This window comes from Arvicola amphibius, chromosome 3, assembly GCF_903992535.2.
Source record: "Arvicola amphibius chromosome 3, mArvAmp1.2, whole genome shotgun sequence".
Classification (NCBI taxonomy): domain Eukaryota; kingdom Metazoa; phylum Chordata; class Mammalia; order Rodentia; family Cricetidae; genus Arvicola; species Arvicola amphibius.
The window spans coordinates 188,723,502-188,848,141 of NC_052049.1; the positions used below are offsets into that span (position 1 = coordinate 188,723,502).

General features: G+C 45.0%; 1 protein-coding gene across 1 annotated transcript; it reads left to right on the forward strand.

Moving 5' to 3' along the window:
• Window positions 1–31,773: 31,773 nt before the first annotated feature.
• Lars2 (leucyl-tRNA synthetase 2, mitochondrial) lies at window positions 31,774–121,398 on the forward strand. Its single transcript, XM_038323847.1, has 21 exons — window positions 31,774–31,907; window positions 36,915–37,163; window positions 44,751–44,879; window positions 59,816–59,907; window positions 61,659–61,719; window positions 72,899–72,988; window positions 75,161–75,304; window positions 78,316–78,423; window positions 78,787–78,946; window positions 86,903–87,007; window positions 88,496–88,611; window positions 90,748–91,031; window positions 92,580–92,678; window positions 94,893–95,030; window positions 108,301–108,401; window positions 108,769–108,951; window positions 110,246–110,415; window positions 112,650–112,727; window positions 113,806–113,917; window positions 117,680–117,807; window positions 119,622–121,398. The coding sequence occupies exons 2-21, from the start codon at window positions 36,933–36,935 to the stop codon at window positions 119,799–119,801; spliced, it is 2,709 nt and encodes a 902-aa protein (XP_038179775.1). The 5' UTR covers window positions 31,774–31,907; window positions 36,915–36,932; the 3' UTR covers window positions 119,802–121,398.
• The last annotated feature ends 3,242 nt before the right edge of the window (window positions 121,399–124,640 follow it).

The following is a 124,640-nucleotide window of genomic DNA, read 5'->3' on the forward strand; positions in this document are numbered from 1 at the left end:
TTCTCTCTCTCTCTCTCTCTCTCTCTCTCTCTCTCTCTCTCTCTCTCTCTCTCTCTTATATCTACAATAAAAACCCTTCCCTTAATCATACTATGTAGTGGTCAGCAGTTCCTTTATTCCTCCCCCTTGCATTCATCTGGTGCTGAAACCTTCAACTACACTTAGTTGACAAAACCTAGAGTCACCTGGGAAGAGGGACTCTCAAGTGAGGGATTACTTCTATCAGCTTGGCCTGTGGGCATGTGCACTGGCTAGTTTTGTGTTTGACATGAGCTAGAATCGTTTGGGAAGAGAGAAATCAATTGAGAAAATGTCCCCATTGGGCATTTTAGTCACAGATTGGTCTGTGAAATATTTTCTTAATTAGTGATTGACGTGGGAGGCCCAGCCCATTGTGGGGGCTACCACCCCTAGGTAGGTGGTCCTGAGGGGTATTAGAAAGTACACTGCATGAAAAAAAAAACATGGGGACCAAGCAAGTAAGAAGCAATCCTTTATGGCCTCTGCTCCTGTTTCTCACTTCCAGGTTCATGGCTTGAGTTTCTGTCCTGACTTTCCTTAACGATGGACTTATAAACTATAAGATAAAATAAATCCTTTCTTCTCCAAGTTAATTGTGGTGATTATGTTTTAGTATAGCAACAAAAAACTTTACTTATATAGCATGGATGTGGGGCATTGATATGGAAGGTCCCAGACCACTGTGGGTGCTGCCATCCATGGGCATATAGTTGTGTGGTATATAAGAAAACAAATTGAACAAGCCCTGGGGAGTAAGATGGTAAGCAGTGGTCTCTGCTTCAGTTTCTGCTCCAGACTTTATGCTAACCCTGAAAATTCCAGAAGAAGTGGAGGATATTCTTTGAGCTCTGTGGGAGCTGGGACTGTGAGGAAGCACCCCCAAAGCAGCTATGGTCATGGGGCTACTGTAGTGGCCAGAGCAGAGGCCAAATGCTGAAAGGCCATTCTGGCCTCTCTTCTCCACCATGGGCATCTCTCCCACTGACTCGCACTGGTAGGCCTAACGAGAACAGAAGGCACCAAGCCCTTTGACTGTGCCATCCTCAGGATAGGTCTTCTAGCACTCAGGGTAAAGCAGAGAATGAGTGAGGAGGGAGAGCACCCAGGGATGCCTTCCCTCAGGGGAGCTGTGTGCTTAAACCACATCGATTATTCATTGCTGTCTTCCACAGACCTGCACTTAAGTGCCAGCTGGAGAAAATCAAGTTCTCCAGAAGCAACACCCTGAGAAGAATAATGATTAGATACTAAAAGCCAGACTCCATGAAATCCCAACTCTGGAATTAAATGTTCACTGGTTCTTGGTACCGGAGAGCTTCCGGAAGGCAGAGGGACAGGCTTTGAAATCCTCTCGGGCGTCTCCAGCTTCAATGTTAGCATAGGCTGGCCATGTTTTCTAAAGTGGTCATGGCAATCTTGATGTAATGCAAAGTGTTATAATTTTCCAGTATAATTTATACTGTCAGGCAGTTCAAATGTTAGCAAAGAGGGTCATCTCTGGCCCCGGGAAGTCATGTGATATCCTGAAATGCTTGGAAGGTCATTAATTGATAATTATCTAAGCCTGATTCCAAGAGCTTATGAGATTACTGCATAGCAGGAAGGGCTTTCTGATGAGGAACAAAAGCATACATTTTCCCCTCTCACAACAGTCAACCCAAGTACATATGTCAATCACCCAGATTGAAAAATATCCATTGGTAAATTGTCTGTTCTAGAGCCTTTCAAATAGTATAAAACCTACCTAAAATGTAGGTTAGGACAGTGGTCTCTCTGGCCATTGCTTACTCTTACCCCATTAAAGTACTTGGCTCTTCAGAGGTCTCTTTGGTCACTGCCCACTGTCATCCCTTGAAGGTGTCCCATTTTACTGTGTAATAAGCTTGTCTGTCTTCCAGAGGTCACTCAATCTATGTGTCACATCTGAATTCTTTTGGATGGCGTGAGGAGCTAAAAGGAGATCAGAGATCTAGCGGTAATGCCAGAGATAAACTGAGAACAGCTGTGTAATCTCTGCCCAAGGAGACGTCTAGGTAAATAATAGGTTAGATGGATATTAAAGCTTCTATCAATTCTAAATAATCAAGGTGTGTAGCAAGTCTCTTTCTGTCCTGCTAGCCAGCTCCCAAATAATGACATGGAGAATTCTTGTTAATTATGAAAACTAGGCCTAAACTCAGACTTGTTCCTAACTAGCTCTTATACTTTAAATTAACTTGTTTATATTAGTCTGCGTTCTAGTATGAGGCATTATCTCTCTTTCATCTTGCACCCTCTTTCCTCTCTGTCTCCTGGCATCTCCTGTGGGTCTAGATTCATCTCTTTCTTTCAGACCTCAGAGGTTCTGCCTCTACTTCCTATCTAGCTATTGGCTGTTCAGCTTTTTATTAGACCGATCACAGCAATACATTTTCACACAGTGTACAACTATCCCACAACAACGGTGTTTTAAAGCCAGAACTTTTAGTAAACTGTGAATGTTAATTAAAATTTGGAGATGGCTTAGTAGGTAAAGGCACTTGCCACTACGCATGACCCTCTGAGTGTCCTCTCTGGGACCCACATGATGGACAAAGAGAAGTGACTCCTGTAAATTGTCTTCTGATATCCCTGTATGTACATGCTTACATAAACACACATACGCATGCATGCATTCATGCACACACACGTGTGCACACATACACGATTTTTTAATTAAAAGTTTTTTAAGCCATACTTTTAAAAATTCCCCCTTTCCTTCCAGCTAAAATCTTTGCTTCCACAGGAGACCAGCTGGCCTTGTGATCTGAGTAGAACAGTACAATGTATTCTAAAGTCAAAGACCAATGTTAACGACGATCAAGTAAGCCCAGAGATCTTGTCTTTCTAAGCTGAGCTGCAAAGGGAGCTTTTCTGATAAGCTGTACCCAAATAGGGCACTGACAATTCTACCAAATCCTGCTTGGTGAACCAGTGAGTTTCCTGGAGTTACTTACAGGGGTATGGGGGTGAGGGTCTGCTTACAGAGTCATAGGGTGAGGTGTTACTTATAAGAGGAGGGGGGTGAAGAATTACTCAGAGGTAAACAGGTGACTCACATATACCGTAAGGAGGAGCGGTCTAAGACATTGGCATATCACCTTGGTTCCTGTCTTCTCTGCCTGATTCCTTTTACTACTGCACAGTGTTTCTATCTTTCCAGACGTTATTTTTTCTTGTTCTCTGACAGGAAATGTATAAAGACAATATGCTAAACCACAAAATTTGAAATACCATTCCTTCTAAGAAGGTAACACTAGGGTTTGTGAGACCAGATGCATTTGCTATGTAAAACCCAGAAAACCCGTACACAGGAAAGGCTAAAATTAGATTTGGATGAATGAATGACTAGATAACATAAAACTAAGAAAGTCAGAGTCGCTGAGTTGATCTGTAGGGTGAAGTAAAGAGCCAGCAAAAGAGGAAAGGAAGTTGGCAAGGGAGGTGAAGGGATGGGAGGAGGGAGGGAAGGAGAGGAAAGAAAGCAAGATGGGACAGATCCCACGTGGTCTTTGGGAGTCTGAGAGAGAGTAGTATACAGGGAGGAGAGTTGTTTCCAACAGTTGACCTAACCTTCATCTGGCTGCAACCTGCCCCGTGGCAGGGTTCCATGGAACCCTGGTTTCCCTTCCTTTCTGTGAAAGAAGTGGAGTAGCTCTTGTTCTTTCCAAACTTTCCATGCTGTGCCCCCTGCTGCCTTGGACTCTGGGTCCAGGCAAGCACTCCATCACTGAGACACAGTGCAGCCTTGTCCCAATCCTTTACAACGCTCTTCTTTCTCTGGCTCAGAGACTGGGCTCTGTAGTCACCCATCTCTTCCTCTCCCTCACACCCACAAGCATGCCCATATTCGACCCTGGAGAAGGATCTTGCTCTGAGAGGTTCCTGTCAGGGCTTTTATTTGTCATGTAGCTCTTCTTTGTCTTCCCTTAGGTTTTGAGGGTACAGTTCCTCCTAGTGAGGAAGGCATGGCACAGGAGCATGGGGCAGCTGGTTGCATTGCACCACAGCCAGGAAGCCGAGTAAAATGCTGATGTTCTGCACCCTTTCTCTGTTTATACAGCATGCGGTCCCAGGCACGGTATAGCACTGCTCATGTTTAGGGTAGGTCACCCTACCTCAATTATCTCAACCTAGAAAACTCCCCACAGACACACAGAGGTTTGTTTCCTAGGCGACTCTAGATTCTGTCACACTAACAACCATTAATAACCAGCACTCTCCTAACCCCTTCTTGCCCTCAGGACTTGAGAATGTTGAGACTAAGACACAAAACCTATTTCCCCTTCTCTCCCCACCTTCCAGGTCCCATGATGTACCTTCTTCTAGCTGCTTTTTAAAAAAAAATCTCTGCCCCTAGTGCCCTCCCTCTACCAGGCCAGCCCTAACACAGCTCCAACATGGGTTGTGTTGTAGGAGGCCACTTGTTTGTTCCTGACCACTCAGCCCCGAAATAACCACACAGAAACTGTATTAATTAAAACCACTGTTTTGCCTATTAGCTCTAGCTTCTTATTGGTTAGCTCTTACTGATATAGGTGGGCCTTCTGTCTATGTGTTACTTTCATTGGTTAAAGAAACCGCCTTGACCTTTTGATAGGACAGCAGCTTAGATAGGCGGAGTAGACCGAACAGAATGCTGGGAGAAAGAAAGCAGAGTCAGGCAGACGCCATGCTTCTCCTACCCAAGACGGACGGTGGTTAGACTCATGCCGGTAAGCCACAGTCAAGTCGCGATACACATTAATAGAAATGGGTTAATCAAGATGTGAGAGTTAGCTAGTAAGAGGCTAGAGATAATGGGCCAGGCAATGCTTAAATGAATACAATTTGTGTGTTGTTATTTCGGGTGTAAAGCTAGCCATGCAGGAGCTGGGCGGGATGAAAGGCAGGTCTGCTTGCCTCATCACTACATCTTACATTTTAATTTAACTCATTTTTATTAATTGTGTTTCACCATGTGGCTGTGGCTTACCTGACTCCACCTTCTTTCTCCCAGCATTCAGTTTAGTTTTCCCCACCTAGCTCTGTTCCGCCCTGTTTTAGGCTAAGAGAAGTTTTTTTTTTATTCATTAACCAATAAAGCAACACATATACAGAAGGGCTTCCAACATCATCTCCCCTTTTCTGTCTAAATAAAAAGGAAGGTTTCAACTTTACCATAGTAAAATTACATATAACAAAACAGGTATTAAGCAAGAATTACAGCTACAATATTTATATTTACTTTCTCTTTTATTATAAAACTATAATTTTAACTATTTATTTTTAAATTCCATTAAAGACTCTAGAAGAATATCTAACTTAACAGGAAGTGTGTTGTAAGCAACTTAAAACTCTAGAATTGACAGAGACATCTCGCTGCCTGGACAGTCATACAAAGTTTTTTTTGTATTGTTGGAGCATCCATCTTTAGCCTACAGGCCCACAGTATCCAGCAGACATTTTTATGAAGTAGGAAAATTGACAATTTGTTCTACCTTATAATGGCAAAGTCCATTAGTTACTTTTTTCTGTGTTCTGCAGTGTCTAGTAAATTCTTTTATGAAACAGGAACCCCGAAGGATCGTCTCACCTTCTTTAGGCAACTTTAGTAGTTATTTTTCTATGGGTCCTGCATGTCCAGTTCCTACAGTATAACATCAAGAAGTCCAGGTAAGAGTAGTTTTTTTTTTTTTGTCCAAATGTCTAGCAAACTCCCTAAGGAGCCTCTTCAATGCCCATCTTCCTCTTGAAGTAATTGGTGCTGTCAGGAGCAGATGTGTCTCATTGTCATGAAAAGTCCTAAGTTCTTAAAACATTTTAAATGCTATATTCTGTAGTCTTTGAAAAGTTTGAAGACTAACTATCCATCTGAAATACACCTCTGTACATCTAGAAAATCTAACTAACATGACTACAAGCTTGACTACTATAGATGATTATCTATTAACCTATATTTTTAATTATATATTACATTTTTAAATGAGCTGCACAAACATAATACCTTAATCAAGAGTAGAAATATACATATAATAAAATTGACCTAAAATTTGTATCAATAAACCAAGGTCAATACTAACGTAAATCTCTATAGCATATCCCCCTTTAAATGTAAACAAACATTTATAAACAATATTTGAGAATTTGGGTGTGTTTTTTTTTTACTGCTTTTTGCTTTTTGGTGGGCAAAGTGATTTTGGGGCTTGTTTACCGCTTGTTTGTCTCCCTACTGCTCAGCCCTGAAATACTCACACAGAAACCATATTTTTTGCAATACTGTTTGGTCAATAGCCTAAGCGTATTCTTGGCTAACTCATATCCTAAACTAACCCATCTCTATTAATCTGCGTATCGCCACATGGCTGTGGCTTACTGGCTAAAGTTCTGGAGTCTGTCTCTGGCAGGGCTCCATGGCTTCTCTCCAACTCTGTCCCTCTTTTTCTCAGCATTCCGTTTAGATTTCCCTGCCTAGCTCTGTTCCCCTCTAGCTCTGCTATAGGCCCAAAGCAGTTCCTTTATTAACCAATGATATTCACAGCACACAGAGGGGAATCCCACTTTAGGCAGAAATGAGAAGCCTCTTGTCCTAGAATTTAGGCTGTAGAAGCAGAGACAGAGGCATGAAAGAAGTGTCCAGTGAAGCGTCACAGAAGCCTTTGAGTAGCTGCTAGAATCTCAGTAGGCTTGAAAGTGTGGGTGTACCCTTCCCTTCACTGCCATTCAGTTCACTGGGCACTCTGGGACTCTCCAGAGGACAATAAAAATAACCAAAGGCTACCATCTCAACACACTCCTGTTACCAAAATGCTCAGCCAAAGCCCCTTTCTCAGTCTCCTCTGTTTCCCCCGCCACACTCAAGTACTGTGTTATACCAGGTCCGTGGATGAGTGAATGAGATTCACTGCTTCTGGAAAAACCAGGCATCTATTGGAAATGTCTACTCTCTCAGCAGCAGTTAGCTTTAGTGGAACATGTGGCTAGCATGCATAAGACCCTGCGTTCAATTCCTACCATGAAAGGAGCACCCGGTGCTAATGGATGAAGGAAACTGCTTTGCTCTAGAGAGGAGGAAGGCAAAAGCCTGTGAGTGCCAAGAGCAGTTCCCCTTAAAGCAACAGAATATAAAACTGAATAGAATTCAACTGAATCTGGGAATCTGACTCTGTCAATACAGTGCCTCCCTGGCATGCAGGAGGCCTGGGTGCTATTCTGAGAATCTTGTTTACAGGTGCACACCTGTAATCCCTGCACCTGGGACATTGTAGAGATGGAGGCTTGAGAATCAGAAGTTCAAAGCCATCCTCAGGAGCTAGTCTGGGTTACATGGAACTCTCAAAAATAAAATTTTAAAGTGGCAAAATTTACAAAAACATGATCTCATAGGCACTTTGCTAGAGTGTATCAGACATGAGTGGGCCCCAAGTTTAAGCTTTATTAGCTCCCCTGTAACTCCCAGTCTAGGTTGATGTGACCCTAGAAAAGCCAGTCACTCATCTGCACCCCAGAAATCCTTAGAAATCGTAGAGGGGCTTTGGACTGTCGCAAGGTGTGAGGTGAGGGAGATGAAGTCAAGCCAACTTGCTTTAAATAAGTGTTGGCCAGATGTGACTGACAGTCATGTTAGAAAAGTCTTCCTAATCGCAAAGACCAGGGATTATATGGGAAGAGAGGTGGGGTGGAGGTTTTGCTCAAGGCAGCATGGTCAGATGCTGTGATGGTGACCTGGGGAGCCTGTGTTGATGGAGCAGTGGGGCAGGGAATGACTATGGACCTGCAGGGTAACAACAGCCTGCTTTTTAGCTCTTACGGTCTTATTAGAAAATTGCACTGGAGAGATCCTCTGCCCTCTCCTCCCTCTAGAGCAACATGGTCAGCTCTTTCCTCCCTCATTTCGCGGCTCAGAAGTGAACTAATCAGGAGGCTGGCATTGCACAAGCTACTTCAAGTGCAATTTAGAATCCAGTGTGATGGGGAGAGTTGTCAGGCATGCGATTGTAAGGCAGCTTTCAAAAGCAAATGGAAGCTCTGAATCCAGGGGTAAGAGTAAGGAAGCAGGGACGTGGGGAGAAGGGGGGGAGCTGGGACACCACTCACCATCATTGTCTTTCTTCTGCTTTCCTGCCACATGGAGAGCTAGCTTCCTTGCTTTTCTAATATGCCCAGTGGGCACTGTTGCTGCTGGAACAACCCCAGATTTAGGGGCCTGAAACATTACAAGTTAATTGTGTTTGTTTGAGACAGGGTCTCATACGACCCGAGCTGACTCGTAACTCACTACTATGTGGCTGAGAATGACCCTGATGACCCTCCTGCATCCACCCTCTTTAGTGCAGGGAGTATAGGCATGCACCATCACCCTCAGCTACAGGTTTGTTTCCTGAAATCCCTTGATATCAGAAGTAAGGCTGAGTCTATGGTCTCAAAGCAAGGTGTCAACAGAGCTGTGCCCCATCTGTTTTCTCGTCTTTCCCAGTGGCTGTCATACTCCTTTGGGATGTCATCTTCAATGTGGCTGATGACCAGTCTCTCTCACAGGTTCTCCTCTATTGTCATCATCTTTCCTGTTAAGAATCCTTGTGAGTACGTAGGGTCCACGCCTGAATAATCTCATCTCCTATTTTAAAGTTAGCTGGTTAGCAACGTTAGCGTCTTTTGCCAATTATATTAACACACATTCTAGGGGTTAGGGCGTTAGGATGTAGATATGTTGAGGGTCATGGCTTGCCTACTGTGAGTTTGTTGTTTTCCTAGACAGAAGCATATACTGAATAAATGATTTTTGCACGTCGTGTGCTTTTGTTTTTGTAAACCAGAGACAAATTAGTCCACTGAGATGACCCGGGAGGTCACTGAGGGAAGGACCATTCCTCAATCAAGTGAAAAACAGAAGATGCTACTCCTTTCCCTGAACACTGCTACCTTCATCTCAGCGTCAGAGCCCAATGATGACTGAAGACTTCAAGATTCTAAATAAACATCTATCCCTCTTCAGTCTTCCCGGTGGCAATATTTTGTAGGATGGTTATAGAGTCTGGCTGGCCACTGGGAGAGCCTCGATTGAATCAGGGAGAAAAAGTATCAGGCTTAGTCAATACAAGAATTAAGGGAGCAAATTCAAGCAGATGTACACGGGTCAGGCCGACTTTGCAGATGGAAGGAGAGAGAGTGGAGAGAAGCTGGGAGATGCTATTAGAGGGGGAGGATAGGGAAAATAAACTAGAAATGTCAAATGCTCACATTCTTGCTACCAGGATACAGAGGCAGCCGAGAACCCAGTGGGTGTTCAGCCAAACAGGGTTAAGGTTCGGTCAAGGATGGACTTCCCGCCTCCACTCTGTTCCAGACTCCACTCTGTGTTACCCTGACAACCTCCTCCTTCTGGTATTGACATTAGAGCAAGAAAGAAGGAAAAGCAGGCAAATGAAGAAAACTGTAATTAGGGGTGGAAGCAGCTGTGTTCTGGCTTGTTTTATCTTGGAGGAAGCTCCAGAGAGGAGCCTGAGGGTTGGGGGACAGGGAACTTTGGGGTGGTGCTGCAGACACTGGTGATATTGAGTCTGTTTGCCAGCAATGTCAGAAGCGTCTCCGAGGCTGGCATTATAAATTAAGTCTCAGAGGCTGTGTGTTCTGATGTCTCTCCTGCTGTCTCTAAGTTAGTCAAGGAGCCTCTGAGAACTACAGGCTCAGGAAATGCTAGGTACTGGGCCATCCATGGTTTCAGAGTCAACACCTCAGGCCACAGTTTTTCTGTCTCCTTTTCCTCACCAGAGTAGGGTAGAAGGGGGAATAGGAAAGCTACAGAGATGGTTACTCCTCTCTTCTCTTTCCAAATCAGGAAGCTGAGACCAAGAAGGATATTAAGTTACTTACTTATGGTCACAAAACTAAGGTGGTCAGGATTTGAAACCAAATCTGATCAATTTTAAGCATCCTTCGGTAATTATTTCACAGTGACACACAGCAAGGTTCTCAAAATTTAGCCTGTTTTAGAATCAATCCCCTGGGAGGCTGATCCCACACCTACAATTTTTGACTCGGTGTCTCTAGGGTTTGGCCAGAAAACTTTCATTTTTTTTAGGTTAATTTTTACTTTTATTTCACGTGTTTCAAGCAGGGTGCTTTGCCTGCACGCATGCCTATGCACTCTGCGTATGCTGTGCCAGAAGAGGCCAGAAGAGGGCACGCGAACCCCTGAGAATGGAGTTACAGTTGGTTGTGCTGTCATGTGCAAGCTGAGAACCAAACCAGAACCCTTGGGAAGAACAGCCAGTGCTCTTAAAGGTGGAACCATCTCTCTAGCCTCAAGATATTGTATTTTTAACAAGTCTATGGATAGTATTGATTTGCTGGGTCCTGGGATCATACTTTGAAAACCATTTATGTAAAGTAAACCATTAACCCTTGGACTTTTAAATATGTTGTTTGTAAAATAAGCATTTATACTGACTGGCTGAACCAAGTTGGAGAACTCCTTTGTTTTTTTGGGGGGGAGGGGTTGTTTTTTTGTTTTATTTTGTTTTGTTTTTTTCAGAGTTACTTTAGCCAGTGTGAGGAGGTTCAGATTCTATCCTTCTGACTTCAGGCAAAGAAACTTCCCTTTGATTTCTTCACATAAGAAGGCTGCACACAGCATTATATTGGAAAAGAAGTTGGCATCTGTATTCATTACTTTTCTCTTTGGTGTGATCAATTATCACAAAAGCAACTTAAGAAAGGAAGGATTTATTTCAAGGAAATACAGTCCATCTCAGGGGGGGAGGCACGGCAGCAGGAACATGATGAGCCAGTTGGTCGGTCTGCAGTCCGGAAGCGAGAGAGGTGAATGAGGTTGCCCAGCTCACTTTCTCCTTGTATTCAGTGTGGAACCCCCATCTGAGGGATGGTGCTAACCACATTCAGGGTGGGGTCTTCTATCTGGAAGCACCCTTACAGCTACAGTCTGAGGTCTGTTTCTGTGATGATTCTAAATCCAGTCAAATCATCAATTATGATTGCCCATCACAGTATTATAAAATGTAAAAACCTTATAAATAGAACCATATAGATGGGTCAGTGGCTGAGAGTGCTCACCCCATGCCAGGAGGTGGTGGCACAGGCCTTTAATCCCAGCTCTTCGGAGATAGAGGCAGGTAGATTTCTGTGAGTTGGAGGCCACTCTGGTCTACAGAGCGAGTTTCAGGACAGGCTCCAAAGCTACACAGAGAAACTCTGTCTCAAACCACTCACTCCGAAAGAATGCTCACCCCACAAATCTTAAGACCTGCCTGAGTCCAATATCCAGATCCCATAGTAGAAGTAAAGAACCAGTTTCTAAAGTTGTCCCCTGACCTCCATGCATTGTAGCACACACATGCCCATATTCACAATGTATATCATACATGTACATACTGATAATGATAAATAATTTGTACAAGATTATAAAAAAATTGAAGTAAAAACTGTTAGATTGCTGTTTGTTCTTCTGTTTTGCTGTATCTTACAATAACCATTCATTCATTCATAGTCAGGGCCTTATGTATCCAATGTAATTGAGGATTCCCTTGAGCTTCAGATCCTCCTGCCTCCACCACCCGAGTTCTGGGATTAGAGGTGTGCACCCATACACACACCTCTACGAAGGGCTAGGTACCTAAACTCAACCCTTACGCTTGCACAGCAAATACTTTACACACCGAGCCATCTCACTGACTTCTGCCTTGTAAGTAAATCTCTAGTCACATGATTCAATTCCCGTTTGTGGTTTCTCTCGGAGCTACGGCTGACACTGGTAGTTAGAGCATTACCCCTAGAGAAAATGCTATGGAATACAAGTTATGGATTCTAGTAAATCTTCAACTATTAAAAAAAATGGTTCCACAGTCAATTATGTTTGGGAAACCCTTCGTTAAAGGATGCATTCAGAGATCTCTGTGCTGCGGAGCTTCTTGTAATCTGACTGTGGGTCTTGCTATAAAGGACATCTGGTGCCTGGCTGAAGGCAGCTTAGGGCTTATTGAAAGCTTTCTAACCATGACTCTATTCTGTTTTGAAAGTTTTTAAAGATCCATTTGGCCTCTCTTTTTAGAGGGCTGTTTTTACTGGAGATAGAGGTCTCCTTGGGCAGGGGGTTCTTGGCATTGGCCTCTTTCTCAGAGCAGTCATGTCTCTCAAGAAAGACTTCTCATACGGTGAGCTGGAGCCCAGAGCAACCTTCTTTAGCTCTGTCTGCAGGGAACTTGGACTCCTTGGCTCCTCTGGAACAGAACCAACAAATTATTTACACTTGGCTGATAGAAGGTGCTGACAAGATGATTATGCTTATGTGAGCACAGGTTGGTGCAATTTCTGGGGTTCTTTCCTCAGAACCACTGCCTCTGTTTGCTTTGGGTGGAGCTCAGGTGTCAAGGAGCCAGAGAGACCTCAGCCATCTCTCCAGGACGAGAGGAGTTTACTTTGCTGGCTACTCATCTGCCTAGACCCCATTTAAGGGACTTGAAGAATAATCAGCCCAATTATAAAAATATTGAAATCACCTCTTCCAGGATGCCTTTTCATATCTTTCCTGCTTCTCCCACTCCAAAGGGAGATGTATCCTTCCTCTGAGATCTTCAGTTGCTATGCTTGCCACTGTCATGGATGATGGGAATTCAGTCATCCATCTCAACCATTAAACCTTTAGCCCCTGAGAAAATGCATCCAGAATCTTCCTTCTCTATCCCCAGAACCAGAGAGGTTTAACATGAGCTACTCAGATGTTGTTGGATGGAATGATGAATCTATCTGTTCATGCATGACCAGTTCAATTCACAGAGATTCAGTTGTTCTGATTGGCTGAGAAAAATTAACATATAAACCAGAGACAGGCAGAGAGGTGTTAAGTACTATTTAAAAAAAATTCTCTTCCAAGCACTTTGACAATCTTCATTTGAAGAGCCACTGGTTAATTCCAAATGATTTAAATGTATTTATTCAAGTAGACTCAATAGGAACAATCCCTAGCTGGCAAAATTTTATTAACACTTTGTTTACTATTTGGTTTTATAAGTAATTAACTTCTGTTTTGCTTTCTCAGCCCCCTTCCCTTTGCATTAAGGTGGGGTCTTGGTAGTAGTCCTGGCTTCTCTGGAACTCAAGATTCTTTTGCTTTGGCCCTCTTAGTCCTGAGATTACATGCTTATTATATTTTAAGTTTCACTTTCTAGTCAGATAGACCTTTGCCTCCATAATTTGCAATATGTGTGAGCCATCTGTGGTCAGACTCTACTTCTACGTCTCTCTAGTGTTACCTCCAAGTCTCATAGCAGCTATTTTTATTCACGGTGTAGGCCATGCATGCATGATTGTTCTCAGCATCCCACGGAAGTCATCTAGAAATGCAAAATCTTGACCGCATCTGAGACCATCTGGTCCCTGGGTTATGCATGTGAATATTCACATTAGCTATAGATGACATGGGAATTAAGTTACTAAGTACATGCTCTGGGCAGTCTGCCATCACTCATAAGTCAAGACCTTTGCACATCTCTACCCTGCACACCTTGGCAGCCCCAACCACAGCCCCATCTGTAGCATCAGGGTCTGTGAGCATTGAAAGTTTACCTGGTGACAGGCACTGCTTCAACTCTATCTGCCTCTGTGCTCACTCAATCCTTAAAACAAAGCTTTGCCTATTCTCTTTTGCGGATAAGAAGTAGAGGATGACAGAGATGAAATAGCTCCTTGTTCTCAGTAGTCCCTGACCTGTGATAAAGTTTCTGCAACGGAGAGCTGTCTTGGAGGGATAGATTATTCTATTTTTAAACAGTTACGCAACAGTCTGGTTGATGATAGACTGCACTGTGGTGACCACCTGATGTTTCTGACTCATTGTGAGCTCTAGCACGGTATTTCTCTGTCTGGGCAGAGAGTTGGGAAGATAATACCTCATTGCCTGTCCCGTCCCGTGGATGTTTCCTCCTTCTGACCCATCTCCTCCTCCTCTCCCCCCTCCTTTCTCTTCCCCTTCTTCCTCCTCCTCTCGTCCTCTCCCTCACATCCTCCTTTCTGATTTCCTTTTCCTTCTCCTCCTACCATGAAAGCTCAGCTTAGTCACTGTCTTTCATCCTTTCCCTTGGGCTCCAATAGAAATTTTAGATGCTGCTGATGGCAGTGATTTTATGGTTATTGTGTGATCAGCCAGGAATTCCCATGGCTTACATTTATTTATTGTTCTTTTGAGATAGAATCTTACTCTGCAGGTCAGGATGGCTCAAACTTGTGATCCTCCTACCTCAGTTCCTGAGTACTAGGATTGAAGCTTAGGAATAGAATAAGTACTTGGTCAAATGTGCAAGATTCTAGGGTTTAATCACCATCTCTGGAAAAAATAGGCATCAGGGTGCTTCTTAGGTATCTATTCTGAAGAATTAATTTAAAAATAACAAAATATAGCTATGTTTGTCACTGTTATCTACTTAGAGGTATTGGCTATCAGTCCCTGGAAAGTCACAAACAAGCAAAGCACATACCATCAAATCCCTCAGCTACTGAGAGATGACACAGTTATGTTATTGTCATTAATATTAGCTGACCAGTTCCAACATTCCCTCCAAGTGTCCAGCACTCATTAAACTAAATTCTTTCCAGGCATGTACTAATTGCGTTTTCATCTCCTTGACAAAATACCCGAGAGAAACAATTTAAAGGAGGAAACCTTTATTCTGGCTCATGGTTTCAGAAGTTTCTGTCCACATTGGGCTGCCTCCATTGTTTGTGGCCTGTGATGAGGTAGAGACGTCATGCCAGAAGCCATGGCAGAGAGAGCTGCTCACTGTGGCAGTTTGAATGGGAAAGGTCTATCGACTCGGGTTATGAACACTTTATTCTCAGTTGGTGGCTCTGTTTGAGGACTTCAGGTGGCCAACCTTGCTGGAAGAAACATGTTATTAAGGACAGACTCTGAGAGTTAAGCAGTCTCTCGGCATTTCCAGTTCACACTCTGCTTCACGCCTGTGTTTGAAGCTCTGAGCTCTTCCTACTTCTGCAGTGCCTGCTGCTTCTTGCTCTGCCTCCCCTGTAACATGAAGGAGCCAGGCCTGCTTGTTTGGGTTTCTGTCCCGCCCGGTACCCCACAACTGTTTAGCCCCAAAGAAAATCACACATAGGTCTCTAAAGTTACAAAGCTGATTGGTCCATTAGCTCTAGCCTCTCACTGGCTAACTCTCACATCTTGATTAACCCATTTTTCTGATCTATGTTAGCCATGTGGCTCTGTACCTTTTTTCAGTGGTGCAGATCACATCCTGCTGCTTAGGTGATCTGGACAGGAGTGGGAGGAATCAACTTCCTCCTTCCCAGAATTCTCCTGTTCTCATTACATCATTTCTACTTCCTGTCTGGTTTTCCCACCTATACTTTCTGCCTGGCCAATCAGTGTTTTATTTAAAACATGACTGACAGATTACAGACAATTCTCCTGCACCACTCCCCTACACGATGGACTCTTATTCCTCTGGAATCATAAGACAAAGTAAACTCCTTCTATTGTAGGTAGCCGTGGTCATGGTGTTTTCTCTCAGCAACAGGACAGTAATTTATATACATACCTTATGTAGGCTGGAAAACTGAGAAGGGCAGAGGACAGGGCGTAGAGCAAGACAGCCCCCAAGAACACATCTCCAATTAGACCTCATCTCCGTCATCTCGATGACGGCCCAACTCATGAGTTAGAACAGAGTCCTCGTGTGACCAAGCCTTCAGCAAACAAGGCTTAACAACACACAACCTTTATACTCCACAAACTCGACAGGGTTGGAAACTGAGGCCTCTGTTCTTCTTCTTGTCTGTTGTGTGATTTGAGCTGGAAAATGAGACATTAATCTTGGGATCTAGCTGAGCATACAACTGTGTGTGAAACTGCATTTGCTTGACAAGGGTCAGGGGAACATGATCATTTGATTTCATTCACTTACAGAAGACAAGATAAATAAACACAGATTTAAGGAACAGTTAGCTTGATGGGTATCGGAAACAGGAGGCTTGTGGATAAATTGCAGATAATCACCAAAATACAGGCAAGATACATTTAAAACACTTGGAAATAAGTGTGTGTTGTCCATAGCCTCTTAATGATAACACATAATAAGTTCTAATAATAACAAAATCTAAATATCTTTAGGCCAAATGTAACTAATACTGTTTTATAAATTCAGTCTTCAAATACAATGATCTCTTTCTAGAAGCAATCATGGGCCTAAGGAGATTTGCAGCACTTGGAAGGATTTTCCCTTCCCTTTTAATGAACGGATTAAAACCTAAGCCCAAGGTCTGTCTCTGTGTCAAAGTATAATTAAGGTCTGAGTCATTCCAAGTGGGATATTTTCATGTGCACTTGAGAATCATAAGGCTTTAGGAGGAAAAAATGCGATGTTTTGGAAGTTAATTAAGGAGGTGATGTTTGGTAATGAATCCTTTACACTATTGGGCTCCCAAGAAAAGAAGAATTTCACCCTAGGATGCTTAAAACCCAGGGGCATGGTAGCAACTTCCAGAAAAACACCCACTCCCATCTCTTTGTCGATACCTCTCAGACAAGGTGATCCTGAGGTTTTGGCCCATAAATGACAGACTTAGCCCACAAGTCATCAAATACCAAAGTGGAAAAAATGACCTGTGGTGGTTTGAACGAGAACAGCCCCCATAGGACCAGGTGTTTGAATACATGGTCTCCAGCTGGTGGCCCTGATTGGGTAGGTTTAGGATGTGTGGTCTTGCTGGAGGAAGTATGCCACTGGGGTTGGGGTTTGAGATCTTAAAGACTTGCACCATTTTGAGTTCTCTCTGTTTCCTGCTTGAGGCTAGAGATGTGAGCGCCCAGGTATTCCTGCCACCATGCTTGCTGTCTAGCTTTCCTGAAATGATTGTGACAGACTCTCCCACCTCTGGAGCGGCTTCCTTCTACCAGTGCCCTGGCTATTGTTTTATCAGAGCAATAGAAAAGCAACTGATGCATGGACCATCCAGTTCCCATGCCTTTCTTCAAGGAGCAAAGGTAACAGTGAATAGGGAACTGATTTTTGCTGAAGAAAGAATAGCCGATACTTCACTGCTGCCGGGACTCAGCAGACAGGAGCATCTCGGGCTCAGTCCTGAGGACCTGAGTTGAGACCCCAGCCCTCGTGTCAGGCTGAGCACAGACACCTGTAACAAACTGTAAGGCAGCTTTCTCAACCTGTGGGTTGTGACCTTTTTGCGGGGGGGGGAGTTGAATGAGCCTTCCACAGGGGTCATATCTCAGATATTCTGCATATCAGATTTTACATTATGATTCCTGACAGTAACAAAATTACAGTTATGAAGTAGCAGTGAAAATAATTTTATGGTTGGGGGGGGGTCACCACACCATGAGGAACTAAATGTATGATAGGGTCGCAGTGTTAGGAAGGTTGAGAAACACTGCGAGGGATCTGGTACCCTCTTCTGGCTTCTGAGGTATACATATACACTCATATAGGTACACACATACACACGCACACACATAGACTCATATAGACACATGTGCATGCACACACATGTACGCACACACATGCACACACACGTGTGCGCGTGCACACACACACACAAATAAATAAATACCCAAATAAAATTTAAAACTTTTTTGGTGCTCACAGGGTGAAACACAAACACACACACACACACACACACACACACACACACACACCAAGGCCTGTTTGGAGCGCCTGAGGCTTGCTATGCTATGCCTTCAGAGTAGGCAGCAACACCCTTCTCACCTTCCCTTTTGCTTGTGGAGAGGAAAGCTGGTTGTATGGGACGATGGCCAGGTGACATGTTTGTTGCTTTTTCAGACATTTTACTCACTTCCTTCAAGCAAATCTGTGCAGCAAGCACAACGAGAGGCAGTCTGGCTTTGGTGGGTCAGATCTTAGACTCTGGAGCCAGACAACACTGAAATATTTCACAGTTGTGTGGCTATGCTGGCTAGTTTTATGTCAACTTTACACAAGCTAGAGTCATTTGGAAAGAGGGGACTGCAATTGAGAAAATGCCTCCCACGCCAGGCAGTGGTGGCACATGCCTTTAATCCCTGCACTCGGAAGCAGGGCAGGTGGATCTCTGTGAGTTCAAGACCAGTCTGGTCTACAAGAGCTAGTTCCGGAACAGGCTCCCAAGCTACAGAGAAACCCTGTCTCAAAAAACCAAAACAAACAACACAAACAAAAATACAAACAAGGAAGAAAGAAAGAAAGAAAGAAAGAAAGAAAGAAAGAAAGAAGGAAAAGAAGGAAGGAAGAAAGAAAGGAAGGAAAGAAGAAAATGCTTCCTATAAGGCTGGTCTGTTGGCAAGATTATGGTGCATTTTCTTAATAGTGATAGGTGTGGAAGGGCCAGCCCATGGTGGGTGGTGTCACCCCTCAGCAGGTTGTTCTGGGGTGTGTAAGAAAGCAGGCTGAGCAAGCCTTGGGAAATAAGGCAGTAAGCAACACTCCTCTATGGCTTTTGCTTCTCTTCCTGCCTTCAGGTTCCTGCCTTGTTTGAGTTCCTGCCCAGACTTTCTTCAGGGATGGACTGTGGTATATAAGTATAAACCAGATAAACCTTTCCACCCCAATTTGCTTTTGCTCATGGTGTCTTATCATAGTGATAGCCTCTCAGTCCCCCCTCTTTTCTGCAAACTGATGGTGGTGGCGCTGTTCCCAGAAAGTTGGATGATGGTTCTTTTTTGTTCTACCCAGAAGAAACCATGGCAGGCCTCAGGTATAACAGGAACTGTTCCTACAAGTGTTACAGCTCTCTGTTGGTCTTGCAAGTGTTACAGTCCTTTGTTCAGCCCTTGGGTATTAAGACCCTAAGCCTTTGGCAGTAACCAGTATTAGCTCTCTCCTATCATTTACTTCCACATCCTTTCTTCCTGGCTTGGTGGCCCTAGAATGGCTCAGTCACTCCATCAGATGGTGACGGCCTGATCGCTTCGATAATTCAGTGGCTTGCTGTTGAGAGGACTCAGGATACCCATCTCTGAAACTGATAGCTGCTCAGGTACTGGGTACCAGGCATAGTTGGGGGTCACTCAGGTGTTAACATCCATTTTTGAGCAGTCACTAGGTGGATCTGATACTGGGCTAGTGGGTGATACCAAATGGTCTTAAGTCTAAGGCATGCCTGCAGGATCTTTATCGATTGGGCTGGCAGCATTTCAGGTAAAAATGTGCACTAAAGTGTATTTGAGCTTTTGCTTTTCTTTCCTTTCCTTTCTTTCCTTCCCTTCCCTTTTCTCCTTTCCCTTCCTTTTCTTTTCCTTCCCTTCCCTTTTCTTCTTTTCTCTTCTTATCTCTTTTCTTTCTGAGACAGGGTTTCTTTGAGAGTAGCCTTGACTATCCTGGAACTAGCTCTATAGATCAGGCTGGTCTCGAACTCACAGACATCTGCCTGCCTTGGCCTCCTGAGTGCTGGATTTTCTTTTCTTTTTATGATCTTTTGCACATGTCTATAAGTGACCTCAAAAGAAATAGGAATACTATCAATTTTGGAGTCACACATCAACTTTAGCAAATAGTCACAAATACAGAATCTGTGATTAGCGGGAATCTACTGTAACTATGCAACAAGATCACACTCAGCTGGTATGATGCCACATGCTTATAATCACAGTACTCAAGAGGCTGAGGCTGGAGAATCTAAAATGCTCTGGGCAACATGGCGAGACTCTGTCTCAAAAATATAAAACAAGGGCCAGCAAGATGGCTCAGTGGTGCCCAGTCTGACAACCTGAGTTTGATTGCTAGGACTCACACGGTGGAAAGAAAAAAACGGACTCCCAAAAGTTGTCCTCTGACCATCACATGCCATGGCAGGAATCCCGATACAAATAGTAAATAAATGTAAAAGTGATAAAGCCTAGAAGCTGTTGGAAGAGTGGGGGGGAGGAAGGAACACATAGATTGTGGAAGAGTGGGGGGAAGGAAGGAACACCTAGACTGGAGGATTATAACAGGTGCAGGATGCTGTGGAGGGACATGGAAGATGCTTGAGAGAACAGGCAACATGACTTCTGTGTGGGAAGAGGGGCAAGGGCAAAGTCCTTATCAGTTGAGTAAGTGGGGATAGCAGATAATTTCACTACAGTGAACAGAAAACGCGAGATGTGACTTAAAGAAAAGTCCTTATTAGCACTTGTCCTGGAAGCTCTAAGAACAATGTGGGTTTCAAGTAGAAATTGATTTGGCGATCCTTTTCATGGCAATTTTAGCAGGTTTCCCATTCTGTTCTAGATGGGGGTGGGGAGGAAGGAAAGAGACAGAATGGGAGAAGCCTAGGCTTCATAATATGGAATACAAGAGAGACAAGAGACAGGGAGAGAGGCAGGAACACCTAGGTAAGAGAAGAACTGAGAAGGCAGGTTGGAGGCTGTCGGGAGTCTGTTCTGCTATCATCGTGCACCTAAGCCCTGCTCCAAAGCCTGGTTGCTAGGATATTCATGGAACGGGCAGGATGTGAAGGATCACAGGGCGGTGAGAAGTGAGGATATATGGGTGGGAGATATACAGTGGTCAAATATCTTAGAAAAGAAACATTGGAAGAAAGGATTTTTCCCATTCGTATTCTGTGGCAGTCTATTTCAGTAAGGAGAAGGAGGCAATGCCATGAAGTTTGAAAAAGGACTAACCCTTGCGTCAAAAGAGCCCTGGTTCTGATTTAAGCCTCTTAACAGGGTGAATCATGAATTTTAACAGTGTTGATCAAATCACCTTGAAGAACTCCACTTCTTTATCTGGGAAAATCTGATAAGCATGATGATGAGTCATGGTTACAGTCAAAACACATCTTGACACCAGGCGAGGTACTGTATGCCTTTAATCCCAGCAATTGGCAAAAGCCGGTGGATCTCTGCGAGTTTGAGGCCAGACTGGTTTACAGAGAGAGTGCCAGCCAGGGTTACACAAAGAAAACCTGTCTCAAAAAACCAAACCAAACCAAAACCAAAACCAAAACAACAACAACAACAACCCCAAAACTATGTTTTTTGGACTTCCTTGTAATCTGCGTGTAGTGAGAATTCCTTTGACTTTTTCCTCACTGATCCAGTTTCTCAGCTATCAGTATTTCTCTCCTAAACCACATTATAATCTAATGTTCTAACAAAAACGTCTTTGGGTGGAAAATAACTATACCAGAGACTGGCAAGATGGCCTGAGTTGGAGCTCCAGAAGCCTTGTAAAGTCAGAAGGAGAGAACCAAGCCCACAAAGTTGTCTTCTGATCTCCATAGGAGTGCTGTGGTACATGACTCCTTCTCCCCACATCTCTCTATTATCTTTGATAATAGAGACAACCTGAGGCCCAGGCAGCCCCCCCTTCTGGTCAGAAAAAGACCTGTTAACTGCCTATGTTGAAGTTTCCAGACAAAAGCCACACCTACTTGAAAGATTGTAAAAGCTTGATTGAATGATTGTGGGGAACTAGAATATAGAGAATTATCTTGGGCTGTCTCAGCCCCTGAACTAGCCTATCTTTATGTGTGACCTAATGTTCTGTGACTGTCAGGTGGAGTCCTTTGGGAATGTACAAACAGGCCCCTTACTTCCCATGTCCAGATGCCATCAGATAATATCCCAGGCCTATAGCAGACTTCCCCACTTTACTGTAACACACTCCTAGTGTTTCTTCTGGTATATTTGAAAATTGTCTTGGTCTTGGTTACTATGTTGAAATGTGATTTTGGGGATAATCTGGAGCTGTGTTCCCTGACACAGTCATTCATATTTGGCTCTAGAATAAATCCCTTTTTATTTCCTTTGAGGTGAGACCTTTCTATTTTACTTATATTTATTTATTTATTGCATTGTCAACTATCTCATAGCTCGGTCTATGTATCTTCTGACCTTTGTCTCATGGTTTTCTATATATTCTCTTTGGGCATGGTGGGGAGAAATTGCAACCTGCTTTTCCTTCCCAGTTTGCACTTCCTAATTGCTCATGGAATACAGGGAAAGGAGTGCTGGATTACGAGTCAAGATTCTGATAACAAGCAGAAGAGGAGAGGGGCTGCTTCTCAGACCAAGGCAAAAGGGGAGAAACAAATGGGCAAAAGGCAAGTTGGTCATTTCCGGGTTTCTTTCCTTGCAAGGCAGGAGTGGGCATCAGAGCAGAGGAAAATCATGGATTAGTTAACCCTGGATTATCTCAGGTTGCTTCTTTTGTGTGAAGATTAAAGCAGAGAGAAGGAACTTTATCATCAGCCCAGTTTCTCCGGGACTGTTGGGAAACCTGCCCATTCTTTCTCAAGTCCTAGTTTCTCAGGTCAGCTAAAGAGCTTTGGTTTCAGCTTAGTGATCTGGAACTTTGGTGTGATGACTCCACCTGGCCTGGGACTGTTGAGACCAACAGCGAGGCTTAGAGCAGACTGACAGCTTCCAGTGGTTTTTATTTAACGATGGGGAATCATTCCCTGTGGAGTCTGCAGAGAAGAGTGCTTTCGTTTTCCAAATTTTCATAAAATACATATGCATACAATTTACCACTTTAACCATGGGAAGGAAGCAAAGAATTCCATTCCAAGCCCCTTTTTACCTTTCATTTTGAGACAGGGTTCATTAAGTTGCCAGGCAGCCTTTTGCCTTAGCTTCCCAAGTGTCTGGAATTATGTACCACCACTCCTGGATTATTATAATTATTTTTATATTTTGCATTGCATTTTTCAGAAAAGGTCTTGCTATATAGCCTTAGCTGGTAATCCTCCTGCCTTAACCTCAGAACTATTTGAAATACAAGTATGTACTACCATGCCCAACTTCCTTTTCTTAAAAAAGGAAAAAAAGATGTAACACACTCTGCACAGCTAGCAGCTTGTCTCTTTTATTTAATAATGTATCTTTGCAACATGATCTTTAAGAGTGAAGGGATTTACTTTCATGCCACTGTCTTTGATGTAAAAATAGCTACTTTTCAGAAAAGCAAGTGACTTTTAGGAAAATTCCACTTGAAATAATCTTCGAAAAATGTCAATGTTAACTTTACTTCATAAGAGGACTGAGAGGTTTTGAAGGAGAATAAAGATGGAGGTTATATGTCCTTTTATGAGAAAAAAAAGGTATTCTGGGTATGTATGAATGCAGGCATTAGGAGGGACAGGTACTAGGTAGGCTGCCCACAGACCTTCTCTTCCCCTCTACTCCCCTAGACCCAATCCCCCCATCTCCTCCCTAGCACAGCAACAGAACACCAGCTGCAGCCTTCCTTCCCCTTGCCCACATCTCCTGTGGGTCCCACAGACCATCCTTTCCTAACCTCCCACCCCGACTCATCACTCTTTCTCGGCCTCAGTACCCAGCAGGCACCCCCTGATAAACCACAGGCCATCCGTGCCAGAAAACCAGGTAGGCTGCCCACAGATCTTCCCCTCTCTCTGTTCTTCCAGACCCAATCCCCCCAGTCTTGTCCCTAGCACTGAAACTGTAGCCCTCTCTCACCCCTGCCCACATCTCCTGTGGATCCCACAAACCACCCCCTCTAACCACCCTATGGCTTTGCCCCAAATCCCAACTCCAGTAGGTAACCCCTGCTAACCCAAGGGCTGCTTCTCCCAGGGCAAGTAGACTGAAGGCAGGCCCATTCCTCTCTTACTGCTCTTGAGATCTGACCCTTCCCCCCCTCCCCAGTTTCATTCCCAACTCTGTAGCAAGAAACCTGCTGTGGAATCCATCCCCAAAGAATGACAAAGACTTTCTCCAAAATTCCTTCCCCTAACTCATTCCTGTTAACCAGCCTCCTACACCAGCAGGCGTTCCCTGTGAACACATCAGGTGAACAGGCCAGGAAAACAGGCAACACACAGCCATCACACTCCAAAATTCAGAGAGGAAACAGAAACCAAGGAATACCCACCCAACAAACAAATCCAGAAATCAGCACCTAGACCTATAATCATCCTAAACTCAGATTCCTAGACACCAAAGTAAAAACACAATCACTAAGAGCCAGGGCAATCTGCCTCCGCTAGAGCCCAGCCACCCTACTACAGCAGGCACTAAATATTGCAGCACAGCTGAAGAACAAGCAAAAGACCTTAAAACGGCCTTTATGAACATGTTAGAGGTCCTTAAAGAGGAAATGAATAAATCCCTTAAAGAACCCAGGAAAACACAAATGAACAGGAAATAAATAAAACTGTCCAGGACCTGAAATGGGAAATAGAATCAGAGTAGAAAACCCAAGCTGAGGGAATTCTGGAACTGAAAAATTTAGCAATTTGGGCAGGAAGTACAGAGAAAAGCCCTACCAACAGAGTATGGGAGACAGAAGCGGAAATCTCAGGTGTTGAAGATGTGATGGAAGAAATGGATATATCAGTCAAAGAAAATGTTAAATCTGAAAAGGTCCTGACATAAAACATACAGGAAATCTGGACACTATGAAAAGATCAAACCTAAGAATAATAGGCATAGAGGAAGAAGAAGAATCCCAGCTCAAAGGCCAATAAAATGTTTTTGACAAAAATCATGGAAGAAAACTTTTCTAACATAAAGAAGGAAATGTCTATAAAAGTACAAGAAGCTTACAGAACACCAAATGTATTGGACCAGAGAAGAAAGTCCCCTCTCTGCATAATAATCAACACACCAAAAATACAGGACAAAGGAAGAATATTAAAAGCTGCAAGGGAAAAAGAAAAGTACCATATAAAGACAGGTTTATTAGACTTACACCTGACTTCTCATTGGAGACTCTAAAAGCTAGAAGGGCCTGCACAGATGTGTTACATATTTTATAATAGCCCTTAATAATATAAAATATCTTGGAGCATCTTTAGTCAAGCAAGTGAAAGACCTGTATGAGGCTGGAGAGATGGCTCAGAAATTAAGAGCACTGGCTGCTCTTTCAGAGGTACTGAGTTAAATTCCCAGCAACCACATGGTGACTCCCAACCATCTATAATGAGATCTGGTACCCTCTTCTGGTGTGCAGGCATGCATGCAGGCAGAACACTGTATACATAATAAATAAAGTTTCGTGGGTTTTTTTTCTGAAAAAGACATGTATGATAAAAACCTCAAGTCTTTGAGAAAAAAAATTGGAGATGATATCAGAAAATGGAAAGATCTCCCATGCTTATGGATAGGTAGGGTTAACATAGTAAAAATGACCATTCTACCAAAAGCCATCTCCAGATTCAATGAACTCCCCATCAAAATTCCAACACAAATCTTACAGACTTTGAAAGGACAATATTCAACTTCATATTAAAAAAAACCAGAAAAAATAAAACAATCCTGTACAATAAAAGAACTTCTGGGAGTATCACCATCCCTGATTTCAAACTGTATTACAGAGCTGTAGTAATAAAAACTGCATAGTGTTGGCATAAAAACAAACACTTTGATCAATGGAATCAAATCGAAGACCCAGATGTAAATCCACACACATATGGATACCTGCTTTTTGATAAAGAAGCCAGAAATACACACTGGGAAAAAAACAACATCTTCAATAAATGGTTATGGTCAAACTGGATATCTGCATGTAGAAGAATGCAAATAGATCCATTTGACTGCATAAAAGTCAAGTCCAAGTGGATCAAAGGCCTCAGCATCAAACCAGATACACTGAACCTGATAGAAGAGAAAGTGGGGAGTGGCCTTGAACGCCTTGGCACTTGAGACGCTCAGAACACTGATAGTGCAGGCTCTAAGGTCAACATTTAATAAATGGGATCCAAATGAAACTGAAAAGCTTCTGTAAAGCAAAGGACACGGTCAGTCAGACAAAATGCCAGCCTACAGAATGGGAAAAGATTTTTTTTAAAAAACCAAATTCACATATGATAGAGGACTAATATCCAAAATATATAAAGAACGCAAGAAACTAGATATCAAAAAAAAAAAACCCAAATAATTCAATTTAAAAATTGGGGTACAGATATCTAAACAGAATTCTCAATAGACAAATCTCAAATGACTGAGAAACACTTAAAGAAATGTCCAATACCCTTAGCCTTTATGGAAATGCAAATCAGAATGACTTTGAGTTTCCATCTTAAACCTGTCAGAATGGCTAAGATCAACAAAACAAGTGATAACTCATGCTGGTGAGAGCACGGAGCACGGGGGACCCTCCTTCATTGTGGGTGTTGTGCAGCCACTGTAGAAATCAATACAGCGGTTCCTCAGAAAGTTGAGAATTGATCTACTTCAAGACCCAGCTACACCACTGTGGTGGTTTGACTAAAAATGGACCTCATAGGCCCTAGGGAGTGGCACTGTTAAGAGGTGTGGCCTTGTTGGAGTGGGTATGACCTTGTTAGAGGAAGTGTAACATTGTGGGTGGGCTTTGAGGTTTCAGATGCTCAAGCCAGGCCTAGTTGATGGCTGCCTTTTCCTGCTGCCTTCAGATCCAGACATAGAACTCTCAACTATCTCTCTTGCACCATGCTGCCATGATGATAATGGTCTAAACCCCTGAGCTGTAGTCCACTCTCAATTAAATGTTTTCCTTTATAAGAGTTGCAGTGGAGCCAGGCAATGGTGGCACACGCAGGGAGGCCGAGGCAGGCAGATCTCTGTGAGTTCAGGGCTAACCTGATTTACAGAGTGAATTTCAGGACAGTCAGAGATACACAGAGAAACCCTGTCTTGGGAAAAAAAAGTTGGCATGGTCATGGTGTCTCTTGGCAGCAATAGAAACCCTAACCACTCTTGGGGAGTACCACTCAGCAGTTAAAAATATGACATCATGAAATTTGCAGGCAAATAGATGGGACCAAAAAACAAAATCACCCTTAGTTACATAACACAGACCCAGAAAGATAAATATGGTTTCTGTTCACTTATAAGGGGATATTTGGCTTTAAGTAAAATGATAACCAAGCTACACTCCATAGACTCCAAAAGGAGGATATGTAAAGAGGAAGGGTCTAAGGTTGCGGGGACACAGGGATCTCCCTGGGAGGGGGAAATAGAATAGATTTTATGGGAGGAATGAGGACAGTTATGGATGGGAGGTGGGCGTGCGGTGGAGGGAGAGATTGCGGGAAGAGATAGGCAGGATTTGGGGGACATTTAGAAATCGTGTGGAACTCTAAGGCAGTGGAAACCTAGTGAAAAGTATGCCAGGGCAATGTTGGCACAGAACTTGTGGAAGTAGCCAACCAATGTCTCATTTGACCTAAGGTCCACTCCCTGAGAAGGAACCTTTACTCAACACTGCTTGGGTAACAAACCAGAGACTAGATAGCTCAGAGATTTGGTAAAATCAAATACGATTGGTCAAAAAAAATCACTCAATGATTCCTAATGATATTCTGCTATAATCAGAGGTTAGTGCCTTATCCAGTTATCCTCAGAGAGACTTCTTCTGGCAGCAGATGGGAAGAGATGCAGAGACCAGCAGCCAGACATTAGTGGAGAGAGTCTAAATTGGAGGGTCTCCATTAAATCCCTCCTCTCAGAGCTCAGGGAATTCAAGGAAGAGGAGGAAGAAAGATTGTGCGATCTGGAGGGGATGGTGGACACTAAGAGCAAGGCCCATAACAGCTCAGAGAGACTAAAACAGCAAGCACAGGCACTACACGGGTCTACACCAGGGTCTCTGTGCATATATCATAGTTATTAGTTTAGTATTTTTCTTAGGGTTTCTATTGCTGTGAAGAGACACCATGACCACAGCAATTCTTATAAAAGAAAGTATTTGATTGAGGTGGCTCGCTTACAGGTCAGAGGTCCAGTCCATTATCATCATGGTTGGACATGGGGATATGCAGGCACATGTGGTGTTGGAGAAGTAGCCAAGAGTCCCATATTTTACAGACAACAGGAAGTGGTCTGTCCCTGGGTGTAGATTGAGCAAACGAGACCTCAAGGCCCACCCCACAGTGACACACTTCCTCCAACAAAGCCTCACTCACTCCAACAAAGCCACACCTCCTAATAGTGTCACTCCCTATGAGCTTATGGGGATCAATTACATCCAAACTACTATAATTTTATAGGGCTGTGAGAACAAATGGGTCTCTGACTTGCTTGCTTGCTCCTGGAATTCTTTTCCTCCTGTTGGGGTGCAGTGTCCAACTTCAATATAGTTTTTGTATCATCTTATATTTTATTTTGTCATGTTTGGTTGGTATCTCTTAGAAGCCTGTTCTTTTCTAATGAGAGACAGAAAGGGAACGGATCCAGAAGGGTGGGAGGTAGAAAGGAGCAGGGTAGAGGAGAGGGAGAGAGAAACTATAATCAGGGTATATCATATGAGAGACGAATCCATTTTCTTGTTTTTATAATTTTATCTATTTTTATTTTATATGCATTGATGTATTACAGGATATTTGATGACATTGTGAACCCGAGATTGTGTTATTTACTGCAAAAACCGGCTTCTAGCTGTGGTGCTGCTTAGCCCTAGCACACACCTTTAATCCAAGAGTTTTTCTGCTTGAATATTGTCAACAGGATTAAATAAAATCAACCATAGGTCAAGGAGCAATGCAAGCAATCTGTTGATAGGAAAAATACATAGAGGGTGGTAGAAGTCAGGAAGAGAGAGATACACACACACACACACACAGAGAGAGAGAGAGAGAGAGAGAGAGAGAGAGAGAGAGAGAGAGAGAGAGAGAGAGAGAGAGAGAGAGAGAGAGAGAGAGAGAGAGAGAGAGAAAGAGAGAGAGAGAGGAAGTAGAGAGAAGGGACATCTCATTGCAGGAGTTTTTTGTTTTCGTTTTTTCTTTCTTTTTTAATTTTTAATTTTTATTATTTTTTTGTATTTTTGAGAAGGCAGGAGAAAGCTCTCTATCTGGGACAATAGAGGAGAAGGAAGCAACTGAGTGCTTTTTCTGTCTCTCTGAGCTAGCAGGTTTTCACCCCAGTATCTGGCTCTTGAGTCTTTATTGATAAAATAGAATTATAGAGACTTAGTTAAAAACAACATTGGTGTTTTGCCTGCTTGTACGTCAGTGTAAGGGTGTCGTTTCCACATAGTTGTTACCGATAGTTGTTTGCTGCCATGTGGGCACTGGGAATTGAACTTGGGTCCTCTGGAAGAGCAGTCAGCTCTTTAGCCTGCTCTCCAGTCCAAGAATCAATTTTTAGTAAAAGGGGGAAAAAAGTGGTAAGTTCATCTTCTGGGCAGTGCTTCCACAGTAACACCTTACATTAAGCACCCCATCTTGGTGGTAGAGGGGTCAAGCGATCTGGGTTGAAATCCTGGCTCTCCCACGTGCTAGGTGTATGACCTCAGGAAATCCGTGTCCCATCATCTTCAAAGTGAGGGGATTAGGTTGCAAGTTATATTTCTTATATTCTTACATTTTCCAATTTGGGAACAGATACCAATATGACAGGCTGAAGGCTAGTGTTTGTTTGTTTTTGTTTTTGTTTTTATTTTTTGTAGGTGGTCCTCTTCTGTTCCATCAGCCAGTTCCCAAATCACAACCCAGAGACTTATTATTAGCTACAAAAGTGTGACTGATAGTTTAGGCTTGTTTTTAACTAGCTCTTATAACTTAAATTAACCCATTTCTGTTAATATACATACTGTGATGTGGCTCATGGCTTTACCTGTCCTCCAGCATGTCTTGCTTACTCCGTGTCTCCTGGTGACCCCACCGTTCTATTTCCCAGCATCCTCTGTGTCTGGCTGTCCTGCCTGTATCTTCTGCCTAGCTAATGGCCAATAACTTTTTGTTGAACCAATAAAAAGGAAAAGACACATTGACACATCTTCACAGGGTACAAAAAATTATTCCACATTAATTTTTTTTTTTTTTTTTTTTTTTTTTTTTTTTTTTTTTTTTTTGGTTTTTTTCGAGACAGGGTCTCTCTGTGGCTTTTGGTACCTGTCCTGGAACTAGCTCTTGTAGACCAGGCTGGTCTCGAACTCACAGAGATCCGCCTGCCTCTGCCTCCCGAGTGCTGGGATTAAAGGCGTGCGCCACCACCACCCGGCTCCACATTAATTTTTAGACAAGATCTTACTATGTTGCCCAAGCTGGACTGACAGTCATTGTGTAACTCAGGTTGGCTTTTAACTCAAGGCAATCCTCCTGCCTCAGTCTCTTTACTGCTGGGATTTCAAGAATGCATATCCAATCTTTATTGGTTTTTTGTTTGTTTGTTTGTTTAATTTTTGAGACAAGGCCTTGCTTTGTAGCTCAGGCTGGACTTGATTTCCAGGCTCTCTTGTCTCAACTTCCTAAGGGCTGACATTACAGGTTTTTTGCCACACACACTGATCCCAGATTTGAATCCCAAACCTTTCATTAACTTGAGTCATGGCCTTGGGCAAGACAACCAGCTCCCTTTGGCTTCAGTTGTCCTGATCATTGCTGTTTTGAGAAAGGTTCTCATGTAGCCTAGGCTGGTCTGGAACTGTATAGGGAATGATTACCTTGTATTTCTGATCCTCCTGTCTCCACATCCCGAGTGCTGAGATTACAGGCTTATACCACCACATGTGGTTCATGCAGTGCTAGGTATAGAACCCAGGGCTTTGTGCTTCTTGGCAAAGCACGTCACCCACTGAGCGTCATCCCCAGCCCTGAGCCTCTGGTTATGTATTTGTAAACTGAGAAAGCTGCATTAGTGCTCAAAATTGCTCACAGTCTAGTACAGTGAATCTCAGGCTTGATCTCAGACTTTAATGTTGTGGCTCCTTTTAAAATGCAGGCTCTGAAACAGGTTCACAGAGTGGAACCTGAGATTCTTATCTGTGGCTGGTTTCCAGGTGAGGTTTGATACTGTTCTAGAATAAAATGGTGTTCCAAACTTTCAGGTATCAGGAAACTGGCTTTCTTTCCCTCCCTCCCTCCCTCCCTCCCTCCCTCCCTCCCTCCCTCCCCTCCCTCCCTCCCTCCCTCCCTCCCTCCCTCCCCTCCCTCCCTCCCTCCTTCCTTCCTTCCTTCCTTCCTTCCTTCCTTCTTCCTTCTTTTTTTGTTTTGTTTTGTTTTGTTTTCAGTCTTGGGAATGGATAAAAGGTTTTGGTGTGTCCCTGGGTGACACACAGAATGTAAAGTTTTATTCTGCAGGAGTGCGAACACTTGCTGCGCACTCATCTATGTAAGAAAGCTGAGATGGAGACTACACAGTGATGATATGGATTGTTTATGGAGGTACAGTTTACGTCAGCCCTGAAGGAAAAGATGGCTCTCGGACATTGCTTTTGGCTCTACTGGACATCAGTCATTTTGCGATATCATCAAATTTCAGTATTCTGGATTTCTCAATGTGTTCTTAGAATTCTCCCTTAAAAAGACAGAATTTCACCATTGCTCCTTTGAAATTCCTTAATTATAAACAGGCCAGAAGTGCGACGTGTGCAGGGTGATGGGGCACATTAAACTCCTAAGCAAAGTGTTCGATGAGGCAGCTCGCTTTCCTATCTTCCAGTATACTTCACTCCTACTGTCTTCTGGGCTAGGCAATTCTCCTCCTGGACTTACATCATCTGATATGATGGATGGAAGAGCTTCAACCGTCACCAGGCCCACAATGGATCAAAAAGTCGGACAAACCAGCTCAGTTGTCAGCTTCTGCGGCGCTAAGATTCAAACCCTGACCGTGAACCACTCCAGAGCTCTTTTTAACGCCTTTATCCTTTAGCATCTCCCCCGTTTCTGTTACAATTGTAATAACACGACTACCAGGTAAGAAGAATTTGTTCAAAACGGGAAAGGCTGCACAGTGGGCGAGCCCGGGGCGGGGCGGGGCGGGGCGGGGCGGGCCAGGGGGCGGGCCCAATCTAGGGGAGGAGCCAGCGCCCTTCCTCCCTGGCTCCGCCTCTCCTGTCTGTGTCCGCGGCCTCCGCTTCTGATAAAGTTGTTGTTCTGCCAACATGGCGGCGCCCATATTGCGTCGCGGGGCTTCGTTCGTGTAATGCTTTGGGGAATGAGGCAGAAGGGAGCTGCAGGCCAGAGCCTGTGAGCAGGTAACCCCCAGCCGGAGGACGTGAGGCAGGCCCTGCTTAGCCCCAGTCGCTAGGAGCAGGAGGTGAAGTCGCGGACTGGCCCCGGCAGTCCCTGAACCTTGCACTTTTCCAAACCCGGAAAAGCTTCGAAATTCTAGTATTCAGGTTCTTTCAGCCTTGGACCCTGTTGACCGCTCCGGACTCCTGCTCGGAGAAACGCACATCTTCACACGACTTTATATTTACATTCTCCTCTACTCCTCGCCTAACCCGGGTCCCTAGATCTTCGCTCCGGAGTTGAGGGTTTGAACCCAGTCAAAGATGAAGCAGTGGTATAGTGCATTTGGGGGCATCCACAGTATATTAGAACCTGCAGGTCCTCAGAAGTCATCTGAATCTACCACATGGCTCACAGCTTTGGAGAACGCGGAGTGACAGATCGGAAATAACTTGCCTGAGGTCCTGCAGGAAATTAGAATTAGCATCTGCTTTTTAACATTGTGTTTTGCAAGACATGTTTGTCGGGGTGAGGTGTATGTTTGCTTATTTATTTTGTTTCTTTGATTCTGGGTCTTGCTGTGTATTCCAAGTTGTTCTAAGCTTGATAGGTAGCCCAGGGTGGTCTTGGACTTAGAATCAGACCTCCTGCTCAGCCTTCTGAGTGTTGGGACCATGGGCATGCACCCACCTTCTGACCTGACTTGATTTCCTCCCGTTTTTGGAAACTGTTTTATGAAGCTGGCCTCGAACCCTGTAATCCTCCTGCCTCTGCCTCTAATTAGGTTTCTTGCATATTCTTTGGGGATCACATGGGTGTTTTATGTGCTTCTCCTTTGTGTTCTAGCTCTTCACCTGTTTTCTACTATTGCTTTACGTTTCCCTATTTATGATCATTTTGGACCCATTTCTCAGGTCCCTCATTCTCAGTTACTTTAACCTTAAGCCCCACTCAAAACGAGATCAGGTCAGGGCTGAGTTGAAAGAGGAGTCCCGGGGGAGGGGGCAATGCTTTGGAAAGACAGAAGAGACAACATTTCAGCAAGTAAAGAAATAAGATGAGCCAGCTCTAAGGAAGAAAGGGTCCAACCTAGTTGTAAATGTGAGATGTGAGTCACATTTTTTTCCACTCATTGTATCCACAACCATCCTCTGCTAAAACGGTGGCTCTTGATGCCAGGAAAAGGCAATGCATATTAGGACTTAAATGGAGAGGAACTGAAGTGACCCAGAACTATGCATAGGCAGTAAAAGAAGAGAATAGGGTTGAAACTTAGAAGTCTCATAGGTACAAGTACAGACATTTGTTTCTAGTATGTTCTAATGGATAAGAATCTGAGGGTGATCTTGGGTAGGAGTGCGGGCTTTATAGTTTACACAGCTGGAGATGGAACCAGTGGCCTCAAATGTTACCAGAGAATTACTTTTATCACTACGCTGTATCCCCGTATTTACCGTATTTATTTGTTTTATTTTGTTTTTGGTGTTGGGGATTGAACCCAAGGATATGCTGAACATCTGTTTTATATGTCTAACCCTTGGATTTTCTTAACAAATTTGTTTTGCTTAAGGTTTATTTTTAATTATGTGTCTGTGCGTGTATATATGTGCACGTGTGTGTGGGTTCTTATGGAGGCCAGAGGCTTCAGATCTCCCTGAAGCTGGAGTCTAGGCAGTTATGATCCACCCACTGTGAGTGATGGAACCAAACTAGGATCCTAGCAAGAACAGTACATTCTCTTACCTGCTGGGCAATCTATCCTGCTCCTTGTCTGTTTAAAGGTAAGGTCTCATTATATAGCCCAAGCTAGGAGTTCAAGGTCATCCTTGTCTTCCATGATAGTTCAAGATCAGCCTGGGCAACACAAAACCCTGTCTCAAATTCCCGCTTCCCCCTTAGACACTGGAATTTACGCCAGTTTGTGGTTTGAGGTGGAGCTCAAATTTAAATTTTTCTCAAATACATTGAATCATCAGTCATTTTCAGAGCCAGCTGTGGTGGCACACATGTAATCCCAGCACTGAGGAGGCTGAGGCAGAAGAATAGAGATTTGGAGGACAGGCTGGGCTATATAGAGTGAGATCCTGTTATTTTTTTTTTTTTTGCATATACATATGTACATGCACACGTGCACACATATAAGGTCCAGAGATGCACAAGTGCACATATATAGAGTCCAGAGGTCAGTGTTAGGGTTTTTAAATTTTAATTTAATTTATTTTATATATATTAATTTATTAATGTGTATATGTGTGTGCATGAGTTTATATATATGATTTGTATGTAAGAACCCTTGGAAGTCAGAAGAGAAATTGGATCCCTTGAACTGGAGTTGTAGATGGTTGTGAGCTACCTGTCAGTGCTCTGCAGGATCTGTAGGAGCTCCATACAACAAGCCATCTCTCCAGCCCCCCCCCCCCCCCCGTTAGGCATCTTTTATCTCTCTCTCCACGTTAGTGTTTCAGTAGGGTCTCTCACTCAAACTGGAGCTCAGTGATCGACTAACCTGGCTGATCAGCAGGCTCTGGAGGTCCCCCTATTTCCATAACCACGCCTCCTCAGTGCTGGGATACAAACGTATGTGCTGTCATACCTGTAGGAATTTTTACATGGGTGCTGGGTTTCTGAATTTAGTTCCTCATGGTGATGCAGCAGCACTGTACCGACCGAGCCACCCATGCTGCAGAGACAGTTCCCTATTACTTTCTAATCTGCATGCAATGTTTTCTTTATGAACTTTAATTGCATTTATTTATTTGTTCGTGGGCACATGTGCCATGGATTCTCTTCTTCACCATATGAGTCCCAGGGATCAGATTTGGTGGCAGGAGCCTTTACTGGCTAAGCCATTTTACCAGCCCTCATTATGAGCTTCAAATTCTTGTATATATTTGGATCTGGTTTAATGTTTTCTAGTTCACTGCTTTAAGCAGAGAAGTTATTAGAGAGCCCGATGTGATGCAAGCCTTATTCAGCCAGCAGAGTGTTACTGTACCTTCCTATTGCTCTTGTTGGTGAATACTCTTTGGCATTTTATCCACATGATGGGTAATCATCAAATCCCAAACTACAGCAAACCGGTTCAGGTCAATTTGTATTTTTATTATCCTGTTCCTGTTTATGAAAGAGAATAGCCCAAATATTCCCTTTATATAACATCTAGGAAAGAAATGTCAGATACCTGTCTAGGTGCCTTTGGCTTATAGTGGGTTCAGAATACTTACTTAGTGAGAAAACCATAAAATAGGGCTGGAGAGATGGCCCAGCTGTAAAAGGCTAGACTCATAACCAAATATAGAAGAAAACCATAGAGTCTCTGACTCACACACATAGTTCTAATAGTATAGAAGTCTCAGTCCTAAAAGGAATTGTAAGTGCCCTCCCTATATAAAGTTGGCCACACAGAATTGCTAATAGTTAGCCAGCTTTATGTAGTTCACTCTAGTTCCTCAATAGTCATATTCACCTATTTTAAAATACTCAGACCCAACTGGTAGGGGAATCTTCCCTGCTCCAGTCTGTCACGCTTTTAGGGGTTAAAAATAGTAGAAAGTGGTGTGTCAAGAACTTGGGCAAACAATGTCAGTGCTCCAGTACTATGTCACGCTGAGCGTGAATTCCCTTTTTAAAGCCTGTAGTAACCCTCCTGGCAACGTTTGATCCAGTGCCTTCATGTAGCAGGCTAAACCCTAGTAGATATGGGAAGGATTTTGAGAGAACCAGGTGATTAACACAAGTTTAGAATGCCAGCTTTCCTAATGTCTCTCTTGTTTTCGAAAGGTCGTTTTCCTTCCCTGTTGCTATTATGCAAGATGCAGAAAGTTTTAGATGTTTAATACTACATCCTAAATGTTTGGTGAAATCTCACCATAGCCCCTTAGAAGTTCTTCATCAAGGCCATTTTCTGCCATTCACCTGAGGAGGAACCCAACAAAATATCAGAATTAAAATTTGAACCCCAGGTGGTTATACTGCTGGACCCCCACACGGTGTTGGAGTCCAAAGAGTTCTATGACAACGCTACTGCGTGTTATGTCACATTTGTGTCTTACCTGCTTCTCCTCTGTGTAGTTAGTTATGTCAGGTGTTTATCTGTGTCTTACCTGCTTCTCCTCTGTGTAGTTAGTTGTTATGATGTTATGTGTTTATCTCTGCCTTACCTGCTTCTCCTCTGTATAGTTAGTTGTTATGATGTTATGTGTTTATCTGTGTCTTACCTGCTCCTCTGTGTAGTTGTTATGATGTTATGTGTTTATCTGTGTCTTACGTGCTTCTCCTCTGTATAGTTAGTTGCTGTGAAAGAAGGCACTTTGTTTTATGTTTTTGCTTGCTAGGGATGGATCCCAGGGCTTCAAACATGCTAAGCATGTACGCTGTCTTTTCAGCCTGGGACTCCTTGTTGCCGCATCTGTAGTGGTTGGAACAGTGTGTGAACCTAATATAATGGAAAATGTTAACTTAGTTCAGAATTTTTGGGAGACCCGTGTTCAGATCTCTTCTCTTATTTGAGCTCAAGGCTAAGACAAGGTGTGCTTAGAGTTCTTGGGTTCAGACAACAGCAGTTGATAGACTCTGGAGGGAGGAGCTCCCTCTCCTCCCATGCTAACAGCAAGTTCTGTAGCAGCTGGTCTTTGTGATGAACTCCCTCTGTTTCTGTGAGTGTTTTGTATCTTTGGCATTTGGGGCATGGATTGCCTTTATGGTTTCCAGTAAGAACTTTGTATCTAATTCAAGAGAACTTCTAAAATGTTCTGCTAGGAAGTTGTATACGGAGACTGCTTTTTCATTTCCCCACCGCCGGACCTGAAATAATCACACAGAAACTATATTAATTAAAGCATTGCTTGTCCTAATAACTTGTCCTCAGGCTTCTTATTAACTAACTCTTACATCTTTAACCCATTATTATTATTTTGTATTTTACCACAAAGCTCGTGATTTATCAGTAATGTTCCAGGGCGTTTGTCTCCTTCTACAACTACATGGGCATCTCTCTGACTCTGCCTTCTTTTCCCTGCCCTCTTTTCTAGGGTCTTCCTTCCTGAAGAATGGCATCAGCTTGTCAGAGGCTGAGTTTTTATGTCTCTCTTCTGAAAAGGCAGCTCATTTGTAGGCCACCTGTCATCCAGGGGGAAAGAATAATTCCAGGATGTGCCAGAAGTATTTACAGTGCCACAGGGAAGTGGACGAAGGAGTACACCCTGCAGACAAGGAAGGATGTTGAGAAGTGGTGGCATCAACAGATAAAGGAGCAGGCATCCAGGATCTCAGAAGAAGACGTGAGTGTGCCGGGAGGGCAGAGACACAGCTGCTTCCCTTGTTGGTGTTGCCAGTTGAGGGAGGAAGAGTTTGTTGTGGTTTACAGTTTGAGGGAGTAAAGTCCATGCACGACAGGGCAGGCATGGCAGTCTGGCAGGACTGTGAGGTGGCCGGTCACATTGCATCCATGTGTCAGGAGGCAGAGAATAGACCGGAAGGGGCACTGGGCTGTAGAACCTCAAGGCTCACCTCTACTGACCCACTTCCTCCAGAAAGGCTCTCCCTCCTAATGCTTCCACAACTTTCCCACATGGCACCACCAGCTGGGGGGCAAGTGTGCAGACGCATGGTCCTGTGGAGGACATTGCACATTTAAGCCATATCAGTAGAGGAACTAAGGACTTGACTCTGGGCTCACACTATTTGGTTTAGGATAGGTTACTAAGGGTGTGACGTTAAACCACATTATTGAGTCTTTCTGTGCTTTCGTTTTCTTATCTAAAGTGGAGGGTGATAATAGCACCCCTTTGGCTCCCAGGAGGATTTTTGAGAGGAGCGAAGGAGGAGATCAAGGTTAAGGCACAAAATCCTTTCCAGTGTGGTGGTTGTGTCCATGTTAGTATGGTACATGGTTGTGTGACAGGCAGCCCCATAGTGGATATTCTGGGGTGCTTCGATTGGGGGACACTGAACAAAACAGAAGTATTAGCAGGTGCTGGGTCCTTTTTGGTTTTTGTGTTAGGATGGCACCCATGGATCCAACAGGTCATATGTGAAATTACAGGAGAGGCCTGTGACTGTCAGGAGGCTGCGTGAGGTGAGAAGCATCAGCCTCTTGCTCCAGACTTGGCCTACGGCCTGCTCTGTCACTTGAGCGTCATGGCTATGGGAGGGAGGCCAGCCTGTTCTTTGCTGTGATCTGAAGTTGGGTCCAGCCTTGCAGCATCTCAGTGGATCCATGGACCGTGGCTTCTGGTCCCAGTCCTCTGCCCAAATCAGTTGTATCATGTATTAGCTGTCATTAATGTATTAGTTGGAATGTCCTGTCTCCTGTTGTAATTAGACCAGAGAAAATATTAGAGACTGTTTTATTGATGTTCTATGTCTCTGGTTATAATTAGACCAGAGAAAATACTAGAAGACTGTTTTATTTATATCTTGACTATCCCTTTGTAATAGTAGCAACCCAACAGTAGAGGTGTTCATGGAATTATTTAGGTGGGGCAAGGACAAAAAGCTGGGTTGTCCTTGCAGCTGATGCTGTATTGGGCTTGCCTTTTCTGTCTTGTGGCTCTCATTGGCGTCACACTCATTCCTTCTGTGAGGGTGGGAGCTGTTCATATCCAACTGGAGAGTGGTTTTGACATTGCTTGGACAGATCTGGAGTTAAGAGAGATATAGTATATAACAAATGACATACATACTAGAAAGGAAAATTGAGTAATTTACAGTGAAAACTTGGCCATTCCCTTAAGCCCCACGATTTTTGGTTCCTCGTGTTGTTTATCTTACTAGTTTGTTTTGAAAACAAAATAAGAAAATGTGGCTGGACATTTCCTAAACTGAAGACTTCTAAACTGAAGTGCTATATAAATAAATAAATGAAGCGTGGTGGTCGGCCGACAATGGGAAATAACCAAACTAGCCTTGTCCGAAATAATCAGCTTTAATAAAGGAAGGAAATGGGGCAAACTTACAGAGCCAGGGTTCCAGCAAAGAGCAGAGAACCAAGAGGGCGGAGCTTACCCAAACACGGATCTTTTAAAGGTATTTTGTGCCCCAGAGGGGTCACGCCCCTCAGACAAGGGATTGGTCAGCCTCCCCAACATCTCCCCCTTTTGTCTAAATAAGACAGATTCAAAACCAAATACAACTATATACAATGGGAACAGATAATATAAAATTACAAGAAGCAAACAATATTAAGCAAGGAACATATAACAGAAGTTTTACTAAGCATTCTACTTCAAGGAGTCTAAATAATGTAGAGGGTAGCTACAATTATCTAATCTTCAACCCCATCAAAGATCTGAGAAGGGAAGTAATATTACTTAAGCAACCAGGAAGTACAAACGAGAAACTTCCAAAATGTGCAACAGAAGACAGAGACAACTGACTACCTGGGCAATCACACAAAGTCTCGTTAGCAATGTTGAGGCAACCAACTTTGGCTAAGGCCTAACACAACCGACATACCATTTTTTCAAAGGCAAGGAACCTTTAGTAGAACTATCCTACCCTGTCTTGGCAAGATAAGACAATCCTGTTTTATCCACTTATGGATATTCTGTATCTTTGTCAGTAGTCGAGGTATGGCTTTTCTTTGCCCAAAGGCCAGTTCTGCCAAGAAGACAAACTCCCAGTGGAGTGCCTTTGGTGCTCAACGTTCTCTCGGGAGTAGAGCGGTGTTGCCAGGAGTGATTGTGTCTCATGAGTACAAAACTCTAGGTTAGATTAAAGGCCATGTTCTACAGCTCTTTGAAGAGGTCGAAGATTATACTACTATACTAAATATAGTCTCTATGTATCTAAAAAACCCGATTATCCTAAATATAACATAACAGAGAAAATCATGTGCTATTTTACCAGCAACTGAGAAGCTGATTGAACACCGCAGTAGATGAAGCTTTAGCGTTCACCTCATGTTGGTATTATGTACATTTGAAATCCACCCAAGTGAGCGTTTAGAGGCCAGGTGTCTTGCCATCATCATCAAACCACCATTAAAAAGCAAAACAAAGCTGGGTGTTGGTGGCACATGCCTTTAATTTCAGTTCTTGGGAGGCAGAGGCCAGCGGATCTCTGTGAGTTCAAGGCTAGCCTCATCTACAGAACGAGAGTAGACTTGAGCCTATTTGTGGCTCCAAAGCTACACAGAGAAAAACCCTGAAAAAAAAGAAAACAAAAACAAACCAAAAGGACCAACTTCCATTTAGTGAGCATTTTACCATGTACCACTTCCATTGGTTGAGTTTCTTAATATCAGAACAGCCTTGAGAGTGGGCATTGTCCTTACCTGTGAGGTTAAAACACTGAAGCCCAGGTAATGTGCCAAGCTGGGATCCACCCAACCCCCTGAGAGCCTTGCTGTCCAAAAACTCTGAGTCAGTCATCAGTGGAGAATAGACTGAGCCTAGGAAGGCCTGGGGATTTTGTCTGAGGCCTCACATCTCATGGCAAAGTGAGGGTGGGAACTGGAGGCCTTGCATGCCAGTGGGGACTCTGCTACAGCTCTAGAGAGGCAGAAGTCACGTTCTAATCGCAGTCTGATGGAAATATGGGACCAGCTTTTAGAAGCCATCCTCTTCCACTGCCGACATTCGTACTTTCTCTTAAAGGCTTGAATTCCTGCACTTTTATGTAATTATGAAAATTTCCCTTTCAGTCAGATTCCTACTCAATTATAACACAAATTCCTGTCATTTCTCCTCTCTTTTCCACCTCCAGATGATAGAACTCATTTCATTGTCACAGAGGAAAATGACTTAATTCACAGAGAAAAGCACAAGGCAGGGACAGGCAGTAGGCTGAATATATTTTCTGCAAAAACAAAATGTTCATGAGGATCAAGACTCGGTAGCATTGCTTTTCTGCTTATCTCTTAAGAACTCGGGTTTGGAGCTCATCTTAGCTAGTCTATGATGAAGTATTTGATGTTGCCATTAATTTAATCTTCATTGAACAAGCATACGATGAAAGAGAGGCTAGAGAAGAAGCTGTGTAGAAAATGTTTGAGCAAGGTTGATAATTAATATGATGTAATAAATAGTATAAGAAGATAGGGTGATTATAATAAAATTGCTTTACATAATAACTTGAAAGTCAAAAATTGGAAATAGGCCAGGTGTGGCACAGGCCTGTACTGCAGTCCTAGTCTCAAGCCTGAGGCTAGCCTGGGCTACAAAACAAGACCCTGTCTCAGAAAGCAAAAAACCCTACAAATAATTTATGTCAAAGGTTTAGTTACTTTTCTAACTCCTGTGGAGCGTGATTACAGTCTTTTCCTGTAATACTCAAGATTCCAAAGAAAAGCCATGGGGGATCTAACCCATTGCCAGTAGGAGAAAGGGTTCAGGAAAGGAGACAGTTTTATTTTTGCACTTAGTAGAATTTGGGGTTTTCACCTTTCATAAGAACTCGTTCATAAGGGGAAAGGATTTTCTCTCGTTCATTACCTTGTGCAGGCTGGACAAGCTCTGTGTCATGGAGTTAAACCACTGGGCTGACCTAGTCTAGACCAGCACTGTATCAAGGAACTAAACCACTGGGCTGACCTAGTCTAGACCAGCACTGTATCAAGGAACTAAACCACTGGGCTGACCTAGTCTAGACCAGCACTGTGTCATGGAACTAAACCACTGGGCTGACCTAGTCTAGACCAGCACTGTATCAAGGAACTAAACCACTAGGCTGACCTAGTCTAGATAATCTCTGTATCAAGGAACTAAACCACTGGGCTGACCTAGTCTAGACCAGCACTGTGTCAAGGAACTAAACCACTGGGCTGACCTAGTCTAGACAAGCACCGTGTCATGGAGCTAAACCACGGGCTGACCTAGTCTAGACAATCTCTGTGTCATGGAACTAAACCACTGGGCTGACCTAGTCTAGACAAGCTCTGTATCAAGGAACTAAACCACTGCGCTGACCTAGTCTTAAAAACAGCGAGGTCCCTGAATATACACCAGCCCGACTCAGGGGCTCCTCACTCCAACTGAGATCTTCTATTCCCTGCCTCCACTCTGCTTATTTAAATCATTATTCTTCCAGCAGTACAGAGGATGCTTTAGTTTTGTATTCTCCAGATTCTGATAAAAACTTTAAAAAGTGTTTCTTTCTCTGGGTGGTGTTGCTTACTTACTGCATTTTTCATTTCTAGAGGACAGACAGGACAGAAAAAAGTTGTGTTTTAGTGATTTTTTTTTTTTGGAGGGGGGAGCGGTTAGCTGTTGTTTGTGGTTTTGCTAAGGATTTAAAACCTTTGCTGAAGTTTAAAAACCTGGCAAGAAACTGTGCATGGCATGGTGATGTTCACCTGTAATCCCAGTACTCTGGAGGCAGAGGCAGGAGGATTGTTGCTACTTTGAGGCCAAACTGTGCTACATAGTAAAATTCTGCCCCCCAAACCAACCAACCAACCAACCAACCAACCAACCAATCAAACAAACAAAATACCAACTTTGCTGCTTCCCTGATTCAAGTTGTGTATTAGTTATTTTTATTGCTGTGGTCAAATATCAGGCAGAAACACCGTAAGGAAGGGTTCATTTTGGCTCACAGTTTTGAAGCATACAGTCTAGGGGGACGGCAGTTGGTCACATAGTATCTATTGTAAGCAAGCAGAGAAGGATGAATGTTGCTGCTCATCTTCCTGTCTCTTTTTCAGTTCAAGACCTGAGCCCATGGAATGGTACTAATCACAGTTAGGCTGGGTCCTCAGTTAACCTCTGTTGACTAACATTCCCTGGCTTTGCTAGAACCTGTCAGATTAATAGTTGTTTGTTTGTTTTGTTTTTGGAGACAGGTGTTCTCATTGTAGCCCCGGCTGTCCTTGAACTCACTCTGTCGACCAGACTGGCCTCGAACTTACAGAGATCCACTTGTCTTTGCCCCCAAGTGCTGGGATTAAAGGCCACCCCTGCCCAGCAACAATTGGTATCAACCATTACAGGTTGGTGCTGTCCATCATCAGCCGTGCAAATACTAACCAACAATGTTTAAAACATCACCTCCCACACATGCACAGGAAGGGCTGTGAATTTCTGTCTGTGTTTATATTCATTGCTTTGAGAGAAGTAAAGTCTTGATGCTTCCTAAAGCTCAAGGAAGAAGCAGACACCAAAAAGAGAGAGCCAGAAGGCCGAAATTAACAATAGTGTGATGGTAGATGGCCCATCCTCATTGACCACCAGCTGCAGTTACCCATCTCTTTTCCAGATGCCCCGTGGCAGCATTTGAGGCTTGGTTACCTGGACAGGATTTGTAAAGTCGGCTGGGGGGACAGCTATGTCTTTGTTAGAAGGTGCTTTCCCAAAGGCCAGCAAGCATTCATTTAAGAATTAGTTATTGCTGTCCTTATGGGTGGCGGGGTGGTGAGTATAGAGATGACACATAATCCTTGCGGTTGTGCATGAACTGCAGTGATGCAGCTCTCACCTACTAAGTATGAGGTCCCAGTTCTATGCCCAACGCTGCAGAATTTTCCACAAGCACCAAAAGTACCAGGTCTCCCAAAAGTAACCAGCTCCGTTGTAGAAGGAGCTGCGGGCAGGCCTGCTTTTCATCCCGCCCAGCTCCCACATAGCTAGCTTAGCCCCGGAAATAACAACACACAAACTGTATTCATTTAAACACTGTCTGTCCCATTAGTTTCAGCCTCTTATTAGCTAATTCTCACATCTTGCTTTAACCCATATTTAGTAATGTGTGTAGCACCACAAGGTGGTGGTTTACTGGGAAAGATTCAGCATGTCTGACCTGGTGGCTGGCTTCATGGCAACTGTCTCAGAGAGGAGAGGCATGGCGGCTGTCTAACTTCCATTCTTCCCAGCATTCTGTTCTGTCTACTCCACCTATCTAAATCCTGTCCTATCAAAAAGCCAAGGCAGTTTCTTTATTAACCAGTGAGAGTCCTCCATCACTCCGTGACTAGACCTGTTCTGTTGGGACCTTGTTCTCTGACGTATACAAACTCTTGACAGCATTTGCCATCCTACCAGTGGAAGGTTGACGTGCCCAGAGGTAGTGACTTCATTACCCTGTCTGTCTTCATTCTCGTCAGATGTGTAGATTTCCTGTGTTTTCCATGCTGCTGCTGCTGCTGGAAGCTGGAGAATCATATGACCCTGATCTGTGTTTGCCTATTTATCACCTGGGAGGCAACCAGTGGTCTTCCTTTCATGGCTGATTTCATCATGGTTTTCCGCGTTAGCCTGTTCTGTTGAAAGAGAAACTCACAGCGCACAGGAGAGACTCCAGGACCCATCTAATGCCTGGTGGTCTTGTTGTCAACAGTCAAGGGGAGCTGGGGAAGAAACTCTGGCTATGGAGATCTCTTTGTACTTCAGCCTCTTCTACTTAAATAATGTGGTTCTCTGTGTTAGAGGCTATTCGGAAAAATAGTACTTTAAAACTTAGCTAGAAACCGCTTTAGGAGAGTTGCTTTTGGAAGAGGGAGAAAAATTGAAGATATCAAGGCTAATTAGCACTTACATTTGAATTATTGTGGACGTTCTTTAGCTTAAACCAGGACCTTTGGATTTTAGAGGCTTTAACATTTTTGGCAATTTACATAATAAGAACAGGTTTTTTTTCTTTTCTTTTTTCCTTCAATTTTTTGTTTCTCTGTGTGTAGCCCAGGCTGTCCTGGAACTTGCTCTGTAGACCAGGCTGGCCTCGAACTCACAGAGATCTGCCTGCCTCTGATTCACAAGTGCTGAGATTAAAGGTGTGGACCACCACTGCCTGACAGGTTTTTTTTTTCTCTAAGGACGTTTTTAAAATGTTAAATTATTACCTTGAGTAAAGTGCCAAAATATCAGTGTATGCAGAGCTCCCAGAAAATATGTAATAAACACTCTGTGTCATCCTTTGTCATCCTTTCCTAGAAAGCAAAGCCCAAATTCTACGTGCTCTCCATGTTCCCATACCCTTCTGGCAAGCTGCACATGGGCCATGTACGAGTCTACACCCTCAGTGACACCATTGCACGGTTCCAGAAAATGAGAGGCATGCAGGTAAGGACAAGTGCCTGCCTGGCTTCAGACAGGAGTGTGGTTTACGAGTTTAGGATAATGCAGAGAGCCAACTCATAAGTGTGAACATGAACGGCTCAGTTTCCTTATGTGCAGAGGAGCCTTGTAATAAAGCATCTGGGTAAACTGGGAGCAGGTGGGCGTTATGCTGGGGTGAACACGGGGTAGGCTTGGGGGAGGCTAGAACAGGTGTGGGTCGCTCCCCTATAAACAGTCAGTGTACAGGGTGGTGAAGCCAGTGGTACAGAGATGGTAAGTGCTGCCTTCTGGTCAACTTTGCACCTCTATTAGCAAATACCCAAGATGGTTATCAAGAGAAAAAGGAGGCTTGTTATGGCTCCTAATCTTACAAATACAGTGTGTGATTAGAGGGACCCAGTGCATTGAGGCCTCTGCTCATGGTACTGCGTAGCCACCGTGAGGGGCTCATCAGAGCACAGCAGCTAACTGTGGAAGCAGTAGAGAAAGGTTGGGCTCTCAGGATTTTCTTTAAGGGCATAATCCCCAGTGATCCAGAGACCTCGCATTGGGCCCTGCCTCTTTTGGTGAGTGCTACAGGGAACAAACCCAGAGCTTCACACACACCAGGCAAATGTCCTACCACTGAGCCATATCCTCAACTCCCCTTCCTAATTTTATTTTCAGACAGGGTTTGACTAAGTTGCTCAGCCTGGCCTCGAACTTAGGATCCTTCTGCCTGAGCTTCTTAAGTAGCTGGGAGGCTGTGCCACCAGGCCCAGCTAGTCCCTGCCTCTTGAAGATCCCACCATTGTTCAGTAGCACCACCCTGAGGACAAGGCCTTTAACACATTGGCCTTGGGTAAAACTGTGTGATGATAAACCTTTGTCATCCCTGCACTTGGAAGGTTGAGGAGTTCAAGGCCAACCTTGGCTACATTGTGGTTTTGGACATCACAAGAGTTTTTGTTTGCTTGTTTGTCTGTTAGTTTTTCTTCCTTTGTTATTGGATGTTTTCTATATTCTCTGATGAAAACATATTTATTTTATAGTGGAAAAAATAAAATTTTATAAGAAAAAAGTACTGGGGGACTAATAACTATGGGGAATGGTGAAGAGTCCCTGAACATCTTATTTTATTACATTTATGTATTTGGTGGGGGGGCACACGCCTGCCCCAGGCCATTTTCTTCTACTGTGTGGGTACTGGGGATCAAGTTCAGGGTTGGTGGCGAGAATCTTTATTTTGCTGAGCCAAGTCACTGGCCCAAAGAGGAACCACCTGACAATGGTCTTGAAAGACAAATGGAACTTAAAAGAAAAAAGAGGATATGCCTTTTCCTTGGCTGATGTTGGTCAGTTCCAGTACAGTTAGCTTTTCTTCTTCTATTTAAAGATGTATTTTTTTTAATTATGTGTATGTTGGTTTATGCATAAGAGTGTTGGCAGAGGTTTCTGTCCCATATGGTCCTGCAGTTGTTCAGTCTCAAAGAAACACGCAGAGGTCTACATTAATTATAAACTGGCTGGCCTATAGCTCAGGCTTCTTATTAACTCCTATTAATATTATAATAACTCATATTAATATTAGCCCATAATTCTTGTCTGTGTTAGCAGTGTGGCTTGGTACCTCTTATCAGTATGGCATTCTCATCTTGCTTCCTCTGCTTCTGGATGAAGCCTGCAGATTCAGCTTTTCCACTTCCCAGAATTCTCTTGTTCTCTTTGCTCACCTCTGCTTCCTACACAGAGGCTAACATTAATTATACACTGGTTGGCCTATTAGCTCAGGCTTCTAATTAACTAATTCTTACATCTTAAATTAGCCCATTATTCTTGTCTGTGTACCTTTTATCAGCGAGGCATTCTCATCTTGCTTCCTCTGCATCTGAGTTACACCTGCAGACTCAGCCTTTTCTCCTCCCAGAATTCTCCTGTTCTTTTCGCCCACCTCTTCTTCCTGCCTGGTCACCCTGCCTCTACTTCCTGCATGGCTACTGGCCAATCAGCGTTTTATTAAAACAAGACCATTGTCCTGCAGCATGTGAGTGTGAGTACAGGTGATTAAAGCAGTCAGAGGCATCAGATCTGGATCTGGAGTTATAGATGTGGATGCTGAGAACTGAACTCAGACGCTCTGCAAGACTAGCAAGCGCTCCCAGTTACTAACTGCTGGTGATTAGCTTTAGTTAACTTGACACAACCCGGAATCACTGGGGAGGGAATCTCAATGAGGGATTGACTAGATCAGGTTGGCCTGTGGACGTGTCTGTTGGGGACTGTCTTAGTTATATGAATTGAGGTGGAGGACTTGCCCACTGCTGTTGGCAGGGGATCCTGAACTGTACAAGAGTAGGAAAAGAGAGATGAGCACAAAATATGTTTTGTTTGATACAGGGTCTCACATAGCCCAGCTGACTTCTTCCGTTTAGGTAACCAAGGATGGTCTTGACTTCCCGATCTTCTGTCTCTGCTTCCTGAATCCTAGGGTCACAGGGATGTGCCACTGTTCCTGGCACCAAACTGGGACTTTTTTGCGTGAGAACCAATTGTTACATTTACTGGTACACCACTGGCCATTGCTTTTATTAACCTGTCCGGCCCTATGCAGGTGGCATCTTGCACTTTCTAGGCCTTGAGGAAGGTTAAGTATATCTCTTGAGACAATTGGTTGGAATTTTTTTTGACAGAAGTTCATAAGAATGAGGTCATGTTTTCATTTGTCATCACTTGAGAATTAATAGGTTTATATTGCTGAACTCAGGGGTTCCATTGGAATTTAAAGTTACCAGAGTCATTTGTCATCCTGTGTGGCACGAGTTCTAATTGGTCTTAATAATAAAAACCCAGAGTCAGATTTCGGGGTAAATGCTGAAAGACCAGAGCAGAGCAGTCAGCCACTAGTTTTTACCTCTACCGAATCCTTAGACTGAACGGGTGATCCTATCTCTAGGAATCCTCAGACAGAATGTCCCCAGCTCCTGTCTCCTCCCGCCTTATATTCCTCTCTCTGCCCAGCCATATCACTCCTGTCTCCACCTCCTTAGTGCTGGAATAAAATGTGTGTTATCAAGGGTGTGAATCTTGTGAAGCCCAGGGTGGCCTTGAACTGTCAGAGATGTGTGTGTCACCACTGTCTAGTCTCAATGACTGACTACTGTGGCTAGCTCCACAAATAAAACAAGCTTTACTTGATACAGTACAAACAAAATATCACCACAGTCCTGGTTTAGGGAAGTTATCTTTCTTAGACACTGTTTTACAGTATTTCTTAAAAACAGGCAGGACAGAGGTTAGAAAGACGGCCAGTACTCCAGAGCACTGACTATTCTTGTCGAGGATCTGAGTTCAGTTCTCAGAACTCTTGCCACTCACTGTAGCTCCAGTTCTAGGATATCTGATCCTTCTGGCCTCCGCTGGTTCCTGCACCAGATGGTGTACATATATACTCATACATATACGTGCATATAAATAAAAATAAAAATTTGAATCTTAAAAAAAAAAGAAAAAAGCCAATAGAATTAATTGGTTTTGGCCTAAAGTACAATGTTTTTTAATCCCCATTTCATCCCTAATGATATAACCCAGAACCTTGCACATGCTAGGGATGCATGTTATCACTGTGCTGCGGCTCTGGACTCCCTTAAAGTGTAATTCCGTAACTAACTTTGACTACGTTTGTCCTTTTAAAAATTAATCCAGTGCATTCAGGCTGCAGGCACGTTCCTAAGCTGGAACATTTAAGCAAAAGCATATTATTGGTGGCAGAATGTCGAGAAGCCTGCCAGCAGATAGGTAAGTGAAGGGATGTATGGGGGAAGCTAGTTGTCTTGGGTAGGATGTGACATTAACAAAGATGCACGTGAGGAATGAGGAATCAGGACCCTTTAGGCAGAGAGAGAAACAGGGAAGGAGGGAGGGAGGGGAGAGAAAAAGAGGGAGGGAAGGGAGAGACACTGAGACTGACTGATTTCTCCTCCGGTTTCTATGAGGTCAGGTTAGGTGGTGCAGTATGCCACGTGTCTGGTGCACAATACATCACTGAAGAAGTGATAGCTGTAATTATGATTTATACTGATTGATTTGCTCTGAGCCGTTCAGAAAAGTGATTCAGCTCCATTTAATCAAGGAGTCCCTGCAGTCTTCTGCCGGGAGCAGGCTGCAGGGGCTGCTCCAGTGAAGCTGCTGTTGCCAGTGATTCCTTCTGTTTGCCCACTGCTGAGTCTGGGCTTGGGTTTGAAGTTGTTACAGTAAATGCCAGTGTATTAGTCAGGGTTTTTCAGAGGAACAGCACAGAACTGATTGAATAAATTTATGCGTGTGTATATATGTACTCATACACACACACTCATTGCACCATGAGCTGGTCACCTTCCCCATGCCTGGGTGAAAGGCACTGTGATGTGGCTCAGGGTTGTTACAGCCCAGGGTGTGAGGACTCAGGTGCATCATCCTTAGAAAACCGTGATTCCCTTGATTGGGAAGCTATTACTTAGGCCCATATTTCAAGTCTTGACATTTTTCCTGTACCAGATAGCAGGACAGTCTTCTTGTATCTATGCCAGTGATCAGCTAGCCTGTATGACTCTCTGATTGTAATCCTAATCTGGGACCCTTAAACTGTAACCTGCATACTACCTATAAATAAGTTTAAGTTGAAAGTTATTCTGCATTTCAGCTTTCTTTTTATAATAATTTAAACATGTTTTCCTTTGTTTTATTTTATATGTATGGGTATTTTGCCTGTGTGTATGTCTGTGCACCAAGTGTTTGCCTGGTGCCCAGGGATGCCAGAAGAGGGTGACAGATCCTCTGGGACGGGATTTATGGATGGTTATTTGCCCCCAGGTGGGTGCAAATAGCCAAACCTAGGTTCTCTGGAAGAGTGGCTGTGCACTTAACCACTGAGTCATCTCTCCAGCCCCTTTATAATGATATTCTTTTCTGACCTGCTAGCCTAAGCCTCCTGCATCCACAGTCCTTAATGATATACATAGTTTTTGTTTTTATAGTGAATATTTTTGTTCTCATCTTTGTGTTTTTCACCCAGGTGTCTCCTTAGAGTACTTCTCATCATCCCCTGTTCTAAGTTCTTATTATTCTTCAAGGTCCACTTCATTTCCCTTGCACTGTAGACTGTCCGTCAATTCTGTAGCTCACGTTTACCAACACTTACAGATAGAACCATAGACCACCCTGACTAAGCTCACAGTTTCTTTGTGTTGCTGTCATCTGCCCAATACTATTTTAACTTCTTGGGGACAAAGAGGGACCCTGTAACTCCCTTTGTTAGTAGCATTTCAACTGCAGGACTCAGGCATGCGTGCTCTGTAAACTCTTTGTAATGGCAGTCTTCTCTTGAGTTTGCTAGGGGTGGAGGTAGGACTGGGAGTGTCAACATTTCAAGAAAGCAGTCTAGATATCTGGACCAAGTTTCGCTCATGATGGATGGTGGCATCTCTGCTGAGCCAAATGGATATGGCTGTCTAGGTTTGAGACCGCGTCACACTGACGTGAGAAGAGGACTTGAGCAGCCGACCTTTGCCACAGACATGTGTAGACTGAATGAGTGCTGTGCCAGTGAGTGAGCACTAGGTGGTGTGGGGGAGGGAAATCAGAGCAGTGATGAGCAAGAAAACCCTTCACACATGTAACGAAGAGCAAGAAAACCCTTCACACATGTAATGATGAGCAAGAAAACCCTTCATACATGTAGTGCACCAGTGTGTGCTGCACACTCCAGAAATTCCAGAACTTAGAGGGGGAGGCAGGAGAGTCAGGAAAGCAAAGCCAGCCCAGACTGTGTGAGGCTGTCTCAGAAGACCAACAAACAAAAAAGTGTAATGCAATTTTGAGTGTAACCCAATTTTAGTGGCCACAATAAAGCATTCCCAAGACTTGCATGTTTACTCCAGGGCCATTTAAAGCCAGAATTAAATTCTTCTTTTTCTGCAGCCAGAAAATACTGTGCTGCCAGTTGGCTGGTTGCTCCTTAAACTCCAAGGATGCCTGATGACATACTTAAAGCCTAGCTCCATATGGTGCTTTTGTTGTGTTTTCATATACTATATGTGCAGATGGTTGGAAAATAAATGTTCTGCCTCCCACCTCAGCTGGTGTCCCCAGCACCTTCTGGTCCAGGAGCAGGGTGATGGAAGCATCAGAGTACTCATTCCCCTTACCACGCTAGGCAGAAAACCCACAGCCTTGTCCAAGTGTAGGAAGAAGGTGGGGCTCAGTGTCTAACAGCTGTGTAATTGCTCTGCACTCACCCACAAAGGCCAGGTGCCAGGGACGTTATCAGCAAGCAAGTGGCTGTGGATATTTCTCCAGTTTTCAGGTAGTTGATGAATGTCTGTGATGTGGCCAGAGTGCATGGTGTGACATTTAGTTCCATACTTTCAAATCTCTGTGGCATCAGGAGTTAGGCAGTGGATTTCCAGACTTACACTCTCAGGTGTGGTTTGAAGAAGAGAAGGCATGCGGGCCTAGCACCTTGATTGGAAAGTGCCCGACTTGCCTGCCAGTCAGGTTCTTCTGCATCCCCACAAGAGGCATCCCCTTTGGGTATAGATGCTACCAGTGTTTTTCTTATTCTGAAGTAGTCACTTGAATTTTAAATCCAATCTGTAATAACGGTTGCTTATTACACTGGCTAAATGAAATTAAACACTGCATTTTTCATTTCTTGGAAATAGAGTCCTGACTCCACTTCAGAGAAACCAAGACACTGAAAATAGCATTTCTATGTGAAGCAGTAACCATGGTGCCTGCATCCGAAGCTGAATTGGTTTCAAATATAAAGCCTTGTTTATGAGGGAGGGAGAGAAACTGGCCATTGCTACCGACTGGCTGGCCCTGTTCTGGAGGCATGCGCCTGTCTCTGATGGAAAGGCAGGGGAGCAGATGCCTCAGTCTCCTTCCTACCCACCTTTAACCTCCTCTTTGATTAGCTCACTCTTGATTCCTGCGTGAGAAGGACAAATGACCTCTTATTCCCCATCCTCTTAAAACATTTTAAAATTGCACATAAAATTCCACTTTGCCTCTTTTGTAAAAGAAATACAACATAGGTAAGGGTGACTTCCTCAGCCTCGTGTCCCTTTTGCCGAGTCAGCTTGCCTCCAGCGCACCTGCCAACCCTGCAGCATCCAGGCTCTCAGATCTGGAGGACTGTACACGAGATGCCAGCCCAGACCCAGCTCCCAGTCCTCACTCTTTCCAGCTCTGGTCTGACATGCATACAACTGTATCCTGGGCTGGCAACTTCTGGTCTGCCATGATGCTAGCCAGCTTGACTCCTACTCGGGACCTCACGCGGAGTTCTGACCCTCCCTTGAGAACTCACATGGGGGTGGCCCATCTTCCGTGACAGTAGCTAGCTTTGACTCCTCTTTGAGACTTCCAGAGATGTGTTCCTACACAGTTCATTCATGCTTGATTGTCTAAGGATGTGTTTATCAAGCTGTGGGATCACCTACTTGACTGGTCTTTTGTTGTGATTTTTTTAGCTTTGTGATCCAATGATTTTAATTAGGGTTACTTACCAGTAGCTTTTACCACTGAAGAAGAGCAGTATCTATCTCTGTCTCTGCCATCCACCCCTAGCAAACACTGACCGCTGTGGGAGGGATGGGGCATTATGAGTCTCCCCTCTTACTGTGGCTGCATTTGAGGCATAGGACATTGAGGTGGAGAAGCCAGGGAATCTCCTCCCTGGCTCTTGCCTCTGTCACTGCCCAGCCCTTGTGGTAAGGTGAGCACATAACCACACCTCCTCTCATGTCAGCCTTAGGCCCTCCCACTGCTACCTCTGTCTCAGGGTTTAGGTGGCCATGGTGTTTCTGTCAGGTCTGAGCTAGTGATGCTGCCCTGCCTTTCTGAATTTTGGCCGCACTGTCTTTGCAGCTTCTTATCCAGCTTACATAGTGAGAGTATTTGTTTTAAGAACTAGATAGTGTAGTTTTTCAAATTTTAAAATGTACTGAATTCTTCTCCTCCTCTTCCTCTCCCTCCCAACTCCTTTCTTCTTTCCTCTTCTTCTTTTTTTCCTTCCAAGACAGGTTTCTCTGTATAGCCCTTGCTGTCCTGGAACTCACTCTGTTGACTACTGGGTGGCCTCAAACTCAGAGATCCGCCTGCCTCTGCCTCCTGAGTGCTGGGATTAAAGGCGTGCGCCACCACCGCCTGACTGAAGTGTACTGATTTCTAATTTAAGTAACTGGGAATTCTTGATTCAGCTTCCGAATATTTTTACTTTCATTATCTTAAAATTACCACTTTTATCTTCTGCCACCTTCCTTGATGTCACATTCCCACTCTCTTGAAATTTACATGATGGATATTTAAAAGTATATCTTAAGTAGGTTTAATAAAAATAGATCAAATATCTGGAAAAACGAATCTATAGGAAGCATTCACACCTAAGAAGAGGTTAACTTAGGAAATCAAGAATGTTCACGGTCTGCCAGAGATTGCTTTATTTATTTATCAATAAGAGGCCTTGTTATGTTGCCCAAGTTGTCCTCGAGCTCTCAGTACTTTTTAAGCTTTCCGAATAGCTGGGGTTAGAGCTGTGAACCACCATGCCTAGCTAACCTTGCTCGTGATCCTCCTGCCTGAGCTTCCTGAATACTGGAATACAAGTGCATGCCATCTACTAGGACATAGGCCGCTGCCAGAGGGACAGACACTTCGGTGTATTGTAATGAGTGAGACATCCTACAGCAAGGGGATGGGCTTTGCGTATGACCCCCAGGCCTTATGAACAGGGACTCTTCCTGCTTTAAAGAATTCAGCTTGCAGGGACCTTTAGTCCCATGATCTGGTGGATGGAGGAGAAGTGTTCCTAACTCTGAGTTATGGGGAAGACTTCCCAGAGTGGGTTAGACATTTGAGTTTGTTAATTTTTGTGAAGAATTTGAAATATTAAGGAAGTTTAAGATTTTCTAACTATATTCATAGACAGCTTGGATAACATGTGATCTAAGAATATCTTCTCATGTTAATTCTATCTGAAAATGAAAATAGAAAGGGATAAGTTTGTTATATAAATGTAGGGTCTATATGTGTCATGTGTGTGAGAGAGATGTGTGACAGTCTCTTTCTGTATTGACTTTATCTAAAAATCCAGATAGCACCTAACAGAATGTTAATGGGCAGAAACATTGGACGAGTGCCACTGGTGGTTCTGACAAAGACTCCAAGTGACGATTACGTTCCCTCTTCTGCAGAACAGTCGCACAACAGCTACCCTGTTACACAACAGTCACACAACAGCTACCCTGTTACACAACAGTCACACAACAGCTACCCTGTTCTTCCCAGGAAGAACAGTCACACAACAGCTACCCTGTTACACAACAGTCACACAACAGCTACCCTGTTCTTCCCAGGAGAACAGTCACACAACAGCTACCCTGTTCTTCCCAGGAGAACAGTCACACAACAGCTACCCTGTTACACAACAGCTACCCTGTTACACAACAGCCACACAACAGCTACCCTGTTACACAACAGTCACACAACAGCTACCCTGTTACACAACAGTCACACAACAGCTACCCTGTTACACAACAGTCACACAACAGCTACCCTGTTCTTCCCAGGAAGAACAGTCACACAACAGCTACCCTGTTACACAACAGTTACACAACAGCTACCCTGTTACACAACAGCTACCCTGTTCTTCCCAGGAAGAACAGTCACACAACAGCTACCCTGTTACACAACAGTCACACAACAGCTACCCTGTTCTTCCCAGGAAGCGACCTAGGAGAATTCAGCGTGGCACAAACAGAACTCAAGTGCAGGCCTGGAAGTATGGAAGAACTCCTGAATAACCCAGAACCAGGTTTTTAGTTCCTGAAAAAGAAAAGAAAAGGTGTGTGGGGGGGAGCAAACACAGGAAGACTGTGTTCTGTGGATAAAGCAGTATTCCAGAGCAGCCTGGGTGCGAAGGATGCTTGTTTATTGAGGCCTCCTGGCTCCTGGTGACTGAAACCTGACTTAGACCAACTTCAGCAAAAAGGGAGGTTTTGTTTTAACATTTCTGGAAATCTTGCAGGAGTCTAGGCACTCTGGGTACTGGGACCAGGTCCTTGAGACCTATCTGGGTGCTGGACCCGCTTCAGCTCTCGTTCTGCTTTCTCAGATGTCATTCTGAGGTTGTTCCACCAGTGGGGCTCCTTGTGAGAAGAATCCCTCCCTCTGCGTAGCCAGTCTAGTTTCAGAAAAACCCAGGGGAGGGTTTTCCAAATCATGTGTCCTTCTCTATTAGGGAAGGGTTTTGAAATTGGCCCTCTACACCAGGACTGTGTGAACCTTAAGAAGAAACAATTTCTGAGATGGAGTACCCCATATTTCATGGAAGGAAATAGACTTCATGTCACAACTGGGTTGGGATATGTCTAGTGGGTTCCCAAAGCTGAGCAGAATAGATTTACTCAGCAAGTGTAGGATTTTGTTTTTAGAGATTTGTACAATTCATGCCAAGGCAGGAGTTAGCTCATAGTAGGCACTAAGGGAAAAGGGCCCATGGTGAAAACTATTCATCTCCCATATATACTACTGTGGGGGTGGGTATTAAGGCAAAAATGGAATATAAGGTTTAAAAAATGAAGCCAGGAGCACCAAAGATACTTGGATCTGCATATGCGATATCCAGGTGGACCGTAGAAGTAACAAATAGGCTCCAAGAAACAAGGCCAGTGGTAACAGGTTAACTGGGTAGCTTCCAAAAGACCTTTCACCTCTGGGAGATACATGTTAGGTACAGTTGCTTATTACATGTTCTTGCTTTTAATGTAGCTATTATAATAGTCTGAGATGTAGTAAGGATAGCTTATAACATGCCAGCCCAATTTCAGGAAGGAGATCCCAGACTGTATTGTAGACAAGGCAGTAACTAAGAACACTGCAGCTGCTTCTTGGTGGCTGTGAGAATGAAGAGTGCCCCATGTGATTAACAGCACTTGGGACACCCTAAAGGGCAGAGATAGCAGCCACAGCAGTGACTAATGGCCAGTAGATAATCAAGATGAAAACCAACAAAGCCACGGCACTCAGTTAACAGCATGACACCTGCAAATGGGAAGGAAGTGGCCCTAGCCGAATAACAGACAGCTTGCATATTGTCATGACTATGGTGGTATATTATTTATGTTTTAATAAATAAATCTTGCCTGAAGGTCAGTGCAAAGCAGCCACACTAGTCAGCCATACCATACAGGCCAGATGGTGGTGGCACACACCTTTAATCCCAGCAACCACACTAGTTAGCCAAAGAGGCGGGGCAGTGGTGGTGCATGCTTTTAATCCCAGGCGGATCTCTGTGAGTTCGAGGCCAGCCTGGTCTAGAAGAGCTAGTTCTAGGACAGGCTTCAAAGCTACAGAGAAACCCTGTCTTGAAAAACAAAAAACAAAACAAACAAAGCCCAAAACTTGGACAAAGGAATTGGTTCTCCTGTCTTGGAAACTCCATCCTCTCTCAAGAGTTTCTTCTCACTTTTTTCTTAAGTTCTTCACTTTTCTATGATAATTCTTAATGAAGCCTGCTTCCATCTGTACACTCCCATGAGACTCTGTGTTATTGATCTTCACTGGTGTGAGACAACAAACTCAGCACCACCGTCACAAGTTGACTTTCTCATAAACTTGAATCATCCAGCATCTTTAAAAAAAAAAGAAAGAAAAGGTTACACTTTAATGATTGCCTTGTGTCTTGGAGAGACTTTGAACTTTTTTCTGTTCTTTTTTTTTAGTGTTTTTTTTTTTTTTTTTGGTTTTTCGAGACAGGGTTTCCCTGTAGTTTCTAGAGCCTGTCCTGGAACTAGCTCTTGTAGACCAGGCTGGTCTCGAACTCAGAGATCCGCCTGCCTCTGCCTCCTGAGTGCTGGGATTAAAGGCGTGCGCCACCACCGCCCGGCTAGTGTTTTTTTTTTTGAGCTATACATTTTCCCCACTTCCCTTCCTTCCTCCCCTCTCCCCTTCTAACCTCCATGTTCCCAGTTTACTCAGAAGATCTTGAGATCTTGTCCTTTTCTTCTTCTTAAGTGGATCCATGTGTGTCTCTCTTAGGGTCCTCTTTGCTGTCTAGGTTGTCTGGGGTTGTGGATTGTAGGCTGGTTATCCTTTGCCTTATGTCTAATATCCATTTATTAGTGAGTAATTCTATATTTGTCTTTCTGTGATAGGGTTACCTCATTTGGTATGTTTTTTTCTAGTTCCATCCATTTGCCTGCAAATATCAAGATGTCATTATTTTTTTACCGCTGAGTAGTATTCTATTGTGTAAATGTACCACATTTTCCTTATCTATTCTTCGGTTGAGGGGCATCTAGGTTGTTTCTGAGTTCTGGCTATTAAGGTTAATGCTGCTTGAACATAGCTGAGCACATGTCCTTGTGATATGATTGAGCATCCTTTGGGTATATGCTCAAAAGTGGTATTGCTGGGTCTTAAGGGAGATTGAATCCTAATTTTCTGAGAAACGGCCACACTCATTTCCAAAGTGGCCGTGTAAGTGTGTACTCCCACTAACAGTGGAGAAGTGTTCCCCTTACTCCATATCTTCGCCTGCTGTCATCAGTGTTTTTGATTTTGGCCATTCTAACGTGGGGGATGGTATCTCTAGTATCTTAAGTTCTAGGCTGTGAGTTTCCCATCACACTCAGAAACGCTGCATCAGTACTTTTGAATTTTGTACAGATGACTATGATATAATGCTAAATGAAAAGGTCAGGTCATGAAATATTATCTATAACAGGTTCTCTTCCCATAGAAACTACATGTTCCTATATGTGCCTGTGTCTTTGTACCATGTGCATGCAGTACCCACAGAGGCCAGAAGAGGGCATCAGATGTGCTGACGTTATAGCAGTTGTGAACTGCTTTCTTTGTCTATGTTGGGAATCAAATCTGGGTCCTTGGGGAGAGCAACCAGCTCCAACTGTATTATGTTCTTAATTTGAAAAACATTAGAAAAAGAATCTGTTTCCAGTTGACTCCAGAAGAGCTATGGATATGGAACTGTGTGCACAAGGGTACACAAATAAGCACTAGAGAAGCCAGGAAAGTTAAAGTCACAGGCATCCTTCCAAGGAAGGAAATCCTTTGCCAGCCTCTGCCCAGAGTTTATGCTTTACTTATCCCAGACCCTTTTACCTAAATCTTGCTTCTAGGCTATGAAACCCACCCTTATGAGAGATGTCACTTCTACTTTACAACAGCCTGAGTGACTTCTATGTTATCTTAGAGTCAGGCTGATCTGACCCCCACGGGCACTATATTTACCTTGGTCATTCTTCTTAGATCCTAAATCTTGGATTCTGTGTCTGAGTCAACAGCACCTATCTCCTTTGTGAAAGAAGCTTAAACATGTTCTAATCTCTGTTATATTCAGGGGACTGAGTTAACAGTTATCAAAAAACTTTTTTTCTTCAATATTGTACTGTGCTTAAATACGGCTAAATAAGCAACTGGTTATTTACTTGAGAGTACTGGTCATACTCTCAAGGTTTAGCCGAGCACCAGTTACCTGGATTATTTCTCTGCTGGCTGCAAAGCCTGCAGGGACCCTGTTGTGGAATATTTGTTTAACCAGGCAAAGATGTGTTGTGCTGCTGCCTTTCATGTTTGTGTGTTCATTACATTTTTTTAACTATGTAAAGTTGTGTCGCATTTGAGTTAATTAAATAAAATTAACCTGGGCTCAGAGAGGCGGGGTCGGCAACTGGTTGACAGGAAGTAACAGGGAGGAGCTTAACGTGGGTTTTTTAGTTGGGGTGGCAGGGAAGGGAGGGCCTCTGGGATACCAGTAAAGAAAGTTAGCCAGTTGCTACTCTAACTCTCTTAAGCCCCCAGGTTTTCACCCTAGCCTTTGAATCTCGAGTTTTATTAAAACTATGGAGATTTAGTTAGAACTACTTTTAGCGGCAGCAACAAAGCCATTGTCTAGGGGAACAGAATTCTCCAAGGCTAAAGCACAGCCACTGTAAAGAAGGTAAAACAAGAGGATCCCCCCCCCTCCTTCCAAGGAAGTGGCCTAATACTCAGTTCTTTCTTAGTCTTAATTAAACTTAAATGTGACTGATAGCTTCCACATTGGAGATCAGGGTTCCATAACTGGAAAATTATGGCATGAGATGGACATTTTGAAAGCCTACACGTTTTATTTTTCCAAACTGAGGTCTCTCTGGATTTTGGTGGTATTGTTAGATGTGGTCTCACCATGTAGACCAGGCTGGTCTGTAACTCATGGAGATCTGCTTCCAGAGTGCTGGGGTTAAAGGTGTGTGAGCAACAAGGCAGGACCTAGGTTTCTAGCCAGCTTGTTCCTAGGGCTCCCTGTCTCCACCTTCAGGAGCTGCAGTTAGGGGTGGGCCGCCATGTCCTCTGGCCTTTGTGTGGGTTCTGGGGATCCAAACTCCCCTCCCTTGCTGCTGTGGCAAGCGCTCTGATCACCGTGCCGTCTCATCTTCCAGCCCTCTTCCTGAGCCAGGGCAGCCAGTGTTCTAGCTTCCTCTAGGCCAAGTTTTCTTCATATGTGAATTTTGTAAGGCTTTATGTGAAGCTCTCTGGATATCAGTCTTAACCCTTTACTCCCACCTCACTGCCCAGGTATGAAGACGGTCTCATGTTTTATGGGATGGTTGGTAGAGGTTCTACATCTGTACTTGGAACATATTCTTTATTCTTCAATAGACATGTTCTTTGAAGAGACTAGCTTTATTGTTTTTCTGAAAGTTTCTGAATCCCTGTTAACAGGGCTCTGTTAAAAATGAAAACCAGTGGCAGGCGAAGGAAGGAGGGATCATGACAAATGTCCCTGCTGAGCTCAGACACCATGTGAAGTCAGGCAGACCAGAGGAAGGTGGCAGAGGAGAAGCTGCTCCTCCCTTTTTATGAACTCACCTGCTTTCATGTTTTCTCGCCATTCTCACCTTGTTCTGCTGTACCAGGTTATCAACCCCATGGGGTGGGACGCATTTGGACTGCCTGCCGAAAATGCTGCCATCGAGAGGAATTTGCACCCAGAAAGCTGGACTCAGAGGTAAAGGTTTAAGGCATGCTCAAACACTTATATATAGAAACCTTTTTAAAACATTATTTTAAGCCTATGCCTAAAAGAGACCAGAAGAACAAACACAAAAAGCCACCACAACATTGGCAAATTGCCAAGAGGTAAGTAAACAGGAAGGTGTGGTACTGGTGTTTGTCTAGTTAGTTAGCTAGCTAGCTAGTTAGTTGTTAGTTATGGGGGAGGTGCATGTATCATATCACAGTGCACATATGGAGGTCATGGGACAATCCATGGAAGTAAGTTCTCTTCTGTCGTGTGGGTGTGGGGATCAACCTCAGGCTGTTAGGTTTGGAGGCAAACACCTTTACCAGTTGAGCCATTGTGCAGCTCCTGATATTTGCCTTTTAATGCTCTGTATTCCTAAGAAATACCAAAGAAGGTTGGTGTTTGTTTATTCAGAGGTTGTTTGGATACGTGTCATTTACAAAACTATTCTTTCTTGGTGCTTTTACCTTTATAAAGAAACCAAAGTGGAGAGAATTGCATTTGTTCAATTTCAACAAGTTTCTTGTCTTCTGGACCCGAGTCTGAACTATATCCAACACTACTTTCTGATTTTCTCTGGAAATTTAGTTTTTGTTTTCATAATTTATGAGCGGGGAACAACTTAGTGTAGCTGCGCGAGGCTGGGTGTGACTTTCCCTTCTGCCCCATTGCTTAGGCTTCCCAGCCTTGCTGGTGAAGCACTGAACACCTTACAGCAGAATCTCCCCCTTCACATGCAGAGAGGCAGTTCCAGGGCCTGTCTTTGGAACCTCTGCTGCCTCTTCTCCTTTTTCCTCCCCTCCCCTCCCACCCTCACCCCCACTCCCTTCTTTGTGTAAGATGACTACACATGAATGTTTAGGAAGGGACCCTGTACATGTGCCCAGCAGGACATGTCCATTGGGAATCCAGAGGAGGACGTCAGGTGTCTGCCTGACTCTACTGTCCTGAAACAGGGCCTCGCAGTGAGCTGGAAGCTTATGGTTTTAGCTAGTCTAGCTTGTCAGTAAGCCCTAAGATTTGGCTGTATCTGCCTCAATGCAAGGGTTTCGGCATGCAAGCCATGCTTGGCTTTTTACATGGATTGTGAGGATTTGGATTCACTCTTACCACCCCCCCAACAACTCTGTCCCCCCAACAATATATACACACACTATCCCTGCCCCCAACACACACACACACACACACACACACACACACACGCACGCACGCACGCACGCGCACACACACGCACGCACGCACGCGCACACACACACGCACGCACGCACGCGCACACACACGCACGCACACACGCACACACACACACGTGCACGCACGTCCCTTCTGTGCTCTCTTTTCATCATACAGTTAATTCTAGATGGGTGGAAGTGATAACAAAGGGGAAAGGAGAAAATGACAGCTCTAATAAAGCTGACCAAACGTGGCCTAAGTTGATTCCCAGCAGCAAGAACTAAATTGATTAGTGCACTTTTCTGCTACCCAATTTTGGGTCAGTTTTAGGTTCTGATTGACAGAAGATTGTGTCGTTTCTTTTGAATTTTCCCAATTTGTATGTTAAGAAGTGTGCGTGTGTGTGTGTGTGTGTGTGTGTGTGTGTGTGTGTTTCTGCCAGAGCAAAGCAACAGTTGAGGCTTCTTTGACTGAGCTAGACTTTTAAATTTTCCGGAACACCCTTGAAACGCAGTCCATCTGAGGCCCTGACCACTCTCGAGTAAACCTGCTTCCTTTGTCCACAGCAACATTAAATACATGAAGAAGCAGCTTGACCGCCTGGGCCTGTGCTTCAGCTGGGACAGGGTGAGTCGGTGTTTCTTCCTGGGGGCTCTGTCTGGGGAGGCCTGCTTGCATGGGGCTACACCTCCTGTTTGTGCTGGGAGAAGGAGGGGAGCCGGCAGGTCACAAGAGAGACGGCTTAGCACTCCACAAATGCAGCAGAACCCTAGTGGGTGTTTTGTCTGTGAAAAAGTAATTTTCTGTGGGATTAAGCTAAGAGAGTTAACTTATTTGACTTCATAATGGGCTGTCCTGCGTGTGTGTGGCGAAAGCTTTGCACAAGGATTTCCGGCTCCTAGAAACAGTTTAAAAGGATTATTGAATCCACATTAAAGTGATTAAATATTAACCTGCAGGTCCTTTGGATGATTATTTATATTTCGTTCTTTATTTAGAATCGGTCACACACAGCCCACAGTGATTCTGCCACATACAGTCTCTGGTCTGTATCCCTGTCAAACAGTTACACACCAAGGCCAGGGGGAAATCCCAGAGAAGCCCTCAGTTCACAGAGGGCTACCTGGGGGTCACCTGTAGAGGCCCAGGCACGGAGGGTAAGCTGCTGTGTCCTTCAGTGAAAGGCCCCATCCACGCCAGGGTCCCTCTCAGCACCTCACTCCTCAGGTCCTTCCCTCCCTCGCCACCTCTGAGTGAATGAAATGAGTGCAGTGGGGGAAGACAGGGCCTCCGCTTGTTTAGGTTTGGTTTTCCTTTCCTGCTCCTGATTATGTTGCCTTGAGCACCAAGTGGGGATTTGTTGGTAGAAAGAGAAATGCTGGCCATCACAGAGAGCCCCTCAGGGGTGACATTTGGGGTTTTGCTGAAGCAAAGATGGGCTGTTGGCCTTTGTCATGGTGATAACACCCACCACAAATGGCTAGAAGGTTGTAGCGTTGCTGGGTATGGTGACAAACTTGTAGTCCCAGAGAACTGAAAGGTTGTTAGTATTGATTTTCATAACTTATTCTCTCTCATTCTCATTACCTCCCTCTCCCCCTCCTCCTTCCTCTTGGTGTGTGTGTGTGTGTGTGTGTGTGTGTGTGTGTGTAACCCAGGACTTTGTAATGCTAGCCAAGCATACCACCACTGAGCTAAACTGCTCATACTTATTTTCTAATTAGAATTAAAAGAAAAATGTGCATGGGTGTTTGGCTTGTATCTATGTCTGTGCACCACGCACTTGCCTATTGACTGTGGGGGCCAGAAGAGAGTGTCAGGTCGCATGAAACGGGAGTCACAAATGGTTGTGAGCTGCTGTGTGGCTGGAATTATGTGTGTGGGGGGTGGTGAGGTATTGTGGCTGTCTATTTCAGAAGCTTCATTTTGGTAAGATGGTTTTGAGTTTCTGGGCCATGATGAGGTAGAGCCTCATGCTCAATCAGAGATGTTCCCTCGTGGTCTCTTTCTCTGCCCTGGCAACTAAACATATATCATCAGCATCTACTCCAGCGTGGATTCTTTGATTTTAGTTTTGCCTGCTGTCTGTTTAGAGTATGAATGTTCTTGCTCTGCGGGGCTTTCACTGTGGCCCTTGCCCAGGGTCTTTCTCAAAAGCGCTGACTTTCTGTAAGCTCAGTGCCCGTCCAGTCCTGACCCGCCTTGGTCACTGTTCTTTCAATCTTGTTTTCCTCTACTTTCTGGAAAAACTTGCCATCTTTATGTAGAACTAATGTTTTTAGTATTAGTATTAGTACTAGTTTTGGTTTTGTATTTTTAGATTTATTATTTTTTTCTTACTCGTCCAGCCCCATTTTTATTTTCAAGAACAGAAATGCCTTTTAGCTAGGTGCCTTTTCTTTTCATTATTTTGCTGTTAAGTTCATCATAGACCCATGTATGTTCAGATGGTTTTTTGGAATGCAAACATGTTTAATGAAGATTTATTTTTGCTTCCTACAATGTCTTTCACAGTTTAGAATGTTGAATTCTCCTTGTTTGTTTCAGAGTCTCTCCTGGACTGAGTTTTCTGTTCCTTTCTTCCTTTTTGACTGAATGACTGGAGAGACCCATCAACGGAGAAGGGACAAAATGGGGAGGCAGAGGGCCAGTTTATTTAATTAATGAGATAAAGCTGCACCTTTCACAAGCTATGGTTCCAAAGTCTTGTAAAAACCAGCAGATGGCTAAGTGACAAGTGACCAGATATTTGAAAAATAAGATGGCTCAGCAGTGCTAGCTGTGCCCTGGCAGAAGAGACAGAGCCCTGTAGCTGGGCCATAGGCTCGTTCTTCCTGACTCTCCCTGGGTGAGAGCTCTTGAGCTGTGTTCTCACCATTCTTACGGGAAAAGATGAATTCTCTGGACTGTGAAACATGCCTTCCTAGAATTAGTGCATTTCTGGTGAGCCAGGATTACCGTGAAGTGTTGTCTCAGGACAGCCCCTCCTGTGCCTGGCTCTTTCAGGTGTTATTTCCAGAGCAGTGTGTGCCATGTTGAGAAGAAACTGAAAGCTGAATACAACCAGCTCAGCATCTACTAACCAAAGAGGAAAGAGAAGCGAGGGAGAAAGAGGAGAGTAAGGAGAGGGGGAAGAGGGATTTTATTTGTAGAGCACTTGCTTTCTGGAATAATTGGTTGGCTTTCTAAAAGGTGTAGACTGTGTTAATCTGCTTCCCATTTGTGTAGCAAATACCCACAATGAGAAAAAAAAATCGTCCTGGCTCACAGCCTGGGATGAACCATGATTGACTGAGTCCCCGGAGAGGAATTAACACATCATGGCAAGGAGCGTGCCAAAGAGCAGACATTGGTTCACTTCATAGGCAGGAGTGGAAGGGAGAAAAGGAACAGGAAGAGACTGAGGACATAGCTCTTGAATGGAAAAAAAAATGTCTGAGTGAGGTAACCCAGAACCAGAAAGACAAACATGGTATGTACTCACTCATAAGTGGATATTAGATGTGAAGCAGAGGATATCCAGGCTACAATCCACAGCCCCAGAGAAGCTAGGTAACTAGGAGGATCTGAAGAGGGACACATGGATTTCCCTGGAAAGGGGAAATAGATGAGATCTCCTGCATAAGCTGAGGGCGGGGGTGGGTGGGTGAGGGGTAGGGAGTTGGAGTGGAGGGGGAGATGGGAACATGAGGGATTATGATTGTCAAGTTGTGGGCAGGATGAAGGGGGAGAGTAATGAAAGAGATAACTTATTAGAGGGAGCCATTTGGGGGTTAAGGAGAAACCTGGTACTGGGGAAACTCCCAGGAATCTACAAGGATGACACCAGTAAGACTCCTAGCAATAGTGGAGAGGGTGCCTGAACTGGCCTTCTCCTGTAATCATATTGGTAACTACCCTAATTGTCATCAGAGAGCCTTTGTCCAGTAACTGATGGAAGCAGAGATCCACAGCCAAGCCCTGGGCTGAGCTTCAGGAGTCCAGATATGACTTCCCCTAGATATGGTGGAGGAGAAAGTTTATTGTACATAGCCAGAGGCAGAGACATCTGGGAGAGTCCAGAGTGAACATGGCTATACTCAGCTGCTCAGCTGGGCCATGTGAGGAGACGGGGGAAGGAAGAGGAGTGAGAAGGAGCTGACCTGACCAAGAGACGTGACCAGGGCTAGGAGACTGGCAAAGAGAGTAAAGGGTAGACCAAAAGAGGAAAAGGGGCAGGAGTAGCAAAGTGGCTGGATTACAGGGAAGGGCAGCCCAGCTCCTGGGCTGGAGGAGTCTTGGGTAGGGGGCAATTGTTCTGTCTAGGAGGCCCCTATAGCAGGTAGGGACTGAGAGCCGCTGTGAGAAGGAACTGGTGGCCAGGTCCACTTTGATATGTTAAATAGGCCCCTCAGCGGATGTTCAGGAGAATGGGTCATTGGTTGAAATCTGAAATTTCTTGGGTGAAATCTGCAGGTTTGGATGAGGACAAGGTGTTGCTTTTTCTGCCTCTCAAGCCCAGAGGGATGAATTAATCCTTGAAGGAAATGATATTGAGCTTGTTTCCAATTCAGTGGCCTGATTTAGCAAGCCAGAACAGTTAAAACCAATGATATCAGAAAGTTTTCGGGTGGTTTCTTTGTGTCTGAAAACGAACAGTGCAGTAGGCTGATGAGTAAGACCTAAGTTACCCAGCTTGAGAAACAAGATCCTGAATTATAAGTGCAATTTAGGGTGTCTTTTGGGGAAGTGAAAGACTCGTGTGGCCTGTGGCTAAGAGATATTCAGTGCAGCTGACAGCGGGGCTTTGGAGAGGCTGCATGAGCAGGAGCCAGGGCAGCGCAGCTGCTGTATGGCACTTACTCAGTGTTTGTACTAGGTTAGCCCTTTCGCTGGCTGTGCGTTCTCCAGATTTTCTCACCAATGCCTTACAGTCTGGATAAGGCTGGGTGTCTACTGAGACAGCACTGATACTCTACATCTTGCATAAGGGTAAGCAGCTATTAACAGTGCCTCAGTAAGACCCAGTTGGCACCGAGGGCTTTGTGACATCCCCTTTGTCAACACAAGTCTTTTTGTTTCTATTTCTCTTGCTTTCTCATCATGGTGTAATTTCATCTGTGAAAAATTCAGGGGCTGAAGAGATGACTCAGTGGGTAAAAGTGCTTGCTGCTTAATCATGAGGTCTAGAGTTCAGATCCCAGCACCCAGAGAAAAAGCCATGTGTCCAACACATCTATAACTCCAGCTTAGAGTGGGGTGGAGACAACAGGACCCTTTTGGCTTATTGGATTCCAGCCTAGCTTATAAGATGAGTTCCAGGTTCAAGGAGAGACCTTGCCTCAAAGGAATAGGCAGGAAGTGATAGAAGATGGTAGTATTTTCTTCTGGCTTCATATGAATGTACAGGTGTGTGTAACTGCACGTACATGTACATACGCACACGCACACACACACTGACAGAAGGAGGAAGGAGGGAGACGGAGAGGGAGGGAGCACGCGGGCAACTGTTATGGTTCAGCATCAAAGAATAGCAGCTCGCGTATTTCACGTTTCCAGGGCTATGTTGGGTTTCTTCATTCCTTGGCCTCACCTGTTTTGGCCTTTCCTTCCCCACCGTGGATGGGGATTACAATTTAGGAATAGTGTCCTCTTCCCTAACACACAGGCCCTGCATCCTTCCTGCCTGAGTTCACTCAGATGCCATGGTTACGATTACAGAACGAAAGTCATCATTGCGTCGAGGTCCTGGCACATTATTTACATACGTGACTAAACATCAAATGGAAAGGGTTGAACCACTAGAAATAGCAAGTCCTGCAGAGTGGCAGATATATTTTTAAATGAAATTTTTAATTTTAAAGAAATCAAAAACATCTTAAAACAAAAAGTACCTTGAGGCAGGCGAGTGCCTGACAGACAGGCTGGGGAGAAGCGTCCACTGGGAGAGCTCAAAGCCAGTTACCTTGACAACATGCGGCAGGCACTCCAAGTGTCTGACTAAGACAATCTCCTTTTAGGGCCTGACAAGTAAAGGCTGTTCGTCTGACCAGTCTCTGGCTCCATCAGAAAAAATGAGTGTTTCCTTTGGGTGTCCCCTGTAGTTGGAACTCATCTTTGGGAGAGAGGCCAAGGTGGTGCCTTTGCCTTTACTGAAGTGATTTTGCTGTGTATCTTTTGGGACTGACATGTTTTGGTTGTCGTGAAGTCTTGACCATGTCTTGGCACCTCTGCGTGTCCAACTGGGCCATGCTTACAAGCCTTTTATCCTCCTCTACTTGAACCCTAGCCTAAAATAAATAAGTTAATTAATTAAAATTAAAATAAAAAATTCACTGGGTTAGGAGCTGGGAAATGTCAGTCGCTAAAATGCCTGCTGTACACGTACAAAGCACCAGTATTTGGATTCCCAGCGCCTACATAAAAGCTGATCGAGGACCAGGAGTATGGGGCAGAAGGATCCTGGAGCTCCCTGTCCAGCCAGCCTAGCCACACTGATGCGCTCCAGCTTAGTGAGAGACCTTGTCCCAAAAAGTAAAATGGAGAGTGACAAAAGATGCCCATTGTTTACATGTGAGCACACACGTGAACGTGTGCACATGTCCCCCCCACACACACATACACATAGTTTCTGAGCACACACGTGAACGTGTGCACATATCCCCCCACACACACATAGTTTCTGAGCACACACGTGAACGTGTGCACATATCCCCCCCCCACACACACACACATACACATAGTTTCTGTTGTTCTATCAAGGCAATTTTCTGTGACTTTTTCTAAGTTTATGGTTTCATTTCTTGGTCTTTGTCTCAGGTGAAATTGCTCATGCTGTGGCATGTTTCTCCAACTCATTGCTTAGCAGAGCTGCAGATAGCTCTGTGGCCACCACTGTCTGAATTGTGTATTATAAAAACGATGTTTTCTTTCATCTTCTGGCCCTCATCCATGTCTAAGAAATTTCTTCATTCTCTCAGGAAACCTAGAGACTAGCCTCATGTAAGTATCTATTGACAGATTCTGCCCTGTTGAACTCACCGTTTGAGGATGTTTCAAATTACATCAGTGTTCCTTTTAGAAAGATGGAGTGCTGATCTCTGCTCACCTATACTGACAACAGATTGCAACTCAAACTAATTAATCTTCTCTGTAGCTTTATGGAGAGTGTTCTGTCCCTAAATGTCAAGTTAGCAACGCTGTCCATTTGTTAGATTGCCTCAATGAAGTCAGTTGGCAAAGAATAATTACCAAGAAACTTAGCAAATTGTTACTTTTTGTCTGCATATAAGTAGCTCCTATGATCTTGAGTATAGTGGGTGGAGGAAATTTACCAGATACATGGTAAAACTCAAATACACATGTGCTCACACTTCTAAAGAAGATGAACTGTTTTTAGTAAGAAAGACTGTGTCATCAAAGCTGCAGGCCTTGATCTCCCTGTTGTTAATATTCTAAATTTTCTTTAAGAAATGTAGACTTCAAATCTTTCACATCACTTAAGAACTTGGCTTGTGGCTCTGGACTTGGAAAGCAAGGCCTTTAAGAAGAAAACACACACTGTGTAAAAGTGCAGTGTCTAGCATTCATAAGTTTTGGTTATCTTTAAATGTTCATTTTCAATCTAAAGGTAGTTCTGCATGGAAAAACATAATTGCGTAAAAATGAGTGCTCAGACCGATGTAGGTTCAAGATTAATTACCCTGATATTAACACCTTTTCCTTCAATCCTGCAAAGAGGGAATGGGGTCTGATGCAGGGCTGTGGCGAATGGGAACTGGCAGGTGGGAAGAAGGGGAACAAAGGAAAGAGGCCAGGAGAAAGTGCAGTGGGATCTCAGAAAGAGGGCGTCATGGGGATGATGGTCCAGAAAGGAGGAGGGAGGAGGGGGGCCACATGGCCTGGTGTGGTCCTGAAGATGTCAAGGAATCACTGGGAAAGATGTAGTTTAGAGGGAGTGCAGCAGGGCCTTGAGAGGAGGAGAGGCAGCCCTGGCCTGAAGCTGGTGAGGGCCAACAACCTTGCTTCTCTTTTCCCACAGGGACAGATGTAGGGATAGATAGACAGACATGGAATGGGATGCCGAGGAACTTTGCTGAAGCACGGTGAGACTGTAGAATCCTCAGGCTTCTCTGAGGTGGAAGAAAAGCCATTGTCCTGTCATTCTCTGCCCTGGACAGTACTCTGTCTGTAGAGTCGAGTCATGAGTGAATGTATGTGCGGATCCATTTCCCTTCTCTGACCCCCACTGCCCACTGGTGCGTCTTAGGAAAAAGACCCAGCAGCTGACCCTGTGTCACTTCTCATTGGTGAGTTAAAAGAGAGCAGAAGTGTGATGCCGAGCCGCCTGACCCTAGGTCACAGGGGACCTCACTGTGAGTCCTGGAAGGCTGCTGCTCTGTTTCAGGTCTGGAAACTGCTCATGACGTACACAGTTCTCCATTTATCTTTGGAGTTTTGGAGACTCTGCACACAGGTTTCTTAAATCACTGTGTGGTGTGTTGGGGAAGTGTTTCTCAGATGAGGTGCTGTGAATAAGCCAGATTGGGATTCCAGAACAATGGTCCACTCATTTCTTTAAAAACCTGTTGTATTTATAAAATTGTCTAGAACTCTGCCTCAGGCCAGAATTGCTTTGCTTTGCTTTGTTTTGGAAAAGGGCATCATGCTTTTGCCCAGGCTAGACTGAAACTCACTGTGTAGCTCAGACTGGCCTCAAGTTCATGGGCATTCTCCTGCCTCGGCCTCCTGAGTATGAGATTATCAGTGTTTATTACCACATTTGGCTTTGGCCTTGTCTGTTTTGTAAATATGATGACCCTTAACTCCTGGAATGAATGTTTTGTTTAATGAAGGTTCGTGAACCTTCTGCACACCTCTGAGGGGTTGACAGTATCGGGAGGGCGGGCAGGCTGGTTCTCTTCAGATCCCTTCATCTGCTCAGTGCTGACACAGTAAGGTCAGAGGGAGCTCTCTGACCTGCGGGGGCCCAGACCATCCAGGTCCCGGGGCTCCACTGCTGCCTCCAGTCCTGTGCTCCTCCTCTCATCCTCATAATCCGCAGCCTGCTGGGTGGTGCTGGCCACACCTTTAATCTCAGCACTTGTGATGCAGAGGCAGGAGGATCTCTGTGAGCTTGAGGCCAGCCTGATTTACAGAGTGAGTTCCAGGACAGGCAGGGCTACACAGACCTGTCTCAAAAAACCAAATTAAAAAAAATGAAATCCATGTGTAGCTGAATAATTTGGGGGGACTGTCTTCCTTGTTAATTCTGTAGTGTTAACACATATGGTAGGCATGTAAGTGTACTTTTGTCCGCGTGCACACACACACACACGTGAGCACACTTGTGCACACACTGGTGACAAAGCATTCTTTCTAGCTATTGTCAGGTAATCCTCAGGGAGCAGAGTCTTTGTCTTATTTGAGAGGGAAGACTGTTAATATTTTCTGTTCTCGTAACTGTAGAACTGTGTACAGTGAGCATGTGAAATCCTGTGCTCTCTCAACTGTAGAACTGTGTACAGTGAGCACGTGAAATCTTGTGCTCTCTCAACTGTAGAACTGTGTACAGTGAGCACAGAAAAGAAGGTTTTGCTTTTTAATCAGTTGTTTAAACTAAAAACTTTCAAGTGACGTAATTTGACATTCGTGACACCAATAGAATGGCTGGTTTGTCACTGTGTGTCATTGTGGGGACATAGAACTGGTGGTCAGAGTTGAGTTATTCTGCATCTTTAAAAAAAGATTCATTTATTTATTTTATGTATATGGATATTTTGCCTGTATTTATGCCTGCACACTACCAAAAGGCACCAAATTCCATGAGACTACAGTTATAAATAGTTCTAAGCTGGGAATTGAACTCAGGACCTGGAAGAACAGCCAGTTCTCTTAATTGCTGAGCTATCTTTCTAACCCCTGTTCTGCATTAAAATAAGAAAAGTGTTTCCTGGGCTAGGGTTATGGCTCAGTGTTAGAGCGCTTGTTAGCGTGCCTGAGTCCCTGGGTTTGATCCCAAGTACCACCCGAAAATATTGTCTTTTAATATTGGCGCTTTGCTACTTAAAACAACAGCAGTAACAAAACAACAATAGTAGACAACCAAGGGAGGCTACGAATGCAGCTCAATTGCTAGAATGCTTGTCTGACATGCATAAAGCCCTGGATTAATTAGATCCCCAGCGGCACATAGTCCAGGTGTAGTGAGTGGCATGTGCCTATAACTCTGCATTCAAGAAGCAGGTCGATCAGAAATTCAAAGTTTGAGGCTAGCCTTGAATACATGAGACCCTGTCTCAAAAGGAATGAATGAATCTAACATAAGAAAAAAGCCCTTTTAGGTTACAGCTTCTTATTATACCTGCCTTCCTCCTGGGTTTGAAGCTTTCCTTGTTTATTCATCTTAAGGAATATAGAAATGGTCCACACTTGGGTAAAGTCTATCTTTTGTAGAAAGTCAGCTACAGGTGGAGCCATTTGAGAAACACTTTCCCTGCTATCCCCGGTAGACAGACTTTTCTTTCCTGCCCGCCAGTTCCCAAATAACCAACACAGAGACTTATTAATTATATATGCTTGCCAATAGCTCAGGCTTATTACTAACTAGCTCTTATAACTTAAATTAACCCATATTTCTTATCTGTGTTCTACCATGTGTCTCATGGCTTGTTACCTCATTTTGAACACATTCTGTTTCCTCTATTTCTGAATGGTGACTCTTGAGACTCTACCCTTCCCAGCATCCTCCTAGTCTGACTCTCCTACTCTGTCTCTTCCTGCCCAGCTATAGGCCTGTCAGCTCTTTATTAATCAACGAGAGTGATACATATTTACAGTGTACAAAGATTGTTCTACAGAAACCTCCTTTTCTCTTTTTCTACCAATGGCAGTGCTGAGGATTAACTGCAAGGTCTCAGGGTTGCTAGGCAAGCAAGCACTCTATTACTAAGCTATACCCCAGCCCTTTATCCATGGCTTTTACTTAAAGTTCAGCAGCACTAGAAAAAAAGAAATACATGACCGTTATAAGTTACTTTGACTTCACCAATGTCAAACCTCATCAGTTAGTGAAGTTCCATTTTTTTAAATTTTATATTTAAAAGTTTTTCAGGCAAAATGTAAACTTTTGGAATTTTTGATTAATTTCCCCAGGTAGACAAAAGCTTGATTCATATTTACAGTAAAGGGAGAATAATGGGGCTGTGGAAACTACCATAGGTTCTGTGTAGACACAAGGTGTAGTTTGGAATGAAATACTCTTGACATAATTGCTTTTCAGATGAGCTACAGTCTTGTTCCCCAGCATGTGTTTATCCTGGCAGAAATGTCCATAGCTGGACTGGAAAGATGGCTCAGTAGTTAAGAGTACTTGCTGCTTTTCTAGAGAACCCGAGTTCTGGCTTTTCACAGCCATCTGTACTCCAGTTCCAGGGGGTCCGGCAACCTCTTCTGGCCTCCATCAGTAATAGCACTCATGCACATACCCCACACCACATGCATACAATTGAGAGTAAACATGAAATCTTTATTGTGAAAAGTTCATAGCCGTTTCCTGTACTGTAACTTGTTAGTCATGGGAGATAGGCAAAGGATTGAGAGTCTCTTATCATTGTAAATATCTAGGAAAGATGGAGGAGACATTCCAATAACACCATCTCTTTCTTCCCAGAATAAATGGCTATTCCCTCACTTTGAGAGTTAGCAGAAATAAGTTGGTTAAATACTTGGCAATTCGGTTGCTTTTAAGAACTGAAACTCAAGTTGTGGTATGTGTGGTGCGGTGCTTGCAGGGTCTGACTGTGCATTTATGCCTCTTTTTTGGCAGGAAATCACTACCTGTTTGCCAGATTACTACAAATGGACTCAATACCTATTTATCAAACTCTATGAAGCTGGACTGGCCTATCAAAAGGAGGTACATTCATGTTAGCTACCCTTTTAAAACTTTATAAATTTTCTCCATCTTAGAATCATCCCTTTTAGCCAGGTGTGGTGGCGCACACCTTTAATCCCAGCAATTGAGAGGCAGAGGCAGGTGGATCTTAGTGAGTCCGAGACCAGCCTGGTCTACAGAGTGAGATCTGTCCCCAAAATACGTCCCCCTCCCCAGAAAAAAAGGAAGGAAGGAAGAAAGAAAGATCCTCTGCAGCAGTCCTAGCACTGCCAAAAATAAAACAGGATTTCTTTTTACCTACTAAGTAAAACCCTTCCTGTGTCTCCCTGGTGTTAGTGGTAATAATAGATGGGCCAACTTTCTTTGGTTTATGAACCTAAAAGTTTGAGGTCCTAGACACTTAATATCCTGGTCATCTCTTTACACTTAAGAGGGGAAGTCCTGGTGACCCCATGTTAGAGGAAATAAACTGTCCCATGCTCCTCTTCCCATCTGATTCCAGGTGGCACAGTCTCAAGTTGTTGGTTATGGGGACCCCATGTTAGAGGAGATAAACTGCCCCCTGCTCCTCTTCCCATCTGATCAGGTGGCACAGTCTCAAGTTGTTGGTTACTGTGTTACTTGCAGTTACAGAATAGCAGCCCAGATTATAGCTCATGAATTAGCTGACCTCTCCCCACCCTGAGTTCTGTGCTGATGTGGAAGACATCCCGAACCAGTCAGGTCCCAACATACCTTGAAAGAGCCACTGAAGCGACTGTGAAGGGCTAACTGTGCTGACTTTAGCACGGTCTCGAAGGGCTGGAGAGCTCCTAGCACTGGTGAAAGGATACCCTTGTTACTTGCACAGACCAGAGGGCAGTGCTGGGCCCGCGACCAAGCAGCAGAGGCTGTCTGACAGTGTTGTAGCCTTCAGTAGAGCCTTCCACAGTCCCCAGAGTTCCTCACAGAATGCAAACTAGCCCGCAGACCATAAGCAGGAAGGAAGAAGGGTCTATGAGGCACATAGTTGCTAAAACTGTTTCCGATGGGAATAACTAAGAATATTCTTTGGTAGTAAGGAATTGCACATGTTAAACACAGTCTACCAGTAAATTTTTAAGCAATGTGTCTGAAATCAGGTAGTACAACCCCTAGACTTCTCTGTACTCAGTGCCTACTTTGTACCAGGAGGCACCTGGATTCCCCAAGTGGTAAGTGTAGGCAGAGGTATTTGTTTAAACAAAGACAGACTAACAGGAACTCTGGAGAGTCTTCCTCATGGCCAGGTAAGTCTGTGGAGTAGGACTCAGAGTGGTGCCCTGGAACGCAGTGCTGAAGACAGAGAGCATAGCAGGTCTCTGGAGGTCCTGAAGATGTTCTGTATTTGACATGGGTAGTAGCTACATGTTTACTCATTTAAAAAGTCATTAATTAATTGTTCACTTAAGACTTATCTACTTGATGTATAATACACATGAGCTTAAACTGCAGTCTTATTGTGAACATAGACCTGACTTCCTCCCCATCTGCCGTGTCTCTGAGACCTGTCTAAGAACTGTGAACATAGACCTGACTTCCTCCCCGTCTGCTGGGTCTCTGAGACCTTAGGTGGGTTTTATTGCTTCTCTGCTCCTCATATTCATTCTCTGTGACATGATTCTCTGAGGATGAGTCTTCTTACCACACCACAAAGCTGACTTGAGAATGAAAAGGGCACACGTATGCTGAGTGTGATGGCACAACTGTAGCCCCAGCTCCTGGTAGACTAAGGCAGGAGTAGCTTAGGTGTCAAAGCTCACCACTTAGCTGTAAACCACTTAGCATGGAAACCAGCACCTGGTTATCACTCAGTAAAAGTCAGTGTTGTTATTAAAAAACATTATATTTATTTCTTCTGCCGTAACTCTATTTTTTTTAAACTTTAAATAGATACCATTTGTTTTCTTCTTTTCTAAAATTTCAAATCCTGAGTGTTCATCCTGTCATTCAAGAACAACCTAGGGTCGATTTAGACACATACCCAAAGACTTCCATCTTCCCCTACTCTACTCTAACAAGGGCATTTCATGTGTCCTTGTCACAACTTACTAGTGGCCCATTGGCTAGGAAGCCCACCCTAAAGATGCCCTCAGTCTTGGAGCCACACTGCTCTCCAGGGGCCCCTCCACAGGACATTCACCACGGTGTACCCCATCTCCTACATCCTAACAGGCCTTGGTTAACTGGGATCCAGTGGATCAAACAGTGCTGGCCAATGAGCAAGTGAATGAATATGGCTGTTCATGGCGTTCTGGAGCCAAGGTGGAGAAGAAATATCTCCGACAGTGGTTCATTAAGACAACTGCATATGCGAAGGTAAGTGATGTAAGAGACTCTCAGTAACACCCAGTGTGTGGGCAGACACACTGGTGGCTCTGCTGAAGGAGCCTGGGAAGCAGAGAGCCCCAGTGTTGTCCACAGTACAGGGTGGTGGCACCCGGAGGTCATTCCAGGTCATTGTTCGCTGAGCTGTCAGAAAGCAACAGTAACTCTGTCTGTAATTATGAATCCAAGGAAGGAAAAGGGAGTGAGTCATGAAGCTCAGGAGGGGTTGGGTTCTAGTTTCTCTGTACCAGTGCTTATAGTGACCTAGAGTGAAGAGCTGTTTGGTCTCTAGGAGAGAAGGCCAGGGTAGGAGTGAGCTGGGGCAAGTCCAAAGCTCCAGATGTGACTCTTCTGTGCCTCTGATAACTGTGAAGGCTGCCCTGGGCCTCAGTTTCCTGATGAGTAAGATGAGTGATTAGAGCTGATGATAATGGTTCCAGCACCTTCTGACTGATTTCTGTATTCAGATTCAAGACAAAGCCAGCAGTAGAAGCAGAGTTGCTTACTAAGTCATAATGGCCTGGACAAAGTCATGCGTTCTCTAAGTTCTGTATGTGTGTAGTACCCAGTGCTTCTATTCTGAGTTAAGTCTCAAAGGCAGCCCATGGCATGCCTAGACAAAGTCTGGTTCTCATCGGCAGATAACTCAGGTCAGATATTGTGTGCAGGGCTCATGTTCAGAGAAAGCACAGAGTTCTAGGCAGCTTCTGATCACCACATTCCGGGCCAAACCCAAACCACGCTCCACCAGCTCAGCAGACCCTCGCTGTCCTCCCTCCAGAGCCTGTCTACAGTGAGGGTCATTTTATTTTAGTTCATTTTTGTACAGCTGACCCGGGCATGGATCTGGAAAAAGTTCAAAAGAGCTTGTTAGTCAGTGCCTGGCAGAAAGCAAAGCTGAGAGTGTAGCTTTCTGTGCAGGTCCTCTCTGCCAGCCTCAGATCCGCCATGTTCCTGAGACAGGGTTATTCTCCCAAGCCTCTAGGTAGCGCATTGGAAAAGAGGGTGCCAGCCCCTCTAATGGCAGTATTGGAAGGTCGCCTGGTTAGCGCCTCTGTCTTGGCCTCTGCTTTGAGTTGGAAATGTAATAACCTGGCACCAGAGGCGTTCTTCTTTAAACTGTCAGCTGTGAATTTTCTGCTGTTCAGCCGAAATGCTGAGTTGCCATGGTAACTCTTGGTTCTTGCTGAACTCCTGTGCAGATTTATTGAAAAAGCTCTTAGGAGGTCAACACTGAAAACTGGGAGAAGAGGGAGAGTCCATGATGCTGGCACAGGCAGTGGTTCTGGTGGGAGAGCAAAGCAGACCCGGGGCTGTGTGGCACACAGAAACCCTTGGGTTCTGCCTGGCTAAGAGAGGCATTGAGTCTACAAAGGCCGTGATTGGAAGCATGGTTAACACCCTAGGACTGAGGACAAAAACAGGATATAATGGCCTTACCGAAGATTAAAGGTAAGCCGCTGAGAGACTCAAATAGAGCGTCTAGAACAAAATAGATCTAAGGGGGTCAAGCATGATCCAGCACCCCTGTAGGGCATCATCTGCAGGACCCAGCATGCCATAAAAATACCATGTCTTTTGCAGGATATTGTGATCCTTAATTTAAAAAAAGTTTAGATGTAGACCAAGGGATTAAAGTTAGTTGATAATACCAAGGCATTTGTTATATAAATGAACAGGACTTAAAAAGAAAAGATGATCATGGTGAATTTCAGGAGAGCAGAAACCACCTATAACAACGAACCAACTGGAAATCTGGACCAGAAGAGAACATCAGACCGGAAAGTTTCAGTGTTTGGGCTTCATAGGGACAAGCAAGAGTGGAATAGACCATAAAGCCAGCTTTATGTTGTGGAGACACTCCCTCACGACAGCCCCAGCCTGTATAGGGAATCCATATTGAGTGGCCCTAGCAGATAGGTGTGTGCTGGGGGTTGAAAAACAAAGAGATGAACGCTGCAAGTTAAACTTGAGCGCCATCTGGGAAGGCTCAAAGTAGGTCTAAGTCACACATTGTGACTTCAGCACAGGAACTGGATGAAATAATGAAATATTGTAAAGAAGGGAGTGATGTCAGGAACATGGGGTAGTTCTTTTTTTTTAAGATTTATATAATTTTAAAATTATGTGTATGGGTATGTGCATGTGAGTACAAGTGCCTTGTGGAGGCCAGAAGTTCGAGATCCCATGGAACTGGAGTTACAGATGGTTGTGAGCCACCCAGAGTTGGCGCTGGAAGCTGAACTCAGGCCTTCTCAAGAGCAGAAAGCACTGCTAACTGTGGAACCATCTCACTAGTCCCCAGAATTTTGTTTTCATAAGAACATTATGGGATGGAAAGTTGTGATTGCGGGCACTAGTCTAAGTGCTTTTGTGGTGGTCCCAACATGCACTCCAGAGTGGGGAAGGAGAAGTAGAAAGGGGTTAGAGGAGTAGCTAGAGGAAGAATCCCCTGAGCTTGGTGATCTGTCGGATGAGAGGGTGCAGGTAGCAGTAGCATCCAGGAAGACCTGACTTGATGGGAGGTCCAGGGTTAGACCACGATCTTGGGTAGAGGTAGCCCTATGAGTCTGAGATGGCCATCAGACGTCCTTGGGTGAGGAAGAAAAATAATAGGAACTTGGAAAGTGTGATCCAGATTCTTAAAGATCAAGTGAAATAGGATTTTTGAAAACCTGGTATGATAGAAATTGTCATGAATTAGTGAAAGTCCAGCTGTGCAGATAAGGGAGCGACACGGGGCCAACTGAGAATGCTTTCGGCTGCAAGCTACTGAAGACCCAGGTGGGGATTTAACAAGTACTTTCTCCACACAATGAGAGGTGGTTTGTGAATTGAGCACCTCTGTTGTCTTTTGCTACCCCTACTGAGGCACGAGAATGAGGGAGCCTGATGTCCAGAACCGTCTTCCGTGTCTCCACCTTTCCCACTCCAGCCCCACACCACTTGTTCTCACATGAGCTTTGCAGTGCTGCTTTTCTGATCTCTTTTTATTTCTGCAGGCCATGCGGGATGCCTTGGCAGACCTCCCAGAGTGGTACGGGATAAAAGGCATGCAGGCCCACTGGATTGGGGACTGTGTAGGCTGCCATCTAGACTTCACATTAAAGGTGACAGCACCCTGGCACCCCAGCGTTCATACCCACATAGCTCTCTTGCATTTGGAGCCCTTTGAATGCACAGCAGCTCCGTACCTGACCATAGCACTGCCCAGCACAAAGAGAACCAGGAGGGTATCTTCCTAAGCCAGCTTTCCCTACCTTCATCTTGGGATGCCTGGTGCTGAGTGCAGAGAGGGGACTGACAAAGCATCCCCCTTCTGTTCCCCTGCCTGGCCCCTCTTCTTGTACACATTCCTGGTCCTGTGGTCAGAAGCTGCCGTGGCTGTTTGGGAATGAGGAAAGGGGTGGAGTGGGGAGCCACATAGCTCAGGAGAAGGACTGAAAATGAAATGTCATGTTTCATCCCGCCAGGTTGATGGACAAGACACAGGAGAGAAACTGACCGCATATACAGCCACCCCTGAGGCCATTTATGGTATTTCCCACGTGGCCATTTCTCCTAACCACCGGCTTCTACATGGCTGCAGTTCTCTGAAGGAAGCCTTGCAGAAGGCACTAGTCTCTGGCAGAGGTGAGCTATGTGGTGAAGCACAGGCTTCTGGAGTTTCCTCCTTCAGCTGGGTAGCTGTCCATGAGACCAGTAACTCCCCATGTGTTTGCCATTCAGGCTCAGCTCTTTACCTTCTCATATGGAGAGAATCAGCTCCCAAATGAAACTACTGGAAAAGGTCTGGAAAGATGACCTGGTGTAGGAAGGTACTTACATCATAAAGCCCGAAGACCTCAGTTCAGTCCTCATGACCACATGGTGGAAACAGCTCAGACGCTGTCCTTTGCATGTGTGTGCGCGCACACAGACACACACATTGTTGCACACACGCCCACTTTTCATCCCCCCATAAATAAATAAATGCACTAAATTTTTAAAACATGGGGTTTCCCTGAGCGATTGCTGTCACTGGGACTCCTGACCTTTTCCGTGGCAAAGGTAAGACCACACACCTTTGATTAGACACAAAACTGCAGCCAGCCAGGGAGCGGGTGTGGGGTATAGAGTCTAATGGGTTGAAGGATGCCCCTGTTGATTAGATAGATGTAGGTCTCTGGAGAAGGTTTAAATATCTCTGCAAAAATCTCATCCTCATGCTTCCTTATACACTGTGAACGTTAACCTGTAGCTCACATCTGAATTATTGGGCTCTCCGGCTGTTTTGGATGATGTAAACTGGAGATACAGTGTCATAACCATTTACTTCTGCTTCAGACAGTGATTGTTTTCTGAGTGCAGTGAGGTCAACTCTAGTCACCTGCCCTTCCTAGGAGCCTGCTGTGGGCCCACTCTCCTGGGTCAAAGACAGGTTTTTATAGTAAGTACCTTTGGGCTTAGGACGGAAGACACTCAGCACAAGGCAGGTCTTGACTCTTGCCTTCGCCGTTTTGTTGTTGTTGTTGTTGTTGTTATATATTGAAATAAAGAAAAGATACAGTTTAGAATTCCATGTGTGCTTTTAAGGCCTCTGTGCCCGTGTCTCAGGTTCTGTATTATGTTTCTGGCAAAAGAAACTCAAGGGAAGTTTGAGTGTAGAGAAATCATGGTACCAGGAATATGAGGCAGTTGGTCACATTGCATCCACAGTCAGTGTGGTGGCTCCTGTATTTAAATGCTTAGTCACCAGGAAGTAAATGGAATGATTTGAAAGAATGAGGAGGTGTGGCCTTGTTGGAGGAAGTGAGTCTCTGGGGGTGGTCTTTCTTTTCCTCTCTGCCTGTAGATCAGTATGTAGTAGTATGTAGTAGTATGTAGTAGTATGACTACTCCTCCAGCATCATGCTTGCCTGCCACCAGCTCCCTGCCTTGATAATAATGAACTAAACCTCTGAAACTGTAAGCAAGCACCAGTTAAATGTTTTCTTTTATAATAGTTGCTGTGGCCATGGTGTCTCCTAAAAGCAACAGAACACTGACTGAGACAGCTGGGAAGCAGAGAGAGAAGTGAGCGCTGCTGTTTAGCTTGCTCTCTCCTTCTTATTCCGTCCAGGACCCAAGCCAGTGTGATGTTGCTGCACACATTCAGGATGGGTCACCCCCTCTCAGTTAAGTCTTTCTGGAAATCCCTTACGGATATACCCAGAAATATATTTTCATGGTGATTCTAAAAACCAGGCAAGTTGACAATAAAGGTAACCATTTCAGATTTTTTTAAAACTATGCTTTTAAAAAAAGAAAGCATTAATTTCAACTGTTTGAAAGGAGAACTCAGGTTTAACCTTTTGAGTTATTTTGAGATTCCTTGAAGCTGTGATGATTGAAAAGTAAATATTAAAATCTAAATACTTTAAGGATCCAGGTCTTATATTTCCCCCCATCATAGTTCATTTGGGGCCACAAAATGAAGTAATTTTAAGAATTAATGAGCTAATAAGTTATAAAAGATTACAGCCCCTGAGTTAAAGATACCATAAATTCAATGCACCTGCACAGAGGAATTATCTTAGTTACTTTTCTGTTGCTGTGCTAAGACACTATGACCAAGGCAACTTTTAGAAGTTTGTTTATTGGACTTCTAGTTTTGACCATCATGGCAGGGAACATGACACTGGAGTAGTACTCAGAGCTTATGTCCTGATCCACAGGCACAAGGCAGAGAGAGAGAGAGAGAGAGAGAGAGAGAGAGAGAGAGAGAGAGAGAGAGAGAGAGGGAGGGAGGGAGGGAGGGAGACAGAGAGAGAGAGAGAGAGAGAGAGAGAGAGAGAGAGAGAGAGAGAGAGAGAGAGAGAGAGCTAACTAATAATGGCCTGGGCTTTTGAAACCTCAACCTCCTCCAACAAGGCCACACCTCCTAACCCTTCTCAAACAGTTCCACTAACTGAGGACCAAGTATTCAAATCTCTGAGCCTGTGAAAACCATCCTCATCTAAACTACCACAGTATCTAAGCATGTATGACTAGCCGTATGTTTGAGACTACTTGGGTGCTAGTGTACCAGACTGGCTTGGTCATTTCATTTTGGTAAATGGAAAGCCATATGTAACATTTCATTTGGAAGAGCTCCCGAGCTGCTTTTTCTTCCTCTCAATGACCCTGAAGTCATTCCAGGTGGAAGATTATGCTTGGCACTGAGTTTTTCCAGTTCTGATCCTCATCATCCCTTTCAGTTCATTCAGTTTGTAGATCAGTTAGTACACCGAGACCCCGGTTTTGTTTTGTGATGCTGGCCACAAGACAGGGTGACATGTTTTGAGTATAGTGCCGTTTTCTCATGCCTGCTACAAACCCATCTCTGCCGTGGGCCTGTGCCTTTGTCCACTCAGCCTGTGGGTTCTACTGCAGCGTCAACTGTGTGTCGGTGCTTACCATTGCTAGCTGGTGTCCTTCTCTCCTGTCAGGACTTTAACAAGTGTCTAAGCAGGAGCGTAAGGGTCATGGTAGGACAGGGGACTTTGTCACTCTCTATTTCCCATTTAAAGTTTCCTGTTGTGTAAGCAGAGACTGCTTTAGGAGCCAGTATTCTTTCTGCCCCCTTGACCTGTCCTCAAGTTTTCCAAGCTGCCCTACATGTGTCTATGGGGGAAACGGCTTGCCTTTTTTTAACTTTTAGGTAGTGTCTCATTATATAGTGTTGGCTGGCCCGGTACTCACTAGGCAACCCAGGCTGTAATGGCCTAGCCTTCCAAATGCTGGGAGTATAAGGATGCATACCATGCCCAGCTTGCCTTTTCCCTATGGGGGCCTGACTTAGAAGTTTCTTCTGCATACAGCCCATGGCCACACCTAGCTGCAAAGGAGGCTGGGCCGTGCTGCTGATTACTGCGTGGCCAGCTAAATGTTCTATCCAGCAACAGTCATTGGTCGAGGTGAATGTGGAGGTCAACTGGTAGCTGCTGACAAGAGCTGTATCCTGACAGACCTGTTTCTGTATTCCATGCCTGTACTGCTCTTTCTCCATTCTCCACATCGACTATCACTGACGACTTTTGCTCTTATTCTGCCCCCTCACCTCCCCACTTCCTAATAATGTCACATCAAAATTGCAGAATTTGCAAATACATATTTTCTCTTAAGAGAGAGAGAGAGAGAGAGAGAGAGAGAGAGAGAGAGAGAGAGAGAGAGAGAGCGAGCGAGCATGGAGTCAGGAATATGGATCCCTGCTTAGAGATGAGGTGTTCAACACTGGCTCCAGCAACGGGCGTTTGGCAGCTGGATCAGGACTGCTGGCTGTACCTCAACTTTCAAGGCCCATGTTGAATGCCACTCGGCCCTCCCTTCCTCATGGATCCTGTCTTTACCTCTTTGAAGTAAATCCTAATTCTTGGGCTGATTTTAATTTGATGGCTTATAGAATCTGTTCTAGATAACTATATGAAAGTTTAAAACAAGTGTTGTTTAATGTGAATTGCAAAGGCCAGCTAGTAATTGTTCTTACTAATGGTGATGTAAATAAACACAAGTAATTTTTTTAACTTTCAATTTTTTTAATTTATTATTTTTTTAATTGAACTCTACATTTTTCTCTGTTCCCCTTCCTACCTTTCCCCTCCCTTTCAACCATCTCCCAAGGTCCCCATGCTCCCAATTTTTACTAAGGAGATCTTGTCTCTTTCTCCTTCCCATGTAGATTAGATCTATGTATGTCTCTCTTAGGGTCCTCATTGTTGTCTAGGTTCTCTAGGATTGTGATTTGTGGGCTGGTTTTCTTTGCTTTATGTTTAAAAACCACTTATGAGCTTATGAATGAGTATATGTGGTAATTGTCTTTCTGGGTCTGGGTTACCTCACTCAAAATGATGTTTTCTAGCTCCATCCATCTGCCTGCAAAATTCAAGACGTCGTTATTTTTTTTCTGCTGGGTAGTACTCCACTGTGTAAATGTAACACATTTTCCTTATCCACTCTTCGGTCGAGGGGCATTTAGGTTGTTTCCAGGTTCTGGCTATGACAAACAAAGCTGCTATGAACATAGTTGAGCACATGTCCTGTGGCATGATTGAGCATCCTTTGTATATATACCCAAAAGCGGTATTACTGGGTCTGGAGGAAGGTTGTTTCCTAATTTTCTGAGAAATCGGCACACTGACATCCAAAGCGGCTGTACCAGCTTGCATTCCCACCAGCAATGCAGAAGTTCCCTTTACCCCACAACCTCTCCAGCATAAGTTGTCATCAGTATTTGGGTTTTGGCCATTCTTACAGTGTAAGATGGAATCTCAGAGTTGTTTTGATTTGCATTTCTCTGATGACTAAAGATGTTAAACATTTCCTTAAGTGTCTTTTAGTCATTTTAGATTCCTCTGTTTAAGTCTGTATTCCATTTTTTATTGGATTATTTGTTCTTTTGATGAGCAGTTTCTTGAGTTCTTTGTATATTTTGGAGATCAGACTTCTATCTAATGTGGGGTTAGTGAAGATCTTTTCCCATTCTGTAGGCTGTTGTTTCGTCTTGTTGACCGTGTCCTTTGCTTTACAGAAGATTTTCAGTTTATTAATTGTTTCTCTCAGTGTCTGTGCTGCTGGGGTTATATTTAGGAAGTGGTCCCTGTGCCAATGTGTTCAAGTGTACTTCCCACTTTTTCTTCTATATGGTTCAGTGTGGCTGGCTTTATGTTGAGGTCTTTGATCCATTTGGACCTGAGTTCTGTGTATGGTGATAATATGGGTCTATTTTCATTCTTCCACATGTTGATATCCAGTTATGCCAGCACCATTTGTTAAGTATGCTTTCTTTTTTCCATTTGATAGTTTTTACTTCTTTGTCAAAAATCAGGTGTTCAAAGGTGTGTGGATTGATATCCTGGTCTTGGATTCGGTTCCATTGGTCCTCCTGTCTGTTTTTATACCAATACCAAGCTGTTTTCAGTACTGTAGCTCTGTAGTAAAGTTTGAAGTCAGGGATTGTGATGCCTCCAGAAGTTCTTTTATTGTACAGGATTGTTTTGGCTATCCTGGGTTTTTTTGCTTTTCCATTATGAAGTTGAGTATTGTTCTATCGAGGTCTGTGAAGAATTTTGCTGGGATTTTGATGGGCATTGCATTGTATCTGTAGATTGCTTTTGGCAAGATTGCCATTTTTACTATGTGAATTCTACATACCCAAGAGTATGGGAGATCTTTCTACTTTCTGGTGTCTTCTTCAATTTCTTTCTTCAAAGATTTAAAGTTCTTGTCATACAAGTCTTCCCCTTGTTTGGTTAGAGTTACTCCGAATATTTTATGGTATTTGTGGCTGTTGTGAAGAGTGATGTTTCTCTGATTTCTTTCCCAGCCCTTTTTTCATTTGTGTAAAGGAGGGCTACCGATTTTCTTGAGCTAATCTTGTATCCTGCTACATTACTGAAAGTGTTTATGAGTTGTAGAAGTTCCTTGGTAGAATTTTTGGGATTGCTTATGTAAACTATCATATCATCAGCAAATAGTGAGAGTTTGACTTCTTTTCTGATTTGTATCCCCTTGATCTTCTTTTGTTGTCTTACTGCTCTAGCTAGGACCTCAAGAACTATATTGAATAGTTATGGAGAGAGTGGACAACCTGGTCTTGTTCCTGATTTCAGTGGGATCTCTGGGAGTTTCTCTTCATTTAGTTTGATGTTGGCTGTTGGCTTATTGTATATTGCCTTTATTATGTTTAGGTATGTTCCTTGTATCCCTGCTCTCTCCAAGACCTTTATCATGAAGGGATGTTGTATTTTGTTGAAAGCTTTTTCAGCATCTAATGAGATGATAATGTGGTTTTTATTTTTTAGTTTGTTTATATGGTGGATTACTTTGAAAGATTTTTGTATGTCATTCCTGCATCTCTGGGATGAAGCTGACTTGATCATGGTGGATGATGGTTCTGATGTGTTCTTGGATTCCATATGCCAGTGTTTTATTTAGTATTTTTGCATAGATGTTCATGAGTGAGATTGGTCTGTAATTCACTTTCTTAGTAATGTCTTTCTGTGGTTTGGGTATCAGGGTAATTGTAGCCTCATAAAAAGAGTTTGGTAATGTTTCTTCTGTTTCTGTTGTGTGGAATAATTTGAGGAGTATTGGTATTAGTTCTTTGAGAATCTTGTAGAATTCTGAGCTGAAACTATCAATCTGGTCCTGGGCTTTTTTTGGTTGGGAGACTTTTGATGACTGTTTTTATTTCTTTAGCAGTTATAGGTCTGTTTAATTTGCTTATCTGGCCTTGATTTAATTTTGGTAAGTGATATTTATCCAGGCAATTGTCCATTTCCTTTAAGTTTTCCAATTTTGTGGAGTACAGGTTTTTGAAATATAACCTGATGATTCCCTGTATTTCCTCTGTGTCTGTTGTTCTGTCCCCCTTTTGAAGTCTGATTTTTAAACACAAGTAAATTAAGCATTTGTCAATTACTATTCTTGTGCCTCTTTCTTCTGGACTTTGGATATTTATGCTACTAATCCACATACTCATTGAGGATGTCAATACGTATGGCTCTTTCCCTGCTACTGTTCATTCAAGATAGTCCGATGATTGAGTAAATTGCAAGTCATTTGTTTCATAAATATTGGTAACTGGATCGTATAAACTACGATTACTTTGTTCTGTTTAATTGTTTATTTTTGAGACAGGCTCTTTCTGTGTATCCCAAGCTAGTCTAGAAGTCACTATGTAGCTCAGGATACCCTCAGACTTACCACCCTGCCGCAGCTTCCAGAGGACTGGGGTTATGGACATGCACTACCAGGCCCAGCCTTACTGTCTCATTCTTATATAACTTTTTATTATTTTCCTCTAAAATTCAGAGTCTCTCTATGTGTGTCTTCCTTTCTCTCGTTTGCTTTGTATTCTTTGAATTTCTGGCAGAATCTTTCCACACTCTATCAGCTCTTTAAAACTCCAAACTCCAGCCTTCCAGACAATCATATCAGTTCTTTCATTTTCCCGAAGATGCTCTGGGCACTGGTCGCCCTCCAGGCCTCAGCTATGTCTCTAAAGTTCCCTCTGACTTCCTTCTTGAGTGTTCTTGTGGCTTTTCTTTGCCGGGTCCTTTTATCCTGGGTCCTACACCTGTTTCTTTCTCCATTTAGCCTTTCATCTTGCAGGAACACAGTATCGCAGCATCTCCTAAGAAAAGGGTGCGTGGAGAGGAGCTGCTCTGTCTTTGGATGTCTGGAAATCTCTTTTCTCGCTTTCTGCTCTGCTGTTTTCTGCTTGCTAGCCACATCATCATCCATTTGCTTTAGAAGTTCCTGTCTGCTCTTTCATTCCAGGAAGGTTTTGTGTGTTTTATTATTCTCACTGCTGGAGATAATTTTGAGAAGTAAAAGGTGGTAATGAGATGGCTTTTCCATCTGGAACTCTGAAACACCTTTCTTCTTCCCTTGTGCGTGTGGGAGGACTAAACGTTTCTCTCATGCTTGTTTGATCTTCTGACGTCCTCTGTTGTAAATTACCTACTAATACCCTTTAAAGGACTAGCTCTGTAGCAATCAGCACGCAGCGCGGACGATATTGTGCTGCCTTTTCTCCCTTGCCTACTCTGGGGTGTGCCTGCCTGATAGGTCTGCTCTTGTTTTCAGACTGCCTCACGCCAGTGATGGCTGTGAACATGCTCACCCAGCAGGAGGTCCCCATTGTTATCATGGCCAACGCTGACTTAGAAGGTTCTCTAGATTCAAAAATAGGTATGTGACTGTTTACATGTCATCCATGCTAATAAATTATATCGGTTTAAGGGCAAAGGGTTCACTGTTCTTGCTGTCACTTCGAGTTTATCATTGATTCTGTGATTTTTTTTTTTTTGCCTCTCAGTGAAACTTTGTGTTCCTTTTTTTTTTTTAATTCTCTTTGGAGCTGATGATCAAATCTAGGGCTTCATACATTGTTAGCAAAGCAATCTACCATGAGCTGCAACCCCAGGCACTTACCTTCCATGTAATCAGTATTTAGTTAAGAACTACATATTCAAGAGCAGGGAAGTAAACACCTGAATTCCTAGCATTCAGGAGCCTGAGGTGGAACAATCACAAGTTTAAGGTTTTGTTTTAATGTATTTTATGTGTATGAGTGTTTTGCCTGCATGCATGTATGTGCACCATCTATGTGCCTTGTGCCTTTGAGGTCAGAAAAAGGAGTCAGATCTCATGGAAGTGGAGTTACAAAAGGTTGTGAGTGGGTGCTGGGAACTGAACCCAGGTCCTCTATATAAACAAATTATTTTAACTGCTAACTTGTCTCTCTAGTCTCGTATCACAAGTTTAAAGCCCATATGACATGGTAAAACACATCCTTAAAAATCAAAAGAAAGCATACAAACAACAATAAAATACCCTGCGTATTTGAAAGCTAAGTAGAGGGACAGTAAGACAGCTCAGTGTGTAAAAGTGCTTGTGGTTGTCTTCCAGATCTTCACATGTGCCTGCACATGTGCATCTACATACACTAATAATAATAAATTAATACATTTTTAATTTTTTAAATAAAGCGTATTAGGCATATCATGCCTTCCTGGTAGCTGTTGAATATTTAAAAGGCCCAGGCTCATGGGCTGTCAGTTAAATTTGAACACTTGGACGCCTGATATGGGAGCAGTACCACATTCAGAGCCTGTTTTACAGAACCAGCCACCAAAACCTGTTTCTGTGCACAGCTGAAGTCAGAACAGCAGGTTTTCCCCTCTGGGTGAGTGGTTTTCTTGTGCCCCACCTCATTTCCTCAAGAGTAAAGGCCTGTTCAGAATGTTCTGCTGCTCTCGGGGGCACAGCACAGTCTCCAGTGCTGGCTTCCAGGGCCCAGACTTGGTGGATCTTTTTAGGGTGTTAAAATGCCTGGGGCAGTCAGCACCAGGAAGCCACTGAGAAGTTTCAAGAAGTTCCTCTCACACCTGTAACAAAAAGTTTCAGTAGAATATGTGGTAGATTTTTAGGCTTGCAACTATGTTTTTAAGAATTAAAAGAAAAGGAAAAAACAGTCAAAGACCTAAAGGAAATAATCCCAACATGGTGAACAGCTGTGCTAGGGTGTCAAACTCCCTAAGGCCGTGTCCCATTACACTGTGTGGTGAGGCTTCCTGGCTTCCTTCCAGGAAGCTAACACCATGCATCGGTCTTGCCTGATTCTTTGCTTTGAGCATTTAAGAGGAGATGATGTTTTGTGTTTTTCCCTCTGAACAGGAATCCCCAGCACCAGCTCAGAGGACACTAGGATAGCCCAAGCCCTGGGCCTGCCCTACTCTAAAGTCATTGAAACTTCACCAGATGGCACAGAGAGACTGAGTGGATCTGCTGAGGTTGGTGCCCCTGGCCTGTGCCTGAGAACTCACTAGTGAATCGAGACCCTGAGACTGGTGTGAAGACACACTCTTACCGTCACATCGAGGCTGTCCTTTCTCTCTCTCTTACCCCAGCAGCCTTGCAGCCTTGCTTGATTTCTCAGGAAAAAAAGACTGTTCTTCAACACCTAGAAGTTTTTTAGCTTGAAATCTAATCCAACGCTAGAACAACTTCATTTGAGAATCTTGCTTGAGAATGACCTTTGCAGAGAATCTTTGGCTTCTTGAAGAGGTGATTGGTGGTGACTCTTCCTCCTGGGGAAGATGATGGCCTGCTCCAGATTACCTGCTGTTTCCACAGAAAGTTTATCTCACTCACGGAAAGGAACACAGCTCAGAGTTGTGTTGGCAGAGTCAAGGCTATCTCTTGTTTGATTTGGTACAAATGGTAGGATGTGAGCCCCACCTGTGCTGAACTGAACTGGAAGAGTGTGGTGGAAGAGGCAGTTTTTGGGGTGGGAGGCTAAAGTGGGAAGTGGCTCAGGTGAGTCTCACACTTGAGCATATAGATCAGCATCATGCTGGCCCTGTTAAAACCCTGACTAGCAATACATATCCAGAGATCCTGTCTTTCCAAGAGTTTCTGTTTCCAGAAAATTTGCATGGTGCTGGTAGTGGTGCTGGTGGTGCTGCTGGTAGTGGTGCTACTGGTGCTACTGGTGGTGGTGCTGGACCAGAGACCACTGTTGAGAATCACTGGCTTAGAGCCTTGATACTAAAAGTCTGGTCCCTAGATCAGCATGGCATCCATGTTAGGAATGTGGACTGTCAACCTTACCCTAGTCACACAGGACCCCTGGAGGGCACTGACTCTTTGCTGAATACTCAGCCAACTTCTGTCAATGAGGGGTGGAGGGAAAACTGTTTTCTTCATGAGCTTCTGGAGCAGAGGACAGTGGCACATGAGAAGACAAGCTTTGAGGAGAGCTTCGCACCACATCTACATGATGTCAGTAGCACAGACTAGGAACTTTCTCCCCCAGAGCATAGCCACCACTATACAATAAACTCTTGGAGAAAACTCTTCACCTCAGTGGTAAGAGGGGTTACTTTAGTAAACATGGCTGAGTGCTCTTATTATGACATGTCTTGTGATTGTGAGCTCCTTGAGATCACGAGCAGATTACATTGATCTTTGTCCTCTGAGGCCTGGCATACAACAGGACTGATCCCAGGTGCCCACATTCGGAATGTCAGCCAGTCTTATGGCTCACTTCATCCAATTAGTTCAGCCTCTGGAGAACATCAGCGAAGAGAGACCTCTGCCTTTGAACTGGTAGTGTTCAGCCCTGTTGTGTGAAATCGGAGTATTAAATGCAGAGGATGGGTTGTCTCTTCAGGCTGAGCAGATGTGGCCCCCCTGCTTGCTTTAAGACACTGAATTTTTCTTCTCTGAATATTTTCCTCTTAGGGAAGAGTCGTTAAAGATACACATTGTACAGCTCCTCACTGGTAGTTAAGACACTGGTAGTAATTCTCTCTTCAGGTATTACAGGGCATGGCAGAAAGGGAGGGCCACAGACCCAGGGTCAGCTGCCCACCTCACGCAGTGGGCACAGTGCCCATGGCCAATATTGCTTCTCAAGGCTACTGGAAAATCTTCAGAATTTTGAAAATAGAGCTGGAGAAATGGTTCAACAGTTGAGAATACTGTTCTTCCAGAGGACCGGTTCATGTGTCCACTCAGCACCCAAATGGCAGCTCACAGCCTTCTGTAACTCTAGTTCCAGGAATCTGTACCCTTCTTCTGATCTCCATGTGCACCAGGCACAAATGTGATGCACAGGCATACATGAAGATAAAACACTCATACACATAAAATAGATACATTTTTAATTGGAAACAAAAACCTTGAACTTTCAGGATCAAAAAATCTTACTTGTTTTCCTAGCAGTGCAATTGCAAAATGTGATTTTTAATGTTAGCTTAAAAAGGAAAGGACCTATAGAATGATAAATGAGTCCAGGGTTCAGGGGAGTGCCCATGTGGCCCTGTGCAGAACCAGACCCTTGTGATAGTCACATATTGATGCAGTGTTCCGGGGTGCTGAGCAGAGGCAGAGATTTTCAGACAGCTGACTCTCCTCTCTTCCAGTTCACAGGTATGACCCGGCAGGATGCCTTCCTAGCCCTGACCCAGAAGGCCCGTGGGATGAGGGTGGGCGGAGACGTCACGAGTGACAAACTGAGAGACTGGCTGATCTCACGACAGCGCTACTGGGGCACGCCGATCCCCATTGTCCACTGCCCCGCCTGTGGCCCTGTGCCTGTGCCATTGCAAGACTTGCCTGTGACTTTGCCCAGTATCACATCTTTCTCTGGCAAAGGAGGCTCCCCACTGGCCTCAGCTTTGGAGTGGGTGAACTGCCCCTGCCCAAGGTGAGGAGCCACAGCCAGCACCCTGGGTACCTCTTCTCACTGGGTGCTAAATGCTGCCTTCTTTACCGCCTCAAAGGAATATCAAAGGAATTTTGGAACCTTTGAGACAACAGTCTAGAACCTGACCTACCCTCCAAACAGTCTAGAACCTGACCTACCCTCCAAACAGTCTAGAACCTGACCTACCCTCCAAACAGTCTAGAACCTGACCTACCCTCCGCAGAGGGCCCTGGAACACTGACACTGCTCCAGTGGAGGGAAAGACTGTAGGTTCTCATGATATTGCACTGTCTGCCATTTCTATTCCACAGAACTTCCTTGAAGCGAGAAAGGCTATTTCTCTCCTGTTAGGGTTTCCCAGTACAGACCCTGTGATAGCCATGGAAGTCTTAGCACCAATCATGGAGTACAGGAAAGACAGCCAGTGCGTCATTCTTAACATCACTGAAACACCAGCTTTCTTTCCTTTCTCATTTTGAAGTGGGATTGGATTTTCCCGAGACCAGTAGAATGACTTCTGGTATGATTTTCATGATGCTGTTATCAGCTGACCATTTCTTTTTTGTCTTTCCCTTTGTGAAGGAATATTCACATTCAGTACCACACTGCAGCCTTGTGTGGTAATATGGCTTCTTGACAGGACCACAGAATTTCTGGAGGGCAGAGCCCAGGCCTCAGAATTGACTTCACTCTCTGAGTGAATTGGGTGAGCGTCCAGAAGTGTGAGCAACCAGGCCAGTGCAATTGAGCAGACAGCACAGAGATATAGACAGCAGCCTTGGGTCCCGCAGCTGAGGATTCTTTATATATTTCCTGTTGAGTTCTAAGACCCTGGGCCTGTTTCTTTGGAACCTCATTCCTCTCCTGCACAGTAGGGTTTGGGGTATTCTGTCTCATGAGTCCCTGGTATTCTGGCAGCCTGATGAGATAGTATCTGTGACACCTTTGGCCTAGTTCTACTGCACCCAGATCAACCTGGTGACATTGTGCCCATCATCAGCCCAAACACTTCCTCCTTACCATTGAGGGTTTGGTATTGGTGGTAACACCCAGTTGTCTTCAAGCCCAAGGAGACATTAGTGGACGTGAGCATGGTGAGTGCTAACCAGATGTGATTGTTTCTGGGTAGCATTTCTGCAGGTTGGGCAAAGAAGAGAAGGTACCTTTATCTTCTTCCCAAACTAGTGTCTGTGGTCAAATATAAGATACAATCCAAATAAATTCCTGGCTTTAATTTAGAGAATCACTGTGGAGATGGGCACCCCTCTCTGGGGGCACACAGGACTTGTCTGACAATTCCTGCCATAGGGACCCTTTCTTTTCATTTTTAAATTGAAAATTTAAAGTACTCAAGCTCTTAATGAATGGAAGGTTTCTCTGTTCCTCTTGGGGGACTCCTTCTCCCTCTCCCAGTTCTCCAAAGCACACCTCACTCAACCTTAGGCTGCTTGAAGGGAAATATTTGGAGGCCTAACACCTCAGAAGTACAGCTGGTGGGAAACTGCACTGAATTCTAGAAAAAACCAGTTGATAAATTTCTTTTCTCAGGTGTAAGGGATCCGCCAGGAGAGAGACGGACACCATGGACACTTTTGTGGACTCTGCGTGGTACTACTTCAGATACACTGACCCCCACAACACTCACAGGTAATGTCCCTGCTGTGTGACAGGTAACACTGCATCCTCCATGAAGCAAAACCATGATGGAATTAGATATGCAAGCGAGGTGCTAGGGACATGCCTGGGAGGATAGAGAGAGAGGAGCTGAGCTGGCAGAGGAAACACCCACATCGTGTGTATGTGTATCTGGTACCCAGAGACAGTAGAAAGAGGAGAATTCAGAGAAGCCCTGGACCACAGCAAAGCTCCAGATGCCTCAGGAAGACCTGTGCAAAGAATGCCAAGTGCGCATATCCATTCAGAACATAAGGTGGGCAGATGTACTTTTGTACTGATGCTGGATATCAGGGGCTGGACCAGAGTAGTTCCACAGACACAGTGGTAGATATTATCGGTCAGATGTGCACCTCATGCCAGACTCTTAGCTTGGGGAAGCTCAGGGACAGAGAGCCTTTACCTAGCTTGGAAAAAGCCTGGGATTCCATCCCTAACACCAGAGGTGAAGGCTTTTTTTCAACTGAGTATGTTAAATTATTATTATTTTGGATTGTTCAATCTAGTAAATCCCAACTATAATACAAATCGAAAAGACAGCTAGAGGAAGATGTGAACACACCGCACTTAGGGATTGTAGGGATGTCTGGTTATGAACTCAAGGAGACAACTAGAAATCATTAACAAATCTAAACATTTTTAAATGAAGAAAAGTTGAAGCCAAAGTATTGGCACATGTGTATAATCCCGGAATTCAGGAGGCAGACACAAGAAAATCAAGAGTTCAGGGGCCATCCTGGGCTGCCCAAGACTCTATGTCAAAAAAAAAAAAAAAAAAAAAAAAAAAGAGTAGAATGTAGACTTCAACGTGACTAGGTTGGCCAGATGTGGTGATGTCCGTAGGCCAAAGTTTCTGTCCTGCCAGCAGCTCCCAAATAACCACACTGAGGCTTACGTTAATTACAAATGCTCAGCCAAAGCTCAGGCTTGTTACCAGCTCACTCTCACATTTATGGTAACCCATGTGTCTTATATGTGCTTCACCGTGTGTCGTGGTACCTCTTCTCAGTACGGCGTGCCCATCTTGGTTCTCTTTGCATCTGTTGGACATTCCCCTCATCCCTCCCTTCCTCCTCCCAGCATTTTCAGTTTGACTTTCCCACCTAACCTTATCTTGTTCAGCTATTGACCAGTCAGCTTCTTTCTTATTTTTGATTTTGTGAATGCTGTCACAGTAGTAACGGCAAAAGAGACCTATACTAACTGCCACTGGAAGTTAATGTTTCCCGTCTCAGAGCTAGCCAGCCAAGGACATGCCAGGGGAAAAGTTCTTTGCAGCACTGGGGAGAAAACTCTGAAATTTTGAAACCAGCGAGCATAGATCCTCCAAAGCAAAAGTTCCCTCAGTTGACTTCAACAGAGAGGTCTATTCCCAGCCACGGTGACTCTTTCCCGAGGCAGCAGCCAGCAAATAGAGGACCTCTGTGTACTCTAGGAGTAGGAGGAAGTTTGACCTTTGGTAAAACCATGTTGGTCAAGACGTAGTAGATGAGGATCTTACTGGGATATTTTATGACGGGACCTTTATAAATTTTATTCCATATTTAAACTCTTGCTGGCTATTTCAAAGCACTTTTAAAAATCAGACCAAATTTCTGTTTTAAAGTGAATATTTACTACCATGCTAGTTTCTGTTGTAAGTGCTGCTATTGCCCTCTGTTGGTGAGAACTAAACATTTCTATTGTCTAATCATAATAAAAATTAAAGATCACCATTCAGACAAACATCCTGTGGCGATGCCTTGTTGCTGGTATTGTTTTCTTTTGTTCTTGTTCTATACAAAAATTACTGGTTTGTTTTGTTTGTTTGTTTGTTTTTTGGGTTTGGGTTTCTCTGGGTGGCCGTGGTTGTCCAGAAACTCACACTCTGTAGGTCAGACTGGCCTGAGTGCTGGGATTAAAGGCGTGCACCACCAGCAGCAGCTCAAAAACTACATTTGTATTACATTTATTTGTTGTGTTGTGAATGTGCGTGTGCCTCGAACCATATAACGAGTTTAGCGAATGACTCGTGGATCTAGGCAACAATGGTTCTTTTCTCACTTTTGTATGTGTTTTTCTCTTATTAGAAGAGAGTCACTTTTTTCTGACAGTAATTCTTTTGAAGGCACATGCATATTACAAAAGGTCTAATTTATGCGGCTGTGTCACAGAAGGTTGTAAAACACCCGTTTATCTTTCTCCTAGTCCTTTCAGCCCAGCACTGGCAGACTTCTGGATGCCTGTGGATTTGTATGTCGGAGGAAAAGAGCATGCTGTCATGCACTTGTTCTATGCAAGATTCTTCAGTCATTTTTGCCATGACCAACAGATGGTAAAGCACAGGTGAGCATTTGTTGGTTTTTTTTTAAACTTTCTTTTTATTTATTCTTTGTGTCTTTCACATCATGCATCTCAATCCCATTCATTTCCCATCCCTGCGTATCCACCTTCTGCCCTTGCAACACCCACCATGAATAAAATTTAAGAGAAAAAATAAAAGGGTGGAAAAATCTCACCACGGAAGCTGTAGTGTGACATAGTGAGTCACACAGTAAACATTTTTGTCCATATAATATATCTTTACTTGTAGTGTTCTTTTCAAAGAGTCATGGGTCTGGCTAAGGCCTCTGTTTCTGCTACTCTATAAATGCTGGACCCTCACTGAAGCTTCTCTTGATTATCCTGCTGTTGCCCTGTGTTGTGGAGATCCAGCATCTTTGGGTCTGCAGGATCACAAATGGGGTGGAAATTGGGGCTCTGGACCTGGGTAGCTGCAGGGTTGGTCAGCCCGCCAGCTCTCCATTGTCCTTACCACCGGGGTGAACTCTCCTGCATTGCCCTGGCAAGTTCACCCCTTGAAGCAATGAGCAAAGGGTGGGACCTGTTCTCCCGCTTAGGATCAGCTCTCCCCTACCTACACCAACAGGATTAGTTCCCGGGCATGGCGTAGGGGCCACTCTCCCAAGTGCTGCAGCAGATGAGGGGCAGGACCAGCTCTCCTGCTCTTATGACCTCAGGGCCAGCTTTCCCACCTGCCTGGGGTGATGGGGGGATGCAGGACATGGGACACCGGGCATTTCCCTCCCAGCCATGCTGCCATATAACAGGTGAGTAATGGGGACAGCTCTTCCATGCTCACAGCACCAGGGCTGGCTCACCTGTACTTTTGCCGGTGGGGTTGACTCTGTTGCACTGCCCATGCAAGGTGCAAGGTCTGCACAGGTGAACATCTGTAGCACTTTGAAAAAGAATTCTGTTCACAAGCAGCAACTAGAAGCAAGTAACTATTCTGAATCAAAGTAAATTTGTGAATAAAAACATTCTGCTTCTCCGATATACTTTATAAACCATCATAGGCCTTTACAATGTGAGGTCCATTTACACAAAACTCTTATTAATCATTTGTGTTAGGTTTCAGACCTGGGACAAATGGCTGAGGAACATATCAAAGCGGACCTTGCTGCCCGGTTCTTCCTGCAGTCCGTCAGCCCTACCTGTTACAGAACCTTCTTAGGTGGCATTGCCCCTCACAACTCTCCAGCCCGGGGACTGGCTTGCTTTTCCCTGTACAATCTGACCATTTGGTTACCCACTCTCCTATTGTATCTTTGGGCCTCTTGGCTCCTGCACCTGGTTCCCTTTCTCCCTTCCCTTTTCTCACACGGCACAGCTCAGTCTGGTCATGTCTACTCTGGACTCTCCTGGATGTCTCTGCCCCTGGCTGTGCCCTCCCATGTGTCTGTAATAAACTTTCTCCTCCACCTTCCCAGGAGCAGGTCATGTCCCTTTCCTTTCTTATTTCCTTTTGTCATTCAGTTTGGTGTGGAATGGTTTGGGCTTGCATGAGATCCAGCTTTCAGTGCATCCGACTCTTACGTGTGAAGGAAAGAGGACTCTTGTGCTGCTCTATGGTTTTGTAGTATCTCACACATTTGTCACTGTGCAAGTTGTGCTTCTAAGCTTGGCTGAACCCTTCCCTGATGTGTCACCCTGATACTTGTGTATCAGAGCAGAAGATAGCATTAAAAATCCACTGATTTTTTTTTTCTTCCCGTTGACCTATATTGTGTTCCTCATAGCATTCAAAAGACATATGAAAGGGTGGCATACTTTGTGGTCCTAGAACACAGGAGGCAAAGGCAGGAAGATGTCGCAAGCTTGAGAGCAGCTGTGACTGCATGTGAGTTTTAGGTCATATAGAGACTATCTCAGGTATATGTGCATGCTTTTCCTCTGTGAAATATGTTTAATATATTATACAATACATTTGGGAATCTGAGGCAAGGAGATCATGATCTGAGGCCAGCCTGGGCTACATAGACAGACCCTTTCTCTAAATACCAAAGAATAAAAAGTAAAAATGAATATGCATGCTTCCAAGGTCACTGGGAAGTAGAATGTTGTATCACTGACACCTTGGTGCACACAAGAAGCCCCTTTCCCACCATCCCTCCCCCAGATAACTCCGTAGAATATTTTTAATTACTTTCTTTATGAATGTATCACTCTGACTTCACTCTATTATTATTGTCTGTGTATGATGTGGGGGTGCCTGCGTCACAGTATGCAGAGGTCAGATGCCCACTCCGTGGAACCAGTTCTCTCCTCCCACCTTTAAGTCATGAGGCTTGTATGGGAAGCGTAACAAGATCAACTTATTGTAGATTCTCAGGAAAGTTTTTTTCCTTATATCACCATGGTCAAAGAGGAGAAATCTAATGACTTTCCTATGCTAACCAACCGTGAACTGCTCCCTAATACTCGTGTGGCTCCTTCTGTACCAGAGGGTTTTGGTCTCCAGATCTCCTGTCTTTGTGCCCCCTGCTCTGCTCAGAAGTCATGCTTACTCGGGCCCCATAGGTGCCTCAGAGTAGAACCAGCTGAATTAAATGTACTTTCTGAGTGTTTGGGGGCTTGAGAGGAGGTTTGGGTTTTTTGCTGTTTCTTTATTCATTTTGGTTTTGCCAGCTCAACGGCACATTTTAAGCAGTGCATTTTATGCCCGGTCTGACCTTTGCGCTTGCTTTTCTGTTAGGACAATAGTTTAGACTCTCTGTGTGTGCACTACTGACAGGATGATCCCAGGCCATCCTGTTGAACACTTGCTAGCAGTACAGGAAGTGTACCTCTCCCTCCCATCCCCCATCTTCCATCCGTTTCCTGGGCTTTTGTTTCTTTTCATATTCCAGAACAAAAATATTCTGTTTGTCTTCTCCTTTTATGTGTGTCTTTAATGGTCCGCTTTTTAGAAAGAGGGAAAGATTGTCTGTGTTTAAACTTACTTTGTAATTAGAAGATGACCTTAAGCTGGTCCTTTTGCCTCCATCTCCCAAGTGCTGGGATTACAGGCATGTACCACAGTGCCCAGCCTGACCCCTCATTTGTAAATATTACATATATTACATGTGTCTTTTGATTTAATGGAATATTTTGATATTTTTCCCCTCATCGGAGCATACATATTTCTCATTCTTTTTTAATTTCTGCATAACATATTATAATTATTAAAGCATTCATTCATTTTTCTAATTTATTATTATTATTAGCATCTTTGTCGTTTGGTTTGTTTAAGGCAGGGTTTCTTTGTGTAGCTCTGGCTGTCCTAGAACTCAACTCTGTAGCCCAGGATAGCCTTGAACTCAGAGATCCATCTGCCTCTGCCTCCTGAGTGCTGGGAGTAAAGGTGTGACCACCACAGCTGGCAAGGGAAAGTGTTTCATGAGCATTGGTCCTAACACTGAAATCTTGGGTCAACAGCTATATATGTATTTTCTCTTTTCTAACTTTTTACCTGGGAGTGCTGGCACTGGCAGCACTTGGAGCAGAGGCCGGCGAATCATGGAGCTCTAGGCTATCCAGACCTGTGTAATGAGAACCTATTTAAACTGCTTTATGTTCCAGGGCTGCCCTTGCCACCTCAGGCTCGGTGGCAAGTGTCTTCTCCCACTGAGCCATCTTCTCTGTCCCGATTTTAAAATCTTTTAGGGATAAAACTGTATGACTTATGCACATGCCTGGAATACTTCTACTTGGAGGGTAAAGGCAGGAGGATCAGCCCTGCTCAAACAAAAGATTATTTATCTGTAACTTTCAGCTTATCTGTAAAGCAGACAGAAATTCAGCTTCATCAGCATGAGGGTGCTGGAAGCTCTGCCCTTCACCCACTCTGCCAGCTCCGGGGTCTGAACTCTACCATACGAAAAATGTGCTGGGTATAACTGGGCACTGAAACTGCTTTCTGCTTCTTACCCCAGAGACCTTGATGTCTCTGGGTGAAAAACACCTGATCTGCATCAGGACTCTAAGCCACCACTGTCGCTGGGCCCTATTAGACAATTAGTTAAAATGCTTGTGGTTCCAGTTATACAACTTGATCTACTTTGCATTTTGTATCTGTGAAAACAGATTTGCCAGCTGTGACTTGTGTCCTGTTACTGTCACAGTCTCACGGAAATTTTGTGTATGTGTTTTTATTTTTGTTTTTGTTTTAAACTCACCACCTGGCCCAGGCCAGAAGAACTCTTGTTCTTCTTCTCTCAGTGCTGGGATTATTTATAGGTGTGTACCACCACACCCAGCCCAGGTTTTTGCAGTGATTACAATAGTATTATTGTTGTTGTTGTTGTTGATTTTTTGAGGCAGGGTTTCTCTGGGTAAAGAGTCCTGACTGTCCTGAACTCACTTTGTAGACTAGGCTGGTCTCAGACTCACAGATTTCCACCTATCTCTGTCTCCTGAGTGCTAGGATTAAAGGCGTGCGTTAGCACTGCCTAGCCATAATAACTTTAAAAGCCGTCATTCACAGTACTAGCCTGCAAAAGGAAGACCCGGGAAAGTTTCTGGTAATTCTGGGTGAGGCCGGCCTCAACTTGGTTTCTTTCTTGTTCTGCATAAGCAGCCACCTGGCGCAGTCAGGGTAGCAGGCAGCTGCTGTCTAGATCTTCAGTTTTCATAGAAATGACACCTAATGTAGCCTGTCGATCTATGCTTGGAATCTCCTGAGCTTGCTCCCTCTCTTCCTTCTTCCTTTAGAGGTGGGACAGACAGAGGTGGCCTCGGTGCCCAGCAGTGTCAGTCGTTCTAATTTCTGATCAGGGGAGGAGCCTGGACTAACCTGGAAATGGCTAGGATTCCAGCGTTGTGTTCCTGACTATGTTTCACAGACTAAGCGTCCGTGTAGATGAGAATAATCTGCCTCCAGGTGCAGTTGAAGGGGCCAGGAGAAGGCTGAGAATCAGAGCCTTTCAGGGAGGGAGGCCCAACATGGTGGCCAGTTTTCACAGCCTTCACTGGCAATTTAGAGTTTCTTCTGTGCAATCACCGAGATTAATGAACAACGTAGTTGCTTTCGCTGGTTTGTCTCCGAGTGCCATCTGTTGAGCAAGAGAGAAGAGCCCATGGGGATACTGTCCTAGTTGTGGCTCTGAGTCACGAGCGTGGCGATGTGTTGTGATCTCCAAGGAGACTGGTTCCAAGTCCAGCAACGTTCCTTATCTCCGTGTCTCCTAGTGCCCTGCTTGTGGTGTGTGTGCTTTTTTATGAGCGTGTCATTGCTCCGCCCAGTCGTCATGCAAATAGTATTGAATGAATAAGTAAGTGAATCCCCCATGAAGGCAGGAGAATGAGGTCCGGATTCTCTCATCCCTCCCTAGGTAGCTTTCCCTAGGGTCCTATAAGAGCAGGAGGGTGGGAAGGATCCCTGGGTCTAGGAAGATCCCTCCTCTGTGACATCCTCTGTGAGCACATAGGTACCCTGCTGACCTCTGCTCTGAAGTAGATGCCTATCAGCAACCCCCACCAACACCACCACCACCACAGCCGGAGCCATGGCACCCAGTGCCTCCCTTTCCTCCTCCTCTTGCTTCCACTTTGCCTCACCCTGCCAAGTTGTCCCTATGTCTGCTGAAGTTTCTTCATTCATTGAAACAAGCCTGATTTAGTTCAAACCCATTCATATTATCAAATACTTGTTATGACCTAGGTACCAAAAGGTCTCTTTTGCTGCTCCTTGGAGGGGGGCAGTTGGCAGGTCAGTCACTGGCCTGAACACAAAATGGTTTTTCCTGCCCCCCACTTACAGTTACTTACAGGTATCGTATAACACACAGTGATCATGAAAAGGCCCAGGAGTCTCACAGACATCCCAAGGGTGCTGGCTCTGTAGTGGGGCTGGAAGTACCAGTTTGGGGAACAAAGCTGATAAGGAAGTAGAAGTCTGTTGTCTTGGCAACTCTTGGGAGGAACAGAGGAGGGGAGAGAGGACATTTTTAATGACCCAGAAAGCAACTGGATGGGATTTGGAAGAAGGCATTCGAAACAGGGCCACATTCTTTTCCTTCCTTACACTCGGAGGGGTCCAGCACAGATTGGTCAGTGATGGCAAACCAATTAGCTCCCCACCATTACACCTCAGTGCCCAGAAGGCACCCAGTGCATGTGTGTTGAATGAGTAGATGATGCACTTTCCACGGTGACTCTTGAGTTTTCTAGTGAGCTGCACTTGCACATAGATTGAGTTTAGTGAGTTCCCAATCTCTGAGTTAGTGGAGGAGCCTGGACTGACCTGCTGAGGATTCCAGCACTGTGTTCCTGCTTACACAGACTGTGCCTCAGTGTAGTGAAAACAATCTGCCCCCAGGGGTGCAGCTGAAGGAGTCAGGAGACCGAAGATTCAGGGGTGTGGGAGTCTCACTCTCCTGGTCAAAGTAGGCCATGTCTGTCTTTATCGGAGAGGCACATTCATTCAGTCCGTGTTTGCACGTGTGGTTGGTGTGGAGAAGTCTGCAGAAGTACTGCTGAGACTCGGGGCCCTGGGGGACCATAGCCAGGCCGCTGGCACTCATGCCGTATTTTAGAAATTTTATGTATGTCAGTGTTTTGCCTGCATGTATGTCTGTTCACCACACATGTACATGCCCTAGAGACTGGTAAAGGGCATTTGGATCCTCTGGAACTGGAGTTAAAGACAGTGCACTGCCATGTGGGTGCCAGGAATCAAACCTGGGTCCTCTGGAAGGGCAAACAGAGTTCTTAATTGCCGAGCCTTCTCTCCAGCTCCCACCCCTTTCCCCATGCCAAGTTTGACCATCCCTGTGCTAAATACTTGTCTGAGGCAGTGCCTGCTGCACTACAACTGGGAGAAGCTGGAGTCCAGATGGACTTCAGAGATCTCGTAGCATTGCTTTCAGAAATTGAGACACATTCGTTATCAGAGCCTTGGTCCTGGAGCACTCCTGCTCCACAGGACACCTGCCAGTTATGAGGAAAAGGGCCAGGGTGGGCACCCTGGAGCCCTCGTTCAGAAACTCTTTGAAGTAGTTTTGAAACAAAAGTAAATGGTTCTGCTAGTAGTCAGCCTAGTCGGGTGGCAGTGGAGGCCACACTAGGTACTGTTTGCATGGCCATGTTTGCACAGATGGCTGGGTCATGAAGACATGTCATGGCTATGCCATCAGCTTGTACCCACCCAGGACTGGTGTGCTTTTCATTGTGAGTGCTAATTGTCATTTGACAATTTGATTTAAACACAGAGAGGAGAGGGGAAGAGAGAGAGTAAGAGGGAGAGGCCTAAGGAGAGAGATAGATAGAGCGGGGAGAGGGGGAAGGGGAGGGAAAAGGGAAGGAGAGAGAGGAGTTTTAAAAGATGGGGCAGAGGAGTACTTAGCCAGGGTTAGGGAGTTGCAATTCTACATTTTCCCAGGAGGTGGCAGTGGTGTGTCACTTGATTCTATGAAACAACAACAAAATACCAATAAGAATAATAAATAAAAAGATTCCAACTCCCTACCTTTAAGTCTTTTTCCTTTTAGAAAATGCCATGCTGCATAGCCTAGACTGGCCTCAACCTCAGTCCTGTCTCAGCCTTCTGAGTAGCTGGGGTTGCAAGTATGCTGCCGTATGCTCAGTCCCCTGAGTCTTTTTTATTTTATTTTTTCCTTTGAGACAGGGTTTCTCTGTGTAGCCCTGGCTGTCCTGGAACTTGCTCAGTAGACCAAGCTGGCCTCGAATTCACAGAGATCCACCTGCCTCTGCTTCCCGAGTGCTGGGATTAAAGCTGTGTGCCGCCACTGCCTAGGCTGTTCCCCTGATTCTTGATGCTACTGAGTTTAGTCACCATAGACATGTTTTGGGGGTGCTGGGTGTAAATCCATGGCTTTGTGTGTGGTAAGCATATTTTGTGCCACTGAGCCACACTTCTACACCCCTGAGTTTCTTTTTTTCCCCCGTTTCTTTGTTTGTTTGTTTGTGACAAAGTTTCTTTGTGTAGCTCTGGCTGTTCTGGAACTCGCTCTGTAGACCGGGCTGGCCTCAAACTCAGAGATATCTGCCTACCTCTGCCTGCCTAGTGCTGGAATTAAAGGTTTGCGACACCATGCCCGGCTCCTGAGTTTCTCCTGAGTGTGACAAAAACCAATGCCCAATGTGAGTGGAGAGTGGGAAAACCTCACACCCTGTTGAAGGGACGCTGGCACCTGAGATGGTAACAGCAACACTAAGTACGAGACAGACTTATGCTAAAAACATGCAATTGTGCAAACACAGAGCATCCTTGTGGAGCTCACTGAGGTACCTCTTGGTGTTGCGGGCAGTGTTCCTACTCTGTAGGGCACTACTTAGTCTGCCGTTGGTCTTAAACGTGTCTGCATCTGCCTTTCCCTGCTCAGCAAGGACTGTGCTGGTTGGTTCTTGTCAACTTGATGCAAACCTTGACATTTCTGGGAAGAGGAAATCTCTCTCTCTCTCTCTCTCTCTCTCTCTCTCTCAGGATTTATTTAATGTGCTTCAGTGTTTTGCCTGTATGTATGTCTGTGTGACAGTGTAGGATCCTCTGGAGCTAGAGTTACAGTTTGTATGTGCTGGTAATTGAATCAGGATCCTTTGGACCACTGAACCATCTCTCCAACCCTGGAAGAGGAAATCCTAATTGAGAAAATGCCTCTGTAAGATTGGTCCATAGACAAAGATATAGGGCATTTTTTTTTTTTTTGAGTAATGATTGGTGTGGAAGGGTCCCACCCCCTGTGCTTAGTGCCGTCCCTGGGCAGGGGCATCCTAGATGGTGTGAGAAAGCAGGCTGAGCAAGTCAGTAATCAGCCTTCCTCCAGAGTCTGCTTCAGTGTCTGCCTCCAGGCTATTTCCTTGACTTCCATCAATGATGGGCTGCGATGTGGCTGTGTAAGTGAAATAAACTCTTTCCTTCCCTTGCAAGTTGCTTTCAACCATGGTGTTTTATCACAGCAAAAAGAAGCTAATTAAGATAATACCTGTTTACCTCTGTGTGACAGTATGAACTTGGGGGGGCACTAAAATGAGGCAAACTAAAGTCCCATGCAATAGCCAACTTTATTCAGGGCATCAGACAATTTATACTCAGAGAGTTGAATAAAGTGTACCATCCCAAGGACAAGCCACACGTGGCAAAAACATGTTTTTCCTTAGAGGCTGTGGTGGTTTGAATGTAATTGACTTCATAATCTCATAGGGAGTGGCACTATTAGGAGGTGTGGCTTTGTTGGAGTGGGTGTGACCTTGTTGGAGGAAGGGTGTCATTGTGGTAGCAGGCTTTGAGATGTCCTATGCTCATGATACCTCCCAGTGTCTCAGTTGACTTCCCGTTGCCTGCAAGATATAGGACTCTCAGTTTCTCCTCCAGCACCACATGGTGCCTGCATGCTGCCATGCTCCCTGCCATGATGATAATGGACTGAACCTCTGAACTGTAAGCCGCCACATCAATTAAATTTCCTTTATAAGAGCTGCCATGGACATGGTGTCTCTTCACAGCAATAGAAACCCCGACTAAGACAGAGGCGTATGTTAATAACAGCTGAGCTGCCATGGACATGGTGTCTCTTCACAGCAATAGAAACCCTGACTAAGACAGAGGCGTATGTTAATAACAGCTGAGCTAAACTCACTCCTGTCCACTACACCTGGGAGAAACACGAAAGCACATTCCAAGAATCGTTCTGTGTTTTTGAAGAGTTTCCTCCAAGCACTCAGAATTCTTCTCACACAGCTCCATTCCTGGACTGCGTTCCAGCAAGTAGTCGTGCATGTTTTTCTCTGTTTTAAATCCTCCCAGTGTTACTTTGTAATTGGCTTAAAGTCCAGATGCACCATGCTGGAAGGCGAGGATGGCTCGGGCTGAGCAGCAATGCTTACCCAGTCCCTCCATCTTGCATCCCACCATCCCTCCCACCATCCCTCTGGGTCTCACCTCTTTGGCCATAAGATTTATGTTTTAAAGCAGGCTTCCATCACCTGGGCTCAGTGCTCTGGGGCAGAGAGGAGAGTAAGAGAATGGTCCTTATTGTAAGGGGCTAAAGCAGAGGATGGGTGACCTCTGTAAATTCACACAAGGGTGCTTTCAGTGCGGTTTTATTAGTTGCTGTGGATGCAAAGGAATTTAAAGCCAACTGGGCTACTTCAGTTTGAGGCTAGCCTGGGATGCAGAATGAGACCCTTTCTCAAAAAGCAAACAGATCGGTTGAAGAGATGGCTTAGTGGTTAAAAGCACTGGCTGCTGTTGCAGAGAACCTGGATTTGATTCCCTGCACTCACAGATGGCTTGCAACCATCTGTGACTAAGTTCCAGGGAATCCATTGCCCTCTTCTAACCTAGGGGCACCAGGCATGACCATGGTGCATATACATGCATATGATAAAAACCTTCACACAAAAAAAATAAAATAAATCTTCAAAAATTTTAAACAAAATCTGTTTTTGAGCTTGATGACTTTTGTGTACACACAGAGGAATCTCTTCTATCTTGACACAGTAGTTTGCTCATTTGGTCCTGTGACATCAACTAATACAGTCATTTGCTGAATGGGGCCTCAAAACATGATACTCAGCATTTATATTTTAATGTTGATTTTACTGGATTTTTTTCACCTTTGTAAATGGACCCCATCTCCCACCATTGCTTCTGTATACCCCTGTGCGCGTGCGCACACACACACACACACACACACACACACACACACACACTCATATGCTCATTTAAAAGAGTTTAGAGCAGGAAGGTGGGCTGCATCTCCGGCAGAGCATGTATTTAGCATTTGAACCTTGAGATTGTGGTGCAGTATGGGATTGACATACTCAAAGATCAGGAATCTTTTGTTTCTGGTCCTCATCCCTCTCAATCTCATGGCTACCCTATCTGCCCTCCTGAATCTACTAGAAAACGTTCTCCTCTTTGTAACTGCCCGCCCACAGCTGTTAGACAGGGACCTTTGCCCTTTGTGGGACTCACTGGATCACTACCCACCTAAATCAGATGACCTTGAACATAAAGTAAAAGATCCTGTGGGATTAACCTGCAAGGCTAACAGGGCTGTAGCTTGTTGGGTCCATTGAGATTGCAGAATTTCTGATTCCCTGAGTAGAGGCTCCCCCACCTGCCCTGTCCCCAGTGTTAGTGAACTTGCACCCCAGAACTAGGATGTTGGAAGGCTTGTGTACATGAACATTATCTTGCTGTCCAGAGCAGCATTAGATACTCCACATAGGATGGTGTCTGGAATTACTTGCTGAAATGCATCAAAACAGAATTGGGCAGATTCTTACAAAACAAAATGAAATAGGGGAGAAAAAAGAATTCAGCAGTTCTTAAGAATAAAACCATTGCGGTAAGTGTGGTGGTGCGTGTCTTTAATCTCAGCATCAAGGGGGGAAGAGGCAGGCAGATTTCTATGAGTTCAAAGCCAGTCTAACATACTTAGAGAATTCAAGTCCAGCCAGGGATACATAGTGAGACCTTGCCAGAAAAGGCGTGTGTCAGGACAGAACTGGAACAATGGATTCAGCAATTATGAGTGTTGGCTGCTCTTCTGCAGGACCCACTATGCTTGCCTGTTAGCTACTATGTTTCCCACTATGATGTCATGGACTCTAACCCTCTAGAATCATGAGCCCCAAATTAAATGCTTTCTTTTATAAATTGCTTGGTCATGCTTTTGTCATGGTAATACAAAAAAATAACTAAGGCACACCCAACCATTGATAGCTACCTCTGTAGAATAAGATGGGCCAGGAAGAACAGTGTCTTAGGTTCTATCACTGTGAAAAGACACCTTGACCATAAAGGAGCACACTGGTTGGGGCTGGCTTACAGATCCTTACCATCAAGGTGTGAAGATGGTGGTGTGCAGGCAGACCTGGTGCTGGAGAAGGAGCTGAGAGTCTACTGTGGTTGGACTTTCTTTTGAGCCACCAGCTCGCAAACAATGACCTGGAGACTTATAATTGATTACGAAAGCTCAGCATTAGCTTGGGCTTATTTCTAACTAGTTCTTTTTTTTAAAAAAAATATTTATTGCTCTTTCCCATCTTCCTCTTGGAGAGGCAGCTTCGCTTCTGCCTCTCTCCCTTTCTCCGCTTTTCCCCTCTCCCCTTTCTCTTCTCCTCCTTCTCTCTTTCTCTTTCTCTTCTCTAAGTAAAAAATGTCTACTTAAAAAAAAATTATTTATTTATTTATTTATTTATTTATTATGTATACAATATTCTGTCTGTGTGTATGCCTGCAGGCCAGAAGAGAGCACCAGACCTCATTACAGATGGTTGTGAGCCACCATGTGGTTGCTGGGAATTGAACTCAGGACCTATGGAAGTGCAGGCAATGCTCTTAACCTCTGAGCCATCTCTCCAGCCCCTCTAACTAGTTCTTATAACTTAAATTAACCCATATCTATTCAGCTACGTGTTGCCACATGACTTGTGGCTTTTACCTGTCCTCCTGCATGTCTTACTCTCTCTCCACCTGGCTGGCAACCTCTCATTTTTTTCCCAGCACTCTCTGTCCCCGGAAGTCCCTCCTAACCTCTTCCTGCCTAGCTAATGACCTTTCAGCTCTCTGTTAAGCCAGCCACAGTGACACGTTTTCACTCAGTGTAAAGGAATATTCCACAACATCCTACATCTGGATTGACAGACAGCAGGAAGTGAAAATGAACCACAGGCTTGGCTTGAGCTTCTGAAACCTCAAAGCCTGATCCCAGTGACACACCTCCTCCAAAAAGGCCATGCCTACTCAAACATGGCCACACCTCCTAATTGTATCACTCCCTATTGGCCTGTGGGGCCATTTTTACTCAAACTACCACAAAAAAGTAGATAATATTTAGATTTTTAACAGAAATGATCTATTCCTGCCCAACTTGTCAGATTTAAACTCTAAAAGAATCTAAGCATGTGCTATGTTGAGGGGAATAGTAAGTATCCTTTACAAAGACAGCCTTCAGTACTCCAGGCCTGATGGGCAGCCGGCACTGTGTGATGCATATTTTCATGCGGTCATTTGGTTCCATCTTCCCATGGACACCTTGAGACAAATTTCTCCTGCTCCCATGTTCTAGATTGGTATACTGGACACCCAGAGCAAGTAGGTGACTTTTGTGACTCATAGGCTTTCCAGACCTGAGACCAGTGTTCTTTCTTCTTCACCTCTGGAAAATGGATCTGAGCTTAACCTTAGCTGCTGCTTTGACTTAGTGTTACCACTGCATCCAAGGAGCCTACTTTTAGGTGTGGTCTATAGAGATGACTTGTGATACCTTGTGTCCTTGCTGCCCCACATACACCGCCTTATCCCCCTGTGATCCTTCCTCAGGGAGCCTTTCCATAAACTGCTAGCCCAAGGCCTTATCAAGGGACAGACATTCCGCCTTCCGTCTGGACTGTGTCTGAAAAAGGAGGATATAGACTTCACAGGTAAAGTGGGCCCAGTCTGCTGGAACAGGTAAGAACCAAGGCCAGGTTCGGGAGCTTTTAAGAAACCAGCATCTATTAGGTCCTGGCTGGGGGCAGAGGCTAAGACAGATCCTGGTCAGGCCTCTGCAGACTGCTCCCAGGACTTGTTATCCCCTCCTAGCAAGCCCCATCCTGTGTAACATAGTGTTTGCTTGGGCATCCCTCCTCCAGGACCTTTTCCCACAAGGCCTTGAAGCACAGCTCAGAATATAGGACCTCCAACCTGCCTACTTCCTTGACATGCTAAGAGCAGCTCTGCTTTCCTGAGCTCCCTGTTCAGGACCCATTCGGAATCATGCATTGTTCTAAGTATTCTTTTGGCTTCTAGGTCCTGCTCCTGTTTGTGCAAAAACAAAAGAGAAGTTAGAGGTGACATGGGAGAAGATGAGCAAGTCCAAACACAACGGGGTGGACCCCGAGGAGATTGTGGCTCAGTATGGAATTGACACAATCCGGCTCTACATCCTCTTTGCAGCCCCTCCTGAGAAGGACATCTTGTGGGATGTAAAGAGTGAGTCTCCTTCCTTCGGCTGCCTGCTTCCTCTGCGGTCTGCCCTGAACTCTGAAAGAACTGAGGAAGAAAATGTCTTACTGGAAACAGTAGTGACGAATTCTAGAAGTCATCTTGTCCAGCCTTCTGTTCCTCTCTAGGACCCTAGCTCTCCATTGTTGAGGGGCCTCGGGTCCTTAGGGGGAGTGGAGAGGGGGTTCCCACTACATATGCACAATCCCCACTCCTCCCCCTACACTTGCTGGCAGTGGGGCCCAGCGCAGGCTCTGTGCCAATTATAACATGGTCTCTGGACAACTGTTTCCTTGAAGACCGAACCCTGCTCTTACCTAGGCCTATCGAGCTGCAGAGGCAACTCTTCTTTCCACACTCCCTGAAAGTTTTTTCTAGAACAGAGTCCTCCTCCCTTACCAACATGATGCCTGGATCCTGGGATCACGTGCAACATCAGCCACTCCCTGCTAGCTCCTCTTCCCCCAGATTTGTCTTTCCAAAGCTTTCATTTTGCCCTTGAGATCTGCATGGATGTGGATGTGGGAAGTGAAAGCCAGTGCCTATGGAAGGAATCCGTTTTATCTCAGGATTGGCTGGTTTTCTCACGACGTCTTGTGGTGATGGGTCTGGACAGAGGTGACAGATACCACCCTGACAAACTGCCTGGAGTAACAGGCGGGACATACAGAGCTGTGTAGGCACTGGCTCAGCTTTCACCTTTCTACTGGGCAGGTCCCCGTATCTGCTTCTCACAGATATGAGACAGCCTCCAGCTGTCCCCACTGTGTCCTCTCTCTTGAGAATACCCAACCCAGTGGCCACGGGGTTCAGGAATCTGTACCCACACCCAGGACCAAGTGTGCTGTTCTGCTTCCCCAGATCAGAGCAACCACTGTCTAACCGCTAGACTCGGTGACACACACACACTTCTGGCAAGGTGAGGGGTTGTTAGCTGACCTCACACTGTGCCACAAGGCTTTTCCCAAGCATGTTGTACAACCACTGCCAGTGCTACCTGGCCTCATGAGATCCCAGCTTCCCTAGTATTGACAACTGTCTTGAGTACGCTGTTGGCCCCAAGGCATGTCTGTCAGAGTAAGTTTGCTGATCAGAAGGCAGGGTGCTGATGCCCATCCCAGAGCAGGTGGCAACTGCTGAGCAGCCCTGCTGCCTCTGCTCAGAATACCAGGGAGACCAAAAGGGCTTAGGGTTAGAGAGGATTCTGGAAGGACCATGGGGCTTTTCTCATTCCTTCTTACCAGTACTCTTTCTTTGTCTTCTTGATTGCCACAAAATGCAGCTGATGCTCTCCCTGGAGTACTGAGATGGCAGCAGCGGCTGTGGTCCCTGACAACGCGATTCATCGAGGCCAGGACCTCTGGGTCAGTCCCCCAGCCTCAGCTGCTGAACAACAAGGAGAAATCCAAGGCCCGAAGCCTCTGGGAGTACAAAAACGCAGTCATAGCTCAGGTCAGAACCCACAGACCTTGGATAACTGTGTCACTGCTCACTCTGAGGGAGCCTTTGTCCAGTGGTCTGTGCAGCCTGCACACCCTGAGGAGGGCCCAGTGGTCTGTGCAACCTGCACACCCTGAGGAGGGCTCAGTGGTCTGTGCAGCCTGTGCACCCTGAGGAGGGCCCAGTGGTCTGTGCAGCCTGCACGCCCTGAGGGCCCAATGGTCTGTGCAGCCTGCACACCCTGAGGAGGGCCCAGTGGTCTGTGCAACCTGCACACCCTGAGGAGGGCCCAGTGGTCTGTGCAGCCTGCACACCCTGAGGAGGGCTCAGTGGCCTGTGCAGCCTGTGCACCCTGAGGGCCCAGTGGTCTGTGCAGCCTGTGCACCCTGAGGGCTCAGTGGTCTGTGCAGCCTGTGCACCCTGAGGAGGGCCCAGTGGTCTGTGCAGCCTGCACACCCTGAGGGCCCAGTGGTCTGTGCAGCCTGCACACCCTGAGGAGGGCTCAGTGGTCTGTGCAGCCTGTGCACCCTGAGGAGGGCTCAGTGGTCTGTGCACCCTGAGGAGGGCTCAGTGGTCTGTGCAGCCTGCACACCTGAGAGCCCAGTGGTCTGTGCAGCCTGCACACCCTGAGGAGGGCCTAGTGGTCTGTGCAGCCTGCACACCCTGAGGAGGGCTCAGTGGTCTGTGCAGCCTGTGCACCCTGAGGAGGGCCCAGTGGTCTGTGCAGCCTGCACACCCTGAGGGCCCAGTGGTCTGTGCAGCCTGCACACCCTGAGGGCCCAGTGGTCTGTGCAGCCTGTGCACCCTGAGGGCTCAGTGGTCTGTGCAGCCAGCACACCCTGAGGGCCCAGTGGTCTGTGCAGCCAGCACACCCTGAGGAGGGCTCAGTGGTCTGTGCAGCCTGTGCACCCTGAGGGCTCAGTGGGTCTTCTTTCTTTGTGAGATAGACCCGATGCCTTGATTAATTGCTGCCACTGTTTTTGCTGTTTTACTGAGACTTCCTGATGGAAAGAGATGCTTTCTAAAGACTGGCTGTCCCTCCCACCCTGTCACCTTCTTCCACCGTGACCTTAGGAAGCCACCTATTTCCTGAGTCTCTGGAGTTGACCTGCAGATGAAACCAATCTCTGACGAGACATGGCACATTGTGTTAACAGGGGTGCAGAGATGAAAGAAACAGAATGCCATAACATACCTTCTCATTTTATAGATGAGTTTAAGACCCAGGCAGGTCAGATGTCTTGCTTAGAATCCTACAGCTAACGAGGAACTGAGCACAGACTGGGATCCAAGCTCCCTGAACTCATCAGGAGTTCGTCCACTTGGTTACTTGGGTACACAGTGTCCAAAGGACTTGTTTTAGGTTAATTTCTCTAAATACGAGGTTATTTTTCATGGGTATCTGATAACACAAATTCTCCTTGGGCTGATTTTTTTTTTACTTGTTAATTCAGGGTTGGATGTAGGTTGGTAGTAGACCGTGCCAGTGCCTGGGTTCCTCCCTGAATTAAAAAGAAAAGGGGGCTGATTCAAGCCTGTGGAGTCATCCGAGGCCACTTCTTGCCTGGACTGTAGCTCAGATGACATTAATGGCATAGCAGGATTTCTGTTTGTTTTTGTGACCTGATCGAGTGGCTCTGAGTCTAGCATGCCCGTCTAATGGCATTTCTTCAACTTTATTTCCATCCTCTGTGTAGAGGAAGTCACCACGTGACTCTGGGAATCGGAGTGGTGCCAAATTATTGCTCTCATACCAATACATGTTCTCTCTGGAGCATAGGTCAGATCATTCATGAGTTGTTTCAACAGCTGGGAACTCCTGGCATCTCAAAGGTGTATCATTTTCTTTTCTGCAGTGGTGGGGAATCTAGCTCCAGGCCTCACTCCCGCTAGGGCTAGGTGAGCGCTTTACAGTGGTCTGCATTGCCTGCTTTATCTACTATTGTCTTTATGTTGTCCACTGCCTCCCTGCTCAAGCAGCCAGCATTGTCTTCTTAAGCCTCTTTTGTGGGAAGCAACACAGTCTCAGATGTGGAAAGAGAGGCAGTCTTAACAGTAAAACAGCATTAACTTTGAATTTAAAAGTCTTCATGCTCATAAAATCTAAGCTTTATTCAAGACAATAAATGTATTTATAAGTATCTTTTGTTATATTCAGTTAGCTTCTTTTTATCATTCAGTTTTCTTCCAGAAAGCTAAAACGAATTTCTGAAGAAAGTGAGTAAAAATCAATTTTTTGCCAACAGGTGACCACCCATTTCACAGAGGACTTTGCGCTGAATTCTGCAGTTTCTCAGCTGATGGGACTCAGCAGTGCCCTCTTGGTAAGTACCTGGGCCCCACTCAGTAACTGAGGAGCGAGGGGAAAGTGCTGGGGTAGGACTTACTGCTTCAAGGATAAAGATTTATCTATCTATTATGTCTGCAATGTTCTGTCTGCAGGTATGCCTGCAGGCCAGAAGAGGGCGCCAGATCTTATTATAGATGGTTGTGAGCTGCCATGTGGTTGCTGGGAGTTGAACTCAGAACCTCTGGAAGAACGGTCTATGCTCTTAACCTCTGAGCCATCTCTCCAGACTCAAGGTTTTAAAGGTTGTCTGAGCAAAGTTGTTTACTTTTCTGAGACAGGGTCTTACTACATAGCGCAGGCTGGCCTTGGACTTATGATGATCTTCCTGCTTCTACCTCCTAGCTTAAAGCCTTTTTTTTTTAAATCTCCAGTCTTTTGTGAGAGGACATAGAGGCCCCGGGGGTTAGAGGAGGTTAGATGTCGTGTCTGAATGAGTAGTAACAAAGCCAGGGCCAGGCTTAGGCCTCTCTCTGTCCTAACCTTAATCCCCTACTGCCTGATTTCCTGAGCATGTCAGGCTATTTCCTTGGCATTGTGGCATTGTTAATGTTTGTATTTGTTTAACCTAGATGGAACAGAGTTGTTACTCCCAGTGATAAAAAGAGCAGTCCTTTTCAGGCCCCTCACCACTTTGCTACATGTAACTCCAGTTTTTCTTGCTAAGGGAAGAACTTGTCAATAATTGTAGATAGAGAGAACCTACACCCTGGTATTCCACAGGAAAACCTTAGGCAACAGTTCTCTGCATTTTCCCCTGGGCCACAACACACAGGAAACCTTGCAGAGTGCTTATAAGTTCTGACCTTGTTCCCAGTTTTCCTCCCTTGCTGAGGCTTAGCCTCTTCCTCCGTCAGATGAGGAACAAATTCTGCTCTTGAAGGGCAGTTGTGAGGACTGAGTATGAGTCTCCGAGAAATCCTTTGACCTAAACAAAGTGGAAATAAAGAATGTTTCTCCCACCTGCTGAGCCTCCAGATTCTACTTCATTCATGGCCTGTCCTACCCCTGCTTATTTTGTACCCCAGTCTTAAACCTTCCTTCCTCTTCCCTAGCAAGCCTCTGAGAGAGTGGTTCTCCACAGCCCTGAGTTTGAGGATGCTCTGTGTGCCCTGCTGGTGATGGCTGCCCCCATGGCTCCTCACATAACCTCAGAGCTCTGGGCAGGTATGTAAGAGGGTCCTTGTCTAAGTAGTTACTACTGACGAGCATTTGCCCAAGCCTCTCACTGATCATTATTTGTGTAGCTCAGCAAAGGTCTTAGAGTGCTCTTCGTCCCTTGAGGGTTCAGCCGCTCACTGTGTGTGTGTGTGTGTGTGTGTGTGTGTGTGTCTGTGTGTCTGTGTGTGCGCGCGCACGCGCACATGCATGCTTTGTTGTGTGTGTGGGCATCTATGTGCCATGAATGTGAAGGTCAGAGGACATCCTTTGGGTGCCAGTCCTCATCTTTCTACTTTGTTTTAGACTGGTATTAACCACTGTGTAAGCCAGGCTAGCAGGCCCGAGAGCTACTACAGGTGCCCTGGTGTCTGCCTTCTGTGTCCCCTTAACAACAACTTGGACTACAGATGCTTGGGCTACTGTGTCCAATTTTCATATCAGTTCTGGGCATCCAAACTCAGATCATCGAGCTTGCTTGACGAACACGTTTGCCTTATCCACTCATCCCTGACCTGTCTTCATTGTGAACTCATGAGTTAAGTTCAGATTTTATCTGTTTTGTTGTCCAAGCCACTTCCACAAGTGTTCGTCCAGACACCGAGTCTCCATTCCACCAGGTCCTCTGATTGTTTTTGTCTCGGGTTTGTTGTTGTTGTTTTGTATGTTTATCATTAGTTTCTGGTGTTAGAAATTGAGTCCAGCTTTGTGCTCGCCAAGTATGAGCTCTACCAGCTCCACCACTGAGCCACACCCCAGCCTCTGATGCAATGGGGATGTTGTTCTTCCAAAAGCATGCGAGCAAATTCATGTCTCTGGGAAAGGTCAGCATGAAGTGGCCTTGCTTCCTGTGCATTTTCTTGACATTGCCAAGGCCGCTGAAATCAGTGTCAGCACAGGTTCAGGCCCTCCTGGCATACTCAGTGGAAGTAGCTAGCACAGACAAGGATGGGGAGATGAGACTAGAGACAGGCCCAAGAATGCCACCAGGAGAGGGCTGCCATACACAGAAACTGTGACCCCCTCCCCGAGAACTCCCAGCAATCACTGTGGGCCACCAAGGCAGCCTGGCGTCCTGTACTCTCAGTGGGATGGGGGAGTTTTATTTTCTGCAAGAAGGTCAGCTCTCCAGAGGTGGGGATGGAAGGGGTGCAGCTGGCCCTGCGTGATAGCCCTGCATGCCAGAGCCTTGGTGCTTAGCTCGGCACCCAGACCTTCCCTATTTGACCTGTCACCTTGGCTGTGTTGTGTTTGCCGTGCACACATTGGGTATTTTCACTTAAAAGAGCAAAGTAGCAAAAACTTGCACCTATGCAGAACCCCAAGCTCCATCCCCTGCAGCCGAGCCACATCATCCAGGGAAAGCCTGGTGAAGCACTGAACCTATAAATAAGCATCCTGATTACTCCAGGAAGTCTGGGCTTCCTTGTGTTTCAAGTGGAGTGTGTAACAGCTTCTGTCCCCAAGACCCTTTCATCTCCTAGACATCCTGTATGGCTTCCATACGGAAGTTTGGGAAACCTTCCCGTTACATCTGGGTCACAGGACAAACCACTACCAGCTCAGCAAAGAAAGGCATGATTATCTTCTTCTGGTGACCTCCATCTTACTTTTAGAGAAGGAAGAAGTTGGAATCTTTTCTACATTGGCCAGAAGGCCATTAAGACCCTTGAGAAGTACAACATCTCAGGCCAGGGCCAGCTGGGCACCAGGGGGGGTCATGTCTTGTACTTTGGCTCTAAGGAGTCTTCACTTCCCTGCCAGTACCTGGCAATACAGGATCACCTGAGTGTCAGATAAGAAAACTTACAAAGCTACAATGAATGAATATGCCAAAGTCAAAGCAGAGACCATGGGGTAGAATGCATCGGTGCTATTAGTGGCTGGTCCACAGCACAGGCTCACCTAAGGACTTAGTTTTGGTTTGTGAGAAGACGGGGAGCTTGTGGTGGGCACAAGCCAGCAATTACTAACACATGTTTGAATAAAGCTGATCCTGTGTGTGTGCAATGCTAATGTCAGACTCAGGACAGTGTTCATGCTACCAAACCAATCCCAGTATAATAATATTTTGTAGGAAAACCTACAAATCAATAGGGAAGGAAGCTTTATGCAAACAAACTTAGTTTGGAAAGTTTGCTTTGTGATTTTGAAGATAATTTTTATATTATATACAAAATAGATTACTACTAAATTTGAAAGTTAAATAGGAAGGAAAATGAAACCTTTCAAAGAAACCAAAAGAAGGGAGCTGGAGAGAGGGCTCAGAAGTTAAGAGCACTGGCCACTCTTCCAGAGGTCCTGAGTTCAATTCCCAGCAACTGAGATCTGGCGCTCTCCTCTGGCGTTCGGGCATACATCGAGGCAGAATGTTGTATGCATAATAAATAAATCTTAAAAAAAAAAGAAACCAAAAGAAACTGATTTGAACTGATTTCACAGTATGGGACAAACTCTATACTTCAATATCTTTTCCAATTACAGAGCTGTGAGTGTCGCGTGCTGGAGCACTTGCCTAGCATGTGCAAAGGCTCGTCACCAGCACAACCGTAACATACATACACGTATGTATGTGTGGAGCACTTGCCTAGCATGTGCAAAGCCCAGGCTCATCACCAGCACAACTGTAATACACACACACACACACACACACACACACACACACACACGTATGTATGTATAAAAGCAATAACTGCTTCTTGTGGAAACCTGTAAAACAGTGTTTTTGAAAGAAAAAGGGGGGCTGGAGAGATGGCTCAGAGGTTAAGAGCACTGATTACTCTTGAGGACCCAGGTTCAATTTCCGGCAACCACATGGCGACTCCCAGCTGTCTGTGACTCCAGTTCCAGAGTGTCCGACACCCTCACAGACACACATTAAGGCAAAAACGCTAATATGTATAAAATAAAAATAAATATTTTAAGAAAGAAAAGGGGGATCTTGAGGTATAGATTAGTGGTGGAGCATATACTTAGCATGTCTGAGGGTTCCATTCCTAGCCCTAAAAGACAGAAGGGAGAAGCCCCTGCACTCTCTGGAAGAAGCCTTGAGAGGCTTTATATCTGACCACCTTCATGTGGCCTACCCTGAGCCAGAGGCTAGAATATGTAGTAGGGTGAGAGAGCTAAGTTCTCGGGAGGGCTGAGAACATCCTTCTGTCCAGTGCACTCTACGTGGAAAAGGACCGGGGACAAGATTTTGATACCAAAGACTAAGGTACTCATGACAGGAGAGGCTGTGAAGACAGCCTGTACTCAGGGGCCAGTTCTCAGGAGACATCTCTTCCCCAGCGAAGGGGTAAGCCCAGAACCTTGGCAGTCTTGTTTTGCTGCTCATTTCAGAGTTCCATGTCCCATCTTCACATCTCTGCGTGCTTTTTATAGAAAGGCTGCGTGGAGCATGGGGTCACAGACCAGCTGTGGGAAGAGGTCAGCTCCTCCCTGGGCACCAGGGCACCGCTTGGTTCTCAGGCTCTCAGCAGTCTTCACTTCTACCCCGCTGATCAGCCATAAGTCACAAGAATGTCAAATAGGGAAAGGTTTTAAAAATTAACAAGAAATCTCTGATACTGGCACAAGAACCCAAGGCAGAAGTCAACAAAACAAAAAGACTAGCACCCCTCAGAGTGGCCGGTCACAGCCTTATGGGAAACATCATGTTATGGCATCCCTAGCTTCCTCGGAAGGCTCGAAGCCAAGGGCAGCCTTGCTCCCTGTTCATGAGCCATCTGTGTGTCCAGAGTGGCCCGACTTCTGTGCCTTGTGTTGCAGGCTTGGCGCTGGTACCAAGCAAGCTCTGTGACCACTATGCCTGGGACACTGGCGTGATGCTGCAGGCCTGGCCCACGGTGGACTCACAGTTCCTTCAGCAGCCCGATATGGTTCAGATGGCTGTTCTGGTGAGTGACTCCCACAGCCGTGGTGCTAGACTGTGGTCTGCAGACTGTCCCTCTTCTTCCAGTGACCCATCGACCCAGTCCCCAAGCCAGCCCTACAGCACAGAGGTCTGTGTTCCCTTCCCCATTCCTTCACTATATCCCAGAAGCATGCAAGCCTCAACTCTCGGGGACTTCCAGACTTAGAAAGGGGAAATACCAGCCCGATCTGCCTTAATGACTCAGTGTCTTCCTAGTGCATTTAGGAGCACCTGGGTAGGCTTGAGGGGACAGGGTGGGGAGATACATAGAAGGTGACACACGTCTGTCAGTAAAGAATACCTCTGTAGGGCTGGAGAAATGGCTCGGAGGTTAAGAGTACTGCATGCTCTTCTAGAGGACCCGAGTTTGATTCGCAGCACCCATGTAGTGGCTCACACTACCTGATGCTACAGTTCCAGCCTCCACTGGCACCAGGCACACATGTGGTGCGTAGATAATACAGTCATGTAAAATAAAATAAAAAAATTAATGTCTCTGTCAAACATATTTTAGTAAAGTTACATAAAACTCTTTTCCCCATTTTATTTATTTATTTTATTTATTTATTTATTTATTTATTTATTTTGGCAAGCTGTACCATTTTCAATATATAAAGGTAATGAATGAGGGAAGTTCAAGGTTCAAATTTTTGTTTTAGTTTGTTTTTAGGTTCTGGGGTTGAACCTAGAGTCCAGGGCATTCATTCTCAGCAAGTAGTGTCTTGCTTAGCTGCATTCCCAACCCTGTTCTTTTCTTTCTTCTTTGTTTGCTTGTTTGTTTGTTTTTCAAGACAGGGTTTCTCTGTAGCTTTTTGTGCCTGTCCTGGAACCAGGCTGGCCCTGAACTCAAGAGATCCACTTGTCTCTGCTTCCTGAGTGCTGGGATTTAAAGGTGTGCACTACCATTGCCAGGCCCTAACCTCTTCTTATGTTTTTCTTTGAGACAGGGTCTCAGTAAATTGCCCAAACTGACCTTGAACTTGATCCTCTTTCCTCAGCCGCCAAGGTATCTGGAATTACAGGCCTGTGCCACCAGGCCCAGAAAGCGTAGTTTGTTTTGTTTTGTGTTTTCCTATAAACCTTTAAAGTCAAAACTAGATCCCTGTAGTTTCCCCTCTATGCAGAATTGATGTGTTTAATGTGAGACAGTTTTAGGGACATCTGTTAATGGCTTACGTGGCAGAAGGTGAGGAGACCAGGACAGGCTTTTACCTGATCGTCTGGCAGATAGGTGCAGTGGAGCTAGGTCATGTTCATCCAAATGTGGCTTTCCTTGTTTATCGGAGGCTACACCATTCTTAGTTAAGGAAGCAGCTCACCCACGTCCAGTCCTGACTCTAGGCCAGGCATAGTGCTAGGTCATAGGGATGCAAAATCAAACAAAAGCCAGGCACAGTGGTTTACTGATATTCTGAGGCAGGAGGGCCACTGTACGTTGCTGCTAGCCATGGATACACGATACGACTCTGTCTTAACAAAAACAAAAAATCCACTGGGACAAGAGGGTTCCTATCCTCAAGGAGCTTAACCCAGACAGACAGAAAAGCACACAAGAAGGAAAAGCATAAACAAAATGAACGTGTATTGTGGAAAGTGCCAGCATCACATCCACCCTGGAGACTGAGGAACAGCAAGTCCCTGAAGGCTGGCCAACAAGCCTTGCCACATTGTGCCTGCCCCAGACATGGACCTTAGGAAGCCCATGTTTAGGAAGAGTCCTTAGCTTAGGAGTCGGAGCACCATGACAGCCGCCTCCCTGTGGACTCTCCTCACTCTCTCTGTTCTTTTCCTTCTCAGATCAACAACAAGGCCTATGGCAAGATCTCTGTGCCCCAACAAGTTGCCCAGGACCAGGACAAAGTCCAGGAGTTGGTTCTCCAGAGTGAGCTGGGCGCCCGGCTGTTGCAGGGGAGAAGCATCAAGAAGTCCTTCCTCTCCCCCAGGACTGCCCTCATCAATTTCCTGGTGCAGGAGTGACCAGGGCCTCAAGGACCCTCCTCTGCCCAGGTCAAGGAAAGGACGTTAGCTTACGACAAGCAAAAGGCAAACATCAGGGCCATTGGCCTTTTTTCCGGGACAGACTGGAGTCAGCAGGGGCCTGAGCCTAGGTGACAATGGATGCGGACAAAGAGGAATGAGGGGAGAAATTCCCGTTGTTGTCCTGCGACCCTCCACTCCCACTCAGGGTGTGGAACTACCTGAGATGCTGCTGGGTGGGAACAAGAAGAAGAGCAGGGCTGGCAGACAGCTAGGAGCGTTTGCACACAGCTCTGTACTGTCTCAGGCACTTCTAAGGAGTCACACAGATTAAAGGGGCCATGTAGGCTCAGGAGCTGCACAGAGGTCGGCGTCCAGGTGGTGCTGGCTGGACTTTTGGCTTCCAGGACAAACAAAACCCTTTGGTGTATGTTCAGGGTCTCACTTGTGGGACTGGACGTGGACACTGGCATCTCTACAAATTGTTCTGAGTGTCTCCAGCACCTTTCACATAGGTGTCACATAGGTCTCTTGACCTCTTCTGGGTCTGAGGTCCATGCTCTGGGACGGGACTTCGCTTTACTTCTGAGCGTTTCCGTGTGTGGAGTGCACTGTGTGGTGAGCGAAACTGTGTTCTGAGCTGCTGATCCCCGCCAGGGCCCCATCACAGCCCAGCAGGGGTTTGAACCCCAGGTAGCTCACGTGGGCCTCAGATAGTGATGCCCTCAGTTTCCCCCCCGGAAGGTCACTAGCAAAAGCAAGTTCACCAGAGAGGAGTTGTTGTGTCCTGGGTGTCACCTCCTGTGTCCAAGCTGCTCAGGAGTGGAGCCAGCTCACCAGTAAATTAGACAAAGCTCATTGTTATGAGAGTCATTCGTAAAGTGCTGAGCAAGGGCTCGATGCCTAGTTGTGGGGAGGAGAGAAGAACTTAGCCCTTTCAGGATGCGGAAGCTCCATGTCTACAATTTAGTGTCACCCAGAGGTGGCTGTCATTGTCTCCTACCGTTCAGATAACTTTTAGTGTCATACTTGTATATCACTCTGAGACGTATCTGTGATCTCGGAAGAGCCCTGTTTTCCAGTTCTGAGGGTTCACTGGGAACAGACCAATGTCCGCCACCATTCCAGGCCCTGGTTCTTGCTGCCTCCTGGAATGCCTGTGGTCTGTCACCTTGAACATACGTCACCCTCCATCTAGGCCGGGCTCATCCAGGCCCATGAGCAAGAGAGGCTCATGCACAGGATCTTGAGCTTGACACCGTGCCGGGTCTCCATGCCTAGAAATTGTAATTTAATTGTAACCATCATAAGGGATTTAGAATTTTTTACAAGTGAAGCTACTGAGGGTATAGCTCAGGGGTAGAGTGTGAGTCTAGCATGGCCAGGCTCTAGGTTCCATTTCCAACACAGAAAAGCAAAGCAGCTCTACCAGAGGAACTGTGGCAGCACACGTGTGATCCCAGCAGAGGAGAGGCAGAAGGACCATGGGTTTGACGCTATCTTTAGCTACATTAGACTCTGCCGCAAAGAAAAACTACCAGTGATCCTACCACCAAAGTTTGAGAACACTGGATTAATGAATGTTTCTGAACCATAATTTCTACCCAGTCCTTTCTCCTTCATTTTCATCTTACCTGGGATGAGTTTGGCCCAGGACTGTGAGGAAGTAGAGGTGGAAGAGATTTGGACCAGAGTGGAAGGCAGAGCCTCAATTCTGGAGAGCTGTATTATGAGGATCCCCAGGCGGACGCAGGTGACTGTCCCGTGACACACAAGAGTACGTGAAGATAGGGGGAGGGCTTTGGTTTTGTGTTCTCCAGGAATAAGCTCAGTGGCCTTGATGAACTAGGGGTAGACAGTCCTTCAGTTGGGTGTTCTCTGCCCTAAGCACTGGACCAGTAAAGTCTGTGGGCTTCTGGACCCACACACTGGGCGTTGGAGAACATTCTCTCCAAGAAGATGAAACTTGAAAACATGAACTCATTGGTACTTCCTAGGGGAGGTAGATATGATGGAACAATTGGGCAGAAAATTGTTCCCTGTGGGTGAGTGCATGGGGTGTGGTGTGATCTGAGTCAGAAACTCATTATCTCAGTTTCTACAGAGCCCTAGAGGGTAGGAATTATTCTCATGAAGATGAAACAAAACAGAACAAAAACACAGCAAGCTGAGAAACTTAGTAATTTGCCTAGCTTTCAAAGCTAATACACAGAAGAGGCAGGGTGTAAACTCACATCTGGCTTCTTCATGCTGTCCTGCGGTGTCACTGGCCCTCACCTCAACGCCTGTCGCGATTGAAGTATGACAGCATGGTAAGATGTCAGCCTTCCCAGCAGCTCAAGGGAAACTAGTCAGTCTCAAAGTCTGGGAAAACACTGTTGTGGTCCTACTCTGTCGGGGCAAATGGTTGGCTGGTGAGAAGCCAAGAGCCTGGCGTGGTCCTGTAGGTCTAGCATACAGGTTGCTGGCTCCTGGGAGATTCAGGCGCCAAGTGGGTGAGGGTTATTTCTTTGGGAGAAGTCGGTAAAGAGAATTTGTGAGCAAGAAAAAAATTGGTGCCCTACATGAATCCTGCCAGAGTGGGCATCTGCCAAAGAAAGGGAAACTGACTCCCAGGACCAGAACACTGAGGTTGGTGGGTCCGTTGCCCGGGCGTTTCTCGCCCAGCCAGAATGCATTCCTTCAGAGAACAGTCCTTACAGATACGAGCATCCAATCAGTGGAAGAGAAGGCAGTCAGCTAAAGACAGGGTCTTAAATTGTGACATGGAAATTTTCTCACAACTAAAAGTAAGATACCCTAGACAGTGCAGTCCTAACCTTTTGATTCAGCCTAACCCTACGGTCCAAGTTGTCCTGAAACTGACAGATCTTCCTGCCTCATCCTCCTGAGTACTGGGATTTCAGGCATGCTTCAGCATAATTTTAGATTTTTTATTTGTGTGTGTGTGTGTGTGTGTGTGTGTGTGTGTGTGCCGTATGCATGCAGGAGGCTGCAGAAGCCAGAAGAGGACATTGGGCCCCTGGAACTGGAGTTACAGGAGGTTCTGGGCTGCCCTACGTGGGTGCTGGGAATTGAGCCTAGGTCCACTACAAGAGCAGCAAGCTCTTTTAAGCTATCTCTCCAGCCCCACAAATCATTTGATGAAGATCTTTCCTTCTGTTTATGATTTTGTATTTTCTTATATTTTTGGCCATCAAGTAAAAATATCAGTCTGTGCAATGTCACCCAGTGTGGTGGTGCATACCTATCATCCCAGCTTTGGGAGCTTGGGCAGAAAGATGGTGTGTCTGAAGCCTCCTGGGATACCAAGTGAATGAAGAAAAACAACAGCATGATGTTGTGAAGATACACACGAATCAGGAGCCTGGCCGCTATTATAGTACTTTATACTGAGTCAGGGTGTCCACCTCTCTGGGAATATGGGTACAGTTAGGGAATGTTTCTTTCTTTTTGTGGAACTGAATCCAGAGAATCACAGCAGCACTTGAAGTCAGCATTAGCCTAGGAACCAGGTCTGAGCAGGAAGGCTTTACCCAGAAGGTGCACCTGTTTCCCTAGGGAAGAAGGCCTCCTGACTGTCTGCTAGCAGTCAGGTTTGTAGATGAGATCAGAGCAGCCTTTAGCCTTGTGTCAAGACTGCTCCTGTGGCTCCAGACAACAGTATGGTGAGCTGTATTGAGCTCTCCACTCCACGAGGGCACCTTTTGCAGAAGCCTGGTGCTGCCTCAGGATCACGAGTGGAAATCAGTCACACTCTGGAGCTCATGAGAGACTGGAGGAGAGGCCAGGGAGGAGACGCAAGCAGAAAACAGCTGCTTGCTTCGTGGGCGGCCAAAGGCTCATATCCAGGCCGTTGAGTTTGGAAAATGGAATCTGAGATGACCGGTAGTGAACGAGGGGGGGGGTGCTCCCCTGGGGTGCGGTGGGTGGCAGTGACGCTGACAGGACAGCTGAGGGCAGGACAGGCCCAAGACTAAGGCCTCAGTTCCACGGCTGAGGCCAGTGACCTCCCAGAGTTGACCCTCACCCTCTTCTCCAGCCTTGGAGGAGGAAGGTAGGTACGGAAGTAATGAGGCCCTAAGGGAGGAGGCCAGGCCTGCTGGAACACAATGCCTGTCACTTACCTCCCTGACCCTCACACCCTGAACCTGAATTCCAATTTTTGTTCCCTCTCTGAAAGAGCACAGCTAAGCCAGCAAGCATTTGCTGTCAGGATGCTGTGGGCAATGAACTCTGTCAACAGCAGTAGCAGTAATTTCTCTTCTCTATCACATAAGGGCCCTTGCTCAAGACCACACAGAGAAGGCAGAGCCATATTCAAGCTCAGCTCCACTGTGCCATTAGAGCCAGCCCTGTACCATCTGGATTTCCCAAGACAGACCTGATGTCTAGATATCCCAGGGTCTGTCAAGTGTACATTTTTCAACTATAACTGAGAAAGTTGGTCGCTGTTGATAAACAACTTAGCTTTGCACACCTGAACCGGAGACTCCTGGTCTGAGGGGTCATTACCTTTGGTTATCTGAGTGTATTTCCCCTGGACACTGTCACTAGGACTCAGACATCAGGAAGTTACCCTGGCTTGGCTGCACTTACTACTGAGAAAAGTCCATGAAAAGTTGAAAGGGGCTTGCTAGCAGTGCTTCTAGAAATTTCCCTAGGACATCCTTTCCACAGACACTGAAGAGTGTATCTGGATTCCTAAGACATGGCCTGCCCAGACTCAGTGCTAAGCGGGATCCCCGTTCACAGGCATATTGAGAAGGGTATGAGAAGTATTGGTGGCACTCCCCTGCAAAGAGACAGGCTACCCTGGATGATGCCACTCCTCAATAG

Coding starts and splice junctions, on each gene's coding strand:
- Lars2 (XM_038323847.1), top strand. CDS start 36,933: ATGGCATCAGCTTGTCAGAGGCTGAGTTTTTATGTCTCTCTTCTGAAA. Junction 78,424..78,786: donor ATCTAGACTTCACATTAAAG/GTGACAGCACCC, acceptor TCATCCCGCCAG/GTTGATGGACAAGACACAGG. Junction 112,728..113,805: donor GACTCAGCAGTGCCCTCTTG/GTAAGTACCTGG, acceptor CCTCTTCCCTAG/CAAGCCTCTGAGAGAGTGGT.